This window comes from Tinamus guttatus, unplaced genomic scaffold, assembly GCF_059628265.1.
Source record: "Tinamus guttatus ecotype Peru unplaced genomic scaffold, ASM5962826v1 Tinamus_guttatus_pri_ptg000227l, whole genome shotgun sequence".
Lineage (NCBI taxonomy): Eukaryota > Metazoa > Chordata > Aves > Tinamiformes > Tinamidae > Tinamus > Tinamus guttatus.
The window spans coordinates 3,357,880-3,477,550 of record NW_028288761.1 but is presented as its reverse complement, the minus strand read 5'-3'; the positions used below and the strand labels follow the sequence as shown (position 1 = coordinate 3,477,550).

The window sequence follows — 119,671 nt, the reverse complement described above, 5'->3', positions numbered from 1 at the left end:
TCAGTCACCCCCTTTCTGTGCTCCTGAGCCCTTTCTTCATGATGGCTCATGGGGAACATGGGAGGGCTTGAGAAGATTGAATCTGAAAGCTGAGTTACTTCGAGCTTTACATGTGTTGTGGAGAAGGGGAGATATGAGTGACTTCTAGTTTCAAACGTGCCCAATTTCCCCTTTCAGGAAAGCAGTGGAGTACATTCTGTAATGCTACATGCAACAAGGGGAACGGTGATGTCCTTAGGGCTCCCTTGTGTCCTAGGGCTTAGGGGTGATCCTTTCTCTTTTTACAGGGACTTTGAAGATGTGACCATGCAGTGGAGCCAGCCCAGCCCTGCTGCTGAACATCTCCCACTCGAGAGCAGCTCAGTGCTGTGCCCAGGCCCCTCCGGACAACGTGCAGCCCCTCCACGACTCCCGAGCGCCCATTCCCCTGGCAGAGCAAGCAGCAGCGGCAGCCTAAGGAGAGAGCAGAACCTGCTTCCTCGGGAGATCCCTGGGAAAAGGTGATAAACACTGGGCCTCGATGTCAGGTGCCTTTCCCAGAGAACTATCAGCGGGAGCAGTGAAGGCTCTTGGCCCCTTGTTTTGCCCTTGTCCTGCTGCAGCAAGGTGCGTGGCTCTCCCTTCCCTGGTGCTGTTTGGGATTGGGAATGGGGCAGATACAGCCTCACAGCTGTGTTTAAACCCGCAGTCCCCTTAGGCTGGACTGATGTTTCCTCCAGCATTTGGTGCTACAAGTCCCAGGGAAAATAGCACATCACAGCAAGGCTCTGCAGACTCTAAAACTGAAGCCTGCTGATCTGCCCTGCAAGGTGGGAGAGGAGGACAGTCCCCACCAAGGCCTTCTGCGGCGGGCTATAACACTTCCCTCTCATCCCTGGGCTGCCAAATATCAGTGCTGCAAGCCACGATCGGTGACACAAATCGGTGACATGTGAAAGGTAGGTGCTATATAGGAGGACTTTAACCCAACTCACAGAGCACGGTCTACCCGGAAGGCACTGTTGGCAGCTGCAGTGACAGTGCTGGGAATTTATTGAATGGGAAGGCAAATTCCTGGTCAAAGCTGAACTTGGTGCCCTGAGATGGTTTTTGTGCTCAAAATCCATGTGGTGCAGACCAGAGGAAGCTGCAGAAACATGGAAGCCCATGCAGCTAGTTTGCTGCTGGACATGTTCACATACCTTAAGGCCATGGGTGACGAAGCTGCAGCTGCAGTGCATGGCATCCCCAGGACCCTGCAGTCCACACTAGTGCTCCACTATTTGCTCCACATGCGTCCTGCCTGGTGCTGCCTTCATCCCAGGTGAATGCCTGAGCCAGGGTCTGCCTTGGGCATCAGCCAATGCACCACTTGTTAACAGGGTGCAGGTCTGGGGAGCTGGGGCGGCCAAACCCTGCTTGATTTGTCTGCAGCACTGAAAGGAGACCTTGCAGAGCTCTTGTTGGTAAGAAATCTCTGCATTCGTGTTTCTAAGGGCCTGAGCCGAATTGCTGAGTGGTGAGGCTCACAAATCCAGACGCTAGACAATGGAAAGGCTGGAAATATAAAGCAAAGGAAATTCTTCTGCTGTATTGCCTTTCCTATGGCGATAAGATAACACAAAATGAAACAAAAGTCTCTGCTGCAGGCTGTGGGGTGGGCACCTTGGCTATTTTCTAAAGCAGCGCAGCTGAGATCTCCAGAGCTGTGTGGGGTGCATACTGTGTGGCATTCAGACAGCTGTGCAGGGTTCAGCTGAATTTGTGTTGTTTTGCAATTCACCATCTCATTGAGACGCAAAACAGCAGGTAACTTGGAGCATTCCTGCTCCATCGCACAGGCAACTGGGAGATGGGAATTGGCTCTGACCAACTTCCCACCCCTTGTCTGTAGGGTTATGAGCTGTCCTGCAAACCCTCTAGCAGCTGCAGGGACTCCAGGCAGCACAGGCTGGGTCTTGCTTTCTCTCTGCCAATTTTAAAGGGAGACAAATTATTGAGGGCAAATAATAAAGGATCTGGGTTTAGGTATGTGCTTTGGACCGCCTTTGGTCTTCTGTGAAGCTATGTCACTGATTTCTTGACAGCCCCCACTAAAGTCATCCTTGTCCTTGACTCATGCACTGACAAGATAAAGCAAATCATCAGTCATGGTGTAAGTAGGAAGGAATGTTGTCTTGCCAAGTAGTAACTTGTTAAGAAGTAGGAATGAATGGTCAATTTTACAATGGTGTGGGGAGTAGATCTGCTTGATCATCATGTCTTGATGTCTGGGAAGAGGAGAGAAAAGAGAAGTCACAAAATTCATGAGTCATATGTGATTATTTGTTATGTTAATTCCCAAAGCTGGCATTACAGTGTGTTGAAAGGATTTTGCATTGCCAAGAGGCTGGGGGATAAGATGGAACATTATATTACATGCCAGGACTGGCAAAATAATGTGGATGGGGACAGCCTGAGTCTTTGCAGCAGAACGAGGGAGCAGGGTTGGCCGCTGCCACAGAGGAGGACGGTTGTGGAGTGTGATGAAGGCTGAGCTCGGTGCCGCTCTGCAGTCGAGGAGGCAGCGCCGTGTCAGGAGCTGCTAGGGAAGGCTCTGCAGCCAGAACAGGGACCAGGGCTGTGGTGCTTTGCTAAGCTGTGCTGCGAGTGTGCAGCTCTAGGCGTCCCCCAAAAGCACCCATGAAGAGTGGAGGTAGGACAACAAGGGCTGTGAACACTGCCTGAGTAAGGAGAGACCAAATGGGGTGAGTCTCCAAATCGCCATCCTTTTCACAAGAAGGAGATGCGATGGAGTCGATATCATCAGGAGAGAGGGAGAAAGGTAAGCATGAGTGACTTTCCTGCCTCTCATAGCACAAGGACAGGGAGGTGTCAAACAAAACTGGCCAGAGACAAGCTCAAACCCCAGATCACATGCTCAGAAAAGCCTCAAGTGAACTGCGGAAATCATTGTGGGATATTTTGGGCAGTGAAACTCCAATGAATAATGAGACGAGTTCAAGGAGGAAGGCCAGAGATGCAACCTTTGGCTCAGGAAGTCACTAGGCTGTGACTGCTGGAAGTGGGAGGGCAGAACGCAGAAGGGCCACTGTGCCTGTGCCCTATTCTTTGGCTTTGTCCCTAAAGGTCCCGTTCTAGCCACCGCCTGGCCTGGGATACTGAACAAGGTGAACCTTTGATCTGACCCAGTGGCTGCTTTTGTATCCTGTCATCATAAATTAAACTTCAGACAACAGCAAGAAGGCTGCTGTGCCCAGCAGGGCAGGGACTGTTCCCTTCTCACGGATGGTCCTGGGCCAGGAGCCATGGGATGGATGTTGCTGCCTGGTCAGTGCTAGGGGTTTGCAGCAGGAGCTGCAGCACTGCTGTGCTCAACTGTGCTGTGCCCCATGGCATAAAGGAGGGCAGAGACGGGGCAAAAGCAGCGCTCTTACCTTTCCTCTCACTCTCCCTACAGCTTCTCACTGACCAGGCTGCTTGGCAGACAGGGTGGGAAAGGTCCCATCCCAGGAGGTTTCAGAGGGGAGCACTGGGGAGCACGGTGAGGCAGTGTGTTGGGCAGTGAGTGTAGACATCAGCAGTGTGGCCATCGAGAGTTTTTTTGTAGGCAGTGTATTGAAGAGCCACATGAGGGATTTCAAAGAATCCAGTGAGATGCTTGCATGTCTGCTGGGCTCCCTTCCCACAGGGCAGAGGGCATCAGGGTCCTTACTGAAAAATGTTACCTGTGGTTGAGGAAGGTGACCAAGGGGGCTGGCAGAGAGATTGCCCTGAGGCTGAGGGAGACTTGAAGGTACCTTGTTGAGAGAAGAACCCTCAAGTGTACCCATGATAGATCATACCTTGGTATGATGGGAAGGACGAGAGGAAGAGGTGTGGCAGGATGGGTCAGTGTCTTTGAGGGTTGTGAAGATGCAAGATGGGATTTTTAAAGCTGATGGAAAGGATTTTGTAGCCTGTAAGAAGCTGGACAAAAGAAGAAGCTGTGTGGGTAGACACTGGAGTTGAGTGCATCACAAGTCCTTGGGGTGTTTGCAACTCTGTGCCCGGGGGTACAGTGGGGGAAATCTGTGATCCTCAGCTATTTAGAGTTGGTGACCCTTGGCTTGCATTTGGTCCATCTGGACTTTTTTTTCCTTTGGTTTTTCCATCAATAGTGCCGCTCTGTAAAGTGCTCAGCTGTAAGTTCAGGTGAACTCACAAGAAGATGGGCAGGAGGCAGGACAGACTTGGATGGTGGCAAAGTTTGCACTGCCTGGCAAGCTCTGTCCCTTTCAGGACTCAGCGGCAGAGCGTAAGAGGGCACAAAGCACCAAATAAAAGGCAGGTACTACACAACGGTGCCCTGTAGTTGGTTTGCAGTTGCTGTGATCCTTCCAGCCCAATCCTTAAGGCCTCTTCTCTCCCTGGACCTGCTCCTGCTGGTCTATTTGGTGAGCTCACAGTGGAGCCAGTGCCTTTGAAGGCTACCAGTAACTAGAGTCATTCCTTGGAAGGGAGAAAAGCTCTCCTTGCTGAGACTGTGCCAGCTGCAGGCAGTTCTCAACGCTGCTGCCAGGCCAGATCTGGCCGCAGCCACGTGTTATACAAGCACTCGCACAATGAGGTTGTTGGCATGCACCCACCCGCGACAGCCCTCCTGCTGTTAGCCCTCCTGGCCTCCTCTCCCAGGGCGGGTGACCCGAGCAGGCCAGGCAGACATCGCCATTGGACATCGCTGCAGGTTTGCACCAGCCGTCCTCGTGGGCACAAGCTCCAGCATCGAGCACAGACGTTACAGCTGCTCGTGGGTCTTGTCCTGCCCGGTGAGCTGCAGAGGTGACCTCACTTGTGTCCCGCACCAGCAGCACGCGGGCCCTGCAGCCTCTGGCCCGCACTCATCCCAGCCGTGGAGCCCGGCGGAGCAGGCTGAGCCTTGGCTATGCCGTGGGGTGCGGAGGTGGCTGCCATGTGGTGGTTTCCTCAATGCTCTCCTTGCCATTGTGCAGCCCCTGTGCTCGGCAAAATGAACCTGTGTCCCTTTGCCAAAGGCTCAGGAGTTCTGACCCCACCGCCGCGGCCCAAGGGCCAGCGTGGCAGCTGTGCCACAGCCCCAGTAACAATCTCCCGTTGCCAAAGAGTTCAAGTCCCCGCTCCTGTCAGCGATGTCACCTTATCAGCACTCGAAGGGTAGCGATAAGGGGATCAACCTGAGTGGAGCTGTGCCCCTGAGCCGCGGCTGTGAACACACCGCCGGTGGGCGCAACCGGCCGCCCACAGGGCCGGGGTGACGCGCGCGGCCTCGGCCCGTGGAGGGTTGCGGCTCCCCGCACCCCGAGCGGCAGCGCAGCCGGCCGGGAACAATAGCGACTGCGGCCGCATGATTCCTGAAAATCATGTGCTCACCGAACCAGGCAGGGACCGTTTGTCAAAGTCCCATTCTCCTCTCGCCGATAAGATAGGGCTCGAGGAGTACAATAATGCTTTCCTGAGATACAATTGTGGCTCTTCTACCCGGCGCACACACAGGCGAGTCTAATTTTGGCCTCTCTGGGCTGACGGGGAGCAGGGGGAGGCCTCCTATTCGTGCTGGGGTGGCACAGCTCCCCAGGGAGCAGGAGGCCCAGGAGAGCTGGGAGCCGTGGGGCTGAGCTGGCAGCCTGCGTTGTCCCTGCCTCCCAGCTGCAGGTGGATGGCACTGGCTTTTCTGTCTCTGTGGCTTTGGAAAGCTTTTTTTTTGCCTATCTCTGCGTCTTCTTTTTCCCATCTGCAAAGGTTTGGCCATGTTGACTTTCCTGAGCACATCAGGTTCCTCTGCCCTTCCAGGAAGGGAGGCTGATGCCCCCAGCCATCCCAGCGGTGACAGCCCTGATCCTGAAGGGTGCAAGGGCTGCACAAGGAGCCACTGGAACCAGCAAAGCTCCATATGATGGAGCAGATGGGATATCACATGGAGACTACAGCCCAGGGGACTGCTGGTGAGCTGTCTGGGGGATGGATCTAGAGCTGCCAGACGTATCAGCTCATCCTTATTACTTGCAGCAATCCTTTTTCCACACCCAACATTTATAGCTTTACCCTTGTGTCATCTTTCCCCTCAATACCGCAGAAGAAGGTGCATGTTATCCCACCTTAAGGATGCATGGTGACACATGGCCAGAAGTTCTCATCCTGGCTAAGGGCAGCTTCCCAGCTCTGGTTTCCCTGCAGCTTTACTGTCCTGTCAAACACAGGACAGGAGCAGGGTGGGGCTGCAGGAAGGGGTCCCAAAGGCCCCTCTGCCGAGTGCTGGCCACAGCCCCATTTTCCTGGTGCTGGGATGACTCCAAGGGAGTAAATGGCACCATTAACAAAAGGAGATCCCCTGCCCTAATATTGCCAGGCTCCCCTGAGAAATAGACTTTTAAATGATAATATAGAGGGGTTGGACCTTGCCTCTCTCAGGAAGACAATGTTCAGGCTTGCTGCTGAGACACATTTCCATTCTGGCATGCTGCTTGGGATGCATTTTCTGCACAGTTTGAAATGTGAGTGTAATACTATCTTCATGAACCATATTCGCTAGACTGATAATGTGACCCGACAAAAGGTCAATGGAAAAGTTAATATAATTTATTGGCTGATTTAGAAGAAATCTAATCATCTGTTTTTCCTTTTTCCTGACCGCCCCCCCTACCCGCACCCTGCGCCCTGCTGACATTTTCCAGTTATTTCCAAAACAATGGCTAGCCTGGGAATGATCTGAGCAGGCAAAGCTTCAAATAAGGCTTTTCTGAGAGGCTGCAGCCACATCTTCCTGCTCCCCCTCTCAGCATGTGCCAGGGATGCTCTGTGTGAGCGAGGAGCAGGTTAAGTCACCTGCCCAGCCTGAGAGCAGGGCTGGCACCAGGATGTCCGATGCAGAAAGGCACTGAGAAGGTGTCACCATTGACCTCCCACCCAGCCCTGGGTTTCCTTTCCCCGCAGCCCTGGTGGTTTGGCTGCTAGCAGGACACTGAATGGTTTGCACCAGCAAGGCCATCACGCTGCTCTGTCCGGACTGCTCAGGTGCCAGTGAAGTCGTGTCCCACAACAACGTACAGCAGCAGCAGCTGCTCTCAGAACTAAGAAGGGGAGGGAAGGAGAAAGGCCCGAGGTCCAGCTGGGCAGCAGAAAAGATAGTGTGCTTCATGGTGTCTGATTTAGCTGGCCCAGTTTCAGCCTCTCTCAAATGCAGCACCTGCAACACTTGCCCCACTCAAACACCAACCGTGGCCGTGACAAGGACTGAAAAATGCACATAGCCCGGGGCTGTGCCACATCACACTCCTGTCTTGGTCCTGGTAAGGACACATCTTCCCCTCTTCCTGGGGCAGGAGCCCTCCATGTGGGCAAGGCTGCTGGGTACAAACCGCAGAAAATCAAGCTGGGCCCTGCAGCATGCTCCTCTCTAGCTCCACCAGCCCATTCCACTGAGCAGCTTTGCTGTCACTTGTACAGTCTCTTTGGGTAGGAAACTCTTGATCTGTGAGTCTTGCTGGCTATTTTTGTGAGACATCCGCACAAATTTTAGAGTATAAAAATAGAGTCCTGACTCAGTAGTGCTTAGCATTGCCTGGGCTCACTGCTGACTGAGGTACCATGAGCCTATGGGATGGGATGGGCCACGGGCCAGTACGTCAGGCAGTGTCGAGAGGTCCATGGGTCCCACAGAGTGTCTGCTAGAGCAGTGTAGCCCAGCCACAGCAGTAGCCAGATGTGTTAGATGGAGCCCTCAGGGAGCTAGAGAACATCATGCCCGCAGACACGGCCTGTGGTGCGAGGTCTCTGTCAGCGCCTCGCTCTGCTCCTCGGGACACTGCAAGGACACCCTGCGTAGGTGAGTGCACGTGCGTGTGCGCACAGACATGAAACGCTGTTATGCAATTACAGCAGTTCTTCGCACGTTCCTCCCTTTGAGCTTCCCAGCCACCGGGAACATGCTTCCACTCGCTCACCCCAATATAGGGGTTTGAAAGCAAGAGGGAAAGGCTGTTTCACTCCATAGCTATTTAACAACTGTTTTCCCCATGCCCTGGGGTCTGTATAGTCTGCAGAGCCATTAGAGGTGTCTGAAGCAATCAAGGAGCCAGCTGGCTGTCAGGGCATGACCTGTCCTGAGGAGGCAGATGAGCTTGCTTCATTAGGGTGTAGCTGCAGAACTAATTAGTCATTTCTCATGCTAACACTTTACAGATGCAAAAGAAAGGGCCCCAGAGGGCAAGGGATGGTGGAAAGCATCCAGCAACTTCTTGCTGAGCTTTAGTTGTTTCTTAAAAGTGGCATCTTCAAATTTGCAACCCCACTGAGCTATAGGAGGAAGATGACACAAGGGAAGCTGCCTTCTGACATAGGCTTGAGGAAAGAGAAAGTGTAGAGCTGCTTGTTTCTGCATAGCAGTCTGTAGCATTGCTGAGCTCTGCTGAAATGCAACTATGTCTGGTCTTCTAGGGAAGGTCCCTCTTTCCCATCAGCAAGTAGTTCTCCTTGCTGCTTTCCTCATCATGGTGTGTCTAGGTCTTGCCAAGAAAAGCCTGAAGAGTCTGAATGAACCTGGCCAGTGTGGCTCAGAAATCAAGAGGCAAAGAAAAAGCAGGTAATTTTTTAAAGTTTTTTGTATGGATTCTATAAAGCAAAACAAGCTTCAAGCAAGATTTCTCTGTTTTTTTTTTTGTTTTGTTTTGTTTTTTTGCTTTTTGTATATATATGTATACTTAACCAAGACCAACAGCAGGGACCTTCTTATGGAGCAGCTTGCTTTTTATTGCTCTGAAGTTATCAGAGTGTGTTGCTTGTATTTCCAAGATTTTTCACCTGTCCTAGAAACTGCCTTTCAGTGTCTTGTGAGTGAGCTGATCTTCTTTGGCCCTTGCACAGGATATTCTTTGTCCATTTGGCTGAAGAACTCTCAGCTCCTGCTCGCCATTCCAGCTGGTGTCAGGCCATGGCTGGGCTGGGCTGGGCTGGACATGCTGTTCCTGATGGTAGCTCAACTGCAGGTGTGCAGGCAAAGGAAAGCTGAGGGATGTGCAAGAGGGCACTGCGGCAGCTCTGGCTGCTTCTGGTAGTCAGCAGCTCTCTGAAGGAGGTTCATTTGTGTGCAGAGCTGACAGACTGAAGGGTAGATATCTGTGCCCTCATTAGTCTATACAAAAAGCTTGAGATTTAAGCTGATCTGAGAGTAGTAGAAGTAATGGATCTTGCCATGTTTGTGAGGCTTGTTCCTTTGTCTTCATCTCCCCCTCCCCACCGTATCCTGCAGCCATACCCCTAGTGTCACCAAACTGAGCCCTGCTTTTTATCCTCCCACATTGTTTGGGACCTGAGTCTGGGACACTACAGTCCCTGGACGTAGCCAATGGCGCTCTGTAATTACCGTCTCCCAAATCCTCTGCTGGCCTCTCATGCCCTGTTCCCTGGGCGAAAGATGATAAATGCTGGGAGTTGTCCAGCTTTGTTCTTAAGTACATTGGCTTGCTGGTACAAGTGTGCAATTTGGCCAGCTGGCTACAGTTACCCGAGATATATGAGATCTCTGTCTTTCTCGCTTCTGGAGGCAAGGAGTACTGGCTCGGCTATGCCTACTTCCCTGGAGATGTTAATTATCCCGTAAGTCCTCAGATTGTAATAAATCTGTGCACTTCTCCCTGTTAGTTGAATGACAAAGAGATTAAAAAGTTATTAATGAGGATGACTGACGGAGAGCCAAGCGAACAGACAGGGCGACTAGATCAGCCTCCTTTTCAAGGAAACTTGCCAGGGAGAGTAGATGTTGGTGCCTTTCTCTCAGAGACCTACTCATGCAGTTAGCAGCTGCAGTAGCAGTGAGAGAGTCTATTGCCCAGCCTTCCTCCTGAAGCATAAAACACAAATAAGGTTTCCCAGCCTTGTGCTTTGTTGTAACAGCAAGGACTGTCAGTCTGTGAAGCAGTTTCCCATGAGATGCTGTGAGAACAAGGCTGCATAAGTCATTTTAAATCAGAATGGCCAATGGAGTAGAGAAAGCTCTGGAAAACAGACAGGCATGGGCAAGAGCCGGGAAAGACAGGCTAGCCCTGGCGATTCCACGACCTTCTCACTGCATTAGCTTTGCAACCCCTTCTCCACCCTCTCTTTAATGCAGCTTAATTTAAGGTCGGAGAGAGAATTTAGTCTGGATAAAGCCACAAAAATGTTAGCTGCTGGGTTCTGTTTATGTCCTTTTGTAATTTCAGTTTAATTACTGCCAGTGAAAGAACATTGCCTTCTTGCCAAAGGTCTGCTTTCATCCTTACTTAGACACCATGTATTTACTGTCTGGCAAACCTATGGAAATACCACAAGTGTCCCGTGGCAGAGAATACCTTGCATTGCAATTGAAAATCTGCTGGCCTGGTGTATATTTACACAGTCCAAATCTTTCTCTCGGCTTATGCTTTAAGGATTGTTTCAGAAAATTCTGGGTAATGTCAGGATAGAAAACAAACAAACAAACAAACAAAAACAGTCTGTCTGGCTTGGTTCTCAGGCTTTACAGGAACACTTCACATTAGAGATGTGGCAAACCATGGTGATAATAGGGACAGCCAAGAGACCTGTTTCAAAAACCTGCTCCAAACTAACATTCTAATGTAGATGTACCTGTTAGGTTACTGGGCTCTGTTAGATCTACTGGAGGGAAGGTCTCCTATGACTTGTGTCAAAGCTAGGTCACTTGTAAAGCTGATGTGGTCTGGATAATAAATATTCCACCCAGGAGAGAAATTAGGAAATGCATGAATCTACAGGAACTTGGAATGCTAAAGAAGACGAGAAACCTTCTCTTAACTTCCGCAACAGCATTAGGATGCGAGTGCTCTGACAAGGCTTTTCTCAGGCCAGTAAGCCCCTGTCCCTTCATCTTCTTCTAGCTTTGGTGCTGCATGGCAAATTTAGGAGCAAGGCTGTGAAAATGAATTTATTTGCTTCTCTTCATATTTATTCTTGCAAGGCAACACTGATTGAGTTGAACTGGAGAAAATAATTGTTGCTCTAGGGAGGTGGAAGTTGCTGATCACCTGCTGCTGAGGCTGGGGTTAACATCTAACAACACCAATGTCACCCCACACAGGTCAGTGTCTGAGGACTGATATTTTCCACATATTTTCTACAACCGGTGAGCTTGGCCAGCCCAGGAATATGGCTCAGTGAGTTGGAGATGATCCAGCACCACTTAACCTGGTGCTTTGCAATCAGCAGGGGGGCGGCAGAAGCAAAAGGAGTGTCACAGGTTAACGTCCCTTCGGGGTCATCTGTGTGCTGAGTTGCAAAGACAGTGGTGCTGAAAGTCTTCTGGTGAGCGTGTGAAGGGTGAAAGATATGGGGCCAAGAAACACATTTTGGGTTCCTGGGTGCCATATCAGGTGTTCATCGGAAAGATTAGCAAGGCTAGCCTGGGCAAATCACCTAGACTCCTACCAACACACAGAGCCCGTTAGAAGATTATCCTCAAGCCCAGGGTTAAATTCAGCAGTTTAAGCCTGCAGTCCTGCTGGCCTGACTCTATGCATGTTGCTCTCCAAAGCGAGAGCTACAAGCTGTCTGCTCACCAAGTGTCCTTGCTCCCTGCTCTGATATGACCACAGCCGCCTTTGCATCAAAATGCACCCTCTGCTCTGCTCCTGGGTACATGAGACCCTCTCGGACCTGCAGCCATCCCTGGAGGCTGTTAGAGACAGTTTTGGCGCTGGACAGACCTTTGGTATGAGCCATGATAGTGGCATGAGTTGCTACATCCATACACCTGATGTAGAAGGTCACAAGGTGTCATGTATGTTGTGTCATGCTTTCCTCAAAAAAATCTTTTTTTGTTTGTTTGTTTCAGCACCAAAACTTTTCCATGATAAATATGTGTCAGTAATGGTGAATCTGAGCAGCAGTACTTCAAAGACATTTTTTTCCACTGCTGCATATCTAAAAATGCTCATCACAAATTAGCCCTTGCCCTGCTAGTGGTAACAAGGATTGCATTCTTGCTTCATGGTAAGGGCATGAAAGCAAGGCATTAATTCGCAGATCTTGAAGAATGTGTCAGTGGTATTTCAGTGGGTCTAATGCTCTGCAGCCTGTGAAGGCTGCACGGTGACTGAGAGGAAATATCTTTGTCTCTATTCACTTGGCTTTATGCCTAATTCACTCTTTGATGCCATCAGCCTGGGATAATACATTTTCAGAGGTATTAAAGGCCCTGTTTTCAAGCAATTTTCATATGAAAACAAAACATGGTGCCGTCAGACAGTACGTTCCATGAGTGCTATGCTGGAAGGGAGTCCTCCTCTTCCAGTTATGAAAGTTGCCGGATAGCTTGGATCTTTCCTTTGTGCCGAATAGGAAGAGAGAGGCAGATTGTTTGTCTCACAATCACTTTGCTTGCAGCCAAATAATAAATGTCAGAACACTTAACTTCTGCCAAATGGCCTCTCTTAGGTAAATGTTGATTCTGCAAGAGTGCTGCATACTCTAGGTTTTTGGTATGTCTGTGTTGGCTTGGGCTTGCCTGACATGCTCAGTGATCACAGCTTTCTGCTCAGCTCCCTAGTTGCTGTATTTTTCTTAGCTGGTGTTGGATACATTCCCTGTAACCTAAGATGTGTTACTTAATGATGCATTTATGCTGTTCGTTTCTGTGGATGGAGATTGTCTTTTTTGTTGTTGTTGTTTAGTATCTTTCTTTTCCTCTCTCACTTATTAGAATACATCTTGGTGAAATCAACTCTATAGATGCACCTGCTGCATCTGTCCATCAGATGCATTTCTCCATCTGTCTGGGGTTACTGCCATCAAATACCTTCTTCCTTTCACAGGAGAAGGTGCTAGTCCATGTCCACAGGCAACGCTTGGCTGCCGCTGTCACTCGTGCTGCTGTGGTGCCCAGAGACTGCAGCCAAGGCCAGTTACCAGGTGTGATGGGCCCTGTGCAAGAAAAGAGTCCTCAGGAGGAGAATCCATTAACGAGCTTCCAAGCAGTTCATGCTGCAAGTCAGCGTAAGAAATAACACGGTGGAGGTTTGCAAGCAGGTAATGGCACTCAGATTCCATCGTTCTTTAGGTACAATGTGTGATATGGGCAGACCCATTAGCCAGAAAAAAAATCTGATTATTAAAGGGAATAAAAAAGACACAAACATCAGTAAAGTCCATGACAAGTTAACTAGCTACTTGGTAATTCAGTTAAGTCAGCTGGATGTCTTAAGGAGATAGTAACTTCTGAGGAAGGAAAACGCTTTGGAGGGTAAGAGAAGTAGTGGTAGTGTGAAAACAAGACACGATCTCTTTTACTGCTTTGCATAGCAGTAACAGGTTTAGGAAAAAAAAGGAATGGGAAAGCACCATATTATTTATTCTATCTGTAAAAAGTGACTATTTAAGATCTCATTCTAGTAAATGGAGCAGTGAATTCCCCTTTCATTCTGACTGCTCCTGAAGATATGTGACCTATGTGATATGCTGCTGTTGTGATGGAAGTATGTAGCAAGAATATTTTAAACCAAGAACAACTCAATGTCTGGAGAAAGGAGGAGGGAAATGGATTGGGCAACATGGAAGAATTGAAAGGCTTTATCTGTGGCAATCTTGGGCATTTTGTACAATTTACTTCCAAGCTGTTTCACAAGCTGTTCTGGCAGGGAAGTAATAAAAAACTGTTCAACAACTCAGGCTTGCCAATGCAGTTTAAGTAGAAGTAAAAGTAGATTTTTAAGGGCTTGTCTTTCACTGCATATGATTCATCTTGAACAGTGAAATTGTAACTGCAAACTACTAACCACCATTTCATGGGACGTTCGGGACACCTATCAGGGTGTTCCTGTGCTCCAGCATTTGGCTTAGAAGTCAGATTTTCCCACATAGACTTGGTGTTCGCTGGGATATCTCGGACAAGGCACGACAACCCAGCACACCTCCCACACAGCTGAGCACTGAGTGCTGCTGCCACCCCGCTCAGCTTGACCACCTCGGCCGGCCGGCTGGGCCGCAGCCTGCCCTGTGCCAAGCTGCCCAGGTCCGGAGCCGCAAATGACGGCAGGATCAGGTGTGTCCCTCCTCATCTCCAACCGTCCCGACTGGTCCCCCAGTCACTTCCATGGTAAGATGATGTGTTTGCAGAGTCCGTGACCAGACCAGGTCTGAGCCTCTTCGATCTGGAGGTGGGTCCTTAACCTACTCTGAGTTGAGGCATTTATTTATATAGTTGAACTAGAAAAGATAAGGTGGAACACAATGCATTAAAAAGACTGAATAAATAAGCATTTTTTTGTCATTTTTCTCTACTGCTTGGATATTTTAGTTTTGGCAAAAGATAGTTTTTGTGTCAAACACAATCTCCAGCTAGGCTCTTGTGCTTGGTGATTTAGAAATCATGCACAGAGGACAAAAACCTTGCAAATGTTCGTACAGCACAACGATTTTTAGGTCTTGTAGCAGAGCACATAACCCCCATCAGCTAGTAGTGTACAACAGGTATCAGAGCGGTTTTCTGCTCTGAAGAATTTTCAGCCTGAGGGATAACAGCGGATACAGCTGGACTGGGAAATATATAAAATATAATTACTAAGAAAAGGTGCCTGCTAAATGCCGTACACATAATCAGCCATGCCAGCAGAATAGTCCTGGGAAGCCTATTGAAAGAAGCTGCTGGATTTGGTTTCAGCAGGCTCCAGGCTCCTGCATTACCGAGTAAAGTCTCCAGGAATTATGATGGCTGTGAATTGCCACAACAATTCCAAAAGGAGTGACAGCATTAAATGGGTTGTTCTAGCTCATTTCCTCATCTTACTGAGCTCACAAAGGTGAACTGAGGAAAACTTTATCTATTCCTCCTGTATGACTTTTTGCTTGGTTCTCTTGGATTGAACACCAGCTGCTTTAGCGAATGCACTGATTTATTGGTAAGTCATAACTCCTTTTGTCTTGTTACCTGCCCCTTTCCTCAAAAAGATGCAGCTAGCCTTGCTGTAAGACAGCAAGGCTTGCCAGCCTCCTCCAGGGTTACAAAACAGAGTAATGCCAAAAGAACTGGAAAGCAGCTGAGAAGCAGCTTAAGGAGATGGGTGGAGGGAACATGCCAACCACAAAATTAATCTTTGAATTAATTGAAGCTTCCACTGTCTGAGGTTTGTGAAGCAATAAATGGGTTCAAATTTGCCAGAGACTGAAAAAGAAAACCAATTAGGTAGAAGGGAAAACTTATAGTGTGGTTAAAGATAATATATTAGAATATTCAATGGGTTGAGAAATATGATGAGAAATTAACCTTTATCTGAAAATGACTGAAGAAATTCTGATGAAGAACATATGAGCATGTATGTATCAAAGTTCTTTTTCCAACTCTTTCTACATACAGGGAATAATAGTACTGCTATTAAACGGAAGCCCTTTTTCTAACTCGATTATGTTTTTCCTTTAAGCCAAACGGTAGACTTCTTCCACCAAACAATACCTAGCTCCCCCCAAAAAATCTTTGTTGACTTTTCCTCAAAGCCATATTTCTGGTGCTGAATGGATTTCTGCTTCTTTCATGTACATATTTTCATCCTGTTTTATTTCTTTCTATCCTTATCCAAGCAGGACTGTACTCAGTAACATCTCCCTACCTCCGTACGTTATAGGCACTGGTGTAGACCTACATCTTACATGGAGGATGCAATGGATTGCATAAGGAATCTCTCCTCATACGGACTGGGAACGGAGACCAGTAATTGCTCCTCAGCTGCTATCCTGTTTTGCCAAACCAACAAAAAATAACTTCTAACTTTGTACTGAGATGCGAAAGGGAGCTGTTTTAGGGTAAGTTACAAAGACAATGCAAGCAACTATAAAAGTACATACAGAAAAGAGCTTAGGGTAATGCTGTGCTAGGCTTATTCTGACAGGTGAAGAGAATGTATGCATGGAAGTGACCACAGGCTAGTCTACTTTCAGTGTGCAGAAGAAACAGACTTCCAAAGGGCAAAATGTGTTTAGGTGTTTAGTGTCAAAAAAGCACCAGATTTGCAAAGCTCAAAACAATCATGAGCAAAAGAGAAGTACTATGACAAAATCCGAATGGAAATAGGGGGAATTCTTTACAAATTTGTTATTACATGACTCAAGTCTTCACAATTTCAGTGCCACCAAAGGAGACTTTTTCAGGTTTTATTTTGTTTTTAACAAACAAAAATAAATACCTTCTTAAAAAACAGCAATAAATAATTCTATATTGAGTGAAAAATTGACAAGTTGATAGTAATTAACAAATCAACAGTTTGGAAACAGAGACAATTAGTTAATGAAATTCAATGAAAAAAAAATCTATGGTCAATATGATGAACTATGACCATCACACTGTGATGTTTCCTTCAGGTACAAAGAAAATCCTAACAGTGAAAAGAACAGGAAACCTCTGATAAGGATTTCTCAGCAAATGCTGCATCATTGTAGAATCAGGGAAAACTGCTGTAAAATCAGTATGTTAAAATAGTAACTGATGCGTCCCAGGTAAGCAGTAACCATGGCTTTTAGCTAATTTGACGCCAACCTTTAGAAAAGCACAAAGTAGACTGATAAAGAATGCAGTTAATACAGCATTAAACTATGTTACTGCAGATGACACCTTAACAGAAAACAGATGTTGTCAAATAAACATTTTTATCCATGTTTTTGGTGAGGAGTCGAGCAGGGCGACCACTCTGGCTTGGCTCAGATCAGCTTGATGCTGTGCCTCCTTGATGGGCTGCTGGCAGAAGAGGCAGTTTTGTTTCTGTTTTGATTTTTTTCCTCTCTTTCCCTTAAACAGTGGTCACATGCCTGCCTGGTGAATCAGTTCAGTGGTCTGTGCAAACAGAGCTGATTTATTCTATTTTATAATCCTTTTCTTATTTTTATTTTATAGTTTCCTGTTGGATCTTGCTGAACTGACTCATGGTGTGGCTGAGCAATCTTTAGAGCAGATGCAAAGGACTGGGTGAGAGTGCATTGCCAGCAAATGGGCTGGGCTGAACGATGGACTTATCCCATCCCCTTTCAGAAGCAGCTGCATTTGCTTGAGATAAGATGCAATGCTGAATAACTTCCTTCACCTGGAATGACTATTTGAAAGAAAATAGTACTATGTGGAAATAAAGAGAGACCCTGTGAAACAGATTACAGTGCTCCTCAAAGTCTGATAAAATCTGAAAAGATAACCCATCATCGATTGAAGGGCACGTAGGGCACGTTTAGTGGAATCACACAAGAGTCCCTTTCTGGCCCTACAAAGTGAATTATCCTAATGTGTGACCCAGAAAAATCAAAATGGTTTTTGGTATAGTGTGTGAGGAGCAAACGCGTAAATGGGTTCTGATAGTGAGCAAGAGTGGGACAAGACAGTCTCACTGGCCCGGCTAATTTGCTTGGTTGGGTTTATTTGAGCGATGTAAATTTTACAAAACCCCTGGTTCTAGGAACTGAGAACACAGCGCGCATGGGTTTCAGTGGAGCACATCCTACAGAACAGTGACATGCAACAGGACTGCCGAGGAGGAAGAATAACCAGCAACCGAGCGCTAAACGTGTTGTGTCCTTAGGCGCCATTAAATTTCAAGGTAAGCATATCATTAGCTGCCTGCAGACGCTGTTGGCATAAACAGACACTGGGTTATTAGAGCAAGGATGTGTTTTACAGTGGGGTGTGGAAGAGGAGCAATTGGCCTTGTGAACCCTTGTTGGGTTACAGCAAACAGGCAGCTGCGCCGGCTGCTCGGCAGCAACGCTTGGCTTTTAAACCATGAGGATTCGGCTCTCTCCCGTGGCCGATACAGCTCCGCTAATGTAGCCGTTCTGTAAAAGGTGCCTCTGGGGCTGGATTCAGTATTTTTGTAAAGGGCTGTTGCCATCTCTTAACAGGAGATTTTCCATGAGCCACTTCCCCTCTCTCTCACCATTATATAACATCCTTGCGGCAACAGATGCCTTTATGGAAAAATATTTGAAAAGTGGTTCATGCAGTTTTAGATGCTATCAGCTGAATGTAACAGCTGGAAGCGAAGAGGTGCCAGGCTTGCAGGACCGGGCAGCTTTCTGCACGCTGCCAGCTGAAGCCCGAAGGAATGGGGTTTGGAGGTCGCTTTACTTGAGTCTCCTCATTCATCAGTTTTTTCTGTGAACCAGGTAGCGAAAAAAGAGCAACAACGTGTGCGCCTGCTCCTCTGCAGGCCGCAATGTACTGCCAAACCCACTGCAGTGCCAAGACCTGTCCTGGAAGGGTGGTAAATTCTTCCAGGACTGACCACTTCAGCACTATCTGCCACTCTGTAACAGGGTCCCAGGACGTGGCCGCTAGTGGCAGCCACGTGAAATCTGTGCCACAAGCTGCAGCCCTTCCCTCCCACCCGCTGTCCCGCGCTATTCCCAGGGTCTGGCGTTCCCAAGGAAAAGCTCTTTCCGCTCCCAGGTCCTGTCCCCGCTGCCTCAGCAGCCCCAGAGCCTCTTGTGCTCCATCGCCTTGGGGTCCTCCATCCCACAGCCGCTCCAGCCTCTCCCCAGCACAGGTCTCATCCCAGAGACCCCCTGCCCCATGAGTACCCCCAGCCCTGCACACCACGAGGCACCCCATGAGGCGCCCCATGAGAAGCCAGTGGGGTGAGAAGCCCCACTGGCTTCTGCACCCATCCCCATCCCCTCCACCCCCATGGCTTCCTCCTGCCCCAAATCCTGCCTCTCCAGCGCTACCCCCTCCCTGCCCAACACCTACCAGCCCCCCGCCCCCCTCCCCAAGCACCCAGCCCCACAGCTTGCTGCCCCACGGAGCCTCCAGCCCCACACTGGGACCCCTGACCCCTCACTGCCCCACGGAGCCTCCAGCCCCACCCTGGAACCCCAGACCCCTCACTGCCCCACGGAGCCCTCAGCCCCACGCTGGGCCCCCCTCACCCCCCGCCCCCTCCCCCTCCCCCGCGCCCCGCTCCTCCCCGCCCCCCAGTCGCCCCGCCCCCAGCCCCGCCCCCTCCCCCTTGGCGGCGCGTGGGGCCCCGCCCCCTCGCTGCCCCTCTCTTCCGGCGCGTGCCGCGGCGGCCGCGTCACTTCCGCGCCCCTCCCTGCGTGCCGCGCGCGGCGCGTGGGGCCGGGCGGCGGCGGTTCCGGGGCGCCTCGCGCGGCGGCCGCGGCGCGGGGCGGGCGTGGGGCGGGGGGGGCAGCGCCGGTCCCGCGCCCGGTCCCGCGCCCTGCCCGGCCGCATGGGGCTCCGCTGAGGCCGCCGCGGGGCCGCGCAGGTGAGGGGGGGCTGCGGGGCTCGGGCCGGGGCGTCGCGGCCGGGCCCCGGGCGCGGGTGTCGGGGTCGCCCGGGGGCGCCTCCCGCAGCGGGGCCGCTGCCGCGCGGCGCGGGGAGCTCCGCTGGCATCACCGCCCCGCTCCGTCCCCGAGGGGCCGCCGCTGCGCTCGGCGCCCCGGGCAGCGCGGGCCCCGCGCGGCTCTGAAATGAGGCGCCGTGCTCGCACAGGGCTTCCGCGTCCCGGGAAACACCGGGCTTTGCCCTGCGGGGATCAAGGCCGTTAATGGCTTCGCGTTCACCGGCCTGTGCGGTACCTCGCGTGGCTTCCCGGCCTGTTGTCACGTTTCTTGTTTTGAGAAGTGCCCGTGATGCTGCTGTCCTCCCTGGCTGCTTCTCTGCAGTCATGTGAACAGCTGTGCGGAGATCTTGCCTTTGAAATCCAGAGCAGTTAAGATTTGCCCTTAATTCTTTAAAGAATATCCTCTCCTGCTTAAATGCAGCAGCGCGTCATTGCAGTGTGTGAGATGAAAGGAAAGCACTTGACTTATCTGCAGTGCTGGCTATAAGAGCCGACCGCTGCCCGTACCGGCTGCGTGGTGGCCGCGGGGCCGCGCTCACCTGCGGCCCGGTGCCGGGACGGCTGCTCCCGTCCCGCCGGAGCAGCTCGGGAACGGGGACAGTGCAGCCGCCAGCTGTGGAGGTACCTCCTGCCCGAGCTGTTCCAACACGACCACCCGTAGCGGCTGGGCTGCGCTGCTGCTGCTTTCTCTTGGTGGGATTGTGGATTTGATCTAGTGTTAGAATTCTTTAAAATCTTCTATGTTAATTTTCTAGAGATACATGGTATATTCTTAACTAACACATTTAAACTTTTACTCAAGTCTATTCATTTCTCTGACTGTGCATGTATATTTTTTTATTGTAGGTGAATCAGCCATTGTATGAATGAGATTTGTCCACACACTGGCTCTTCAGACAGGTTAGCTATATTTTTCTGTGATCAGTTTGATTAAATGTGAAAACTCTGAAATTGAATTTTCTAAGGTACTGTGTTACCTACAGGAGAATATTGAATTACTTGCACCTGCGAAGAAAGAGCCTTTTTTAAGCATTGTTTAAGAATGCTGTATGGTATAAATCCAGAGCTTCATGTCTGTGTATAATGTCACTGGTGACAGCAGCAGATCTCAGCTGCATATGCGCTGAGGGAAGAGTTGATTTGTCTTCCTTTATGTTACAGCAGTAACATGAGGGCTATGTATTGCTGTAACTTTAAGCTGTCTTTTCTTGCTGGCTCGTTACTTATGCAACTTTACCACTTAGACTCTGAACTATATAATTCAATTGTAAATTTATAAATGGTAGTCTAAATCCCCTTGCCTGACTCCTGGGAAATATACTGTAAAGATGAGTTGAAGTTAAAAATATACTGTGTATTTTCAGTGTAGTCACCTGTGAGAGGGACACCAACTTTTAACAGCATGGAGTGCTCTAATGTGAGAGTATGAGTCAGCTAGTGACAAAGTGTGATAAAAGTGCTCATCTTTTAAGGGTTTCAGAAAATAGGTGAGCATCCTCGTTACAGATGGGAGGCTGAGGGGCCGAATGCAGGTGCTTCACAAACCTCTTTGTACAGCACAGTGTAGAATTAAACCCTTTTTCCTGGGTAACTGTCGAGCTGGTGCTGCTGCTGCAAATGAGTCTCTTGTGCTGGCCATGTTTTCTGCCTCTTTGCTATGGCAGCTTAAGTGTTCTTTGTCTGTGAGCAGCCTAAACACGAGGCAGAAGGACCAAGCCTGTCACACGTACCTTGCAATCTAAGTTATGCCTCCAAAATCAGTCCTTGTAGAAGTTGTACTTTTTTCAGACTAAATAACTGGTCTAATATATGAGTGTTTAGCCTGTAGTGAGGTGATGGTCCAATTTGGTTTGGCTGTGAAATACACAAATTGTACGTTACATGTAGCCATAGTGAGTGCTGAGTGCTAATTTTGTGCTTTTTTCTAGTCCGTGACTAAAGTTCCAATTCCTGGTGTTTGCTTCCAGTGAAAGTCAATTTCTAACTTTCTAGTTACTTTTGTTTGCCTTGCTCTTTCTCTTATATTTCCACTTTTCAGTTAAACACTTCTATTTAGTGTTTAACTTCTTAGTAAATGATTTTCCTTTTCAACATATCTCCACTTTCTGTCCAGTTTACTCTCTGCTGAGGTAAAATCAGTTTGTAGGCTAGATCGTACTTCTGTACCTTGATTTTTACTAGTTATATCTTTTGAGTTCATGTTGCTTGGATTGTTAGAGTCCTTCTGTTACCATAGTAGCTGACGTCTCAGTCTTTTAAAACAACTGTATGCATACAGAAGTTGGGAATAGAGTGTTAAATTTGAATTCAGCATGGTGAGCTGTGCTCTCTCCTTTCTAGTCGTGCTTTCTTTTTTTTTTTTTTTTCTCAGCTGTCATCTCCTTCAGAATTTCTTGCTATAGTTCTGACTGCACATCTTTCATCATCTCCCTCTACCCTCCCCATCTAAGGTTCCATCAGGCAGTTGAATCTTGTTAACTTCTTTCTGATTTTGGCCAAAAGTGCCTCTGCATGTGAGCAGGAGGGGAGGGAAGCTTGATGAAGGGGATATCCAAGCAGCCTTGAGGACTGTTAAACACAGAGCCACTGGGCAGCATCCACTGACCTTCCTGAATACTTTCCAGAAGCAGCGATGCTTCTCCAGGTGCTCTGCTTAGTGTCTTCTAGACTGATGTTTGAACCAATCCTGCTCTTTTGCTGTTTCTTTTTTCTTTTTTTTTAATTATTTTTTAATTGTTGTGTCCTTGAATTAGTTTCTGTTTCTACTGTTCTATTTCATTCAACCCCTTTTTCCTCTAGGAAGGGCTCGGTGACTGGGTCAGGTGCTAATTCATTGCAAAGCTGAAAGGAGAGAGAATAAAGGCCCCAGGTGCCTAGTCAGGCAGCACGCGGTGTCTGCCCGGAGCGGGAAGTGGGGAGGGAAGTTGCGTCATGGTAGCTGAGCATGATTGAGAAACTTAGTGATTCAGTCCTCTCCTGATAGCATGCTGTCCGAGAGGCTTTTTGCTGTTGTCCTAACAAATCCTAAAAAAAGAAAAGGTATTGACTGGAGGGGTCGTCTGGTTGATTTATCTTATTTGGCGCAAGGAGTTGGGAGCCTGCAGTATTTTCTGAGTGGAGGGTAAAGCAGATGATCAACAAGACCTGAACTTTCAATGATGTGGAGACAAATTCTGTGTATTTTGTGGGAATGAAGTGATGTTTATTGTTAAGGCCTTAATTGCTAAGTGAACCTTATTGCTAAGTGAGTTGCATAGAGTAAATCTCTACTAGAACTGGGAAGAGTTCATGTGGAGAAAGCCAGGTTTTTGGCAAACAAACATCTTCGCCCATGGTGTCTCCTTTTCTGGGGAATTCTTCAGATGATACTTGCTTTAGCTTAGTCAATATTAACAGTTGTTTGCTTTGACTAATTATACAACTCCAAAAATATTTAACATAACAGTAACGCTCAAGTGTTTCCCTTTCACTGCTACCCAGTGTGATAAAAATAGTTTTCATTCATTAAAAAAAAAAAAAAGCTGTTTCCTTTGTTAAATAATCTACTTAGCAGAGAACAAGAGTTCAGTGTATGGTAAACTGTAGTAGTATCATAACCACAACTCTGACGCCTTTGTTCCTGCTTGAAATTAGGCTGTAGTCTTTACTCTGTGGTAACTGAAAAGCAACCTTAAATAACAGAGGGAAGGCGATTCACTAGTTATTATACCAGGTCACATTCATAACTCCCGAGCAAAAATCCCATGCATTGTGTGCATTTAATTTTTTATTATTTAGTATTTTTTAAATTGTTTTAGCTGCTGCTTCTTATAAGTGATGCAGTATCATCTTGTTTGTAATTTTAACAGAGCTATGTGCGTTTGTTCTTGCATAGCTCATGTATTTCTCCTTTTTAAAAAAGAACTGCTGGTTCTGGCTTATGTGGCACTGCTCATGTTGAGGTAGCTCTTTGGAAGAGAGAAAGTGGCCTTATGTCTGTCTACAGAAGGTACAGCACATTTGAAATGTTCAGTGCCTTTTTTGCTTGTCTTATCTGAAAGATAATGTCATGTAGGTGACTAATTTTGTTAATACTTCTGATGAGGTAATATTTTGCAATGGAAAGTACTTTGCCTGGACATTCCTGCACAGTAGGCCCTGAAGCTTCACTGTAAATTTTTAAGGCAGCTCAAAGTTGTCACTGGACAAAGTTGTCAACTGTAGAGGTTGTCACTGGACTTAAACGTACTGGTAGACCAGTAAAGGGAATTTTTCAGTGTTACATGAAAGAGAACTGAGGAAAAGGAGTTGGAAATTTGCCTTTTACCAGCATTTCAGATTAAGAATTGTCAATATAAATTAGCATGCATTCCGTATTCCAAGTACTTGGAAGATACGTGGGGGAAGAATGGCAACATGAATTATTTGTGAAAAACTAATTGCATCATATAAGCCTAGCATCTTTCTACTAAAGCGAAGCAGACTGTGGATAAGGCAGAAACAGCGAAGGTCTTGCCCCTCAATATTTAATAAAGTTTTTTGAGGGCTGGTTGTAGTTGTTTTTAGTGAAAATCATCAGTCAGTTGGCTGATAAAATGTGCTTATTAACTTCTCAGGGAATCTGTGTTGGAGGACATGGTGAAAGTTCAAAATAGGATGAAATTCAGTAAGGACAAATGTGGAGTACTGTACCTCAGCAAGAATTGTAAGCTGTTCAAATGAGAGATGAGGAATAACTGCTTAGGTACTAGAAAAAAAGGACCTGGGGGTGTTCTGGATCACAAGCTGAACATGAGTCAGTGTCATGCTGTTAGCAAAAAAGGCAAATATCTCATTGGGATGTCTAAACGGGAGTATTGTCTGTGAGATGTGGTGATTAAATCTTCTGGCTGCTGGTGTACGCTCAAAGTACGACAAGTATCTGTTTTGGGTGCCAGAATTCGAGAACTGCTTGGACCACTTGGAAAGAGTTCAGAGAAGAAAAATGAAAATGATCAGCGTTTGAGGAAATATAACTCCACAGCAATGGAAGAAAATTAAAGCTTGGCAAGAGATGAGAAGGTTGAGGGGAATGTAAAAGACTTCAAGTATTTAAAAGATTTGTAAGAGGGAATGCCATTTTCCGTGGCAGTGATGGACAATTTGAAATACGGTTAAGCTGCATCAAGGAAAACAGATTATACCTTAAACACAAACACTTTATCATAGTAGAAATCAGTACTTTTTAGAAGTCTTTTTATTGATGGTCCCTAAGAACAAGGTGGAGTTTTGAGAAAGTCAAGTATAAATGATTTGGGTTGGAACAGGCAAAGCTGTCCAGTGATACTAATTATAGCCTGTGTTAAGGCCAAAAAGCACAGGGTTCTCTTTTTCCACTGCTCAGTCATACTGTGTGAGTTTAGACCTTGCACAGGTGTGCTAGGTTAGTATCTGCTTTGAGTGTTAGTATGGAAAGATACTCTGTTCTGGATGTTAATCTCTCTTGGATTTTGTTCCTTGTAAATGATGCATGTTTTCTGGTGCTATAGGAAGATCCTGAAAACCTCAAAATGGTAGAAGTTGTAGGATATTAATTACACACCTATCCCATTTAGCACTGCCAAATTCTCATTTAGTTTAGCAGTCTTAGTACCTTCAGATTACCTGTTTAGACTTGAGCCCTAATCCTCATGCTTCTTATTCTTAGAAGGGCCCATCTTGAGCTTTGAAGATCTCTTTTGAAGGACACATAGTTCAGTGCATTAACTAGTGCAAGGAGCCTGGGGGAGGACAGCCAGATTTCGAATTGTAAAGTCCAACAGTTAATATAGCACTGCTATTTCATGTGTAATTATTTTCAGTACTCTTATAGTTGGTTTTGTGTGGCTGTAGTAGACTGCATGACAAAACAGAGGAGCCACCTATTTTATTTCAGCAATCGATTTGTAAGAAGGTAACCAGAGCAAACGAAAAATACTTATCTTATTTGTTTTTCTATTGCACCGTGCCTACAGATCGATGAAGAAAAGTACAATTGCCCTTTTGAACTCTGTCCTTTAAATCTGTCATAGCAATCAGTGGCAACAATAGCAAGAACTTGTCTTCTAGAGGGTATGTTCAACATGGCAGTAGATAGCAGGACCTGGAAGTTCAATGATGTTAATAAGGCTTGGCCTCCAATGCAGAGATTGTGTGGTACGCTGCTGTTGTGTTGCATCACCTGCCCAACTTTACCTTCACCCTGCAATAACATATTAAATTGTATACCTTTTGGATACAGGTGAGTTTCTGGAAGTGCTATTACTGTTGAAATGTTAGAGATTTTTTTGTGTGTGTGCAGAGAGAGAGGTTTTTATGCCTCTTTTTGCTAAACAGAAGAACTGTTTTTAGAAGACTGAAGGAACTATAGCATACCGATCATTGTCAAAGTTGAAAAGACTAGGGAAGTCAAAGGGGCTCTTTTGGTTGAGGTTGCTGTTGTCTAAAACTGCTGCCTCTGACACTGTAGCAGTAGTTCAGATTTGAGGAGCCAGCAAAGTTTTCTTTTCAGATCAACTGAGTAATTCAAGCAGCTGTATGAAAGACCTGTCAAATAGACAGTCTTGGCAAGCATGTTCTTTGAATTAACCACTCAGTTGGTCCGTTTGCTGAAGAACACGAGAAAAGGTAAGATCTGTTTCAAAAGGGGATCTCGACTTTGCTTTTCTACATCATAGCAGTTAAATTTGTCTAGAATCTTAATGCTAGTGATATTGAGATGTATGTTGTGAAAAGGAGTAGCAATTTTTAGGCACCTATTTGGACAGTCAAACTTTAAATGCCAGTGGTGTGTGGATGAAACAGCTTCTGTCATTGTACTGCCAGCAGTTACCTGGTCACTTGGGTGAGATCAGTGCATGGATGAAGGGTGTGTGGCTGGAGCAGACAAATGTAACACCTCTGAGTAAAAGCAAGCACTCCAAAATGTTTAGTCTCCTTTGGATGAAGGCATATTCAGGTCTCCAACTCTTTAAAATTCATTAGTTTGTCTGCCAATTTTTCTTTTCATCTGCAATACAAATTGAATTTTCTTATGATTCTCTTTTATAGCACAATTACTTTATTAAGGGATGGCCAGTTTACTACACAGATTATATGCCCTTTGCAGGGAAGGTGCAGTGTAAACTAGTTTAGGATTTTGTCAGCTCTGTGGGCTGTTGTATAGGATGTTGATGTAGGTATTTGCTTAGAGTTCTCCTTGTGCCATCTCTTTTCCAGCTACATCACTTCCAGAGGAAGAAGAGCCTTTGTCAATAGTGAGGAGGTTAGCAGAGCTGCATTCTGAGCATGGTTTATGAAGAATTTCTGTGCCCCAAGCTGATACTGGTATGCTAGTAGCATTTGCCACACTGGTTTCTTAGATTATGGTTGTTTCTGGAGTGATTAACACTACAGCATATGCTTTAAAGTGCTACTGCTTCTTTGGTGGAGACTGGAGGCTGCTGGTCCTCATAATTGCATTAGTAGAAAGGATCGTATGAGTACTTTTCTCATGTTTGAGGGCAAAGTAATTTGTTTTTTCCAGTTCCCACCTTGAATGTGAAACAAATGTAGAGTGCCTCTGATAATGCTGCTTGCTGCTGCCCTTGCATTGCACAAATGATGAGGAAGCAACGTTATCTTAAATGCCGTAATTGTCCATCCAGCTGCAGTCATCAGGAACACTGCTGTAATGTGCTTATTACCTCATACTGGGAAGTATGATAGCAGAAGTAACAAAACTCAGCCTGACAGTGATTGTGCTCCTACTAGATCGAGTACCTCCTATCAGAAAAAGCGATATATATATATATATGTGTGTGTGTATATATACATCAGGATGCGAACGTGTGTATCCTGTGAAAAATCTTTCTGTTGACTTCTTGTTAAATTGTAGTTCAGCTCTTGTAAATCTTACTTTCTTTGGGAACCATCATTTCCAATATTGTGGGCAGTCAGATATACTGAAACAGTTGTTTAAGTTCATGTGGCAATATTTTATATGGCAGTCTGCTTAGTGTTTCACTGTATCCTCCCGTCTTATCTTTGCTAGATGCCTGGACTGTGTTTTGTTTTTATGCTTTCCATCAGAGGATTTCTTGGATGCTGATTTGTTTTTAGTTAGGTTAATGTTTCTTTTTCAGAGTCTGGTAGTGTATTCATTAAATACAGGTCTGAAAACAGGCCTAATGGATAAGGAAAATACACTAACTTGTGTCTGATTTTTCCTCTCAATGTTCCGTTAAGGTAATATTTAGTGCCTCAGTTTGGAGTTTCACCTTTTGGTGGTGTTTGACTGCTGCTTGCGGAGTTCCTTATCTGTGTGCTTCAGCTAAGGAGGTGCCAGAATGCATACCCATACCCGGTATTACAGCACAATTTAAGCTAGGTCTTTTTAAGTTCTTCGTTCCTATGCATATAATGTAGCGCATTTTGAAGACTCCACAGGGAATTTCTAGACTGGAGTGTTTACAGGCAAGGTGCGAATTAAGCTAATGTCGGCCAGAAAGTTGTAGATTTCTAACTGCATTAATTGTGGTGTGCTAGGTATCGTGGATAAAGCTTACTGCATCTGGAATCAGGTTACTCTTCTGTACCTCTGTAAGAAGCATACAAATCTAAGGAATTTGCAAAGCCTCTACAAGGGTTCAGTTTTTGCTCAAGTATGAGCTAGCTGAAGCTTCAAGGTGAGATACCAGCTTTGAAAGAGCTGCCCTTCGACCACTAATGTAAATGCAGTAACCCCTCTTGCTTCTTTGTTTAGAAAGTTAGACTAAAAAGCTGATGCTTGCTTTGGTTTTGTAAGATATTTTCAGGTAAATAACAAGTTCAATAGCTTCCCTTTCCTGTGTGTCAGGCTTGGGAATGGGGTTGTGATGTTGAACACCTTGCTTCTCTGTGGGTCCCAACCTGCGGATCCGTCCTGATTTGTCGCAGCTTTTGCTACACAGAGTGCTGCTTTTTCATAGTTACAACAGGGTTTTTCATACCAAAGGGAACCTTTTGGAACTAACCCACCTGCTGAAGGTGATGGAAAATTGGGGTTTTGGGGTGGTTAAGGAAATATTTCTTAACAGCGAGGATGATAGAGTACCGGAACAGGCTGCCCAGAGAGGTTGTGGAGTCTCCTTCTCTGGAGATCTTCAAAACCCGCCTGGACGCAGTCCTGTGCCACGTGCTCTAGGTGACCCTGCGTGTGCAGGGGGGTTGGACTATATGACCTCTAGAGGTCCTTTCCAACCTTAACCATTTTGTGATTCTGTGACTGTGTGGGAAGATCTAAACTAGAATTGTAGCTTCATGCTATAAACCTGAAATCAAAGACCGGGCTTGTGCATATCAGAAGTAGCTGTGGGGCAGTCCTGATGATGATGTCTTATGTTCCAGAGGATATTTCAGAGATCTGGCAGTTGACAATGAGAAATTTTAATACCTACGGAATTGTCAGTTTTGTTAATTCTGTGATGATTTATAATTCCTTGGTCTATCTTTTTTGTTGTTGTTTTAAATTATTTGCCTTGCAAGTCATTGAGTATTCTTTTACAAAAATCAGTTGGATGTGTTAAGTAGTCTTTTCTCATACATGCTACGATATTTAACACTTATCTTCTGTCTGACTTTTTTTTAACATTAGTACATAGTGTCAGGTACTTCTGGGAATGTGAGACTTATCAGTTTGCCCGTGACAACTGAGTATGTAAGAGAAAAACTATACTATAGTTTTTTCCCAGCTTGTTTTAACTAGCTTTGATGAACTATTTGTAAAGTGTATTTACTTTGTAATTTATTTGTAACATTATCATGTTATTTGTTATGCACAATTTTTTGAGGCATATTACATACCTCATATCATAAGAACTATAATAAAACCGTAAAAGGTGTTGAAAGGGAGAGAAGGATATGATCACAAGCGTGGCATGGTCTCTATGGATAAGCTATTACAGTCACTTCTGTGGTAAAGAGAGGACTGAAGGGAAAATAGAGCAGTTTATTTTTTAAAAAAAGAAGTTACAGATGGCAAGGAAGGGGTAAATAGCGAATAACTTCTGCGCTTTTAAATATAAGAATTAGGAGGCTTTGGCTGAAAGTAGCAGATGGCACAAAATAAGCAAAAATTATTCCCTGTGAACTGTGGAATTTCTTGCTACAGGATGCTGGCACACTTAAAGTGTGTCCAGAAAGTATTTAAAAAAAAAAAGTCCTTTAGGAGCATTAAATGAGAAGGTGTAGTGTTTGGCTCAGGAAACCCTTGAACTGCAAGTCACTGTAATCATGGAGAGTCTACAGGGAAGTTATAATTGTACTAGTCTTCCCGTGGGGTTTGATCAACTACTGCTTTTCTAGATGCTGGAATAAATAGACATTGGAGCTGGCCTTCCAGGGTTGTTCCTATGTTCTGTTGGTCTTCCACTGTGCTTTCCACTCTTGAGTTACCTTTTTTTTTTTTTTTTTTTTTTTTTTTTACCAAAAGATAGAGTAAAAGTTACTTATGTGTTTCATGTTTGGCAAATGTGTCAACCATTATGGTATTTTAGAAAGCTGCCTCTAGTCTGACCTTCTGCTTCGGAAGCAGCAAGGCGGATGGGGGAAATCCAAGTTGAGCATCAGGACTAGAGGTTTCTGAAAAGAAGTTACTTCTGAGTATTTGGTGGATGGGATAGTATTCTAGCTAGTGAGGTCCACATTGTGTAAAGAGTGCTCCTTGATACATTTAACATGCTAAATTACAACATTTCAGTCTTGTTTTAAATAAAACTAGTGTTAGTCGTTATGACAGTGCAGACAGATACCACTCTGTCATAGCAGTCCTCTTATAAAGAAAGTTTTTATGCAAGGAAGGAAAATATATCTAAAAACATTAATCCAAATAGCAAACATCAATATTACTCCAAACATGACTGGTAAAGAGAATTTCTCCTTCTCAGTAAGTAGACTGGGTAAAATTTAAACAGTGTGGTAATAGAAGACTGTTGCTTATTGAAAGCAGTAGTTCTGCAGGTGATCTAAAGACCATTATTGACTGTCAGAATCAAGTGCTGAGCAGATTGCGTTGTTAGAAGGAGCTTGTGTCAGTTTGTCACAGTGTACTTCTGTTTTACAGATGTCTCGCACCACTGATGCGATAGAAGTCATTCCCAAGAGATGCCCAGCACTCCAAAGTATTGCTTAGCCTTCACTAAACACTTTGATCGAATGTATTCTAGTGGGCTGCTGTGAGTTAATTTAATTTCACTGATTGTAGAAGCTGTTCTGTAAGGGATCATAATTTACTAAATAGCTAGAACAATTAGAACACGGTTGGATTTGCAGGACTGTCCTGAATGACCTGTGTTGAGCAGCTAAATGGACGTGGACTGTAGTTTAAATTTACCGACATGAAGGAATTGGGCATTAAACATTAGTCCTATACTCGCTGTCCAGCTTGTGTTCATGGACATAGTGTGTAATTTTTTTCCTTTCAGTTTTCTCATCTTGTGGTAGTTTTGAGTTATATCAATCATTTAAAGAAGCTAAGCTGTCAGGTCATATAAGTTTTTGTGCATAAGACTATTGTCAACTACAGCAGTCTAATTTCATGATGAAACCTGTTTAACGGGCTTTTTACATTAAATAATGAGACTTATTTCAGTTATTACACTTTAAACAAGAAAATATAAGCAGTCCCCCTTGACAAATACCTTACCTCATGTTAAAATCTTTGATACAACCTGTGAACCTTGTCAGATTTTATGTAAAGAAAGTCAATAAATTTCTCCCATTCATGCATATTTTTTATATTGGTTGAAGGGCTGATGTATGCGTGAGAAGAGCTCTTTCCATCAAGTATTTCTGATCGAGCTAAAGTGAGTGTGGTACAAAAGTCAGAGTATGTATTAATTTTTGATTTTGTACTAAAAACATAAGTTAAATAGACTATTAAACAGGTTTAAGTTCTGTAGTTTATTATATCTTGACTTCTTACAAAACTTCTAAAGATAGGCATAATTTGGTGCTGATATTATGGAAGATACAGTGTGTGCACATTTAGCATTTACATAGCCAAACTTTTAAAAGAATTTCTGGGTTTGATATCATTACCTTAGAAAAGTATGCTCTTGGCCTGGCCCAAAAACGCTCTCCTGAAAGCAGGAGAAAATGTACCAAGTTATGCTTGTAATGTTAAAGGGGTTAAGCAAGCATTTTTTTCTGCCTTATAATGTTCTCTGGAATATGCTGCACTCATACCTATATGCAACCCATATGTTGGAGGAACAGGACTGAACTGTCTTTTAGAAGAAAGTTCAGCTCTTTTTACTTGGTAAGCTGCTTCTAGGCCAGCAGTCTTGATCCAAGTGTTCTTATGTTAACCTTAAAAACATTTTTGAAGAATTTTGGAGGAAGAGGGGCAGAGGGAAGTCATTGCCTCACTTCACTGAGCATCCATACCACAAAAGCAAGTATATCCCAGGAAGTAGATACTCCGCATCGCACAATAAGGCGGCAGCCCCACAGGAAAGGCTGGGCTCTTGGCACGGCCCCGGAGGGGAAATGCTTCCTTGAAAGGACCCATTGTTGCTGGATCTGGGTCTCCTGGCTCCCAATTCTCCCTAGTACTTGGAGTTCTCGTGGTGCTGGGAAGGGGCACCTCTGCCATCTCCATCATCTCCCCATAATAGTCTTGGTTATTTAATCAGTGTAGAAGGGCTGACTGAAGTTCATGCTCCATAGAAAACAAGGAGCTTCCTCCTCTTTGGATACAGCCTCAGTACTCGTTTATTTGAGGCCAAAGCGGAGTTAAATGGTGCCATGCCTTTCCAGAGATATTTAAGGCAATTTAGCTTTCTCTCCCAAGAATAAATAAAACTTTTCATTGTACCTCTTGTCAAAGTCTGTGAATTCTAACCCAAATGTCTAGTCCAAAATGCCTTCTAAAATAGGGAAGAAGCAATAAGCATGTAAAATAAATGTATGCTTTACTGGGTTCCCAGGCTGTGGGATAGAAACCTCCTTTTCCTTATGACAGTTAGGTGAAGGGCCTAGAAATCTAAAAAGGAGACAAGGAAGGACTGTATTTCTGTGTGCCTGCAAGTGACAAAGTGTTGGCAATTTTCGCTTTTGGTGCTCAATTTAGTCATTGGAAACTTTCATTAAATATCTGCTATTTGAAGTAAGATAAATGATATTCCAGGATTAGGTGAGCTTGACTAGTTTGGACTGTTTCCTAAGATTCTCTTCTAATATACCTTTAATTTCAGCTTAATTATGTTAGTAGCAAATTTTAGTGGTTTGAAAGTGAAGACCTGAAAACCATTTAGAAAGCGAGTTAGGAGTACAGTATTGACTGTGGAACATGGTTATCATGACAAGTTACGTTACAATACTGAGTTTATTGTTAGATGTAGAATTATCTTTCCTTAATGTAGCATATTTTTTACTATAAACATTGCAATTGCTATTGCAGACTGCAAAAAGTATACTTTACAAAGAATACAATTTACAAATGTAAATACGATTTTGGTTTGGTAATTGTTGCATACAATGGTCTTCCTTAAGCCTAAACACAGAAACAAAAGCTTGCATTATAAGAGAAAGCTTAAGATGGGAAGCGATAAAATAGGTATTGAGTGGAGGGCTTTGTTAAAATTTAGCTCGTGTACTTGTAAAATTTCCATGTATTCATTAAACTATTATGTCATTCTTATTGTTAGAGCTTGGTTAGTTGACTGAAGTGTTAAGCTTTGTTTGTAGTACAGATTATAACCTTAACCCCCTTGAAAATATAGCTGGAAGAGTTTTAAGCTCTCCATTAGTTCTTTCAGCTGTGTGTCCAGTCCAAACATTTATTGTATATTATGTGGCTAATTCGGTACTTAAAAGTGCAGCCACTAGGTACTGTCATACTCTAAATGGCAAAAACTTCCATTCTTGTAAGGTGGATTTCTCCACTAGAGTTGTCTTTCAGAGAGAATGACTTTGTTGTTTTAATCTGGTTTAGAATTGTGTGTATATAAATCAAAAAATGCTGAAAGCTTTCAGATAATTTAACTTATGTAAGCTCATGTAGGGTATGTTGAAGTCAAAGTTGGTAATATGTATGGCCATAAAGTCCCATTTCTAAACACAGTGTCTGCAGAATTTCAGTTAAGAGATGCAGCAGGCACAGAGCATGTGATCTCTGTTTTGGTTCCAAAGTGGTGCTTTTTGCTTTGTATTTCAGGGCCATCAAAGACAGGTCTGCACACAGTGGCAGACCCGTCCGGTGGTGGCCACAGGGTCCGTAGCCCTCTGTAGCAGCCCAGCTACGGTGCCAGGGCGTAGTGTAACCCCACTGCCACCAGCCAGGGCTGCCGGTAGTCACAGAAATAAGTGGAAGGTGTCACTGTTGGTAGAACATGAGCATGGTGAGAATGCATGGCTTAGTGCACCTGCACTTGGGAGAAGCTTCTGAAGACTCTAAGAATCTACTAAAAACCTTTGCAAGCCATTTTCCTTGGAAAGATAGCATGCCTAAAGAGTGGGAGGGAGGAATGAATGCTAAAAGGTAAAAAGAGAGACAAAAGGTGCAAATGTAGGTTTCAGCAGAACAATCTTATTTATTCCTTAAACTCAGGTGCTAGCATTTGTCATCACAAGTGAGTTTAAAAATGGTCTCCTTTTTTCCTGTGGCAGTAGGTTCTGCCAACCTTTTTGGAAGCAGCCAATAAAAATAAAATAAATAATAATAAAAAAGAAATAGTATGGTATTTTTGATTAGGGTGGGATTGGACCTCTTATGTAAAGAAAAAGAGTTGGAAAGTAAAGTTGGAAAAAGTTGCCCAAGTCTCTGTGGGTTGAAGGTTGGGTTTATTTCTTGAAAGTTTGGAATGTTGTTCTTAAGTTTGCCTCTTTCGGATGGTTTATTTTAAGCATGCAGTATGTTGTGTGGTACAGAAGAGCATTCTAAGCATTTTGTCTGTGTATTTCCACATCCTATTCCCTACAGTTGTCTTAGCCTTTATATTCTTCGTGTATTTATTGGTACAGCGCGTGTAATAACCTCAGTGTTACAGATTGGACTCTTCAGGTATGGTTTGTGTACCATGTTCTTCAGTGAGCTTTTTGAATGGGCATGAGCTATGAGCTGATAATACTTTTATTTTTACTGCTCTGTTTGTAAATATGTGTTTTTTGAGAATGTTGTCTCTTAAATTATACCTAATGTAATCCTTTCTCCTGCTGCTAGAAATTCTGACATTGTCAGGTCATGCTAAATACAGTGTGCTGAATTCAACCTTGCATGGTCAGTGCTGCCAAATCTTAGTGTGGATTAAGCCGACTTGCTATCAGGATAGTGAAGGAAGTCTTGGGTCAAGAACAGGTGTGTTTTTTGTCTGCTGCTGTGAAATATTTCTATGGTTAGTGTGTAAATATTTTTTTTTAATCTTTCTGGAGTGATTTTTATTTAGTTCTGTCATAAATTAAAAGAAGCATTTTCATTGGCTTTAACTGTTCATATATGTATAAAAAGTACTTTGTTTATATGCATAGGTCATTCTAACATTCAAAATTGTAAATACAGTTCAATATTGAGATTTTTTTTTGTGAATTGTTGTCATCCAGTTTCCTCAAGCAAAAGACTGTAATAGGTTGTTTTTGAAGCATCCTTTGGAGTTGGACCTGCAGGAGGAGTGCAGAATCCTCTGCCAAGCCCTCTAAGACTTGTGATGACATCAGACTGTATAAAAATTTAATATTTAGTTCCAAAGCTGCAGTTTCTCTCTTAATGGAGAAAATTTGTTGCTAATAGTTCTGGAAATGAATTTATAGTCTTTGACTTTTAGAATAAATAATACAATAGATAACTGTCATCTGTTACTGTTTTCCTTTCCGTATCACTTTCCATGCATCTCAGTTCTAGAGAATATGTATTTCAATAACACTTACAAATGCTGGAAATAATAGATTCCTTTGGACCTATAAAAGTCAGGCTGGTCACTTATTGAGATATTAGGTTATGTTTCAGAAAAATATTTGTGCTCTATCATGGTCTTTCTCTAGGGAGATCAGTCCTTTTCTTTTTTTCCCTTTTTCAATCCCATAGATGTAAAGGTTCTCAGTTTATTTAATAGAAGTCATTATGTGGAGAGCTCAGGAAGATTTATCTGTTTAAGTATCTAAACTTATGTCTTTAGATAGGTCTTTGGACCCTTGCCTGTGTGTGGCTCAGTATAGAGCTTTAGCTTTCATTTGGCCCTTTTGTTGTCTTAGGAAAGCAGTGCCAGTTGTTCATCCTTCTCTTGGACAGAAAAGTAACTTGTATTTCTGTGATCACATTTTGCTTTGTGGAATCTGATCTCTAAAAGTCTGTATTTTGGTGAGCTTGGTCACTTCACAGTCCTCTATGATAAACTGTAAAATGTTTAGAATGAGAAACATGTGCATTAACTGCTGCCTTTAAATTTTGCTGGGTTGTCTTATAAAAATATCGAGTATGATGCTGCTGTAACTAAAGGTCAGAAGCTTCTATGCTTTTAGCTCTGCTGATTCGTGCATAGACCAGAAGCTGTCTCTAGGATTCCTGTGAGCCAGTTGTGGTGCAAATAGCAGGAGCTGCACCAGCTCTGATGCCTGGAAGCCGAGGCTCTCGGCTAGCCCCGTATTGCAATTGTTCACACACACTGCAGGGGAAAAAAACCATCCCAAGCAGTGCCAAACTTTCTTTGATATGTTAATCTTTTGATAACAGTTTGAAAAGCCCTTGGAGACTTTTTTAGATTTCAGACAAAATAGTTCATTTGTCAGGACTTCCCTTGTAGATAGGGTCTCCGTTATTAAGAACTGCCTCACTACCTCATGATAACAAAAGCAAGTGCAGAGGGCGGCTGCGAGACTGCTTGTTGGTAAGAGAAACTTTTAGTTACCTCAGTGTTTTTTCAAATATCTGGAAACAATAAAATAGGGGCTTTTTAAGATAAGAATAAATGTAATTATTCCTGTATTATTATTATTTTTTTAAAAAAGTGTAAACAGACATATGTAATGCTGTGGTAGTTTTTACTTAAAATATGCAGGGATTTTTACTAAAGACTTGAGCTGTCAAAGTTTAAAAAACGTTCATCCAAGAAACTGGATATTTAAATTATCCAGTTACTGCAGAACATTTCTTATTTTGTAGCTGTAGTTTCTTCCGGACCTTGAAAGATTTCTATTATCATTAGCAAATGCCAGTTAAAGTGAATAACTAAAAGAATAAAATGACAACTAGTATGCTGCAAATGAATTAGTTTTTTAAGGGATGTGGACTTGGGATGTATTTTGAAGAAACGTGAGATGATATCTTTACTTCCCCACAAGTAATACTTGGAGTGAAAAATTTTAACTGAAATAGTTATACCAACAATTAGAAAAACTGACTTCAGATAAATTAGTGGTACTTACAGATTATGATTTGCAGAACTCTCTATACATACTGATTATTTGAGACTAGTTATTCAATAACATTTTTGTAAATAGCTATGTGAGGAATTTACTTGCAGTTTTTGTTCAATTGATACAAAGGCTTATTGCCAGTAAATATTTTGGTTAAAGTACTGGGCACCCTGGTTGTTCAGTCAGAATAGATCAAGAAGTGGATATTACTCAAGTAATGCAGAATAAAATGCAGCTGTTTCTTCACTAACAGCAAAGCATGCAACCATAGGTCTGTGCAATAATATATTTTTTTCTTATTTGATTTGTGATTTAAATAGGCTCTGAAGCATGACTGACTGAAATCTGAAATTGCAGGTACTGTCTCAGCTTCACCTTCCTTTTCTTAAGGACTGAGGCAAATAGCAAGTTTACTTAATTTCGACATGCTATTTTAAAATTGCAGAGCTGCTGCTTGAGCTTATGATTCTAACGTGTTCTCTTGGAAGTATTTCAAGCTGGAGACTCTTCAGCTGATCTCTATACTTTTTGTTGTTTTATGCTTACGTGTCTTGCTCCTCTAAACACGTGAGCGATTTCATTCTTAGTCTCGAGTGGGGTGCAGTTCTTTTGCACTGAATTTTTGGATACTTCCTACTTTTCTGACACTGGAATTTTCTTGGATAATACAGTAATATCTCAATAAACAACAACAACAAAAAAGCATAAAAGCAGTGAGGGACACTAAATTTTGCTTTTTGCTTGGAGTGTGATCTCTTTTTGCCTCTTCCAAAAAAAAAAAAATGCTGCTTCTTTTTCTATGGTTTGTTAGGTGGGGAGAAGGAAATTGTGAAGACAGAAAAACAATAAGACTTGAAGTGAATTTTCAAGTCTTTATGGAGAGGAAAAAAAAGGCTGCTCAGCTGCCTTTCTGCATGGACATGGAGTGTGTGGAGGGTGGAATGTAGTTCTCCACTGTGCTCTTCACCCTGGATGGTTCCAGGGAACCATGAACTCTGCTAGAACTGTAATTCGGCCAGGCATGAAGCTTTTCCAGTTACGACTTCTAAAAATGGTGATTTTTTTTTTCAGAGTGCCTGACTTGCAATTTGATTATTTGATTTGTGGAAGTGTTGAGAACTTAATGACAGCAAAGTCGTCGGTGACAGTTACCCTTTAATCCTAATGCAAAGTATTTTGAATAGTTGCTCTCTAGTCTTCAGTGGACAGCTAAGAAGTTATTTGGATAGCTTTCACTTTAGTTTTTGAGACAACTTTTTGCCTGAAAAATAGCCATTACTCTAAGCTTTTTATTAGCTGTGCTGTGAATGTGAATCCTTCATATCTGGGGGGCACTTAAATACTATGTATGTGCAGTAAATAAAAGCAAGGGCCACTCATCTTAATGCAGCAAATGATTTTGAATCCCTGCTTTGGTAAGAAATGCCAGCTATTTTGTTTTGACTGTGGTGTGTGATCCTGTGGAAATATTATTCAGTTTAATTAACTATAGCTAATTCAGTCATCTTGTGGAAGGAACCCACTAACCCAAATGGAATAATAGAAGAATGGAAAAGAAGGGAAAAGAAGATTGTAATTGACTATTAAGTATGTCTTAATTTAAAAACCAGATTTGGTACGTGAAGACTCTGTGATATTTCTAGTGTTATCCCTTTTTTCCCACTCTTACAACACATTTTTCTCCTAAGGTGAGATGTGCATATTCCTGAGTGTACAGGGCCTTTCCTTGTGGAGGAAATAGCTTCTAATAGCACCTGATTGAAACTGTTAATGTGTGAAACAATAAGAATGTGTGATCTTCACCTATATTTAAAGCCTATTTCATCAACTCTGTTGGCTACGTGTAGAATATAACCAAGTTAAAATGGTGCCAGGTCCTGTCTTCCCTTCAAAGCATGCTGTTTCTACTGTGGGTTTCACTTGTTTTCCTCTGGTGTTCCATCATCATAACCTCTGCTCTTTGGCTTGCTGCTGCTGGAAGCTGTAAACCAAGGACTATAAATATGCATCTTACAAAGAAATGCTGTCTGGCTTTCTGGCCAGAGTAATAGACTTCTGCAAGTCTGAGTTTGTTCCTTGCTCTCCTTGACTACTTGTGAGACTAAGTAAATCACTGAAATTCACTGTGATTCTATCATTCCAGGTGGCAGTGGCACAATGGCTGTTTGCTAAAGCCTGTTAGAATTAGAAATCAAATTGGATCAGGAAAAAATATGTTTTTAAATTCATGTTGTTTGCTCTGAGGGGTGAACTTTGAACAGCAGGATGCTTTTGACGATTTGGGACACTTGCTGAGGTTCCACTAAGGCTAATAAGCAGTCATTGTATTTTGTGTATGTGTTCCCTTTTTTAAAAAAAAAAAAAAAAAAAAAACAGCCTACAAACAACTGTAAGTGGGACTTGAGTATAAAATCAATAATACTACTTCAATTTTTATTTGTTTGTTGTTAAAGGTCTTCCATATCTCAAATTGAGAAGTTCCATATCACACTAAACATGGAGAAAGAAGAAAAGAAGTTTGTGAATAAAGCAGAGGAGGATGAGATGGTAATTAATGTTATTGTCTAATTTCTTACAGTAAAAAAACAAAACATGGTAGTTTTATAAAAAATAAATAAATAAATCTTGATATTCCTCCCCCCGCCCTGGTATTATGAAACCTAGTACAGCTTTTGCTGCAAGCTTCTGTGGAGGCTTTACCTCCCTTTCCCTACAAAAGGGAAAAGCGGGGAGGGAGAGAAAATGGCTGTGAAATTTTACTCTGAGTGCTGTACTCTGTAAAAACCTGATGTTGATGCTCGAGCCAGAGCTATCAAGAGGATTGCATGTTTCTCTCTCCTTGCAGGAGATCTATGGTTATCATCTGTGCCGCTGGAAGCTGGTGCTAGTTACTGCAGGAGTGCTCTGTTCTGGGGGTTTTCTCCTCCTCCTCCTCTACTGGATGCCCAAGTGGCGTGTGAAGGCAACATGCAAAAGGACGATGCTTAAAGACTGTGAAGTGGTTCTGCTGAGAACAACTGTAAGTCTATATATAGGAGAAAGCACTTGTGCAAGTCCGGAGTTATTCCCTCTTGCTGTTTGCTAAAATACGCTATGTCGTGCCTGCTGGTAGGATTGATTTTTACCTTATTGCATTGCAGAGTTATTCTCCTCTGTACTGTATGTGTTTGCCTTGTCTACGGGAAGGCTAACAGCTGTATGCAGATGATATGATAAAAAGAAAAGATCTTTGCTTTCAAATTTTAAGCAAAAACACTGCCATATCATCTTGAGCTACAAAATATATACATTTTTCACATAACATGAGAACCACCAAGTATCAACTTTCTTCCCCGGATCTTTCTTGGTCAGCAAAGAAAATTTTAAAGTTGCTGAGTTAATGTGAAACTTGAGCGTGAGCGTGGCTTGATCTCGGATGACACTCTTCCTATATAATTGCTGTGTGCAATCACTGGTTATGGCCTTCATAACCTCAATTCAGTGCTCAATTCAGCATGCAGTTAGTTGAGGTCGATGCAGCGTAGCTGAATGCACGGTAGTAACCTAGTTCCTACTACAGAACAAATATCATGTTTTGCGAAGGACTGAGCATTTCCAAGTTGCATACCAAGGTTCATTGCTTTAAAATCTTCTGCTGTAGAAAAGCTTTTGTAATTGTGGAAAGAAATGTGTTCTTAGGGTAACCCGTACTATTTTGGGACCTATCATCTATAAATACATATAGACCCTGCTCGTCTGTCATCTGCTACTGATACCTTGCTACAGCTACTGTGGTAAAATGCTCTTTAAACATTGTTTTAACAACTTTTTTTTTTTTTTTTTTTTTTTTTTTTAAAGGATGAATTCAAGATATGGTTTTGTGCAAAGGTTCGCGTTATGCCTTCTTTGGGAGCCAATCCTTTACAGAGTCCTAAACCTATTACACACAAGGTTTCAAATGGCCATGCTGTTCACTTCTGTGAAACTTCTGCAGAAGAGAATAAAAATGATTTGAAAAAATACTGTCCTGTAAGTAGACCTGCTATTTTCAAGGCATCTGCAAATGGTGTCTGTTATGAACACACAACACAGTACATGTGATTTACATCAACTGAAAGGCTAACTGTCTCCTTGAATGGAGCATAAATGTTTTGCTCAGGAGCTGGTCTTTCAGGAAATTGTGAAATGCTTCAGAATCATTTTGAAAATAAGCTACCTAGTTTTCTTGTCAGCATATTTCTTCTGAATTCACTTTCTGTCAATTTCTGCTCAAAACTTCATAAATCAGAAGAGACGTTTAAAGCACTACCAGTTGCATATCTGTCTGCTTTCCTTGCAGATTCGTTATTTCACACATCACAGCGTGAAGTACTTCTGGAATGATTCAGTTCAGAATTTTGATGTTGTACGGTAAGTGTATATTTTTTCCTTTTGAATTACACTTCAAACTACATTTTTGGAAATATAACATGGCTAAAATTGTGAAAATGTTATCTCAGTCTGACTGTTAATTCTTGCTCATTGAATCTTTTTCTGAACCATGGTGAAAGCATGGAGATTTAACTTGGTGTGACTTCTAAAATGATTTTCTTGGTTAATATAACTTCACTGAGTGTCACCAGGCTTATGTCTGACTTTGTGTTAAATAACATAGTATTGATAGTTGGCAGTTCTCAAGGTTTTTCTGATGGAATCATTAACACCTTTTGCATTGTTACTGAGCTGGATGCCAAAGTATTACCTCAGAAAAGGGGAATTTACCGAGTAGCTACTTGCACAAATTTGTATAGATGTGTTCTCCTGTATTTAAACAATTTGAGGTGAAACAGTTCCCTCTTTAGTCTCAGGGAAAGGTCTCACCTTTCGGAAAATAGCTTTGAGTGGACAGTACCAGTTGCCAAGAGGTATATTATTTCTCTTACCCAGCAAGTAATGTACATGGCCTCAGGGTGGAAGTTCCATTTTCTGGCACTACTGGTAAAGCCTTCCTACAGTACTGGAAAAATGTAGGGCCAGACATCTCTGTTTTTGATAACTGCTTATTAAATTGGGAATTTTAGATAAAATTATAACCTATCAACTTAAATGTTCACTGCATTGAACAGTCAAGTGGAAATGGAAGTCCAGGCGCTAAGGATAGAACAAAATTAATGACTAGTGGCAGAAGATAAAGTAACCAAAATTGCATTAAGAGAATATAATTTGCAAATGTTTCTTGCCTTTCAAAAAGGGATATGCAAGTGGTATGGAGAGTTATCAGTAATTTAAAGAAACTATCTGCTCATAATACAAGCACTTACAAAAGAGAGCCTTTCCCGTGGGAGGGTGTAAATGTCTCAGTTCATCTGTAAATAATTCAAAGTCTATGCATTTTTAATGTTAAACCTCCCATGAATTAGAGGAGTGCAGTTAATGATGGTTGTCACTTTGTTCAAATGAAGTATTTGCTGCAGAGAAGTTGAAAAATATAAAGGAAAAATGAGTCTTTTTCCTAACAACTGGTATAGGGAGTAGTCATATGAATCGGTATGTTTAAATACTAAGAAATAACTTTTTTTTTTTCCCTAAACAGTGACTTGTATTTTGGCATTTGTTGATGTTTGACTGCCTTTTGATGTTGTTATGATAACTCAGACAAGTTGTAAGCCCTTGAAAAATCTCAGATATGTCTGTGAAGATATGTGAGCATGTAGTCAATCACATTCCTGCTAAAATGCCAAATTTTTACTTGTTTGTGTTAGCAACCTTTGAGCCTGAGCACTTATTTAATCAGGTACTGTAGCTGAGCTGGAAGTCAGTATTTAGCAGATGAATAAGAGAGAAGTGGCCCTATCTGAGAAAGTCCTCCTACTGGAGCAGGACTAAATCACTCTTGCACAAAGTCAAATGTTAAGCTTTTCTCTAAAATAAATTTGAGGTAGTCATGTAATAAAGTAGTAAAATGCACAGGTAAAGAGATACAGCTGTGGTTATGGCATAAGCACAGTTCTTCATGATAAAGGTAATTTCACAGTTCACTTTGTGCAGTGAATTATTATGCAAATATCCAAATAGCAAAATAGTTTTAAAACAGAAGTGAGGATTTATCAGAATACAAGAGGGAAGTAGATTAAGTTTTTCTGGGCAACTCAGTTATGGGAGCTCTAAGTTTCATGCTCATTGTTCTTTTTATGATATTTCAACGTTAAGACCACTGTTTTAAACACAGGAAATGTAAGTGTAATTGTTCTAAAATTAAATCTGACTTGCTTATATAGCCAAAAAGGATGCAACTTTGACCCCGCTTGTCTGTTTTATTTTAACTAGCATCAACTGAATCTAGGTGAGCTGATGAGTACTTTATGTAATAAATTATGTGCACAAAGGGATTTTCAGAAATGCCTTGGGAATTCAGTTCTGTAATGCTCATGTGGAGAGATGCTAACTCCTCTCATTGTGAACTGAAAATTAAATTTTTTTCCCTTGCAGGAGAAAATTAGAAGAGAAGTTCTGAAAAATACTACAATAGAAAGTGAATAGAGTAGAAAGCAGCTCTGGGTCTGTATCAGGCAGTGAAATAAAATTGAGGGTGAGATAAGGCCTATGCTGAGAACTACAGTTAGGGACTGATATCTGATACAACACACAAACAACTTACGCTGCTAAAAGTATTTCATTAGCATGAGTATTACCCAGATATGCATATCTGTAAGCATTTCGTTTTAGGAGCTCTCCTTAAACTCACTGTTAGTTTTCTTTGGATAGGAAAAAAGAAAATTGACTTAACAATTGGGATAGAGTGGGAGGAAAAGCTCCTCTCTCAACTCCCAATAACTTTTCCTTGTAAAGTTGTTTCTTTGTTGATTTTAAAAGCATATTGTTTAAACTCCTAAACTTGAAATAGATTTAGGGAAATCTTGCTCGAAAACTAAATCAAATAGAGCCCCACAAATGTGTGGCCAGAGCCTAATTTTCTCTTTTTTTAAACCTTTCACATTCTCTTTTTATACACTTTTAGCAGAATTTGACAGAAACTTGATTCTAGTCTTTGCAATAGGGAGGATGTCTAGCTCTTTTCCCATATTCTAATGAATGCAAATAGCTTTTACTGTGCACAGTAAATGTTTTTTCGTCATTGGGCCATTTCTAAATCATTTTCAGTAAGTAACTTATCAAATATCCAATATAAAAAACCTTGTGTGAAATACTACCAGTTTTGTCATGTCATCTGTAAAAGCCTTTTGGAAGGTAACGGAGAATTACCGTGCATCCACACTCATTCGGTCAGAAATTGCCTGGCCATGTCCAATTTAGTGAGTTGGTAGCCAAAATAATTCTATAACTGCAAAATACAATAATATATATTTCAAATGTTCTCTTATCTGTCAGTGTTCTAAATTATAGTGCTTGCTTTCATATCATCTAGTTGTGCAAAGATTATAGCTTTGTGATGCTAAGAAAGTGCTTCAAATGTAGATTGTTTCTGCTTATGAATCAAGTTTTAATAGCAAGATACTACCAAATAGCTTTGCTATAGAGGTATTTGGTAAGTGGAGTTTTAGTGCTTTAAAATGCTTCCAATACTTGTTAAAGGCAAATGAAACAATTTGAAATCAATATGGATTCATATCCCATTCAATGTAATGCAATTAAAACTTTTCAGCCTTGAATGCCTGTTATGTTAGATTTTTTTCTTTTTTTTCTGAAATTTACTTGCATTTAGATTGGAATAAAAGTAAGGGATGACTAATCTAAAGAGGAAGGCCTTAATGCCTTCTTGACACGTATGTTGTGACAAAAATAGCTAGAAAAGCAATAATCAATAGGGTGGCTTTGTTTTGTGCACAACACAAAAGAAATTACGACTCTGTCATGAGTCAAGTTACTGAATACTTAATTTTACATTCCAGGTTTCTTAAACTCATTGGTCTCTCTCTCTCTTTTTTTTTTTTTTTTTTTTTAGAGGGCTAGATGAGTCTACATTCTGTTCTTCAATTCATAATGAGCACAGCACAGGACTGACAAAGGCAATGCATGATTACAGGTAAAGTTACGCTATTTGAGGCAAAAAAAAAAAAATTCATGCTATTATCTGTGTATCTTAAGTTTTACCAAAATAGAAGAAAGTTAAAGGTGATTACTACATAGACCGCCAAGCTGCTAAACAGTCCTGGGTGGGGGTGGGAAGTCAATAGGTAGGTATTCCTTGGAAACTAAACCCCAAAAAAAGGCATGAAATGCTTAAGGGGTTTATGTATTTTTTATCCCATCATGACAATACATGTGATGATTAAAAGGGTCACAGGTCAAATAATACTTTACACTTCCTCATATTTATGTAATTAATTCAAAATGGTTAGGTTTTAAGTGTCCTTTTTTTGATCTTCCTTAATGCAGAAAAATATTCTATGGAGTAAATGAAATTGCTGTGAAAGTGCCTTCCGTTTTTAAGCTTCTGATTAAGGAGGTAAGATTTTTAATTGTTAATGATTATTAAATAATTGGAAGTCACTTTGAGTACAGTGACTGTGGGACTGGATAGCAATAACTGTAAAATGAGGAATCCTTTCTCCAGAACCCATCACTGTAAATCAAAGTAATTTTGACTTATAAAAAGGGCCTTTTTTCTAGTCTCTCCAAATACAAGAGAATTCTTACCTTCAAGCTAAGGGTTCAAAGCTGCCTTAGTAATGACACTGGAGAACATACCAGATTTGAGAGCATCTGTTTTTGTGTGTGTGTTTGCATGTGTGTACATGTGCAGTTGTGGGCTGTGTTCTTTTACCAGCCCAGGGAACAGGCCTGAAAACATATTCACCCCATCAAATGGGATCTTAGATATACTCAGCCTGACCTGTTCTGTTTTCATATGGATTTGAATAACTGACTTGTTACCTGCATGATATAATAACACATAGTGCAACATTTTAAACTAAGAATTCCTTCAACCTGACCTTATGGAGTAAGAACTGGACATGTTAGTGCATTTATTAATGAGAAGTAAGAATGACATCCAAATTAAGAATTGGAACTTAAGTTGCTTCAAATCTTCCTATAATTTTTCTTTGAGATGTAGGGAAAAATGTTGCAACCTTAAAAGTAGGCACTTTTGTGAGAATTGTGCTTTTGGGGAAGATTGAGGAAGTAGAGAAAGAGAAGGATTGGTTTGGAAAAACTTACATATAATGAACAGAAATTGTCCTCTGTGGAAGATGATGATGCTGACTGAGATGATACCTTTTATTCTAACTGCAATATTCTATCACTTTTCTAGGTTCTCAACCCTTTTTACATTTTTCAGTTGTTCAGTGTGATATTGTGGATCACTGATGAATATCACTACTATGCAGTAGCAATTGTGATTATGTCTGTAATATCCATTGTTAGCTCACTCTACACCATTAGAAAGGTAAGTTCAAGGAAGACATGCATCTTTTCAGCTTATTTACTGTTTCATTTTGGTTTGAAATGGGCTACAAATCTTTAAGAGATTTTTTCAAAAGTATACATGTAAATTCTTGTTTTCCCTCTTCAAATTGAAAGAATTTGGCTCTGTTTGGGACTGTTCTGTTCTTTTTGGACTTCTCTGCTATCTTCGTATATTGTTGAGTCAGTAGCTTTGCCTCCTCACAGAAACACCACCTCACTTAATTTGTGCGAGTTAAGTTAAAAACTTTAATGCCAGTGTTCCAGGTTTTGTTTTTATTTATGCAAATTAAGAAGAAAACATTTTTATAAAAATGTGTGGCAGTGTATTTGTTCTGAGAGTGTTATGTAAGAATAGGAACCTGAGCAGGTTGATATACTCAAACTATTTGACTGTAAAACTTTTTTCTATTAAATACTTCCAAGAGAATGTTTTCAAGCAACTTTGTTGTAAAAGAATCTTAGTAAAGAAGGTTGGGGGTGTGTGTGTATATGCACACATATGTATATATGTTTACATGGTTATATGATACAGACTTATAATATGTGCTTGGAAGTCAAGCTGTGCTTTTAAATAAACTATTTTCTCTTCTATGCAGCAATATGTTATGTTACATGACATGGTAGCAGCTCACAGCATTGTCAGAGTTTCGGTCTGCAGAGGAAATCAAGGTAAATTACACAGGCAATTTGAAGGGTTAAACTTCAGTAGGTGCAAGAGCTGGTAGAACCATTTCTTTCTTTATCAGCCTGAAATAACTGTATTTCTTGGGAAACTGGAAAGGAAATGGAAAAGTTGAAGTAGAACTGAGATAGGATTATAACCTGTTTAGAAATACTCTACTAGATCTTCTTAGTATCAAATTTGATCTAGAAAAGCATCTGCTTTTTTGCTGGGTTTTCTCTTATTTACCCTCCTTACCCTGTTTATTATTTTTATCACAACTTAGTGCCCAGCAGGGCTGAAAGACAATTCTTTTGTGGATCCTACTGTGTGACCACAGTAGTCAAAGATGTTCAAGCTCTAACGTGTTTCACCTATGCCTTCATACTAATATATCTTGCGTAAACCTGACCCCTTTCATGTGTTGTGAAAATCTAAATTCTCTGAAGCATATGGATTTAATCTGTAGTGGAACTAGGTTTCTATTATCAATTGCTTTCTTGTACTTTTCAACAACTGTTAACAATACTACTAATAAAATGGAATGACATCTTAGTTGTCACTGCTTGGATCTTAGCTGTGAAATTCTATGTATGATTTTGTAGATGGTGGCTATTTTCAGGTAAAGTTGTTTCTGTTTTAACATTCAGAAATAGAAGAAATCCTTTCCACCGACCTTGTGCCTGGAGATATCATGTTGATTCCATCTAATGGGACAATTATGCCCTGTGATGCAGTACTACTCAGTGGTACTTGCATTGTAAATGAAAGTATGTTAACAGGTAAAGTAAACTTGATACTCTTTGTGCAGCTAAACATACTAGTTAATAACTTTGTGCATGCTTTAAAAAGGCATCACATTCTAACAAAAGTGAGTATGCTTATCATCAAGTGAGTATGCGCTTTATTAGGATGGGTGGAAGGGAGCCTGATCTTTATTGCTCCCAAAAATGAGGGTAGTGAGTAGAGTGCCCTACTGTATTAACAAACAAAAAACAAACAAACAAAAAACACAGAGTTTGGCTCGAGTTTGTGTCTGCATAGCCTGAAACCAGGCACCAGAAACAATTGAAGGGTCACTGTTGTGCATAGGTGTTACTTGTCCGAAAAATCTCTCTGAACCTGGCAGTATTTAGAAAGTCATAGCTGTGTTACTCCAGGTTACTGTGTGGTGTCAGATTCCATCCTCTGAATATGCTTAAGCCTTTTGCGGCTTCTAGTAAGTGATAAAAAGGCTGTAGCCTTTGCTTACCAAAAGAGCTGAAAATAATTTACCTTCTCATTATTCTGAGTGATAGGTGAAGCCCTGCAGCAAGAGAAGGAAGCTGAAGTGAGCTATATACCCATGTGGTATAAGGCTAGAAGGCAGAACATCTGTGTTGAATGATAAGGAAAGAATAGCGTTAGGATTTGGAGAAGGCATCTAGTGAGTTGAGGATAACAGGTCTCTCCTTGGACCTTGTCTATCAGGGCCTTATAACTCGTGGAAGGGAAAAAGACTTCTTTCTTAACTCTGCTGCTGTGCTAGTTAAGTGAGATTGTGGTGTTCTACTGAAGTGTTCCCAAATTGCCAAGGGAAATGACTATTATTATTTGATCTTAGAATCTTAAAGCCTTAAATTTGTTTTATTTAAGGTGAAAGTGTTCCTGTCACAAAGATTAATCTACCAAATCCTTCAGAGGATCCAAAAGCAATGGGAGATGAGATATACAGTCCAGAAGTGCATAAACGGCATACTTTGTTCTGTGGAACCAACGTAATTCAAACCCGTTTTTATACCGGAGAATTGGTCAAAGCTCTGGTAGTGAGAACAGGTAGAGATTTTAAGTTTATCACTCTTTAACATGCCATCCAGGTTTGTACAGGCAATTCTACAGCCAAAGCCATTGGGCATTTACTGCATCTGTGAATGAGGGGTTGATTTTTATCAGCAATATGTTTTTCCTTAATACGGAAGTGTCACATAGACTTACATTTTGGAAGCACCCTAATTACAGCATTGCAAAATAATCTCTTTCTGGATATTGAGAAACTGTACTAATGAAACACTTGAGTAGTTTGCTGGTGTTAATACTTTTAATAACATATCCCTTTTCATTTATAGGCTTTAGCACTGCTAAAGGACAACTTGTTCGTTCCATACTGTATCCAAAGCCAACTGATTTTAAACTTTATAGAGATGCCTATTTGTTTCTGCTGTCTCTGGTGGTGGTAGCAGGCATTGGCTTTCTTTACACAATTGTGAACAGCATCTTAAAAAAGGTATGTTTGCATTTCATTGTGTTTTTGTCCACAACTGCTTCATCTTAGAAAAGAGATGACTCTCATTGAAACAGTTGATGATTTCCACCTATATTATGTGGAAATGTTTGATTTCCAAGTGAAAAATCCTTGTCTTTATTGTCTGTCTATGCTGGAGAAAAAAAGCTTACTGAGAGGAAGATTAGGCAGAAAAGCAGAATATGTTTATGTTTTAGTGAAATATGAATTTAGTGCCTCAATTTCCATTGACCAATTTCAAGATTTTGTTTTTATTTTGTGTAAGACTACTATGTGACTGATGCCCAGTTAGAGGAAATGGAATATGGAAAATGTAAACCATGATGCGGGTTAAAAAAAAAAAAAAATACAGATATCAAAAAACTACTTGACAACTATATAATCCTTTCCTCTCTGGGGAACTGTATATTATTTAGTCGTTACTTACGTAATGTATTTGCAGGGGGAAGAGTAAAAAAAAAAAAGAAAAAGATTGTGGTTAGATTCTGAACACTGCAGAACCTGCTATGCTGAGGAAAGGGATGTATGTGTTTTTACCTTTTAACTGTGATATAGTACTTCAGCGAGACAGTGAATTTTTCAGGTAGCAAATTCTTGTTCATTACCTTTGATCTTTTTTTTTGCAGGTTCCAGTTCCTACCATCATCATCGAGTCTCTCGACATTATCACTATCACAGTGCCTCCAGCACTCCCTGCTGCCATGACTGCTGGCATCGTTTATGCACAGAAACGTTTGAAAAAAATTGGCATCTTCTGCATCAGCCCACAGAGGATTAATATTTGTGGCCAATTAAATCTTGTGTGCTTTGACAAGGTTGGTTGAATTTTGAAGTTTGGTACCTGGAAGGTGAAGTGTGCAGTAAAAAGAAATCCAAAGAGTAGCAACTACAGTGAAATACATTACCTTAGAATGTTGTATCACTTTTGTCGGTTTCAGGTCTTCAGTGTCTGCCATCAGTTAATTCACTTAATTTAGAGAATATTCTAAAGTTTTTTTGAAATATGAAGCTCCTTTCTTATTTTATGTCTACAAGTCTTAATGTATTAGTGGCACCCCAAAGAAGCAGGGGACTGCAAAAGCTTTGTTTTGCACAGAGACTTCTAAAAAATTTCATGTTTAAGTCTGAGGTCAGATTTGTTTCTTGTTTTCATTTATTTCAAATGTAGAGCGGAACATGTTTACATCAGTCTTGTTTTGGCTAAGAAATAACAAAAAACATTAATACCACTAGCCAAAATCATTTTCTTTCAGCTAATTCTTGAGTGAAATTTCCTTTCCATCTGAGAATCTCATCTCAGATTTCAAGTGTTCACACTAGTGTCCATTGTGTCCATTTTGACTTTGCAGCATGGGTATTTGTCCTTTTTCTGTTTCAAAATGTAATGTAAAGCACTTTAATAGATTTCATGTGCTCCTAAGCACACCTGCCCTCAAAGTATAGAGGGGGGTAAGCTCTCATCTTTGGACATAAGGGTCCATCTCCCTTGTCCTGTCTCCAAACAAGAACTTTTTTATGTATTTAATGAAGCTGGAACCTTTTTATTAATAAAAAGCCAAGGAGATATTTGACTTTTCTGTTAGAAAAAGTTAATTTATTTTTGGGGGAAAATAATGCATTTTTCAGCTCTAATTTGCATTATTAACTGTTAATTTTTGCTTTACGTGAGGATAACTTGATTCTGAAAGCTTTTTCTCTTACAACTCCCCTTGATGTGTTTTCCAGACTGGCACACTTACTGAGGATGGCTTGGATCTTTGGGGAATTCAAAGGGTGGAAAGTGCTCGGTAAGGATAAATGAGTATTAATAGCAAATATGAGACCTGGTTATGCTTTAACAGCTTCTGCTGAATAGAAGAGTCGTTGCGAGCTCAAGTGTTTGCATTCGTAATTGGCTTTAAGAATGCAAATGAAAAGATGGTTTAGAAGTAATGGCTAGTAACTCTTTTAGCAGTCTAACCAGTTAAAATCTAGTTCACAAAGTCTTAGACCGCATTAAGTTCATAATGCAGAAATGAACTTAAATTTGGCATGTTTACTTAATTTTGCTGTCTAACATGATGACTCTCTGGGTGGCTAAATGAAATGGCTTAGCTAATTGTCACATACAAAGTGGTAAGAGGCCTCTGTTCAAGGAAAAATAAATGACAAGTGAATTACCCCAGAACTTGTGAAGGAGCCAAAAGAAGCTGTGACTGTATTTCTGAAGATTCCAGCCCAGAGTCTTAATCTGTTCTGTGATGTGTGAAAATACATGTTAAGAGACTCGTGCAGTCAATTTTCTTCTGTTAATCTAAACAAACCGTTTGAATTGGCTCATAATAAATAATTATAGTGCTAAGTATATTATAACTTCATTGTTTTAGTTTCCTTTTGCCGGAAGAGAGGGCTTGCAGTGAGAGCTTGCTGAAGTCTGAGTTTGTTGCTTGCATGGCAACTTGTCATTCCCTTACAAAAATTGAAGGGGTACTTTCTGGGGACCCACTTGATTTGAAGATGTTTGAAGCAATAGGATGGGTAAGTGTTTGCTGTTTCAAGAAAAGCAGCATTTTAATTTCAGTAATATGAAATTTCTCACACTGTCATGCACAGGATACACCCCTTAAATGATAATTCAAGTTGTAGCTTTAAAATGGTAGAATTGTGTCAGTACTTATGAGCCACTGTAAAAATGAAGCCTTGATATGAAGGACTTTCTAAAATATTTGATGCAATGATTTGTAAAACAGAATATGAACATTGAATTTACTGCTTTCTGATGTTGACATATGTGTGGCAAAGTATGTAATACAAATTTAAAATTGCTAAGCATATCTTACGGTAACTGCTAAAATCATGTTTAGGAAGATCATTACATCTTGGGCTGACTTCCAGGGCTGTTTTTTGACAGTCACATTATGAGGAAATCTTAGCTAATGAATGTATTATTTTAGTTGCTTTTATATATGATGTATATATTTTTAATACAGATTTTAGAAGAAGCAACCGAGGAAGAAACAGCACTTCATAATCGAATAATGCCAACAGTGGTTCGCCCTTCAAAACAGCCTTTGCCGGAATCCAAGCAGGCAACAGATCAAGAAATGGTATAAAAATTCAAAGCAATTCTTTGAATTAAACAAATCTGAGTTTAACAAATATATATATTTTTAACCATATGCCAAGACCCTGGCCTGTATAATTCAGACAGGGACAGAACTGATTTGTGGGAGTGTTTTTTTTTTTTTTTTTTTTTTTTTTTTTTTTTTTTTTTTTTTAAGACAAAGAAATCAAACTTTTGTTGAAGGTAGTGTTTCTGTGGGTGCCACTTCCAAAGCAACCAGACTGATTGCTGTAATTGCTACCATTACCTTGCTTGTCAGGTATGGTAATGCTTTTTGAGCTTAGGCATTTTAAAGCTAGTGTCATTACTAAATTCTTACTGTGCTACTTCAGTATCTGCTCACCTTGCAGTTCTGTGTTATCTACATTATCACAAAGGAAGGTAGCAGGAGGGTGCAGCAGGTTGCTTGCTGTATGTGTCCTGCTACTCCGCCGTGGATAGATTCTTGGTTTTTTGTTCAGAATGTTTTGGGGGGAGTGATTATATGTATAACAGTAACTATTTTGGAGATGACACATTCTAAATGTTCTGGAAACTAACTACAGGATTTGTTTTGTGCTGCCATGCAGTAATCTTGGCTTTGTTCTGAAACAGTTACTCGTTTGTATAGGCTAAACTGAAACAAATTAGACTGAGAGAAGTCTTGCATATAGACTGTAACAAAATGCTAGTTTTTTGATAGTTGCCATTGTTATGTCTTTCTAGTGTTAAAAGTCAACTTCTAGTGCAGTATTTTGGTATTGAAAAATATTAATTCAAAATGAAGATTTCTAATTAATGTTTTATTTTTCTTCTAGGAATTATTTGAGCTTTCGGTAAGTATGATTTTTCACATAAACATCCACATAAACATCTTGAAGCATTTATGCAGGTGTAACATTTTTCCTCTTCTCTCCTGTGTTGTGCAGACCAGTTATGAGATTGGAATTGTGCGCCAGTTTCCATTTTCATCGGTTTTACAGCGTATGTGTGTAGTAGCTAGAGTTCTGGGGGAGAAGAGAATGGATGCTTACATGAAAGGGGCCCCCGAGGTGATTGCCAGCTTGTGTAAGCAGGAAACAGGTAAAGAAGAAAACTTATCTTCTTTCTTTCTTTCCCTCTACTCATGTAGCTAAACTACGGTATGAAAAATTTTAGTAACTCTGAACTTGATTCTTTCTTTTTTTTTTTTTTAAAGTTCCTGTTGACTTTGAGAGTGTCCTGGAAGAGTACACCAAGCAAGGCTTCCGAGTTATTGCTCTTGCTCACAGAAAATTGGAGTCTAAGCTTACATGGCACAAAGTTCAGACTATTAATAGGTAAGAGTGACTTCATTTTTTAATAAGTAACAGACTTTAAAGCTTTATGGTTTGAATTAATTGTCTTGTTTACTTTGATTTAACTCAGTTACAACTTTTGTTTATCTTTTTGCTGTCTTGATGTACAGTCTTGTGCATTCTTTGTTTGTGCCTTAGACAATACATGAGAAATGTAAAATAAGCAAGTTTTTCTGTAATAGAGTTCTGGGGGAACAGCCCTGAGCTTCAACTATACTGTAATAATAGTTTGTGATGTTGAATTTACATTAGCATGGTGCAGAATTGCACCTGTTTTTTAGCAGCATGTGTGTATCACCTTTCTTTTAAAGATAAGGAAGTCTTATGGAAACCCTCTTGTGCATGTTTAATTTAGTTTCTTCATCTTCTGTGGGGAGGATGGCCATTTTCTCATTTAAAAAAAAAACTGGTGCTAGAAAGAACTTATTTTCCTTGTAAGACAAAAATGATGTTACTTTTTTTTCAGATGGTCTGAGTTATTATAGAATAGGTATAGGAATACCAGATGGGCATTAGAAATAAAATAAAAAATGGCCATGCAGTTAGTTTTGGAGCATTTTTTTTTTCCAAGAGTTACCTTTGTTTTTGGGGATGCAATAGGTTGTAGAAAGAAGCCTTTGGAAGAAACCAGACAGTTGTACTTGAGCGGAAACCACATTTTTTTCATACTGGTTCGTGTTTTTAATTTAGACAAAGGAAATAAGAATAAATGAATGAGGATAATGATATCTTTTAGCATCACTTTATAAAAAGCTAATTGTTCATACTCTTCATGTTTAAAAATATGTTCCTCTGCTTTGATTAACAGAAAAATTGGACTCTTCTAAGATACAACTAGTAATTGTAGGAATGGCCATTTTTCTAAAGTTTTCTCTTGCTGCTTTTTCAACAGAGATGCTATTGAAAGCAACATGGATTTTATGGGGTTAATTATAATGCAAAACAAGCTGAAGCAAGAAACCCCTGCTGTACTTGAAGATTTACATAAAGCCAACATTCGCACTGTCATGGTTACAGGTTAGCATGTAAATACACTTGCATTGAAAAAATAAAATCTATGTCTTTTTTAGTCTGAGTTAGATAATTGAAGTATTATGCACAATTTTAGTGCCAGTAAATTGTGATTTTTACTGTGTATCAAGAAGCATAGCATTTTCATTATAAATTGTGTTTACATAGAATGACTTTTAGGTTAGATATTGATTTATAGCTTAGAAAATGTTGGGGAAAAATTTCGGACATCATTTGGAAATCCGTCTATTTCTTTCTGGTGAAAGGTGCTCTGGCTCGGCAGAAGTGAGTGGTGGGTTTGTTCTACTTCGTAGGTACCTCTTCCCAGCCCAATGCATAAGTTATTTTGTATTGGATTTGGAGGATGGAAAACCTTGATGTTTTTCAAGATCAGACTGGATAATGTCCTGGCCTGATCTCAGCTGACCCTGTGTTGAGCAGGAGGTTGGATTAGGTGTGACCTCCTGAGGGTACCGTGTGTGTGTGTATGAGAGGCTATATATGTCCCCATGACAAAGGCTGGATTTGTCTGCAAGTGTGTTCAGTGTTTTCCATACAGCGTGTTTGTTTTTTAAGCGCAGATATAACTGGAAGAATGTTTTGATTGACTAGTAATAAAGCTCAACATTGATCCTGCATGAACTATGGCCGATGTCTTTCAAGAAAGCGCAATTTAAATGACCTGCCTGATTTTAAATAGATATTAAGGCTTTGCCATAAGAAGTCTTTGTGTTTGCCTGAAAGAAGCAAACAATTTCTAGTGATGCTAGTGTGGTAGGAGGAGTTTACAGGGCTAAACTTTTAACTGCTGTAGACTGTGCCAAAGGCATCACTTAAGTTACGCAGTCCTGCTTTAAAACTATTAGCATCTTGCTTCTGTTGAATATCTGTGCATGCTGTTTGTTCTTTTTTAATTGAAACTTTTTTAAACACAATTGTTTAACAGGGGATAACATGTTAACTGCTATCTCTGTGGCCAGAGACTGTGGAATGATTCTACCTCAGGATAAGGTGATTATTGCTGAAGCACTACCTCCAAAAGATGGGCAGGCTGCCAGGATCAACTGGCATTATGCAGATACCGTTGCAAAATGCACTTGTTCATCACCAGCCATAAACTCAGAGGTAACTTGAGCACACATATATATGCACATACATAATTTCATTAAACACCCTGGCAAATCAAAAATCAAGGAATTTATTAACTTTCTGACAATAGAATATTAAATACTCATAGAATAGCTCAGAGTTGTTTTTGAACTTTGGTCTGTGATGTGATATTTAGCATTTTAGCCTTGCGCGAGCCATTTTTGCTGTGTTTGAGTCTTAAGACTTGCCTATTTCTTTATAACCGAAACATGGTAAGCCATATGTTCTTATTATCAAATAGATGTGTTCATTGTATTATGTTCTTTTATTAAGTGTTTTCTTGAGCCTACACTGGTACAGTATCTCCAGAAAATACCCTTTTGAATGTTATTTTGAAATTACACAGTGTTTATATTTAAATATATTATATTTAGAGAATTAAAATACTTTTGGTGATAGGATATTTCAGTTAAGTTGGTCCATGAAAGCCTTGAGGATCTCCAGATGACCAAATACCATTTTGCAATGAATGGAAAGTCATTTGCAGTGATTTTGGAGCATTTCCAGGACCTGGTACCCAAGGTGGGTAGTTCATTTGAGTATGGGCACTTTTGATGATGGACAGACTTTGTCCTGAGAGGAACAGTAAAAAAATTCTTGTTTTCCAGCTTGTATTGCATGGCACTGTGTTTGCTCGCATGGCGCCTGATCAGAAAACTCAGCTGGTGGAGGCTTTACAGAATGTAGAGTAAGTATTGACTCGATTGTCAAAGGGCGGGTGGGGATGACAGGGTGTTCAGTGTGTGAGGGGAAAAATCTCCCTATGTATTTCATAAGCTCTTGCACCAAACAATGTTTTCTTGAGTTGGTAAACTGGAAGGAGAATTGTACCACCTGCTGGTCAGTTGTGAATATCTAATTTATGAAAGTTTACTCTAAGTGGTAAGTTGCTAAACTGACTAACATGTTTCTAAATCTGGTTAGTTGGTTTAGTAAACAAATGCCTTCTGCTTATTAAAGAAGTATCACAGTGGCTATTTCTAGAAATTTATCTATCGTCATATGTGTTGATCATGGGCCTCTAATTTAATTTTGAGATTGTTATTCATGTTAATTTTTTTCCTTGGGGGATGTGTGCTTTTTGTTTGTGTGATTTTTTTTTTTTTCTCTAAAGTTTAATAATCCTGATGCTTTTAGGATTTTCCTTATAAAAAAAAAAAAAAAAAAAAAAAAAAAAAAAACTGTAGCAATACCAAATGCAACAATAGTCTGCCCTTCCTAAAGCAAAAATGTTTTGATCTTGGAATGACAGAGGGGATGGTAGCCATTATTGAGTTGAATGCCCTGGATAAGTTTTGTTACTTTTCTGTCTGCTTCCTTATGAGTATAATTGGAATAATAATTAATTTCTTTATTAGGGATCACTTTTCTCCATTCGTGTCATGAATATACTAAGTAATATGAAGGTATTTAGTGAAATAAACTGACTGATTAGTGAATAGTCCCGATTGTTGACATTTGTTTATTTTTTTTTTTTATAGTTATTATGTGGGCATGTGTGGAGATGGTGCGAATGATTGTGGAGTAAGTATATCTTTATTTTACAGTACTGTTGGTTAAATTTTACAGCTGAAAATGTTTTTAAATGATCTCTCTTTTGATGCTAACTGTCAGGCGCTAAAGAGGGCACATGGTGGTATATCTTTGTCTGAACTTGAGGCTTCTGTGGCATCACCATTCACTTCCAGGACACCTAGTATTTCCTGTGTGCCAAAGCTGATCAGGTAACACCACTTGCTGTATCCGTAACAAATGTTTTTCTCCATATAAATGGAATTAATGGTGTTCAAACCAGTATTTTGTAGACTAATAGTAATCTAGGTAAAGCAGTGTATATATATCCATTCAACTTGTTCTACATACTCTGTCCCAGTGCATGTTTGACATTACAGGAAGCCCATTTGAATTGAAGCACAAGCCCTAAATTTCTAGTAGTTTCTATTCCTTTCTTGAGGGTACTCTGAAGAAGGACTTGTCACGGCAGAGTTCAGCACTTTGTTTTATTTACCTTTTGCCCATTTAAACTGCACTTTTTTTCTTGCGTAACAACTTCTAAATGTTAATGCTTAATTTAGTGTCTTGTGAATTATTTTATTTTCTGTAAAGTTCATGTGTAATTATAAGGAATAAAGCTATTCGAATAACTTCAGTCCTCAGTTTCTACCTATCTTAGGTAGAAACTGAATTTCACGAATAGGTTTCGACATATCCTTGATTCTAGAATGCAAAGATAGATACATTTTGCGTGAAGGTCAGCCAGAGACTAATCTAGTTGCATTTTTATTGAACTAATGGAAGTAATGGATAATCAGAAACATCTCTGAAGGCAGCAACTGACTGACTGCATGCTCATTTACTCTGTGTAGCAAACTGTGGGACAGATGCTTCTTTTCTAGCAGAAGCACATTTAAAATCCTTCTTCATGCTATCAGCTTTGATATGCTTCCAAGTGTCCCATTCTTGTAATATTTATTCATGTGTGTCTGCTCTTATCTTCGGCATAACATATCTCAAGGTTTTATTATTTTTAATCTTAGCTAACATTTTGCTAAGCAGAGTATAACTACCTACACAGAAAGCCTTCTAGTTACGCGTGTGTGTTTGTTTTGACAGGGAAGGCCGTGCTGCTTTAATAACTTCCTTCTGTGTGTTTAAATTCATGGCATTATACAGCATTATCCAGTACATCAGTGTTACTCTGCTGTATTCTGTAAGTATTTAAATGTTGTGCTTAAGCAATACCAATATATTTCAAAGATGTAGAAGACAGTAAATATTCACACTAAACTTTTCAAGTCTGACCACAGATAAATAACATACTTTGGATTAAAGGTAGTACTAATTATAGTTCTTTAGGGGGTATTTTTTTACATTAACTGCATGAAAATCATGGTAGCATCCGTTTAAAAAATTAGTCCTTGTAGTTTGTAGAGTCATTTTAGGTAACTCCAGATAAGTATTAAAACAGAATCAAAATACGGTTTTCCAATATTTAAAGACTGTGAGCAATTAAAACATCCTAACTTAATTTAAAGGCAGTACATTCTGTTTATTTAAAGGTTGAAATGGAGCACCCACAAGGATTGAGATGGAGGTGGGGGGTGGAAATTTAGTGGAGTATTTTCTGTTAGCGATTGGACTCCCTATAGTGACATGTGGTAGAAATTCTATATGTCAGTTTGCATGTGAAACTTACCCAAAACACAACTTACTCAAGGAACTTAGAGATGGAAATTCTAACAACAGTATGACCATTTAGTAGGGCTGTGATGTTTGGAGAGGTATGGACTTAAGCTTTTATTTAATGGATTTGTAAGGTTCCCTAATAAACGTTTTGATTAAAAGCAACTTCCAATTAACAGGTCATGTGTTGGAACCTGAAACAGTGTTCTGTACTTTTCTGTTTCAAGATTTGGTGTCTGAACTATAGAGTAGTGGAGACTCTAGCAGATTCAAGGCACTCTTGCATACTGTCCCCCTTCTTTATAAAGTAAAGCTTGAATTAATATGGTGGCATTGTTGTTGTAGAATGCTTCTCAGTGTGAAGCAATTACCAATGTTTCATTTGTGATTTCTGTCTAGATCCTGAGCAATCTGGGAGACTTCCAGTTTCTCTTCATTGATTTGGCAATCATTTTGGTGGTTGTCTTCACTAGTAAGTATTGTGCAGAATTATCACTACTGGCTTCTGTACTGTTACCTCTCATACAGCTATGAACAGTGAAGCAGTTCTTACGTGGTCACATTTTATTTAACATCTTATTACGTGCTGTTGCTTGGAATGAGCTCTGTGACATACAGTTGTTACAGTTATTGTGGTATATAAATTAAACAACAACTCTGTACTGTAATCTTCATTTAAAAAAAAAAAAAGTCACAGGTATGATCTTATACATGCAATCCTTCACAAAATGGGAGGCAAAAAATTTAACGTCCTGAAATGAGGAAGCCACTGTTGTAATCAAAACCTTACTTGTTCCAACATCTTACTACTAAAGCTTCCTACATTTCTTGTGTTTTTAGTGGGACTTATGTCCACAAGAGATTACATTTATTTACAACCTGCTATCTAGTGAATTATTCTACGTATGAAAGTAGTGATCAAGTTAACAGTAGAATTCTATTTTCCAAGATTTAAGAAATCAGTTCATCAAAGCCATGGGAGAAAAAACTGATGAGTGGATCTATACTTGTGCCAGAAAAAAAAGGGAAGTTCAGCTTAGTCTCAAGACAGCCCCATCTGGAATTTGGTGAAACGCACTACTTGTTCATTTAGTCTTCTGGTTGCTGAGCTCTTTCATCTTGTACTGCCAGACATATAGGAGGCACTGTGGCGATTTGGTGAGGTAGAGTCTTTTTCAGATGGTTTTGCAGTGATGGTTCTGAACCCTACTGGCAAATTTGCGAAGTGTAAGGCTGGAGAGGTCATGAACAGACCATGCTAACTCTAGAATGTGAAGAGGGTAATTTTTGAGAGCATAATGATTCACGGTGCAACTTATTTTTCTTTCTCTTTGCAGTGAGTTTGAACCCCGCTTGGAATGAACTTGTTGCGCGAAGGCCTCCATCAGGTCTTATCTCAGGTCCACTTTTGTGTTCCGTTTTGTCTCAGATCATCATCTGCTTTGCTTTCCAAATCCTCGGGTTTTTTTGGGTCAAGCAACAGTCCTGGTATGAAGAGTGGAAAACGGAATCTGAGTAAGTATTTCAGTGGCTCTGTACTGGATATGCTAATGACTGAAAGGGAATGGTCAGTAATTGTTTGTTTCTTTATCCACTCCTTTCGGGAACTGAAGCTTCTGCATGGCAGCTTGTTAATTTGCTAAACTAGACAATAGTCATTAGAGGAGTTAAATTTTTGGCAGCGTTCCTGGAAGAGACTCTTGTCTGATGAATCTGAACTCTGGCTCCCAGGCTCTTTCAGAGAACCTACTGATTTTCTTTCTGCTGCCTGGAGTGTCTGGGCAGGGATCAATAGATAAATGGCTACTGCTTTTGCAATATGCATGAAAAAAATGTAATGGGAAAGGAAGTACTATTAAGTCAGGTAGGAACGTGGAGTGCTGGTGGCTTGTGTGGAAACCACAGTACAGTCTAATGCTTGATTTGAGGAAAGAAGAGCCTGGGGAAAATGTACAATATAAATAGAAATTATGATTAGGCAGAAGGAACAATAGATAGTGTCCATAAATATGGATATAATCAAGCAGGAGAGCTTTCACAAATATGGCTTCCAAGAGGAGCAGAGATTAAAAAAAAAAAAAAAAAATTGATAATGACTAATTTACGGGACAATATTTTGTTAAAAGCATATTGATATGTAGGAGTAACTTAATGACCAAAATGAAAAACTGACTCCAAACTGATCTACAAGATCCAAACACTTTTCCTCTTTGAGAAAATTGAGATGAAAATCTGAAACTCATTGTTCAGACCTATTTTAACTCTTAAAATAAAAAGTCATGTAGTCCCGCTGTAGTTCTTAAATCAAATTCAAATCTCTGAAAAAGAGCTGTTTGTATTCTTTCTTAGTGTGCAATATTTTCTCGCCTTGTCATCAAAGAGTGTATATAATGATAGTTCCTAAACTGTCAGGGAACTTGCAGGCTGGACATACACGAGAACTTGAAGCTCAGAATTCACAAACTTCTTTTCCTTTTTCCTGTTTTAAGTTGTTACCTGTATTAAATTTTCAAGGATGTGCTTATTTTAACTACTGTTACAATTTAGGGGCATTAGTTTTTTAGCAATAGATTTTAGCCTTATTTGCATTTCTCCTTAACTGAGTTTTACATTTCATTTTTTTTACTTTGTTTTGTTTTTTAAATTGCAGTGCGTGTCACGTATTGCAAGCCACAAACACCGGTTCTGGCCGCTATGAGAACGAGACTCTTCATGATGAACATAACATTAAAAACTATGAAAACACGACTTTGTTTTTTATCTCCTGCTTCCAGTACCTCATAGTGGCAATTGTCTTTTCTAAAGGAAAGCCGTTTAGACAACCATGCTACAAAAATTGTGAGTTCTTTTATTTCTAAGTATGGTTCCAAGTAAAACGCCGAATCACTTATCCACATTCTTATCCATGGTTTGCTTGCAATCCTGTTACAGTCCTTCATCAGGAGTAGCATTACTATGGGAATATGGGGTGGCTATCCTCTGATAATAACAGAAATAAGGAAATATTAAATAATGTGAGTGGGGAAAATTGTGCTAATAATGTCTTTGTAGAAGACAAGAATATATATATTTCTTAAAAGTAAAATGTGAAATATGCTGTTAATTAACTCTGTCTTTATGATAATCTTAAATCAGCAAGCATGTACGTTTGTTGTATTTATTTGCTAATATTAAACTATATTAGAAAACATTGTTTATTGTAATAGTTAATTGTTTGAGTCCTCTTCAGAGTTCCAAAGTCCTCACTTGGCATAAACTCAGTAATGTTACTCATCAGGAACTGTAACTGCTCAGTGGAATGTGGCGTGCCTAGTTGTGCCCTACTAAACAGACTTACTGCTTACTGTTCACTGTTTCAGTGAATGGTTTTGGTTTTTATTGCATAAATATAGATATTATAAGGCTGCCATATTCCTAGCAAGAGAGAGAGGCAAAGGGCTTTGGGAGAAGAATGGTACAGCTGCTCAGCTGTTTGCTGTGAATTTATTTCTAAAACACTGTGTTTAGGTGGTTTTAACCTTTTTCCTCTTAAGCTTCTGCAAGTAGCTGCTTCTCAACCCTTTTCTCAGCCCAGCGTGCTGGCTCTCCTGCCCCAGCATGTGCACTGGATGCCATGGCTGGGGCCAGGTTGTTATTTTAGGACTTCGCTTGTGCAGGGCAGCCAGTGAAAATCTGGCTTTTTCTCTTTGTATTGCCACTGGCTATGTGGCACAACTTGTATTATCAAAAATCTGCCTGGATGGGATTTAGAGAGGGGGAAAAAAGATATTTCCATGGAATAATGAATTGATATAGGCAAAACTTAAATCAATCTAAATGCTTTGGGGGATGGTCTAATGATTTTTTTTCTTTTTTTTTTTTACAGTTCTGTTTGTTATATCTGTGCTAGTTCTTTATGTCTTCATACTTTTCATCATGTTGCACCCAGTTGAATCTATTGAAACAGTTCTTGAGGTAAGATTCGATAGATGTGCACAGATTTCTGTACTTTCTTGGATAACTGGTTAGATTTTTTGGGCATACTTGACCCTTTAGAGCTATGTTCCCCTTTTGTTACCAAAATCTTTGCACCAAACTTACAGCTGGATCAATGATTAAAGCCCTTAAACTTTATCAGGAAGATGCTTTGACTGAGAGAGAATATTACCTAATGTGGTCTGCAATAAGTGTTAATAAGCTCTATTGCATATAGGCTTCTATGCTTATGGACTTTTGTATTTATAATGTGTGTGTGTGAGCTTATAACTGCTGGTGTATTTTGAATGTTTGTGTCACTTAGGGTGTGTGTGTGGTGTTAACCTCTTGTAACTTTTTCTCACAGCTGGTGTGTGTGCCAAATGAGTGGCGTCAAAGAATTCTCATCCTTGTTATTGTCAATGCAATTGTATCCGTGTTGGTGGAGGTAAGAAAATCAAATGGCAAAAATACTTGCCTGTTTAGTGTTTTTTAAGGTACAGGTTTATCTTGTGTTTAGATGATTTCTGTTAAGAACACATCTGTGGAAATGGAGCAGTGTTTTATTTTTAAGATTTTACTTCTACAGATGTACTTCCAGGCTAGATCTAAGGTGTCAAGGCTTTTGGTGATAAAAGTGTAACTTTTAAACATTTTTTTTATTTATTCAAAAGAGGGAGTGGAAAGTAGAATACTCTCTGCATTTAAACCTTTCAAAGTTGTTGAAATTTATCTGCTGTAATAGATCAGAATAACATACCATGCTAGGAGCTGAATCTTGCAGAACATTTATATCTAAACCTTAGCAGAGCTCATATTCTGTTGAATCACATATACATCTTATTGTTCAGCATACTGCAGGTCTGTATAATTTGCTCATCTAATCTGATTCAAACAGTTCACTCAAGTCCAGAAGTAGGTTTTCACAGATCTGCTTTTTCTAGCCCTTAGCTTGTCCACATTTTTGGATATTGAGAACCTCTGCTGTGATTCCAGGGTTAGTGTGGGCAGAAAAACACTCTACCTTTCATCCAGATTCCCCTGCTAATTTAAAGAACAGAAATGCATTTTCTAGGAAGAGTGAGGATTCAAAGGCAGTCACTTATTCCTGTGGTTAGTTCTTTTCCCTGGTAAAATGATGACTCACTTGCAACCTAAATATGCTGGATTTTGACTGTAGTAATTAGCTGCCATTTTTCTTTCCTGCAAAAGGAAAAAGCTTTTAAGCACTGCTCATGCAGTACGATCCTTTTCATTGTACAACATTTTCTGCAACTTTCAGGTAGAATTTCCATTACTATGTAAGGGATTTGTATCAAGTTAACCAGGATACTGCTTGTTTGCATCACACCATTCTGGCCTTTGAATTCCAAACACTGCTCTATATTAATTTGAAAAGACATTCTATTATATTCCTCCATATTTTTCAGCATTTTCACATGAGAAAATCTGTGTTTTCTTTCAGAAACACAGATAATTAAATTCTTGGACCTTTGCCTTGTTAACAAATTTATCTCCTCATAAAGATCCTGTGCCTTGCTAAGGTTATTCTCTATTTATTTTAACCCTGTTTGTCATGGTGCTTCTGCTTTTGTCTTGATTAGTTGAAAAAACATGAAAATTAAATTCTTATTTTCTACCTTTTTATTTGTTAAAATTTAAATTTTATATATATTGCTTTTTTTAGCCCTGTCCAGAATGATGGTTCTGAGGCTGCAGAATGATTTGCTTTAATAAAAAGAAAAATTAAACCAAACTCCTACATTAAAATATTTTTCCTGCTTGCTTTTTCAGTCATTTTTGATGTTTTTATTACAATTTCCAGACTATTTTGCTGAGGCACTAAGAAATTATTATTGGGAGTTAACCTTTGGGTAGATATACTGAACATGGGAAGGTGATGGTTACAATTCTCACATCACAGAAACTCAGAAATCTAAGTTTTAAACCTTCTGTTGGAAAAATTATTTTTGATGCTTCAGATAGGGATCTTTCTAGCTTTTAGACACTTGGGTAGTGTCTCAGTCCTAGAATTGTGAAAGTTTCTGCAAGCACAGTGTGGCAGTCAGTGCATCAGCACATGTCCTGAGGACAAAATTCTGCCTTAAATTTGATATTTTTAAGGTTCTACTTGTGGGCCCTGCTTGCTACATAAATCTCTAAAATTCTGAGCTTTCGGTAAATGTGTCCTTGGTAACACTTACCTCAAAGCCCTTGCCTTCAGCCAGCGTTTCAGTCCCACATCCCTTCTTCCTATACAGAGGTACCTTTAACCCTAGTACCTTTCAAGACTCCAGTCGCTCCTCATTACCAGAACTGGTGGGGTGGCTCATCGTGCTCCTCCTAGGCAGACTTTTCTCTTTGCTTTATTGCCTGCACTTTAGTAGTGGAATAGGAAGTATTTCAGCTTCCTTGATGGGTATAGGTTGGGTCTTACTGCTTTGGGCTTGAAACTAATTCTTCTGCTTTCCATGAGTGATATGCTTTGTTTAGACAGAGATAACTTGTCCTACTGTACAACAAGTTTCCAATAGGAGCCTTGCCTTATATACCAAACCCTGTTTTACAATATACATTTTCACCTTGCATTTTGACCTTCTTTCGTCCTGTGCTTTGAAGAGTATTTGTCCAATTCCAGTCATATTGTTCAAGGATCCCTGAAGCTTTTTCACACAGTGCCAATGGTGGAGGAATCACAAGCTCATTTCATTCATTCGCTTCCAGTGAAGGTTTTCAATAACCATCACCCTTAAGTCCTTGTGTACCTGGTTGGTACTTACATAGTTCTTATTGGACTTTTCACTGCAGAGTTACTAAGTACAACACTTCACATTCTTAGCGTGCAGGAAAAGCTACTGGTGGCATCTTATTCTTTCAACAGTAGTATCTAGGTATATAATCCATAGTTTTTGCTCTATGAGAAATTCTTCGAAGCTCTTTAAGAGCTTCATTATGATGTGATAAGCAGAGAAATTGGATTGTTCTCAACTTGTCGCACTTATCAGTTTGATACTTTTGTCACCACTGCCGTCTAATTTCTCAATTGTTTCCACAACAAGAATGAATTCTCAAAGATTTTGTCCAAAATATGTTTTCCGAAATGCAGTAAAGCTTTTGCTCCTGCTGTGGAGGTATGAGACTAGGCTGGAAGTTGTGTGTTCTTTCTTCTAGATAGTAGAGAATATAACACAGTAAAGGGAGATCTTAGCAGTTGTTTCTCCTTTTATGCAATGCCTGACATAGATACAGACTCAAACTAGAAGGAAACAGACCAGCTTCAAAAAGGGCTTTTAAGAATCTCAGGGCTTGTTTGGCAAATGCTTTACGTACAAAGCCTGGTTGATCAGCTCCCCACTCCCCATTTTCAGTGGTGGGAGGATTAGTTGGTGTTAACCACTGGATCCTCGCAAAGATGAGCGCCCTGTGTAGGCTTAAGGCTTTGGGAGTGCAGGTTCACATCTGTTTTGCCCAACTTGCGTGAGGCTCTGTAGTTCCCCTGCACAACCTGATAGGAACAATCAAATATACAGACATAGTGCATAACAGCTATATAGTGCACAACATCCGTATTTTTTCTCCAAAATCAGGAACAGCACCTGAGGCTCTCAGAATTCCATTTGGTGGCCCAATTTGCCCACCATACAAGCTTTTGTGTGACTGTCACTGATTTAAAATAATAAATGCAGTATGAAGTACACAGCTATGTTAAAAATGGGTCCAGAAAATGTTGCTTGAAGCATGAATGTATGCATTGCTTAAGCTTTTTAAAGCTTAATAATTTATAATTATATATAATTTTTATCTGTAATGATGGATGCAGTTTTAGTCATTTTGCAGTTGATTTTAAAGTACATGTTCATATTCTTTAATCTCATGTGAGCACTTAAGAAGTGAAAATATTTATCACTTAAGTACTGACAGATAATGTAAGCTCTCTGTTTTGCCTGGCACTGAATTAGTTATGCCTAACACACTATTTCAACTTTTATTCGTAATGTGCACACTAACAACAAATGATCATTAGTTTCTTTAATTCTTCCCACTCACTGCAATGTCTCACAGAATGTCCTCCTTGATATGATCCTTTGGAAGGTTGTGTTCAGTCGAGACAAACAAGGAGAATATCGCCTCACCATACCCCAGCCGCCCCAGGTTGGAGACTAGTATTTTGCTGTCATCATTTGAGTGCATGCAAATTAATTCAGTTTTGTGTCTTTTTACTATCTAAAAGTGTCTTTGTCTTAAAACTGTTTAAACTAGATTTCTGTAATTTGAATATTAAAAGTAATGGCTCTTGGTTTTGTATTCCCTTGTTGACACCTGTATGTTAAAGAACTTAGCTCTATATACGAGACCTGAGAAGCAAACCCAGCATTTGAGACTTTTTTCACCTAATCTAGAGTTAGCAACTTTAATTAGCATTATAGCAGAACATTTGTTTAATAGAACCAGGAATGTGTTGATTTACTTGGAAGCAGAATTGCAGACTCTGGGTCTAATCCAGTCCTTGATCAAATGAACTCAATTTTGGATTTTAGAGCATTGTTTGAGAACAGTATTTTGTAGCGCATACAAAGGGAAGGAAATGGCAACTGAAGATACATTATTACTAATTGCAGTAGTTACGTGAATTTTAGCAGCTTCTCTTCAGGTGACTATGAGTCTGTCTGGTCTGTTTCTCTGGTTTGGTAAATAATAGATAAAGGAAACCTATGCGAAGCCCATGGAAAGTAGGGTTTAAGTCTCTTGCCTTATTACTTCTAGGTGCTTGTATAATCTTTTCTAAGAATTGCAATGCTTTATTTTTTGGTAGAAAATTTTATTAGATATATATTCTCTGCAGTTACATTCATCCTTTTGAGGATATTCAAGAACAAATTGCTTTGTAATGGCTGTGGAGTGGAACTTGTAGTTAAGGCCCATGTTGGGTTCTGTTTCCCTGTATAGAGAAATTCAGAGCATGAATAAGCATGTTTATGTATCCATCAGAATGTCATCCATACAAAACACAGGTGCTTTCTCAGAAATGAGAGGAATCCCATACTTTGAGACTAGGGGCTGGCATTCTCTTTTCCAGCTAGTTAGGTTGCCTGTAATTAGGTCTCTGAAGAGAAACAGCAGGCTTCAGTTCAGTCCTTTGTATCTGCCTGTATATAGGACTTATTTCCTGTCAGGGAATGCAGTTAAGTCTCTCGGGATGGTTAAATTGACACTTGTGGTTGGTTGGATGCTTTCAGCTAAAAAATTTATTGCAAAAAGTTTCATTCAGTTGCTGAGAATCTCTGGGATGGTGGAAGCTTCACTGCTTTTTCTAGAACAAGCTGTTACTCTTCAATAGCAGCAACACTTAATGTTGACATAGCAAAACTGTTGAAACATGCATTAAATTTGGTCTTTTATATTACTGTAATGCTGAATAATGTGTTTCCTATTTTTTTAATATTATTGCCACTGTAGTATAGAGATCACCTTTCAGAAAGCGCAGGTGTTTTTCTAAATCCAGCATGACAGTGACACAGAAAAATAGAAGCTAAAATATTAGACTTTGTTCTAGAGGTTCACTGTATGATGTATATTTAAAAATGCTGCTTTCGGTAATTCAATTTTTATTTATTTATTTATTTTTTACTTCTGCAGGAGGCTGTGGATCACCGGGGAGTTTGTTTCCTTTCTTCACTGTTTGGTTGTAGAGCGAAGACACCAAAAGCCAAGTATATGCATCTAGCTCAGGAACTGCTGGTTGATCCAGAATGGCCACCAAAACCCAGAACAACAACAGAAGCTAAAGTCCCATCTCAAGAAAACGGTTCATATCAAATCATCACTTTAACGTAACAGTGGATCTTGGTGGCATGTGTTGTTAGTAGACTTCAGAAGAATGTAATTTTCAGTCTTTATTTGAAATGACAATATACTAAATGTCAAATTCTGATACAGATACTTCCAACTGTTTTTGTCAGTCTGAATACAGAACTCAGAGCCAGACACCTTATGACTGTACATTTTAAAAATGTAGGTTACCTTAGAACAAAACTGCTCATCTTTTCTTCTACCTTCTATCTTAAATATCATTATTCCCAAATTAGATGTATTTGAAGTTTTAAACTGCAGGACAGTTAAACAGGTTCCCTTTATTTGCCTGGGATATCTTCATCACTGTTCTAACCTGTTTACTAGGGCACATGGTAATGTCAGCTCTATAATATAGTGCTTCATGGTAGTACTAGGGGCACATAATGACCTTTTTATTTGTTTGTTTCCTTGTGGGTTTTTCTTTTTTCTTTTTCACTATTGAAAAGCTTTGTGCCTCAAAATGGTTCTGAACTTTTGGTGAGTGTACCCCTAAATTTGTCCCAACTAGCAAAGAGTGTTTTCAGGTTTAAAAGTTTATTTTTAAAGCTTAGTTCCTTAATCTGCCACAGCAGGAATTGGGAACACTATAAAGGAAATATGCTCAGTCCCCAAGCACAATAGCACATTGTTCTCAAGTCTGTTCTTACCTTTTCAGGGTTAGCTAGAAGAGATGTTAAAGACAGATTCCAGGTAGCGTTAGGCTACACCTCCTTTTTGGAGAAGGAGGGTGAAGAACCTAACATTTCTTCTCCATCTCACTTTTATTATATTTAACTATATAAATCTCCACAGACCTTGCTTTTTCCAACAGAAGGGGTCAGGTTTTATTTTTTAAATCTTAAGATAATTTTACTATATTCCTTGAAGTAGTAAGACCAGAGTTACTGCTTCAAGGAAGGGGTGGGGGAGGTATTTTCACAGTCCCACACTTGGGACTTTGCATGTTAAGAACATATGCATTTCAGTGTCTGCCAATGTCTTAAGCACTACATGTAGCTGTATGAAGCAAAACTAAGAAAACAGATGAGCTAAAATCTTGTCTTGCTGTAGAACTAGACTTATCTGGATTTTTTTTTTTTTTTTTAACTTGCATCACCAGTAATACTGCTTATACTTGGGTCGGCAATGCACGATGTAGCCGTTAGGTGGTGTCAAAGAAAACCTAAGACCTCTAAAAATATATATATATAGATGTAAAAGATGTAGGGACAGCCATTGACTTGTCAAGCAGGGCTTAAAGAAAAGGGTGCTTTGGGGTTTTTGTTTGATTTTTTTTTTTTTTTTAGGGGGTGGGGAAATGGGGGTAGGGAGGATGGAAGGCTTGTCCTTGAGAAAGAACCTCAAGCTATTTATCTTCAGACCAACTTGCTGCACTTCAGAACAACTTTGCTGGGTCTTTGGGAAGGTAGCAAAAATGTTGGCTTTTGATTTGCCTTTTTTAGCCAGGTGAGACTGACTGGTTCAGATGCTGCTGGGCTGAGGAGAGTGTCCAGGACCTAGAGCGGCCCTTCAGAGGGAACTCAGCTAAGGCCTGGAGGGAGGGCCCCAAGCTGGCTGGGGTGTTTGACGTGCATCTGTGTATTCAGATGACAGAATTTGAAATGATGGGGTCTTTTGTTTGCTTTTCAAATTCCTGCAAAGCCTGTTTGGTTCCAAAATTGTTTTTGTAAGTGGAACTTTTCCAGGTCAGGCCTAATTTCCTTGTGCTTTTTTGTAAGGCAGTCTGTGACAGTCTCCCCCACTGCTCATTTTGACTTTTTTTTTTTGTAGGATTGAACATACTGTGCCAATAGTGAATTCAAAAGTGGTGCTAAATGGTTTGGAAGATGTTTTTCTAGAACTTGAGGGTTAGCAGATAATAACGCTCGCTGCTCAGAAATAGTATGCTTATGGCATACTGTCCTCAGTCAGCTTCCTCCAGCTGTCAGCTTTTTTCCTGCTATGTTTTATATATACATATATTTTTGAGGGGCAATGGGGAAGGAAGTGGAGCAGGGAAGGAGCAGAGTTGTTCTATTAGCCATTCAGCAGCGCAGTGTAAAAGTCTAACCTGCCTTCTTTTGGTCGTGGACACCAGATAACTCTGGTAACTTGCAAAGGGGCAAAAATTGTGATCTAGGATGAACTTGCTAATCATGAACTTGAGTCAGTTGGCTGACTTCTGCCAATGTTGATTTCATACAACCTTTGTAGCATGAAATAACTGATGAAGAATAATTCTTAGATAAGTAAGTACTATTCCAAAATCTAAAGAAAAATTATATTGAACAATGTTGCAAAGCTATGCATCTTGGACCTAGGAGCTGTGACGTATTCTTAAACAAATAAGCCTGTTTTGTTTTATCGATTGTTTTAGCTTGGTGGTTCCATCAGAAGTGAACTGATCACGTTTTTCTCTTATGTGCTTTTGCTTAGTGCTTTCTCCAAGCTGCTAATTTCTCTCAGCTTGTTTGGGTTCTGAAGCTAGTCTTTTAATTGTATTAGGGTATTAGACTCCTCTAGAAAGTGAGGAGGAAACTACTTATTATGGTGGGCTTTTCTTCAGAGAACATTTAATAGATTTTTTTGTATTAAAACTGAAACAGCCCAGTGTCTCAATTTGTTGAAATTGATAATTAATAGGGCTAATGATTAACTAGGGTCATGAGTGTATTAGGCTTGGAAACTTTGCCACCGTATTTTTCCAGTGGGATTTAGTTTCCTCAGGATATGCATTCAGAATTACTAAATGCTTCTGAAGTTGCATGCAAGAACACTGACCTATTTGCTTTCAACATACAGTTAAGATCAATAAGTCAATCTTTCTGAGAGTATTTCTTTTGTTCAGCCACAAAATAGGCATTTTCATCTCCTGCAGTTATTGGGAATTATGCCTTTCTATCCAAGAGCCAGGTTTGGTCACCTATAATTTTTCTAATTTTGAGCAATTTAGCTGTTCAGGCTTTCAGAAATACTGCAAACTAGATCTGGCTTTCAGAAATACTGCAAACTAGATCTGATTTAGCCTACTCAGTTTGTGCTTTGAAGTTCAGTTGAAATTCAGTTTATAGTGGAAAAATCTGTTTAATGTTTATCTTGGAAGTCTAAATTCAGGTGAACAGACCAATTTAGTGAGTTCCACTAGATACTTGGTAGACATTTTCTTCCTGCTGTATATTTTGGCCTTACATTGAGAAGTTTGATTTATTATTAAATTATTTGTGTATGCAGACTTAATCTGTATGTATTTTACTTTGGTGTATTAGGATTTGTAAATAATACTGATTTTTAAATATTATTTATGCACATACTTAAAGGACTGGTCTACCCAGAAAAAACAATTGCTAAATAATAAATGTTACTTTTTAAAAATAAAGTGCGAGATCCTTAAATTGTATATCCCTCAGGGTTATTTTAAAAGTGTTTTTCCCCTTCAGATTTAATTAGCAGTAACTCTAGTTTCAAGTGCTATAAAACTAAATCTACTAAAAAAAAAAAAAAAAAAAGGTTATGAATTAATGCTTGAGCAGAAATGACCGAAACATTCACAAACTGTCCATATTCATTGTAAATTTAATTTGGAAACTTCTGCTGTTGCACTTTAAAGGGAAAAAAAGAAAAAAAAAAAGTTGGGTTTTTGATTATATTTATTTTTCTTTATGAAGGTTGTGCTGAACAGTCATCCCAAATTGGGTAAATGTTTCTGTACTGTACATGTATACACAGTATAAAACTAAGCAGATGTGGAGTCCTTTTTTATGCTGCAAGTTCTTAATGCCTATGTTGGTCATCACAAACTGCAAGAGTTAAAGTTCTGTAGGATTTTTCCCATGAAATTCTGGATTGTAAACTTAGGTTTTTGTATGTTTAAGGGAAAGCTGTGGGGTTTTGACAATTTTTAGAGTCTTGAATATGTTGATTTTATACAGTAAAGCTTCAGGTTTTTACAGCTATTTTCAACAAAACTGCAACTTGTTTGATAATTATGTGAACCAGGAACTACTCACGTTCTTGTGAATTCCTCAATCCTCACAGATAAAAAGGCATTACAGTGCTTTCTAGAAGCTCAGCTTCCTTTTTATTTTTAAACCCAAAATGACAATACATCTTTGTATTTAAAACGTGCATTGCTGCTCTAGAATGGTACCCTGTTGTCAAAAGGCATACGTAAATAACTGTACAATAGAATTGTAAATAGTCTTGTAAATCATTTTTGTGACTGAAGCTCTTTGAAATAAAATTAAAATGAACAGATTCTATTTTAATTCTTTTAATTAGTTTCATGAAATTATTTTTAATCACTGTGCATACAATTCAATCTGATCCAAAGTGTTGAAGGATATAAACTTCTCTGATATCACAGGTGTCTTGTTCAGTTCCTGGTTTTGAAGGTGGAGGACGGTGAATGCGGTGGGTGTTTGAAATGCGGATATGGCACTGCTGTTCTGGAATAGAGTAACAGTGACCTACTTTCACCTGGTGGTTAATGAAAGCCTTTTTAAATCAACACCTTTTACCTAGAATAGAGATTTTTTTCAGTTTTGTTCTTTTTGTTATTCCTGTTTTCTGATACTTGGGAAGCAGTCTTGAAGTGACTCTCCTGTGGGAATGTCTCTGGTTGTGAGTGGTGTTATTGTCACAGTCATTTTAAGAAAAATCACACACAAATAAAGACAGCCTTTTCCTCTTGTAGCTCAGCCTCCTTTAATTTTTTTTTTTTTTTTTTTGGTAGAGAACATTGTTTTGAACTTGAAGACAACATGTTTGAAATGTCTGGTAAACAAACAACTTCATTACAGAAACATGGAGTCTTGCAACTCAAAGCTAATGTATGGATAAAGCCTGTTTTTTTGTCTTCAGGATCTTCCGGACTTCAGGTCTTGTTTGTCTGTGGCTACAGAAGACTTAAGAGGAAAAACAGGAAGCCAAATGTCAGGGGTGGATTACTTAGACAAGAAGTAGAAAACAGGTCACTAAATGAAGTTTCTTTGACAGGACAGGTTAGAGCGGCCTTGAGAAGGTACATACCACTAGAGAAACAGATGTGTCCCTTCCTACAAAACCTAATGCCTCTCTGCTGTATATAACTAGCTGAATGTCTAACAGGAAACTTGAAACCTTTTTCTAATCCTAATTTGGGCTGGAAGACCTAAGTCTCTGGCTCTAGGCAACCAGATTCGCATCAGACTGGTTGGTGCAGCTACTCCAGTGCCCTGCCAGAATTCTGGCTACGAGTGTCTTTGGTACCATCACATGTGTGACTTGTTTTCCTCCTGTCTTGTGAGTGGTTTCAAATTTGATAGCGCTGATAATCTGCACGGTGGAACTTATGGAAACCAGTTGCTTCTGCAACTAAAAAGTAGGCAAAATCTTAACCCATTCTTTGGCCTTTGAAAATAGTTACGTAAATGAGTAAAGTCTTATCTAGAGGATGTGTGTTGCAGTTTTTCTTCCCATTTAAAGTGCAGAATCATGGTGAAGCCTGATTGCCCACTGTGTTCCCATTGAGTTCCTCTAAAAAAGCAGATAAGCTTCTAAGGTGTCAGTTTGCATAGTATGAAAGAAGAGGGGTGGAAAGGGAGATAAATGCTTGTCACTGCCTGCTTGTGGGCTAGCCCAGATCTGGTACTGGACTTGCTGCTGCTACTGGGATGCCTGAAGCAGCCAAGGTTGGGAACTCCTGAGCTACACAGGAATAGCTCATGTTTTCTTGGTTTGTGATACTTTCGTTGCCTGTGAATTTCTAGATTTTCTGATGGATTCTTGTCTAATATTGAAAAGCCCTTGGGGAATGTGAGTTTCAAGGTGGTGTTTGTTATTGACTTATTGTCTCATTTAAATAATTTGAAGCCCTATTTTGGATTTCAGCAGCCCAGCAAGAGCTTACTCAGGAACATCTGTGTTGCCAGGTGTTAGTGCTAGTCCTCTGCCTAGGAAGCGATGCAGATTTTACTGGCTTTCATTTCTCTCAACCTAACCTAGAATATTATTTATCTGTTTGGTGGGGCCAGGGGGGAGGAAGCAGCTCGTCTGGTTTTATTTGTTTAATGTAATTCTGGCTTCTGCTGTCACTGGCAGGCAGCTGTTTGTCTGTGGTGACGTGCTCTTGTCAGCAGTTCGGGTGTTTGAAAAATTCAGCTGTCCTACCTGAGCCTGGCTGAGTCCTTTTTCTAAATGATTGGTTTTGTACCTGTTTCTCATGTTGGTTAGAAGAATTCCATCCCTGCTTCTGGAAAGAGGCTGTTGGAATGAAGTCTTCCATTTCTGACAGCGTTCTCAGGACTGAAGGCTGAAAGAGGCAGTTTTAGCTGTTCGAGTGTTCCGCGGTCCCGGCGGCTGCTGCTCGTCAGCCAGTTCCTTGGCTTTCGGGGTCCTGGTTTCCAATGTGCTTTATGATTTCACTAAGGATGAATTCCTAAACTGTGGAAAGATTTGTTTGACATAGTCTTAAGTGTTGGCCTTATAGCTGCAATAGTTTAATAGTTGCTTTTCTGTTCCTTTTGCTTTGGAATATAGGCAACTTTTGGATTGAGTGCTATACTTGTTGCAGATCTGAGGACCTAGTGTCCTTATTGGTACAGCTTTCTAGCTAACTCAACATTTAATTCCTCTCATTTAATTTCATAGTATTTTTAATATCTCTGACAATTTAGTATTTTGTTAAGCTGCTGAAATGAGGCATTACTTGTTATCAGAGCCTCACTACTGTCCTTTGCTGAAATAGCTCGTCTGCTATTTTGGGCTACATCAGAAATAGACAGTCTCTTCTTGTGAGTTCCTGAGCTGTTCCAAGAAGTGATCGCTTGCAATTGCTGAGCAATGGTCTAACAGGACTGGTCTGGTCTGTATGTGGCCACTTAAAACATTACAGGAGTTGTAGGAAACTTTCTTCTACCTCGTTATAGATTTTTACCTGTTACTACTTTTATCCCTTACCAGTTAAGCTTTTTTTATCCATGCTGTAGGTTCTGTCAAAGCAATAAGAACAAAGCTCTGTATATTTAAACTTCTAAGCTTTAGATAAGCCATAATAAAAAAAAAAGTGATGTAATGTTTTTGTTTTCAAACAAATACAATACTTTGACTATTTTGTAGTCGATTTGTGACACTTGTACATGCTTCTGTTTTAGTTGACTCGTACAAATACTCGTACAATACATAGCACATAGTGCTAGAATAAGAGCTTTGTCTGCACTTCTCAGTGTAAGCTGAAAACCTGAGCAGTGCTTCCATTCAGTAGTAAGATTTTGAAATTTGCTTTCAAGACAGATAACTGCGGTATATTTACAGCTTGAATTCAATTGAAAATTGAGGCACAATTTTGATGCTTCTAAGTTATTAAATACCTGTAATCAAACCCTGACTCTCTTTATCTCTTGTAACAGCTACTATTTCTGGTATGTCCACAAGGATGTTGGTGTTTTTGTCAGTGGTGATCAAGCTTTTCCTCCAGCTGGATGCATCTGCTTGTCCTGAGAAATGCGACTGCTCTCTGAAGGACGGAATTCGTTGCTCTGGTCCCCATATAAAAGACCTGGAATCATTAAATCTGCCTTGCAACATGACAGAAATTCACATAACGAACACTCATGTAACATCCTTGCAGGATACTTTTTCCAGGATGCTGCAGCTACAGAATCTCATCTTAACTTCCAACAACATATCTGTGATTTCACCAACGGCTTTTAAAGGCTTGCATCGGCTAAGAGCCCTCAAGCTGCTGGATAACACGCTGGCTGAGCTTCCCGAAGAAGTGTTCAGTGACATGGAATCCCTCCAGCAATTGATCATTGAAAATAACAGGTTGAAACGTATAGAAGAGAATCTCTTTGACAAACTGGTCAGTTTGCAGGAGCTTTTTTTGAACAAAAACCAGCTAACAGCGCTTCCTGGAGGTGCACTGAAGAAGCTTGCCAGGCTCGAAGTGCTGAACTTGTCGAGGAACAACTTGGCAGCGCTGCCTAGCGCTCTGTTCAGTGCATTGACCAGACTTCAGAGGCTGATGCTGTATTTTAACCAGCTCTCCTCAATAGAGTCTGGTCTGTTCGATAGCTTGAAGGAGCTGCTGGAACTTTTCCTGCATTCAAACAACATCCAGTCCATCGCTCCCAGTGCATTTCACTGTCTTGGTAAACTGCGAGTTCTCACGCTCTCCAGAAACAAGCTTGAGCTTTTGCCTTCTGGCCTTTTCCTGCACTTACCTAACCTGTCTAAACTGACCTTGTACAGGAATCCCCTGAAGTCACTTCCAGAAGTATTGTTTGGAGAAATGAGGAATCTTGGTAGCCTGTGGCTGTATCACACACAGCTCTCAACTCTACCAGATTTTGTGTTCAGTAACTTGACAAATTTAGAGCTTCTTGTGCTGAGTTTCAACCCAGAACTTAGTGTTCTTCCTAAGAATGTGTTCAGTGGCCTGATCGAACTGCAGGGCCTATCTCTGCATACAACTAATATTTCCAGTCTGCCAGAGGGCATCTTCCTGGACCTTCAGAAGCTGCAGAATGTTTCCATTTTTGATTCGAGGCTTGAGTTTCTTCCTAGTAACCTCTTTCATAATCTCAAGCACCTTCAAAAAGTTTACCTCAATAGTACTAAGCTGCAGTCTCTTCCTGGAGATATTTTTACAGCTTTACCTGAACTGCAAGAAGTCTTCCTTGACAACAACCCTTGGAAATGTGATTGCCAAATTCTTGGCTTCCAGGAATGGCTTCGAAAGAGCACTGATATAGTAAGAAAAGCCCAATCTCTGATGTGTGACAGCCCACTAGCACTGAAGAATATTTCCCTTATGGCTCTACAAGGTCATCACATGAATTGCCTGCCAACCTCAGCTACTATATACCAGACACTTGGGAGCTCAGCTCATCCCCAAGTTTCAACTTCTCTGGTGACAGAGCAGCCGAAATCAACTTCGGTGGCCACTATAACAGCAGTGACCAGCACAGATGCTAAAGCACCCACATCGATGCCTCTTGCAACGCTAGGTTTCACTTATTCACACGTTCCAGGTGTTGGACAGTCTCATTCTTCAGATGTTCCAGCCCAAACCTCTCTGAGAATCTTTGTAGAAACCAACAGCATAAGAGGAACAGATTTAAGTCCTGAAGCAGATTTAGGTGCTTCTGCCTGGTGGGAGGATCTGCCAGCCCGCACGAGCGCAGAGCCCCGCTTTAATACCATGGTTGGACAGTCTCATTCCTCAGGTGTTCCAGCCCAAACTTCTCCAAGCACCAAAGTAGAAACCAGCAGTGTAAGAAAAACAGATTTGACAACTGGAATAGATTTAACTACTCCTGCCTGGTGGGAGGAGTTGCCAGCCCGCATGAGTGCTGAGCCACGTTTTAATACTATAGTTCCCTATTGTCAATTCTTTTTGTGTCTTCATAGCTTGATTTTAGCAGTCCAGATTGTAACTGTTGTGATCACTCTGTATATGATGTGTAAAACTAGGCAATTCTTACACTCCAGGGAGATTCCTGCTCAGCCTGTTGTTCTGATAAAAATTATTAAGAAACTATAGAATACCAGCCAAGAAGGGGATTAGAAACATTGTTTTGGATGCAGTTCTTACATTTAGGCGGTTCCTGCTTGATTCAGATATGGTTTACAAATTTTACATAACAAAAACCATAAATGCCTTGTCTTTGCAGCGTGTTGAAAATGCATTTTTATGTTGCTTACAGTGTTGGCCAAAAGTGATTGGAATCACTATGTGTTGTTGCAATGCATAGTGAGAGGGAGAGCTGGGAGGAAATGTGTTATCTATCCACACAGCTGAGACCTGCGGCTCGGCGCAGTTGTGTTCCTGGTGACGCCGTGTCGAAGCGCTGCTTGCTGCTGTGCTCACCTGCTGAAAGAGAGAGCACCCCTGAGCGAGCTGTGTGCTCTCCTGGCTCTGTGGTTGGAACTAAAACAGCAGCCGAGGAGGGAAGCAGATGCAGAGAACCCTGATGGGCTTTAACTGATGTTTAAAGATTGCCTATAGTGCCCCACATGCTTTCCGGGGCATGGGAGGAGGAAGGTGGTATTAATTTTCAAAGGCAGGGGGAAAAAAGAAAAAGCTGTTTAAAGCTAGCAGCAACTTCCTCTAGCTTTCCCAGGGAAAGCTAGATAAGATGCTGAGGTGGAAACTGTAATCTTCAGAGATCCTCCCTGGATGGCTTTGAAATGGCATTTTACAAGGTCAAATAAACTGCATTTACTGCAAATTTGTAGTAATAATTGTATTTCCCTGTTTGCTGCTCTAGGCAACGAGAATAAATTTCTGACTGCTTTGCCCCACAGTACTCTGCTGCCAGACTCAAATTTCTTTTCTAGCCTATAGGAAGAGGCAGTCTGCATCTGCTATGTCGAATGATCACTGACTTGTTAAACTTTGGTAATACTTGCAAGCAAGTCTGGTAAAAGTAATCTGTAGAGCAGAATTGTGGTTAAAGCTTGTGAGAACTAAACTGGGACTAGGTTAATAAGCAAGCGCCAGAATATCTATTCTATTTAAATGAGAAAAAGCATGAAGCTTTATTGGCATTTTTTTTCCTGAGTTGTTGCATGCAAGCACTTAAAAGTAGGTGACTGATATAAATTTATGTTCATACTTGGACAAATGCAATGACCATATGGCGTTCTACAAACTCCAGTTTTGGTCATATCAACACAAATGTCTGCTTACAGCAGGCAGGAAATGAGAGTAATCTGGATGTACTGGACGTGTGCAGAAAATTGTTCTACACACTCTGTGCTGGTTATTCTTGCCTATTTTGGTACTGGAGAACTGCATTTGCAGCCAAAGGGTCAGATTTTTTTTTTATTTTATTTTACGAAAAGCAGCAGTTCCCTCTGTGTGACTGCCCTAGGGGAGATGCCGGGTGCCGCTGGAGAGCGGAGCAGAGCCGCCCGCTCCACGGCGCCCCGCGCTGCCCCGGCCCTGCAGCCGCCCCGCGCCCTCCGCGCTCCCCCGGCTCCTCCGCTCGCTGGGCTCTGGTGCGTGGGGGCTCTGGCACGCGCTGTGTGCGCAGGCAAGTGCCGAGAGGAGGATGATTTGTCTTTACAGGCTGTCATGGGGCTTTCCCGCTCCCAGGCCAGACAGGGGAAGTGAAGTCAGCAGGGAACAAAAGGGCTGGAGTAATAAGGGCTCAGGGGTGTTTTAGTAAAGCTTCCGTTCTCCCCTGTGACTGGGATGTCATGTTTTGTGTTGCCTCTGACTCACTGAGTTTTGCCCAGTATAGCTCAGCCCTTATTGGAAAACTCTGGCTTGGGAAATCCAGGAATATTCTTGCATCCCTTCTCCACTTGGCCTGGAGCAGGGACTCTCTTCCCAGTCAGCCTGGCAGCTCCTGGCAGGACAGGAGGCAGCAGCGAATGTGGCTCCAGTAAAGCCCGGTCGCATCTTGGATTCTCGCTCCAAGGGGAGCGTTACCCCGCTCATCAGGTTTGCAAGGACAGAGGTGCAGCCCTGAGGGCTGAGCCTTGCTGGCTTTTCCAGGCTGTGGTTTTCCTGCAGCCGGCTCCCCTCTGTTGCCTTTGGGGGTTCTCCCTGGGCCCTGCAGCCCAGGCCTCTATTTGCTGCTCTGTCCATCCTTGGCCACTGGGTCACTTAGGGGTTACCTGCAAGCTGGGAAAGTTTGGAGATGCCCAGGCTTCAGCCTGTGGAGAAGGCAATGCGGCTGGGCTTCTCCCGGGCTGGGAAAGGGTGGATGCAAAGCATATCTGTGCTCTCTCTCAGGATATCAGCTCCACACCCTTGGCTGCTTCAAGACCTCTTGGAGCTGAGGGAGCTCTGACCTGTTGTGCTGAGGCAGCAGGACTTCACCGCGTGCTTGTAGCACGATGTCATTGCAGGTGCTGGTCTCCTCGCTTGTCAGTACTGAGTGCACTAAGGTCCTTCCCAACGGCCCAGAGAACGCAGCAGCAGTGAAGGGATTAACTCCTGCCTTTGCTCTCCCCGCTGTGGCAGCAGTTCTGAGGCTCTTCTCCTGACTGCTGTAGCACAAGGTCGTGCTCCCTACCAGCCAGCAGCACAAATGTTCTCTCGTTGTCTCCTGGTATCTGCTCTTCCCATCTCGCATTGCTGTGAGGAATCAGTAGCTGTTTGAGGGCCTTGGCCTTTGGTCACGGCTTAGAAGTGAGCAAGCTCATTTGTCCTTCTCCTCAATGCAGCTTCTCTGGCAGTAGCAATACAGGCCACTTGAGGTGCGGGCTGGTACCTTCGTGTGTCCTGGAGTGGTTGTACTGCAGCCAGACCTGCTTTGGCTTCTCCCATTTAGCCCTCCAGCACATAACAGTAAGGTAGCGTGTCGGTCTCGGTTCCTGCTCCTGCCTGCCCCAGTGGCGAAGAGAAGTGGTGGTTCTTGCCCCTGACGTTGTGCTCGCCTTGTCATCTGAGAAGACACCCAGCAGCAGCTCCATGGTTCAGGAGCGTGTGCGGAAGCTGCCAGCGAGGCAGGAGCTCTGAAGCTCCCTGATTGATGTTACTGAGCATTGGCCATGCCACTTCTCCAGCTCTTGGACCAGAACATCTCGCCTCGGGAAGCTGATTCAGCAGCAGGGATATCGGAACATGGTATTTCCTAAGGATTACTGAATAGCTGGGGCTGAGATGCTGCCAAAGGCACATATCCAGGGGCCAGGGCTGTTGTGTATAAGCTGAACTTGATGCTCAAGATGCCTGGAGCTTCTGCTTTTCCCTTCCTCCACCCTCTAGGGAAGAGGCAAGGTGGGGAGGGGAGCTAGGCCTCCCTTTTTGTAGCTGAAGGATGGGTTCACGTCCGCTTCCCTCTCTGGTTTTCACAAGCAGCTGAGCTTTTGCAAAGCCTCATGCCAGGGCTGGGCTACATGAGAGCTGTGAGCTGCTGCAGTCCTTGTAATGCCCTCTTATGGGGAGGGAGAAAGGGGGGCTGCTGCTCCAGTTGTCCTCTGAACTATCTCGTACCCAGAGCTGCTCTGTCTTGGGCAGTCTTGACTGTCGTGTTTCTCTGCTGGGCCAGATCTCCAGCTGTGCCTTTGTTTCTCTCTAGATGAAAACAGTCCAGGACAAGGAGCCAGGGACAGCTGGCAGCAGCTCAGCACTTGGTCCCATTTTGCTGTGTGGCCTCCTGCCTCCTCCCTGGCTGATGGCGAGAAGTGGGGTATGTTCTTACACAGGAGTTGAGTGCTGTGGGCTTGGGGTGCTCCTTGACCCCTTGTGCTTGTCACAGGAATGAGTATACTCTGATGGTGACGTTTTACAAGCCCTGCCTGGGAGAGGGGAAAGAAGCTGATCCAGAACAGCTTGGCAGCCCTCAGCCATGCAGCAACCATCCTCCCTGCACATGCACCAGAACCCCTGCCCTCACCTTCTGCTTCAGCCTGTTCTCCTCTTCCTCCCCCCTCGCAGCAGCCGTGCCACCATCGGACGAGTTCTTTCCGCTTTGGATTATCCCTCTAAGAGGACTTGGCCGGAAGTCCCGCATTCCTTCCATGCGAGCGCTGCCCTGGGCGCTCGCCAAGGCCCGGCCTTGCTGCCGCTATCGCGTGGGGCTCGGCGCCAGGCCTGCCGGGCCCTGCTTGCCGTGTGAGCAGCAGGGCCCTGCTGGGGTTAGTGTTCCTGAGGGCTGTTTAGGCAGGGCTTGCTTGTATCTCTCATTCTGATGGATCTCTCATTTGGATGCAGAAGGGGCTGCTGAAGTGTTAGTTTGAGTGCTGGTTGCAGCAGGGCTCTGCTTCAACCCTCCTCTCTGTCTGCCTGGGACCAAGGATGCTTCTCTCCCAAAGCTCCTGGCTCCTGTTTGCCGGAACAGTTTTGGTGAATTCCCATTTTTTGCTACGTGACCTGCGGAGAGGGTGCCCAGCTCTGGTGTGGATTCCTAAAAAAGGTTAGGAGTGAGTGTGCATTTGTGGAAGGGGCAGCGGGTGCTTCTCTAACAGGGAGGCAGATGTACGGGGATGGAGGTGGATGAAGGTGTCTGCACCAGTTTTCAGGAGATCCCTCATGCATCTGTTATTTCACCACTCAACACTCCTGTGAGTTTTACTTGTCCCCTACCACAGCACAGCTCAAGCAAGGAGCTGTTCTGCAGGACTCCAGCTATGGGCTGGAGCACCGAAAGGGACCCTCTCCTCTGTCCCTGGCTTGCAGCCCAGCACCAAGTCCCCCTCCTCCATCTGGAGCAGAGCACGGCTTGGCCTGGTGCCTCAGGCCAGCTGCTCTCTGCAAGCACTTGGTGGGAGGTAAGGGATGTTCTCCTGACAGGCAATTTGCGAGAGTGCAAAATAGCTGAGGTGTCCCAGCCCTGCACTGCAGAGAGCCCTGGGGCCTGCAATGGAAATGGCCTCCCCAGGCTCCTCACCCTGGCCCTCCAGGGTTGTGAATCCAGGTTGGGAGCTGGAGGGGTGCTGGAGAGCAGAGAAAAACAGCCAAATTGATTTTCCTCCAGTCCCTATGCCCCACATTTCCCCCGGGACCAAGAGCAGCCAGGAAAGGTGGGTTTGTCCCTGCTGCTGCACAAGTGCTGGGGCAGGAGGATCTCCTGCTGACGTCCAGCTTCCACCTGATGTGCCCTACTCCACATGTGGCCAACCTCAGTGCAGGCTGCTCTGTCCTGCTTTCAGGGGGCTGCCTGGGCCAGGGCTTGCCCAAACTCCTGCTCTCTGTTCAACTCCAGGTAGGCAGGTAGGAAACTGCATGTGGAGTTTGGAGCAGGGTGAGAAACTTGCTTGAGTCCACAGGCAGGAGCCCTTGGAGCGCATCACAGTTCCCCTTTGCTGGCCTGGCCTGACTGCCTTTGTGTTCCTCAGGGCGAGGGGAGTGAGGTGCCCATGGCACGTGCCCTGAGCTGCCCTTGGGGGAGCGAGGGGAAGCCTGCTGTGTATGGGACAAGCTATAGGCAGCCCCTTTCCCCTCTGCGGGTGTGCACTGCCCGTAGTGAGCAGCAGCAAGCGCTTGGGGCCGTGGAGGCTGTTGTGGTCGCAACAGTGGGGCACAGTGGCAGGGTCACCGCTCGCCAGCCTGGCCTCGGGGTTGGCAGACGCGGCTGCTGCCCCCATGCAGCAGCAGCAGCGCCCGGTGGGTGAGTGCTCGGCTGCTTGGCAGATGAGTAATGCTGTCTTCGGGCCAAGCCCACAAGCTGCTAATTTTAGCGATTACTTGGATTTTTCCAAACAGTCGCGAGTCTCTTAGTGAATCAGAGCATCCCTGCTTGGCTGTGCTTCAGCCTCGGCCATGTGAATGTGCTGGAAACCTGCCAGCACGGGCGGATGTGGGGACTGTCCTCCTGCCTGCAGCAGGACAGACCTCCCCAGAGAGGGGATGCTCCAGTGCTGGGGCTCAAAGGGAGGATATCGGGTGCTGTCAGGGCATGTCATCATGCCCAAGGTGAGGTCTGGGGTGAGTCCTATGTGATCTAAGTGAATGGTCCCTAGTCATGCTGAAATACCGCTGCTGTGAGCAAGGGCTGTGGGAGGAGACGGGCCTGGGACCTTGCAGAGCAGTGGGGTTTCAGTGTGAACGCAGTACGAATGAGCAGCAAGGCTTGTGCAACAGGTCACAGGATAGACCCAGGTGGGGTTGGGATGGTCAATTGCGTTAAAACCACGTGGTGGGTGAGCGCAGGCAAGGGCTGCCTGCTCCCCCAGGAGAGCAAGGCCCTGTGTGGGGCAGGTTCAGAGCCCCGGGGGTGAAGTTAGCTGGGCACTGCTTGAACTGCAGCTTCTGTCGCCACGTGTGGAGCAGCTGCAGGGGCCCCCGGGGCTCCAGGGCACGGATGCCTGCTCTGCCTGGAGTTGCCATGGCCGGGAAGTGTCTACTGTGGGAAGTGTCACCTCCTCCCGCTTTCTCGTCCACAGATGTGCTCAGCCACAGCCCAGAAAGAAGCTGCTGAGCCCTTCATGCTCCAAGTGGCTTTGCAGCAGCCAGAGGCTCTGCTTTTAGTGCAAGCTGGGATGTCCCCAGCCCTCCCTGTGGCCCCTGCGAGGAGGCTGGTTACCCTGGCAGGACAAACCCATTTTGATGTGTCTGTCCTGTTGCTGCTGCACCTCGTGCTGTCCCTGTGGCCTGGCAGACGCCTCGGCTCGGCGGCCAGCGTGGCAGGGCTGGCTGCATGGGGACAGGCGGCTGCCACCAGAGGTTTTGCTGCTGGCCCTGTGTCACAGGGCACTGAGCTGTGTCCTACTGGGGACCATGAAGACACCAGAGTCCAGTAGGTCCCTGCCCTTAGGCTTAGTCACTGCCCCCTAATTGTAGGGGCTCCAGAGGGTTCATCTCCACTCCAGTCAGCTCAGCTGGATCCGGGGAATCTTCCCCATGGTCACTGCTGTCCCCTGACGCTTGGCTGCAGCGCAAGGCACACGTATCTGCATCCAGCATCGTGCGAGCTCGCCGTTGCACAGAGCAACTTCCCTCAGAAAGCGCTTATCTCATCCCAACCCAGATCCACATGTGCTGAGCAGGGCCCATGTGCTGATGCTTCCTCCTACCTGGCTGACCCTGTGCTCATCTCTGCCATGTGCAGCCCGGGGGCTGTCCAAGGTGCCTTCCTCACCCATAACCCTTCTTGCCCAGACCCTGGGCCAGACGAGAAGGGAATGCAGGAGCTACAGGGAGAAGGTGGAAAGTTCCATGTCTTCCTGAGCCCCTAGGGCTTGACCCACTCCCTGTCTGCCAGTGCCCATCCGCGATCCACTGAGCTGTGAGTGAGCAGCTGCCAGCGGGGAGCAACCAGGCAGGGCCTCATTTTCCTGTTTTCTCAGCTTTTAGGGGTGCTGGGAGGCAGTTTCACCTGGCACGAGCTCCTGGGCAGGGCTCCTTGGCTGCTCCATCGGTGTGGATCCAGGTGCCAGGTAAGGGAGGGATCGGTGGTTCCCCTTCGGCAAGGGCGCGGAGACTCATCCCTTGTGCCTCCGGTTCAGCTGCCAAGCGCCGTGGTGTGAGTCAGAGCAGCGCTGAGCTGGGCTGCTCCCTGCGCTGCTGTCCCGCTTTATTCCTAGGGGCTGTCCTGCAAACTGACCGGTCTTTTCCAAGCAGAGGCCTGATCCAGTTACAGAGGTGCAGGTGAAGGCAGCAGGGTGTTTGGGAAGGCCGTTACCTGAGGCTCCCCTAACGCCGCAGGTATTTAGAAAGGGAGCAGGTACAACGAATAGCCCACGCGGTCCCAGTGCTCTGGGCCCCGGGGCGGTGGGGTTTGGTGTTCCTCGGGCCAGGCTGCATGGACCCCACAGCGCCTGGGTGCCTGCAGCGGCACGGGCTGCTCCCCGCCAGCCACTGCCCTGCTCCCGGTCTGCTCCGCTTGGAAGAAGCTGAGTCCGACATTCCTGCGCCGGCTGTGCTCCGGGTGGTGGTTTTTGAGAAGCGCTGGCTTTTCACTTCTGCGGTGCCTTGCTGGAAAGCTGTGCGCTTTGGGAATGAGTCACCGTGGCCGGAGCCCGGCGCGCCGCTCGCGGCGGGCACGCAGAGCCGGCAGATAAGCGTGCGATAAGGCTGTGCGGACCCCGTGCCCTGCGCCGGGGCCGGGGGAGCCTGGCGGCTCCCAGGCCCGTGCCTGACCCCAGCTGCACCACCCTCAGGGCAGCAGAGAGTTTATTTTGGGAACAGCAGCTTGGGAAAGTCTCTCACGCAAGGGGATGGATGGATGGATGGCGTTTTCCAAACATCCCTTCTCTGGGCCCAAAGCGCAGGCGTTGCTGTGGGAGCGGGCGGGCAAGCTGGGTGGCTCCAGCCCAGGGGCTCCTTGCAGTCCCCCGAATCCCATGGCCCTGCGCTCACGTGGGCGGTAGCCGTAGTCCCACGCAGGGCAGCTGCCACCCACGACATGTGCAGCCAAGTCAGTGCTCAGCTCTTGCTGCACACTCCATTCCCACGATCCCTGCTGCCCTTCTCTGGGTCCCGCCGAAAGCTCCCGCCTCGGTCCCCATAACTTTCTCCTGCGTGTTTATACCAGTCCTCTACCATGGGATCCCCGTCCCCTGCGCCCTGGCGTGTCTCTCTGCGGGATGGACCCAAACCTGCTGAGCATCTCTGTGAGTCCCTCACCCCACGCTCTGCTCCTTGCGCTGCCCTGCCCCAGGGCCCTGCTCTTGAGGCGCTGGGGTACCATGCTGTGCCATGCCAAGGAGCATGCACGGAGCCAGCAGCGTGCTCTTCCTGTCTCAGCAGCTCGTTATCGCTGATGGGACCTGGGCTGTGGCTACTGCAGCTGTCGGAAACGTGGGTGGCCTGAAATGGGATCAGTCGAGCAGAGAGAGGGCAGCAGCAAGCACAGTGCTGCAGGCTCGGGAAAGCCCAAACAGGACCCAGGCACCCTGGATTTATTGCATTATCTCCCCAAAGCCCTGCTCCTGGCTGCACCCCTGCCCTGCCTGTGCCCAGGTCAGAGCATCTTCATCCCACCGCAGACTCAGATCCCTGCACCCGTGCTCATGGGCTCTGAGACAGGATGCTCAGCCACGATGGTGGCCTGGCCTCCCTCAGTGCCCTGCCCGTGGCCGTGGGCAGATCCTTGCAGCAGGGACCAGCAGGTGCCCACCCATCACTCCTCCCGTTAGAGGGACGTGGCTGAGCACTGCTGTCCTGCCCCCCTGGCGCTGGGCACACCGCAGCACCCGGGCTCCCCATCGCACCATGCCCAGCACCACTGCTTTCTGGGCCATGATGTTTCCAGAACAGTGCTGCCGGATGAAGCAGCCTTGTTGCCTTCTGCTCTGCACTCCCTAGTTTTCCTAGCCCAATCATTTCCCAGTCTCCCACCATCTGTGCCGGTTAGGCATGCTGTGGGAAGGAAGCAGGAAGAGTGCTGTGTTGAGCGTCACCACTATCACGGATGCTCAGCCAGGTCTGGGAATTCCCCCTAGGAACAGGACATCTGAGCCCCCAGTTTCCCAGCTGTTGCCCACTCCAGCAATCTTGCAGCCTGGGTTTCCTCTCTTGCTATTTCCAGTAACCAGGGTCAGGTGTGCGTGCAGACGGGGACACCTCCAAAGCTGTGGAGAGCCCAGAGACTCAGACATCCCTTTCCTGCAAATGGAGGCGAGGGGAGCCCTGATGTACTGCTTCATGGGCAGCTCTGGCTGCAGGCATGACCCAGCGCCTTGTTAGGCTGGCGGCAACGACCTTCTGCTGGGGCTGGGTGTGCAAAGAGAGCACGCCAAGGGGAGCCCAGAGCAGCCCTGGGCACACGGTGCAACAGCGAAGGATGGGGTGCAGCCTGGGGGCCTGGCCAGGATTGGGGTGTCCTGGAGGGGCTCCTGGAGCTGTTTGCAGCCAGGGGGCTGGCCACGCCGGCTGCTTTTCCTTAAACCGAGGCCCTGGGCTTTTTAAGGAAGAAAGTGAAATCACCATCTTTGAGGCAACCGATCTGTTTGCTGAGGAAGTGTGAGTTGGAAACAGCCCTGCTGCCATGATTTCCCTAACCCCGACACTGCCCCTGTGCTGATTCATTGATTTGGACGGGTTATATACTGGGAGGGGAAGCGTGAACCGCACTCGGCTCGCTCGCCAGCGCGGAGCTCGGAGCGCCGCTCACTGCGAGCTCAGCTGCGGGACGCACCAGCGGGTAAGTGTGCTCTGCGCCGCGGGACAGCCTGCGCCTGGAGGGGCTGCAGCGGGGTCTGGGGTGTGCGTGCTCAGCATCCCTGCCCTTGTTATCACATGAGGTGCTTGGCTTCTTGGGGATTGTGGGAACTGAAATATTTGCTTAGATGAAGTACTGTAAAAAAATAGCATTTCTCTCCCCCCTTACATTTTGCTTTTCCTCCTTACACGTTCCTTATGGGTTAAGCTTGGGACCATTTGGATGCTGAAGTGCAGGAGTTGAATGGGAGAGAATATTCAGCTTCTCTGCAAGTTTTTGTCCCTAGAAGAAAGAAGGAAAAAAAAAAGAAAAAAGAAAAAAGAAAAAAAAGAAAAGAAAAAAGGCAAATTGTTTTCAGCTGTCTTTTCTGAACCACACTCCAGCTGGGATGCTCTCTTAACAGGGAGTGACATGAGCAGGGCTTTTGATGTTGTAGAGGCTCAGTGAAATTTATAAACTGCTTGCTATAAACAGAGCTGTTCTCGGATGCAGATTGTTTCCACATGTAAAACAAACCCTGCTGGTTCTTAGAGAGTTGGCTCCTGCCTCTGGAAAGCCAGTATTTTCCCTAGCAGGAGCATGGGACTTGCAGAAAGGAGCTGTGCCCTGCCAGAAGTAGATGATGCCCATGTCTGTGGGGTATGTAAAGCTCTGACCCACCACGGAGCAGCGGCCGGTCCCCAGACAGCCAGGGAAAGGCACCAGAACTGGATCCACCCTGCCCTGGCAGACGGGTTGCCGCAGTCACGGTGGGCGGATGTCTCAGCCCTGGCTGATTCTGGCCACGAGAGCAGGACGTCTCACGTGGACATCCGCATGCAGGCTGGCCCCGCGGCGACAGCGCCTGCGAGGGGCACCCAGGCTGGCCCTGGCGCCCTGCTGGTGCCGCTGGCAGGGAGCCCCCGGCACGTCTGGTGGGCGATGCCAGCGGGCGAGCGGCTGTTCCCTGCTCTTGGGCCGGCCTTGCCGCGCGCAGCTCCTCGGCGCGGGGCAGCCACCCATGCGGCTGTGCTTGTTCCCGTCTCGCCCTGGGGGTAGGTGTAGCGTGAACATGTGTGGGGAGCGGCTGCCCGTGCTGCTCTTGGCTCCAGGACAGCAGTGCGGAGCAATTGGTTGGTGGCTGCATCGTGCTTGGGAGGTGCCTTGTGGGTGCAGCTTCCTGCACTCATCCTGGTGTCCCTGGGACTCGCTCATCTTTCTGCACACCGGGCTGACTCTGCTAGTGGCCATTTTGACGTTTTTCAATGTTTGGCAATGCCAGGAGGCGAGTCCCCATCATTACAGCAAACGATGATGTGCTGCAAAACAGGAAACCACACTCCCAGCCACTGTGGGCTCTGGAGGAGCGAAGGGAGCCATGGCCGTGCTCGGAGGACGCCAGGGATGCCGCTAATAGCTGTGGTATGGCAGCGAGGCGCCCAGAGCACGGCTCCATCCCGCACAGAGCTCCTGCTCTGCGCTGGCTGGGCAGCACCTTCCCAAGCCCTCCTGGGCCACAATGACGGAGGCTGGGAGCGCAGTTGCTCCCATGGCCCCGCTGGCCCTTTTCAGGGAGAAAAGCAGATCCTGTCCCCAAGAGCAGTGTTTTGGCAGCGGGATGAGCCTCGGTGCTTAGCCTCTTCCCACACCTTTCTCCTTTGGCTTTTCTTGGCTCTCCTCTCAAAGCAGCCAGCTTAACCTGTCACTTTGGGAGATGTCACAGACTGACTGATGGAGCAGTAGGCTCTGGCCAGCTTGGCCGGAGCACCCTGGGGAAGTCCCGCACTGAACTCCCCTTTGCTTTCCCTGCAGGACATGGAGCAGAGTGGCTGGGTCCTGCTGCTTGTGGGCTTGCACGTGGCATGCGTTGCCCGTGCCCAATGCCCAGAGCAGTGCAAGTGCATCCGCACAGCCCAGGTGGAGTGCTCCGGAGCCAGCATCACGGCCGTGCCTAGCCCCATCCCTGCAAACACCATGACCCTGCAGATCATCAACACGCGCATCACGGAGCTGGGTGCTGCGTCCTTCGGCAATGCCTCCATGCTGATTGGGTTGCGCATCGAGAAGAACGACCTGTCACGCATCAGCCCCAGAGCCTTCCAGTACCTGCCCTCCCTGCGCTACCTCAGCCTGGCCAGCAACAAGCTGCAGGAGCTGCCCGTGGAAGTGTTTGAGCCCTTGGGCCAGCTGGAGTCGCTGCTCCTGTCCAGCAACCAGATCCTCCACGTTGAGCCCTCCCACTTCGCCCAGCTGAGCAACCTCAAAGAGCTGCAGCTGCACGGCAACAACCTGCACGAGCTGACGGAGGGGATGTTCGACCCGCTCACCAGCCTCACCAAGCTGAACCTGGCCAGGAACAACATCGAACGCCTGCCGCCCCAGGCCTTTGAGCAGCTGACACGGCTCCAGGTGCTGCGGCTCTATGAGAACCGGCTCCGGCAGATCCCTGCGGGCATGTTTGATGGGCTGCCCGAGCTGGAGGAGCTGGGGCTGCACCAAAACCAGTTGGAGACGCTGTCGCCAGAGCTCTTTACGCACAATGAGCGCCTCCAGAAGCTCTATCTCTCCAACAACCTCATCACCGCCCTGCCCAGTGGTGTCTTCCTGCCCTTGCGTGCCCTCTCCAAGATCACCCTGCACGTCAACCGGCTGCGGGAGATCGCCCCTGGTGCCTTCGGACCCATGCCCAACCTCAAGGAGCTGTGGCTCTACGACAACGAGCTCACTGGCCTCCCTGAGGGCATCTTCAGCAACCTCACCGAGCTGCAGCTCTTGGTGCTGAGCAAGAACCAGCTGCGCTCAGTGTCAGTAGGAGCTTTCCGGGGCCTGGGTGAGCTGCTGGAGCTGTCGTTGCACACCAACGCGCTGCAGCGCCTGGACGCCGAGGCCCTTCAGGGGCTGCCCAAGCTGCAGAACATCTCCTTGCACAGCAACCAGCTGCGGGTGCTGCCGCAGGGCCTCTTTGAGGCCACGCCGGCACTGAGGAAGGTGCAGCTGCAGGGCAATGTCCTTGAGAATCTGCCAGCAGGTGTCTTTGCCCCGCTGGCTGCCCTGCGGGAGGTGAGGCTGCACAACAACTCTTGGCGCTGCGACGAGAAGATCCTCTCCCTCAAGACATGGCTGGAGGCCAACCAGCGCAAGGTGGGCGAGATCCCCCCGGTGTGTGCCCTGCCGCTGCTCCTGCGGGGCGCTCCCATCGTGGGTCTGCGGCGCGACCAGCTGCTCTCCGATGGGCTGCCCCTGACAGCCGAGCCGGAGGGCTTCACGGCCACCTCACACCCCAGCACCACGCGCTCTGCACATCCACCTGGGCCAGCCTTCACGGCCACAGAGATGGGGCGCCCCACGGGGCTACCGGCAGCCCCTGACCTTGCAGAAGAGGAGCAGGAGGAGAGGGGGCAGTGGGGGCTGACGCGGGTGCAGAGCGGGGTGGTGGTGGCAGTCATCGTGCTGGTGTGCACTGCCCTGCTCTGCGCTCTCGTGGCACTCGTGGCCTACAGCTGTAGGAAGAAGAGCAACATCGTGCTCATGAGGATGAAGGCACCCAACGAAGCCTGAGTGCAGCGGCTGGCAAACCCTTGGAGGAGCAGCGTTGGTGAGACAGCCCCTTGGTGCTGCTTGCTGGGGCCGGGACACCTGGTAGTGACCTTGCGTCAGGTGCCGTAGACAAGCTGGACGGGCCAGCATTGCTCTGCATCCCTCACGCTGCTCTGCTTTGCCTCGTGCAGGCCTTCTCCTGCAGGGAGGTGAAACCCCACAGCCGCCCTGGCTCCTCTCCAGCCCCTCACCTCCAGCACATCCTCTGTGCTCACTCCCTGCACCTCGGGATGTCCCTGGGGCCCATCAGGCACAGGGCAGAGCCTCAGCCCAGCAGGGCAGGGGCTGCCCAGGGCTCAGCAGGTTGCTGCAGCGTGGCCATGCTGGTGCTTTCTGGAGCAAGGCAAGCCTCGTCTCACCCATCCGTCATTTGGTGTTGCCCTTTGAGCAATTCCCACTGCTTGCCCTGGCGCTGCTTCTTGCCCTACCCCAGCTCACGGTGCCTCGTGCCTTTGCCCTTTTCCCATCCCGTGCCTGGGTATGCAGGGTACTAAACCATCATGCAGCGCTGGGGAGAGCAGCACAGACCTTTGCCCAGAGCAGAGCTGTGTGTCCTTGTGCTCGTTTGCAGCCTGGGGGTGTCCAGGGGGCGAACCCCTGGGGGCAGGACTGTCTGTGCCTTGTTCCTGTGCCTGGACAGGGCTCCTTGGTGCTACTGCAGCCTGCACAGAGTAACCCGACTGTGCCCAACCTGCCCACAGGCAGTGCACGGTTGAGAAAAGCAGCATCTTCCCCCAGCCCCATCTCAAGAATGTCCTGACCACAGCTGTGCTCCTGCTGGCTGGAGGGTCCTGTCCCTGGGGGCTGAATGGGGCTGCGTGCCTGGTCTGGACACAGCAGCAAATGCCTGCAGCCAAGCTGCAAACTGAGGCCTGAGCCTCGTGGTAGGCTGACCTCCCCGAGGCCATGCTACAGTCTCTGGTCTTAGAGCATGCTGGAGAGGGGCTAGGTGCAATAGGCTGCTGCTGTAGGGAAAGAACTAGTGACTGGGAGATCGGCACGAAGCATGCATGGAGCTGGCCCAAGCGCCCGGCTGTGCCAGCTGGCTGTCACCCAAGGAAGTACTTTTCAAAGCCCCTTTCCCTGTGTGGGCCCCTCTCCCTGGGGCCAAGAGAGGCTCCCTGCGCTTACACCCCAGCCAAGAGCGGCTGTTGGAACATCCCGTGGCTGCTGGAGCATCCCATGGATGCAGCCCAGCAGGACCCCATCTTGCTCACCTCTGTGCAGCCTTGCAGTGCTGCAGTGGTGCTGGGGAACGTTGCCATGGGCGTCCAAGAGCCGGGCGAGGGGCCGAGCTCCCCAGTACCCGCCAATCTCCCTGCCCTGCGCCCCCGCTTTGGTGGTAGCAGGCCCCGCGCTCACCCGCTGGTGCGCTCCTCCTGCAGAAAAGCCTGGAAACATGTGAACATGCATCTGTGCTGTTCAGTACCTGCTCTGTGACCTCTTTGATTAAAGTGCAATTGTCCATCTCCAGTTCCAAGAATTGTTTGTTTGCTCCTACATGTTATGCTGCCCTGTGCCCTTGGAACAACCCAGCTGAGTTGGGAGTTTTACATTATTTCCTCTCCTAAACCACATGTGTGTGTGTGTGTGTGTGTAGATATGTGATTTTTAGATTTATTTATAACTATTTTATTTTGAGGACAAGGCCACATATGCTGTGTGAAAGAGAGAGAGAGAGAGGGAGAGAGAAAGGGAGAGGGGGAGAGAGAGAGCTGAGACCTCCATCAGCTGCTCCACAGAGATGCTTCCTGCAGAGTCCTCTCTCAAGACACAGGTTCAGTGGCTTTATCAAGTTTGGCCCTGGGGTGGAGGAGCTCACTGGGCTCCTTTTCAAGACAGTTGCTGATGGCTGCGGCAGCCTGAGCCTCTGCCACAGCTGAATTTCTTCACACCTGAGCAACCTGTCGCCAGTGGTCCATCCAAAGCCATTTAAGTACCTGGAGAGAAGCATTCAGCTCTATCAGGTAGGAGGCGAGCTTTTGGGATCCTGGCTGATCTGTAGGCTTTGTCTGGTCTCACATTGGTATCCCAGGCTAGAGAACACTTAATGCAATCAATATAGCAGGCTCTGCCTTCCTAGCTGCACAATGATGGTCCCAGAGCCTTACTGGGCATGCCGCTCCTCCCTCACCATGGTTTGGGTTTCCCTTGGTAAGCCTTGCCTGAGTTGCCTCTCAGCAAGGGCACCTGCTGGTCTCATTCTTCAGTGACATTTATAAAAACCCAGGAAGGCGTTTGGAGGGCTGCAGTGAGCAAGTGTGCTGACCTTGGGTGTGGGATGGGTGTCACTGGTGCCAGCAATGCCCTGTCACTGCCTGGGGGCTGGTGCACCTTCTGGGATGTGACGCTGCTTCTCTGCCAGGATGCGAGCTCACTGCTGGCTTTGTTCGGCTCTCTGAGTGCGTTCACCTCAATCCAGGCTGGGCTGGCTGTTCTGAAGCGCTCCAAGGACACGGGTTGCTGTCGCCGATAAGCAGAAATGGGCAGCTCCGCCCCAGCAGGGATGTTTCGTCAGCTGGCTTCAACATCCGCCCCAGAATACATCTTCCTTTCTGGAGGAGTTTTGCTTCTACAAATTCGCAGTGGACTCAGTCACGGTACCCGTGATGCTGTTCTTGGTGAGTGGCAGCTGCTTGACTCAGGCAGTTGGAGACAAGGGTTTGCTAAGGGATCTGGGTGTGCTAGGAACGGGTTTTGGCTTTGTGTGAAAACATGTCAGAAGGCAGAAAGGAAAACAGGCCCAATTCAGCTCTGAGACACTGGCACGAATCTAGAGCACCCCTCGTTTGAATGGGATTTCTCTAGGTTGCTGTCACTGCGAAGCAATATTCACCTTTGGGTGGTGCTCATGTCCAGCTTTCTGGTAGCACCTATGTGTGTCCTGAGCACCAAGATGCTAGCTGTGGCCTGAAGGCCACTGCTCTGCTCAGGCTGTCCCACGTGGGCTGGCAACAGGCACATGGTCAATCAAATATTCTGCAAGCCTGAGTGCTCCTGCTCCGCTCGCCGAGGGCTGCCTGAGCTGCTTAGAGCTCTGCCAAACTACCCTGCCTGGTGCTGCTGGGTGGAAAATGTTGCCTCGGTCTGTGTAGGACACTTGTCCTGTTCCGAAGCTGCTTCTGAAGGCTGCTTTGAGCAGTCTTGTGCTTGCTGGACACTGCCTGGGGAACCCTGCCACATGCAACCCTCAGCCCTCTCTCCCTGCCCCAGCATTTCGACCCTTAGCCCCTGCACATCTGTCCCAGGTGCACACACACACCCCCTCATTATAAACCCTGAGTCCAAAATTTTAATAAGAAATAGAAATATGTAACAGGCATCTAGAAATACAGACAGTGGAGCCTGCTCACTTTGTGACTGGATGCTGATTTGCCCAGGTCTGCTCTGCAGCACTCCCCTCGCCACACGGTGTGAGCACACCTCGGGTTCCTCCAGGGCCTCAGTGAGACAATGCAGGCACGGCTTTGGCCATGGCCCTGCAGGACATGGGGGCCTGCTGGTGAGCGTGGCACAGTCTTGGTTGTCGCGGGTGAAGAGCAGGGCTGGGACATGGGTGGAAAAATGTGGATGTGCTGCAAGGGAGGGCTTGGGGAGTGAAGTGCCCTGCTCCTGTGAAAGCCAAGCAAGGGCAATGCTGGGGTGATCTGCAGGATGCGGGATGAACTTGTGGATCGCGCTCGCTGTGTTTCCCAGCACAAAAGTCACTTCTCCTGGGGTGTAGACTTTTGTCCCACTGAAGCAGTGCGTGGGGCAGGACTGGCCCCAGCCACAGCACAGGGATGAGCCTTGGTACCTTCTCCAGTGCAGGGTGACGGTCTACGTGGGGCTGGGATCCCTGCTGGTGGGAGGGTTCCCCCAGCCCTGCCCTCCGTCCTGCCAGTGCTACGATGTCTCCAAAGTCTTCTGTTCGGAGGAGAGGATGCAGGAGATCCCCGCGGGACTGCCAGGGAATGCGACCCAGCTCTTTTTCATGGAGACGGCACTCAGCAGCCTCCGCAGAGGGGCCCTGGGTTCCAGCACCACCCTCTCCAAGCTGGTTTTCCTCAACAACAACATCCAGGTGCTGGAGGCTGCATGTTTCAGGGGCTGCCCAACCTCACAGAGCTGGAGGTCTCAGGCAACCTTGCCCTGTCGTTTGTCAGCCCCGGTTTCTTGGCTGGCCTTCCCAGACTCAGCAAGCTCTCCCTGGGATCCAATGCCATCCGCTCCCTGAAGCCAGGGATCTTTGGTGCCGTGGGCTCCTTGCAGGACTTACATTTGCGGAGAAACAAGATCGAGGTGCTGCCTCCCGAAATCTTTCGTCCACTTCGACACCTCCAGACCCTGGACCTCTCCCAGAACATCATGACTGAGCTGCCCCGGGTCTCTTCGCTCCCCTCACCTCCCTCCGTGTCCTGAAGCTGAGCGACAACCTGCTGGCCTGGCTGCCGTCCTGGGCCTTCAGCAGCCTGGGCCACCTCGTCGAGCTCCACCTGGGCGGCAATCGGCTGAGGGCGCTGCCACATGGGGTCTTCACAAGCCTTAGAGGCCTGCGGCGGCTACAGCTGCAGCACAACGCCTTGGGCAGCCTGCACTCCGACGTCTTCTCCTGCCTCTCGAACCTCACCTCCCTCAACCTGGAGGGCAACCAGCTCGCCACCCTGCCGGACGCCCTCTTCTGGGGCACCCCGCGGCTCCTCGACCTCTCGCTGGCCCACAACTGCCTGAAGACAGTGCCTGAGGGCGTCTTTGCCAACCTCTCGGAGGTGCAGACCCTGGCGCTCTCACACAACAGCCTGGCACACCTCCCCACTGGGGCTTTCCAGGGCCTCTCGAGTCTCACGGCACTGCGGCTCAGCCACAACAACCTCTCTAGCCTGGCACCCAGGCTCTTGGCGGGGCTGCCCAACCTGGTGGTGCTGGCACTGGAGCACAACCGCCTGCCACGACTGCCCCCGGGGCTCTTCAACAGCAATGAGGAGCTGGCACGTGTTGGGCTGGCGGGCAACCCCTGGGTGTGCGACTGCCGCCTCGCCTACCTCCTGGGCTGGCTGCGGGAGTTCGCCGACCCTCTGGCTCACGCGCTGGCCTCCTGCACCAAGCCTGCACCCCTGAAGGGACGGTCCCTCCTGGAGGCAGCAGGGCAGCGGCTGCCGTGCCAGAGGGAGCTGGTGCCGGAGGAGGAGGAAGAAGAGGAGGATGATGATGATGATGATGATGAGGAAGTGCCTGGGCCATGCACCTACAGTGACACCGAGGGCAGCGTGCAGGCGGCTTGTGACACCACGGGCTGCCGGCAGCTCCGCCTGCGCCTGCCCAAGGCCGCGGCAGCGGGGGCTGCCCTACCAGGGTGCCTGGTGCTGCGCTCCAGCTGCGGCGCGCTGCACGTCAGCGTCAGCATCGCAGTGCCGCGCAGGGAAGAGCCCATGGGCACCGCCGGCCCCTCTGCTCCATGAGGGCTCTGCCCTGCCTGGGCTGGATACTGCGGCTTGAAAGACGTGGAGAAACGCTGCTCCATCCCTACCAATCTTCCCTGCCACTGTTGCCGTCTGTCGCCAAATGCAAGAGTTGGACTGTGGATGTTCATTCACATTGCCAGGTGTTTCCTGTTGATTTCAAGTATCATTAAATTGTATATATCTACTTCTGTGTGGCCAGTTCCCAGAGCGAAGAATTGGGTGTAGGGTGACGGGTGGAAATTCCCAGCAATGCTGTCCATCCAGGGAGGCAGGTAGGTCATGCCCTTCTATAGAGAAGGGATCCCGCATGCAGGTGTGTGCACATGACCCAGCAGGCTCTGGACCATCAGCCCTGAACGCCCAGCACAACTTTCTTCCTGTTCCCACTGGGACGAGGGGTTGCTGTGCAGTGTTCCTGCACCATCTTGTGGCCAATGAGACACAGGCCTTTCCTGTGCCAGAGAGAACTGGGTTGGCCTAGAAGAAGCGCAGCCACCCATTGGGGCTGTCCCAGGCCTCCTGGTTCTGCCTGAACTTAGAGGAACTTGAGGCCTTCTCTTGAGGATTTGCTGGGTTTGCTCTCTCTGGTGGCTGGTGTTCTGGGCCTCGGGTGCTCTGGGACCATGCAAACCAGATTGTGCTTGTTCTCAGCTGGTTGCATCAAAGAATTTAGCTGGCTTGACTGAAAAACCAGCCCTGTTATCGCTGGGGAGGGGCTGCTGCCTGACAGCCCCGGCCTCCTTCCAGCATGTCAAGTTGTAGCACTGGCAGCACAGAGCCCTCCCAGCTGGGAGTCTTCTCCTCCCACACGTGCTCGTGCTCACACGCACATTTCCTGCTGTACAGAAGGTTTAATTAGCACCATGCGTGGAATGGAGGTGACTGCCCTTGCCTGCCACCTCCCCGGCCCCAGCTCACTGTAGCTACCGCTCAGCCGTTACTGCAGGAGCTGTGTTCACCCTTGCGTCCCTTTCCTCTTGCCTGTCCTGTGTCAGTGCCCGGTGCAAAACTGCTGCTCTCTTGTAACACAGAGGAGCTGGTATTTTGGGCATTAGAGAAGGACTTCCTGCAAGGAGACTCATCATGTTCTGTTTAAAGGCAACCTGCATGTGGGGTTTATGCTGGAGAGGGGTAAGGCTGCCGAATATTGCAATAATTTGTAATGCTTTAAAATTTGCCAGGAAAGGCATAGTTAAGCCCAGTAAGCATGAGCTGAACCTTTGCAAGAGGTGGAAAACAAAGGTGAAATGTTCAACTGCAATTACTCCATGGGATTGATAAGCACCCTGTCATTGTAAGTATTTGAATCAGATGGGATTTTCGTCCCTTAAAGCACTGTGCCTGCCCAGAGCCCCGGCTGTCCCCAGGAGGCCTTTGGCTTGTACGATGATGCAGGCGAGCACAGGACACAACCGCAGGTCCATTGCTGGCAGCTTGAGCCATGAGTGGGGCAGCGGCTGTGGGCGCCGAGCCATGGCCAGACATCATGGGATCTGTCCAGCAGGGTCACAGGTGTTGTCACCATGGCAGACTTCACAAAACACCTTCAGAGCGGTGCCTTTTAGTCGACTTGGGAGGAAGGGGACACTTGGATATTTTTACTAGTCAAAGCTTCAGTAAAAAAAAAAAATCTCCTTTTTGTCGTGTTAATGGGAGTGGTGGCTGTGAGGTCGATGGGTTACACTGAGATACAAGACTGTGGAGACCATTGGCTTCTGAACAGATTGGACTGGAGATCTTCAGCTTTCTGGATGTGGCTGCTCGTGTGGCTCCAGCAGATAACACCTATGGGCTACGTGCCTCTCCTCATCTCGAGGGAGTTTCAGGAACTGCTCCCCATGCCGGCAGCCTGGCTGTGCTGCCCCTTATCTCTCTATGCAGCGACACCATGTGAAACCAAACCCTGCGCCTGCTGCGGGGATAAAGAACTCCCTGCTCGGCCTTGCCAGGTGGAGGGACCGCTCGTTTGGAGGCCTCGCTCCGCGTTTGGCTCGGCTTGCCTCTGAAGTGGCTGGAGGGGGTGCCCACACTGGATCAGAAGTGCTTGGCCAAGTAAGTGATGCAAAATGCTTTTTTTGCTCTTTAAAACCAGGAACATGCAGTTATGGGAAGGGCAGTTATGGGCGGGGGGAGACGGACATCATCCCTCCCTCCACAGCAAGGCTGCAAGGCTCTAATCGTGTGCCTTTTCCTGCAGCCTGTCCCTTATCCCTGCTCTGCACGAGAGAGAGGGGCAAGCCATTCTGAAGCTCCATGCAGCCAGCTGGAGTCTTAAAAGCGCTTTGCAGTCCAGAACTGTTTATTTCCATCGCCATGCACCTAGACCAGCTTGTTCTCTCTGTGCATGAAATCCAGGCCATCTGCCCTGCCCCTGCAGCTGCACTTTTATTCTCTTGGCCCCCAACTCGTTCACCTGAAATAGTCTTGTAGAGAGGATGGTCAGGGAAAAAATAGCTTTTGGGCCCGGAAAACCCTAGGGAAGTAAGCCACATACCTCTCAGGTGTGTCTGTTCTTACCCAAAGGTTTTTATTCTTTGGAAAGCTGGATTTGCTGATCTCTAAACATTTTTTTCAGAAAGTTCCTTGGTCTTTTCATAGGAAATCTCACCTCCCAATGTGAACTTTCTCCATAGTAAGCATTGGATGCCAAAAAGCAGTCCACATTCCTTTCTCCTACCCTCACCCATGGCTCTGAATCACAAACTGAAAACTACTGCTAGATTGTGATACGCGTTGTCATTAAACCAGAGCAAATGTGTTAGCTGGATGTTTTAGAATGATGAGGTGGAAGTGAGGGACATTCACACAGCTCCCTTTGGCTTCCACATCATGGCCCTAAATGTTGGGCATCAAATGGTTAATTTGTGGATATTAATGGGCCTCATCCTAAGTGAAAACCTCAGTGTGCTCTGCAGAGATGTCTGAGTTGTATGTTCAGAGCAAACCCAAGGACAGGCACAGAAACCTACAACAGGACAGATAGAAGAGAAAGGGGCAATTGGTGCTGTTGGACTGGTGCTGGGTGTCTCATTGTCCTAGCTGTTGTTACAAAAATTACAGTAATGCTTGTTTTTTTCCACTGATGCATTGCATAAAGTGTCTGCTGTTCTAAGTGGTAATTTTATTGGCAAATTCTGAGTAAGCAAGATCATTTGGTCTTGGCTCTCCCACACAACAGTTGTGAGTTGGCTTTCTCTCAATTTTTCTCCATCTCTTAGTATCAACAAAAGTGAATTATTGTAAATACAGTGTACTTCAGCTTGTACAGTCTCTCTCTTTCATAAAATGAGTTATGATATGTGAGTAGAAAAGTGCTGAGAGCTGAATGACAGTGTCATAATTCATGAGCTGTGGACACAGATTTTATTTTTCTTCATAGTTGATATCTGAAAACTTTCTTCTTTTTAGGATGATGTACCAGCATTTCCTTTTCCTTTTCTTCCTCTCCTTCCATCCCTATAAATGCCAGGAACAAATCTTGAGTCAGGATCAGTATGAAACCCCCAAGGATTACCAAGAGGTCTACAGAGGGAACAAAAATGATGTCAAAGAGATCCCAAAGATTGCAAAGCCCTTCATTTCTGAGATGATCTTTGTACAGACTAGCATCACTGATATAAGAAAAGGTGCCTTCAGATACATGCCCAACCTGAATAAAATTCTGTTTATTGGCAACCAAATCAAGACAGTTGAACCAGGAGCCTTTGACGGTTTGGAGAAGCTGAGGGATTTGGAGATCTCTGGTGCCTCATTAGAAGAACTAGCTGTGGGAACTTTCCAAAACCTTCCGGGCTTGCAGAGACTGGAGCTGAGAGACAGCCACATCAGGCAGATCCCCAAAGGACTGTTTGATGGTCTGGAAAATTTAGGAGAGCTCTCCCTGCACATCAATGCAATCCCTTCTCTCCCAGAAGGCATCTTTGATTCTCTTACCAATCTCACTTTTTTGGACTTGGCTAGAAATAGGATCAGGACTCTTCCTGAGGACGTCTTTAGCAAGCTTGCCCAACTACAAGTCCTACGGCTGTATGAGAATGAGCTGCAGGACCTCCCAGAGGGGTTACTGGATGGTCAGTTGGGGCTGCTGGAGCTCAGTCTCCAGAGGAACAGACTCAGTGTGCTGCCAACCACCCTCCTGAACAACCTGCCCCAGCTGGAGAAACTCCTCTTGGACAACAACCTCCTCAGGATTCTCCCACTTAAAGGCTTTTTTGGTTTAAAAAAATTGAAGCTACTGACACTGGGTTCAAACCACATTGTGGAGCTTCCCAGCTGCCTTTTCGATGTCATGCCACAGCTCCGGGAGCTGGACCTGGGCAGGAACAGTTTGATCACACTTCCAGATGGCATCTTTAGAAACCTCACATCTCTCAGCAAACTTATCTTGTCCCAGAACAAGCTAACAGCCCTACCAAGAGGAGCCTTCACTGGGCTCAGCAAGCTCTCAGACCTCCAGCTGGACACAAACCAGCTCTCTGCTCTGGACAGCAAGGTCTTTGTTTCTCTTATAAATCTGAAAACTCTCAACCTTAGAAAGAACCAGCTGGAGAATATCCCTCATGGGCTCTTGGACCCGCTGGAAAGACTCAGCTCACTGTATCTCAGCGGGAACCCATGGAGATGTGACTGCAACCTTTTCTACCTGCATAACTGGATCCAGGGCAACACTGAGAAAGTTAAATTGCCCACCCAGGTTGCATGCAAGAGTCCACCCCACCTGGCAGGGCAAGCAGTAATGTCACTGAGGAGTGACCAGTTACTTTGTCCAAATACTATGCCTGCTTCAGCTTCTTTTACTCCACCTCTGCCATTCACTTCCTTGTCATCACAAGGGATGTCAACTATGCTATCAACCAGGGCTTTCCCAACTGCAGTACTAACCACACCGTCACCAAGGGCCTTCCCAGTCTTGGCAGGGCCAAACACACCATTGCCTGTAGCCATTCCCACCATGATGTCAACCGTGCCACCAAAAGCATACATCAATGCTCCATCACCAAACATATCCCTGGGGGCCCTCATCACCAAAGCATCACCAGCTGTGCTGCCAGAGGCCTCCATCGTAACCCCATCTCCAGCTGTGCCACTGAAGGCCTCCACTACCACCTCAGCTCCAACCACGCCTCGGAAGACCTCCATTACCACCCCAGGTCCAACCATGCTGACAGAGGCCTCCATCACCACCCCATCTCCAACTGCGCTGAGAGAGGTCCTCATCATCACTCCATCTCCAGCCATGCCACCAGAGGTCTTCAGCTTCAGTCCAACACCAGCCATCCTAAGTCTGCAGCCTCCTGGAGTCACCACCATGGGGACCACACCATCCACACCAGTTTCTGCTGGCAACACAGTGTCAGCCACCACCCTGGCAGCCACTGCTGAACAAATGCCACCTGTTTCTTCAGCTCCCACAGAGAGACCAGCAGCCAACGTTTTGGGGACTCCCAGCTCCTCCCTTGCCTCAGGCTCTGTGTCAGTGCTCCAGCCACCCCACAGGGCTGCTGTGCCAGGCATAACTACACTGGCATCATACCCATCATCTGACCAAACCTCTAAGCCAAGCAGGGACTTGGACCAGGTCACAGTGTGGGGACTATCCACTAGCAGCACCCAGCCCTCAGGCACAGCCTCCCAGAAGAGTTCTGCCTGCCAGCCCCAGCTCCCATCCCTCGCAACATCTCCTGCATCCGCTCTGTTCACCATTTCTGCCAAGTGGGACCATGCACATGCCCAGCCGGCCTCCCTGCCCTTGTCCCCTTGCTGGCTTCATGCTTGGGGCTGCACCTTATGGTCTAGCCATTGGTACTGCCTGGTCTCCCTCACCTTGTGCTTGTCTATGCTCATGCTAGAAATTGGTTGCACATTTCTGGGGCTGAATCTGGCCCTTCTCCTTTACAAAGCCACTCGCCGTAGAGGTGGACCGAGGGTGTTGGTGAGGCTGGTGAGTGTCCAGCCCCTGGCAGCCACATGCCAATACTAGAGAGTCCACTGGGGTGTGGGACCTTCTCCAGGACCCTCTGAAAAGGTGCCAGCATCACTTTGAGCTTTGCTGCTTCTGTGCAACCAGCCTGCTTAGTGCCACTGGTGTGTTTCTGCATTGTGGTCTAGTGTTCCTACATCTACGGGAGTAAGGGGGGACAATTTCCCCATAAATCTTGGATGGAGTTTGTGGCTTGTGCTTGTGGCACAGCGGTGCTGCTTCTTCCCATGGTCCCCGACACGCACCATGGGGCCCTCAGTGTGGGCAGGAGCAGGGGGCCTGGGCGCCTCGGCATGGCTCTCCCAGCAGTGTTGTTCTGCTTTGCCTCACTCCCTTGGTCCTCACTTACTACAAGAAGGGAGATGTGAGAGCTGCGCATGCCAGGACCTCTCTGTGCTGGAAATGGCTTTGGGGTGTCACTAGCTGCACACGGAGGAGACTCTGAGCCTGGGGGAGCAGGGCTGCCCCTGTGACCCTGCCTCATGGAGCCTTCAGCCAGGCAACACTAGATGGCATCGCTGCACCGGCAGTGACTGCAGTGACTGCCATCGCCTGTCCTCCTGCTACTCACGGCCACGCAGGGTGACTGGTGGCCCTGGAAAACCTGCTCTGACATGTGGAGACCCTGCTGCCAACCCTCCCCAGCCATGCCACGGGCAGGTCGATGCTGGTAGGTCCAAACGGCAACACTGCGCTCTTCCTCTCTCTTTCTTGGTTTCCACCTGACCAATATTAAAGTCTGCTGTGAGCATCCCTGCCATGCACTAAAGGGCTGGTGAGAGGACTGGTTCTGGGCCAGGCTCGTTCTTGGCGTGGTCTTCTGGGGTGGTTGCCCACTGTTGGCTGGGGCGTAGGATTCCCAAACTGGTGAAAGTTGTCGGAGAGCTACCTTGGACCAGAGCTGCACCTCTCCTCTATGGACACAGGCAGTGACAGTGTGAGAAAACCAATGCTTTTTATGTGTTATTTTTTTTTCTCCTTCTCTTAAATCTACTCCCAAAAGCTCTTTGAGATGCTTCTTGTCCTGGTTTCTCTGACAGAGTAATACGTGTCCAATCACTTTGCATACAATGATTTAACTTGGACCTGTACCCAAAATCCAGGCTAAGTGCCAGTTTCTTTGAAGTTCAGGCAGAGGTGGGTAACCTTCCTCCTAAATGAAGTTTTGATGTGTGTACGTTCACCTCTGCACTTCTGGGTTACAGCCAGGGCCAGAAAAGGAAAGTGCCAAACTTAAACAAAAGCACCTGTTTCTGTGGCTTTTCTGGCATGGCAGGAAGTGGTGAAACTAGAAAGCTTTATCCCAGCAGATTTGGAGCCTGATTTCGGTAGCTGTGGCACTGCGAAGCCTTTAGTTTGGCAGCTCCTGATCCCTGCAGGCTGGGAGGTTGCAGAGAGGGCCCTGCACTTACTTAGCTGTAAGGCAGGAGATGAGGCTGAGCCCTGGCCGCGAGCTCCCTTGGTGCTCCTCACTCACAGCTTCTCCCTGCAGTTAGAGTTTTGCAGCCTGTGCACCTCCCATTGGGCACAGAAACAATTTTCCTGCCAGTGTAGATCAGCAAGAGCCTGAGGACATCAACCCTGATGGCTTGTAAGGCAGTCGGCAGCCAGGAGAGGCAGCTAAGGATTGCACTGGAGAGGAAGGCTCCATGGTCAAATACCTGCTCCCCGTGTTACTGAGGTGTGTTCTCTCCTGCTCCTGCGTTTTCAGCACAAAGGGCACTGGTTTTGCTCAAGGCTGTCAGCAGTGGTGACTTAGCCTTGTGTCCCTCGTGCTGGCCCCAAGCTGAGCCACCCCACTTATTACAAGGTTGAATTTGTCTGTAGGCGCTTGCCCTGGCCTCTCGAGCCTGCTCCCTCCTGCCGTGTCCTGAGCGTGCCTCCGCAGGCACCGTGTGCAGGCGCTGCCGGTTTGGGGCCCCGGGGAGGACAGCACGTGGAAATCAATAGTCAGGCCACGTGTTGGGCGAGGAGAGTCCACCAGGAGCGTCCGCTTGTGTCTGCAAATCGCACTGCATTTCGTGCCAGAACTCAGCTCGAGCCCAGGCGCTGCCCGGTGTAGCGCTGTATGGTGGTTATATTTATCCTCTGCGCCACCACCTGCCACAGCTGCGTGGTTTGCACATAGGATGAATCAAAACTCCAGCTCTAGAACCACAAGAGCATGAGTTGGTACCCATGAGCTCAAGCCACATCAGGAAAAAGTTCTGCATCTCCCTGATCTGCACCTGGACCTGCACGCTCAAGCACTGCAGTGTCAAAGAGCAGAGGAGGCAGCTGCAGGACGGGTCTGCCTGGGACACCTTCCCATCTCCCTTTACAGCTCCAGCCTGGGCTCCCTGGGCAGCGGGGGCCGGAGCGGTGCCAGCCCAGGGCTCCTCCCTGGAGAGAGCATGTGTGGAGCTCACCTCGTGCCGGACCCAGGGGACCAGAAGGGCATCCTGTGCCAGCTCTGTGTCTGTGACCGTGTTAGAGACTTGGCTCTATGTCTTTGCTAAGAGCCCGTGCAGTGTTGCAGGATGTTCGGCAGCTCCTCAAAGGCCTGGTGACATCTGTGAAATACCGTAGGTGAGAGCAGGGCAGCACATCTGCCGGGACAGAGCCAACGGCTCCGAAGTCGGGGGAATGTTTTTCCTGGCAGGCCACATGGGCTCAACTTAATACATGATTTAGAGGGTTTGAAAGTGGGGCCTGACTGCCGGGGAACAGAGCTTGAACACTTTCATATATCGCTTTTCAGATATTTAATGGCCCAGTGCAGTCTAAATAGGGAAGTACTTTGAGGGCGAGATTAGCACAACATAATCACATCTTAAAAGGTCTTGGGAGACACAAAGCATGTCTGCTTTCCTATTAATTACTTTCTGTTAATAAAGCTGGGGTCAGGGCCAGAGGTGTTTGCTCTGGAGTGCGGATGGATGCCGTCTTTGCTGCGAGCCACGCGCTTTCCCATCGGACACGAGTCTGAAATCAGTGCAGAGCCCTGTCCGTGCTGCTGCAACCATCGCCTCCCTGCACACTGCTCTGGCTCCAGAAACTAATGGTCTACATTCCTTCAGCTCCTTTAAAACTGATTTGCCTTATACTACCCCAAAAGGGCTGTGCCTTTCCAAGGGCCCAGAACACCTCTGAGTGCTATAAAATAATAATAGCCAGGGCGTTCTCAGCACAGGAATTTCCTGCTATGATTGATTTCCAATTTGCAATGAAAATACAACCTTCTGTGTGTCTGGGGAAAGGGCTAGAGCAGCTGGCTGCAGTCAGGATTTAGCTTCCTCCACCGCCCAGTGGCAGAGCCTGGAGGGCCAAGACTGTGTTGATGTGGTAGGAATTAGCAGCGGTTCCCGTATGGGCAGCCCTTGCTCCGGAGCTGCCAGGGAGGGAGTGGGCATGTGGGCTACCCTGGGCTGCCCCATTGGTGACCACAGGATCCTTGGGGAACTGGTGGGCCCTTGCCCGTGGCGTGTGAACGTGAGGTGCCTGCTAGAGGAGACCAGACGGAGGAATGTGAGATCACCATGTGCGGATCTGAGGACCACACACACCTCTACAGTAGCTGGCTCCTGGTGGCCAGGTTGGAGGCCTGGTGTCACCCCACGGGATTCAGCTCCAGGGAGGCCAAGAGGCATCTGTGAACAGGCCACAATGATGCCCCGGCGGAGCGGAGCCCCACAGAGCTATGGGTGGCCCTTTCCTTTCTAAAACAGGGGCCATGCAGATGGCTGGAAGACTGTGTGGGAGCACGGGGGCAGCTCTCCCCTTGTGTAAGATGGTTTGAACTCAGATCTGCTTTCCCAGGCGGGCACGCAAGGTACCCAGAGCTGCTGCTTTGCTCGCCTCCGGCTGCACCAGGAGCCCTGTGCAGGAACAGGAGGTTAGGGTGGCCACAGAAAAGCACAAGGGGAGCTCAGCCGCTAGCCCAGGAGCTGTTTGTGGAGGCCGGGAGCGTGCGGGTCAGGGCGGCTGTAACCCAACACCCCAACGGGAGGGCGCCGCCAGCCCTGGCGCTGTCAGCCGCTGCTCGGCTGTTTAATGCATGAAGATAGCGGGCACGCTTCCAGCGCCGGCGAGCCGCCGGGCTGCCGCAAAACCGGCGGCCGACTGCTGGAGCTGGATCGGGGCTGTCCCCTGCGCGAACCGTGCCAGGGGGACGTGCCCAGCAGTGCGGGTGTCCAGTAGCACCGAGCGATGCAGCACAATCCTGCCCTGCGTGCCCTCCCGCCCCGCTGGGTGCCCTGGGCTCCCCGAGCCGTGGCTGATGAGAGAGCAGTTGAACAGCTCTTCAAGCACTTTTCATTCTTTTTTTTTTTTTTTTTTTTTTTTTCACAGCGCTGGTTTGCTTTCTGAACGCAGGTAAGGTTTGGGCATTAGCAGCACCCTGCAGACAGGAGGCCCCAAAACTCCCCTGCTCTGTAAGGCAGCACCTCCCCATGCTCCCATCCTGCTGGATGCTCCTTGCACATGATGCCTCTAGTCCCTGCGCTGGAAAAGAGGTGAGTGCTCAATCTCTGCAATGTCTACAAGCTGCTTGTGGATCTGCAGCCTCTTCTATGTGCTCCCCCAGTTGCAGTGAATGTCCTTGCTGCCAGCCTCCAATGGGGACCAGAGCAGAGGCTGGAGGCCTCAGAGCAACACCAGGCCATGCATCCTGGTGCAGTCAGAGAGGTCCCACGGCCCTGAAGTCACAACATCTGGTTCCTGCCACCTCCTTGCACACGCACAGCAGGGAAGTGTGACAGCCTGGCCAGGAGCCACCTGCCTCCGCTCGCCGTCTGCCCGTCAGGTGCTGTGGCACTGCTGCCGGCACAGCGCCCGCAGCGGGGCCCTTGTGGGCGGCAAGGGGGAGGCTCTCCAGCCTTTCTTGTGGCTAGCAAAGGAGGGCGGCCACGAACACCTGCAGGGGATGGGGGATTTGCAAAATAACCGCGGGTCCCTGTGCGGTGAGCAAACCACCAGCTCGCAGCAGAGCGGCCTCGGCTTCCTCTGTGGGCACCCGCACCGCAGATGCGCCGGTGTCTCCGCGGGCTGCGGTCTGAGCCCCTCGTGTCTGCGAGCGCCTGCGGCTGCTCACAGTGGCTGGGCTGCTTGCAGCAGGGAGCATCTGTGCTGGCACGTGGGGCCTCCATGCTCCCGCTTCGCCCCGCGTGCTGCTGCTGGCTGCAGCGCCTGGCTGCTTCGCTCCGGGATTTCCTGAGAGCAAGAGAAACCCACTGGCACATCCTCCCGTTGGGAAACGGGAAAGCCCGGCAGGGCGGAAGTTGCCTATTTGTTTAAGGTGCAAGCAAGTTATGTTAATCTGCTGCCTGTTTGTATTTCTTTAGAGGATCCGTGCGCGTGGGAGCGGAGATGGAGTCTCCCCTTTGTGCGGGGGCAGTGTCAGGCTATTGGGAGTGGAGGTGAGAAAACACAGTGGGGCAGATGGAACCTGCTTTTGGAGTGAAAGATTTTTTTCGGCTATTTATGATAATTAGTGGGAAACGCTCCTCAAGCGTTTCAGATGATTCTGTAATGAAGTTGGGCAGAATGTTCCCGCTTTGTTCCCCGGGAACCATTAAAAATCCCCCTTCTTTGGCTGCCTTAATGCAATGCTGAAAAGGCACAATGGAAGAAAAGTCGCTCTGGGCAGGTTGGAACGCCTCCTTCCCCCCTCTGCACAGAGCCCTTTAGAGCCGAGATTTTCTGGGTTATAAACCCTGGTGCTCCTGCAAACGCTGCTCCTGAGGCTCCTTTGGCAACGTCAACACCGTTCTGCGCACGTGAGCACCAGCGGACCCAGCCGGCCAACTCGCCACACGGCTCAGTGTGGCACAAAGAACTGCGCACGCAGACCCAAATCAGCAAGGGCAGATGCAGCAGGAGACGCCGTCACTCAGCCCTTTCAGAAAAGTCACTTTCTGCAACGTGTGCCTGTGCTCAAGCAGATGTTGCTGCAACTTTGCCAAGGTGAAATGCCTCGGCTGAGAGGGCTGCGATGTCTGAAACCTGTACAGAGAGGAAGGGGGAGTCCAGCCCCCAGGAGAGTCATTCTGCACCACTGCTTGTCTTGGGCCTCATCCCATTCCACCTGCTTATGCTGTACAATCCCTCAGCTTGGGTGCAGCATGAGGCACGACAGGCAGGCGTGCGAAATCCAGCAGCGTCTAACCCTCTGGATGGGGAGCAGGAGTTGGCTCTTTCTCCTCCTGCTTTTAGCAGTGAGGGCTCCTCCAGCAGCAGTGATCAGCAGAGATGTCACCTGCCTGGTGTCAGACATCTATCAGCACTATTTCCCCGGGGGCGATGTGGGAAGATAATGCGAGCTGACCTCCTAAAGTGATGATAAAAAGGGAAAACACCAGGAGCTTTTAGCATAATGGTCAGGCTGGGTGGGACGGTGAGGGTTTTAGTGCCCCCATCAATATTCCTGTCCCCCATGCGGTGCTCAAACTCCGGCAGGTGAGATGTGGGAGGGCTGGAGCAGCAGGACCTGGGAGCTGCCTCCTCCTGAGCCTGCAGGAGAGAGGTCAGTGTCACCAGCCCCAGCCTTAATCAAGTTCTCGTGTCATTCCGCGCCTTGCGGGCCCCCGTGTGCCTCTCAGTAAGGCCATATTTGCAGACAGATTTCCAGCAGCAGGAGTGGGTGCTCTCCAGCATGGCGAGATAAAGGGGAACGGCGGCCTCGGCACGGGCACCCACTGCGAGTGCTGCTGGAGGAGCTCCGTGCTGCCTCCAGAGCTGGTCACTTGGGGTGGTGTGGGAATAGGCAGGGAGGCTCTTTGAGCGGGTGGCTATTCTTCTTGCCAAGAAAATGCATGGCGAGAACAGCACGAGGCCATCTGTGAATAGGCTGGGCCGGGCACCTCCATGTTTTTGCTTGGACAGGTCCTGAGCCATCACTTGAATTACGGCGCCTTTGTCAATACCTGCCCAAGCCATCTTTCAGGGAGGAAATCTCTAGATATGGAACAAATTTTCTTTGGGAACTGGGGCTTACATGGCTGGACACTGGGCCCAGGGATGGAGCATTTGACTGACACATGTTGGGAAGAGAGTTGGCTCCAGGTGCGGCCAGGGGCGTTTGGTCTTGCAAACAGGAGCATCAGTGAAGGGTGCTGTTCGCATCATGCTGTTTAAGGCCCTGCACTGTCCCAAATTGCAAAGTTCACCATGGGAAACCATCTAGCTTGATTTTAAAGGCCAGTATCCTTAGGCTGGCACACACTATGCCAGCCCATGCCATGCAACCCCACCATGGGCATGACACCGGAGCAAAGAAGCAGCAGCTCGGCGGTGCTGGGCAGCTCCCCTCTGCTTCCCCTCCTCATCTCTCTGTCTTCTCCCCCCACCACATCCTTGGTTGCTTTTTAGGGAATGATTTCCATAGGTTCTCTTGCCTGTGGCCATAGAAGAACATCCGGGCACGGCGCAGTGGCCGGGCCATGGCTACCTGCTGTTCGCCACAATGGCCCACGGCGCTGGGGCCTGCTGCCATGATGAGAAAGCGCCCGCGATAAAGATGAGCCCGGCTACCACTGCTCTCCTCAGAGAGCTGAGTCAACTCCTGGAGAAGAAAGGGGGAGAGAGAGAGAGAGAGAGGGAAAAAGAAAATACCCGCTCGGATAATAAAGAAGTAACAAATGGGGACTGAAAGCCTATAGAAGGCGTCTTAACCCGGTGAAGAAAAAAAAAGTCAACATCTGTGGAGCTGTCTGCAAAAACAGACCGAACTCCTAATGAATACCCTCTAGAAAAGGCATTCACTCGAGGAAAGGCAAAAGGCTACATTTTTCTATGGAGGTATAAAGATTTTGATGAATCTGCCCTTTCCCTTTCCAGTGCAGTTGAACCAGGCACTAATGTTCATCTTCAGCTGTATTAAAGGGTCCAAAGGGGGGTGGAGGGGGAAGAGTCTTGATCTGAAAGCTTATGAGGAGGATGGATGTAGGGAGCCCGGATAGATATCTGAGCACTAAGGCAAGGAAGAAAAGCAACAGGCATTAGGGAAAATACTGTTTAACAAGAGTTTCTTTAGTCAGCCCATTTGAGCAGAGATTGATGCGCCATAACCATAATCCTCTTAGGGCTGACTTAAACGTGTTTGTACAAAACAGGGAAATATAATATGAATGTAATAGTCACGTTTGCTAAAATGCTTAATAAAAAGACAAAAGTTCTTTATTTTGATCTTCAACTCCGGTGCGGGGTTGGGGCACAGCAGATGTTTTCTCAGAAGGCTGCTTGGAAAAAAAAAAAGAAAAAAAGAAAAAAGTGCTGGGGATGCGGCTGTCCCGGCCGGCGCTGCCGCGTGGGACGTTGCGCGGCGCCTCACGCACAGCCGGCCCGTGCAGCCGCCCCCGGGCTCTGCGGAGCGCCCGGCAAGCCGCAAAGGGCTCCAAGCTCCCAGCGCTTTTGGAGCACCCGTGGGTAAGCAAGATGCCTTTCATGTGGGACGGCACTGGCAATTTCCTTTGTTGTCTCCTGAGGCTTTGCTGCGATGCAATATTCAGTATTAAATGATATTCCCAATCTAGAAATGTTTCATCTCCTCCCAAGTGATTCAGAGTTTAATTCCCGGGCTGCAAAGCTTGACTGAGGGACCGTAGTGGTGTCACAGGGTGTTCCCTGCTTTGGGCTGTGGATGGACCAGTAAAACTGACAATTAGTTACTGCTAGAATCACTATACTACAATTTATCATAGAATAATTTTAAAGGCAGTAGACTCATTTATGAGTGAAATTTTGCAGCTCTTTCACAAATTTGGATAAAAGCAATGCAGTGTAAACTGGCAGCATTGCCATTTTGCTTCCCAGACACTATTTTAGCTTCATGCAAAGTCTGCTAAATGAAACAAGTACTGATGCACTTTCATCTGATGCTGCTGCAGATACCCTGCTGGGTTTTGCACAATAGCAACATCTAAAAAATAATAATCAAAAAATTTAATTAAAACTTTATAGTTATAGGGCTGATGTTGCATAATGTTACATGAATTATCAAGTGCACTCTTAATTTATCACGTTATGAAGCTGTGAGAAGTAAATATGCATATTGTGAGAATGTATGCATATGTATGAAAATATGCATATAAGTAGAATATTGTATTCAGCACTGTGAGAATAAAATATGTGGCTAAAATCAGCTCAGTTTTCCAGATCTGATACTGCAAAATCTCTATTCTACATTAAATGTACTTTTCTCACCTTTCGTCTGGTTTGAGAAAGCTAGCAACATTAAAACATTGTACATCTCACTTGGTCGGGTGAGAAAGAGCATCTCCAAAGCTGTCTTTGGATGACCCAGATGCAGACCCTAATGCCAAGAGAGCAGCAGGTATGTTTTGTTTATCACCACTGATTTATTGCAATAGAGAACCCTTATGGGAGTAAAATAATGTCTTTTGCTGTGTTTCTCAGGTGCTGTCCCACAGCAAGAAGGCGATGAGCAACGTTTCACCTGCAGCCAGTGGATGTGACATTACAGCAGTGCAAGCTCCCTGTGAGCAAGGTGAGCATCCATCCCAGGCTCTCCAGCTGCCCTGGTGCACACGTGGTGCTGCCGGCCCTGCGAGGTGCTTCCTCCTCTGAAAGGTCAGTACAAACTAGGTGAAATGAAGTTTTCCGAAGGAAATGTCTACTCTGTTTGGAAAAGAAATGCCTTGGCAGTTTTGGAAGCACATCAGATGTTTGCTGGTAGGACCCACAATACATACAGTGAAAGCAAGGCTTTTTCTGCAGGGAGCAGGCACTTTGCACAATAACAACTTTTTTTTTTTTTTTTTTTTTTTTTTTTGCTTTTTCTTTAAAATAATCCAATTAAGAGAAGACAAAAAGCTTTGAAAGAAAATGTTTTCGCTGGTGATGGCAGGGGCCCGGGCGCGCACGCGGGGCAGTGAGCGCAGTGCTGTGCTGGCCGAGCGCGCCGTCGTGCTTGGGGCGTGCAGGCGCCGGCGGCCCGTCCCCTGGGCGCCCGTGCAGCGCCAGTGCTGCCTGCCGGCATTGCACGCCTCATGCGTGCGAAAGGCACGTGTCCGTGCCGGCTGTGCCGGCGGCATGCACGGGCACGGCGCCCTTTACAGCCCCGTAAACCCCACGTCCTGCCGCGCAGGCACCTCCCCTGGTGAAGCTAATGCTTGCAAGATGTGCGGCAGCGCCTCAGCAAGAGGCATGCGCTCTGCACCGTGCCGCAGCTGCAGCCTGTGCTGATTAATCCCAGTGTGGGGTGCCCTCCTGCAGCAGCACTGCCTGCCCCGCGCTGCACGGGCGAGGGGAGGCGCTGCTGCGCACCAGGGCATTGCCGCCCACCCCTCACCCTGGCGTCCCCTGCACGTGCTGGCAGCAGGCGAAACAGAGCCCTGCAGGAGCAGTGCCCCCGGCTCGCGCCGCCTCGCGGGGCTGGCAGAAGCAGTGCCGTTTCTGCCGCCGTGCCTTGGCGAGGGGACGCAGGACACCGCGCCGCAGCGGCGTTGTGATCACACAGTGCGTCTAACATGATTTACATCCCGTATTCGACCTCTAGCGGCTTCAAAGCCCTGGCGAGCAGGGGATTAAGTGGAGGCTGGGCCAGGAGGGGCCCTGCTCACCTTTGAGCTCCTGTTGCTGCCTTCCTGCCAGAGCAGGATAATCATCTCCCTTTGTGCGCGCCGGGAAGCCGGGGTGCAAACACAGGGCCCTTGTCAATATTGGTTTTTAAGAAGACCTTTTTCTTCCCTTCCATGTCTGCAGTTTCTCTACCCAAATCCCCCTCACGCTACCCAGCCTTCCCCAGGGAAATTGGGATTTCAGGGGTCCCCGCTAACTCTGTCCATTGATTGAAATTTCACACCCACCTGTTTGCACACAGGATTTAATTTGGTTGATTCTTCATGCCCTTTTCCTGCTTAATCATCAGCCTATTGACCTTAATATTAAAAGCGGCTAAGGGCAAGGGAGGGAGAGACTGCTCTGCTGCAGTGGGACAAAAGCTTCCAGAGAATAAAACAGGCAAGCCCAGTGCTGAGCTCACGAGCCCCCTCGGCACACAGGAGCGGGAGGCAGGACACACTGCCACCGCCCTGCGACATCCCTGCTGTGATACATCACTCCCGTGTGGGAATGCGGCTAGCAGGACATGGCTCACAAGGCGCAGCAGCCTCCTCCCTGCCCACGCTTCACCCATATGGCCAGAAGCGAGGGGAGGCCACCCAGTGGGTAGATGTCCACCTGGCGTCAAGGGAGCTTTGTGCATCCGCTTCCCTGCCTCACCCCGTGCAGGTGACGCACATAGAACACGGCGGTGGCCAGCTATGCAGTACCGGTCCCTCCACACATCCAGCATTGGCTGGGTTGTTGGGTTCCTTGTAGCACTCTTGGGTTTGCAGGGGAGAGGTTTAGGAGGTGTCTGCAGCTGCAGATGGAATTTGCCTGCTGCCAAAAGAAAAAAAAAAAAAAAAAAAAAAAAGAAAAGGAGATTTTTCTCCTGCCTCCCTTAACCCACGTGAAACCCAAGCTCTGTGAGAGCCTGCAGCTGCGTGTGGCTGGACGTGCACGTGCGCGTGTGGCGGGAAGCGCTTTTCCTGCGCGCGGCGCCGGGGCCACGCCGCGGGAGCCTGCGTGTGCGTGTGCATGCGCACAGCTCCCTGGGGTGACTGTTTGGGTCTGCAGAGTGCGGTCGTGTTTATTTAATATCTGACGTCCCTTCTGTCTTCAGCGCTGACATTAATTGCCAGACAATGAGCAATGGGAGCCAGATGTTCCCCAGCAGTGGCCTCCTTCCCCTCGCCAGCGCTGTAGGGGTGATAAAAGTTCTGCGAGGAGTTTCTTTTCGCACGCTACTGATGCGCGGATGGACGGGCAACAGCCTCTCCAACTCCAGGGGGGCTCCAGCCCCTGCGGCCCAACTTGCTACCAGCAGCAGAAGGCCGTGACCGTCTGCGCTTGGAGCCGACACAGCCCTGTGCGAGACCCGGAGACCCGTCCCTGCGGCACTGCCCTGGGGTTGTCCTGCAGGCGCAAAAGCCAAGCGTGGATGGGTGAAAACAAGACGCCGAGGAAGAGCCGCGGGTGGCCGTGGGGAAAGTGCCCCTGCTCCACCACGGTCCCCACTGACAGTCATGAGTACTTCATGGGGAATAGGCTCGTAGAACAAGCAGCTCTGGAAACTAGTGCATGGGAGAGTTTATTTTTAGAAATCGTGTCTGTCGCTGTGCCATTGCTTCCCAAGGAGATGCATGTGATGGGGAATGTGGCCAACAAGTGCCCCTGACCAGCAGGTTACCCCTGTGAGGTTGCCATAGGGTGTTCTCCAGTGGGAAGGGAACCCGACACGAGCGCTGTGTGAATTGGGGTCTGCAAGGTGTTCACAGGACCTGCTGGCGTCTGCCTCGGTTGTGAACACGCGAGACATTTATGTGCCGTTGATGTAGCCCAGGAAGCCTGCCAGCACTTCTTCCCCGCGTCCCTCAGGGCCCCACAAGATGCAACTTCACCTCGGGTCCCTCCAAAGCCAGCGTGGGGATCCCCATTCGTGGCCAGCCTGCCTCCACGGCAACATGGAGGTGGCTACGAGGTGGCCGCACAGGGGGAAACGTGACACCGTCCGCGGCCGCCTGTGGGTGGCAGCTCGGGGGCGGCAGGAAGGCGTTCGCGGGGGGCGGCCGCCACAGCGGGATCCCTGCGGCGCGGTGCACGCGGCAGGGTGAGTGCTGCGCTCTGTCCCTCGTGTCAGTGCTGCGTGAGCACAGCCAGCTGTGCCCCAGCCGGGAAACATCCGCTGTGGGAAGTGGGGAGGAGCTGACAATCCCCGCAGGCTGCCTGCGCACACGGCCGAGGAAGGGCCGCTGGCGCCGTGCCTAGCGCCTTGTGAACGCACTGCCATGTGGTTCTGCTTTGCAGCTCCCGCTCCCCTCCGCAGGGCCGGGGAAGCATCTGAGCAGAGCAGGTCCAGCCGTCCGGGAAGCAGCGCCAGCGCAGGCCATGGTGCGCCCACCAGGCATCCCCCCATGCTACGCTCCTCTGGGCAAGTCCTTCATCAGGGAAGGAAGGGGCCTGGGAAGGGCACCGCTCGCTCGCAGCACCCCACCAGGGAGCGAGCGCTGCTGCTCACGCCTCAGCCTGGCCCCGTGTAGCTTTTCCCCATCAGGGTTTGATTTTCAGCTGCCTTTCGGTGAGCTGTGGGGGGAAGCGCTGGGAAGAGAGCCAGGAGCTGCTGAGATCCTTATTTAGCCTCATCCCTGCGCTCCAGCCTCTCCATCTGGAAAACAGTGCCGGAACCGCTTCCCCCCCTTCCTGCAGGGCAGGTGGGTTCAGGAGGCTGCACCAGCCCCTGGCAAAAACGTCACCACGCTGCTGCCATCCCACCCCCTCCCCACGGCCGGAGACTGCCGCAGCCTCAGGGTCTGCAAGGCTCGGGGCCGGAGGGAGACGCGCCACGTGCCTGGCGCCACGCGCTGCCTCCCGCGCACGCCCGGCTGCGTGCGAGCGCGGCGCTGCGTGCCGGGGCCGCCCGCCCGCGAGGCAGCGCTGAGTCACCGCGGCGCTGCCGGCGCGGCGCCAGCGGAGACGTCCCCAGGCAGCGCCGGCCTCGCGGACCTCCCGCATCTCTGCATGTCCCTGCGGGATTTGACTGCTCCCCAGAGAAGCACCCCAGGGCAGGCACAGCTGGTCACAGCTGCAATGCGGCGTGCATAAATGTCACAGCGAGCAGCACGGCGATATTCCCGGTTCCAAATCCCCTTTCTCCAGGCCACGGCACCGGCATGCAGCAGCCCAGGGGCCTTTCGCAACCTGCGGGCCTTGCTGTGTGCCTCCCCCTCCATCCCTGCCCACAACTGCAGCATTAGGGATTGCTTCTCCTGTGGGACAACTCAAGCCAGCTTTCCTTGCTGGGTCCCCCAGTAGCCCTTGAGTGTAGCCAAGCCACTTGAAGCTTGATTTCAAAACAAGCCCTGTCTCAAACACTCCCTTTCCTCTTGATCATGCATCTGGAAAGGGATTGCATCGATGGCTCAAAATAATCAATAAAAACTACCCCATTAGGCAAAGCTGAAGTCCCTGTCTGCTGCCGTGTTTACAGCTGGATTAGCAACACCTAACAAAAATTAGCTCACATAGCGTGGAAATAAAATGGCATAAAATGAATACAATCCTTCTCGGGTTTCAGGAGAGCAAGCGCTGAGCGGACTCTCCGGGAGCGAGCAGGGCTGGGGCAAGCCGGCACCTGCAATAACATCTTTCTAGTCACTGGGCTGATGGCAGCTATTGCAGGAACAGAAAAGGAAATGAGTAATAATGGCGCGGGGAGCAGCAAAGTGGATGGGAGGGCTCAGCCAGAGGGTGCGATTCCTGCCTTGAAGGAAAGAGATGGAGGGTTTTTTTTGCTTGATTCCTGTTTTTTCTGATTTTTTTTGTTTATTTGTTTAAAGAATTGCATCAGCAAGTTATTTTAGAAAAGAAAATCCCTTTTTATGTTTCAGCAGGTTTGATTATCTCCTCAGGCCAGAGCTAAGGGGTTGTGGTGCGTTTTGATCCCCTCGCATGGGGCTCCCCACTAATGCGGACGCTTTCTGGGTCCACAGTGCAGGGAGGCACCGCACTTGGCCCTCAAAGATCAGAAAGGTTTTTGAGCTGACGTTAGCTCTGATGCACAAAGGAAAGCGTACAGGAGGGTAACTGAAGTGTAAGAGCAAGGCTGGGTTTGCCTTTAATGGCTTGCAGCTGCAAATATTTCTCTGTCTTCCCTAGCCCGCTTCTCAGCCCGTAAGCTGCCTGGCTGTGCTTCTCATCCTGGCCAATTAGATTCCCATGTGTGCTGCAGGAGTGAAAATATAGAAAGTGAATAATCCTCCAGTTCTGCTGCTCACCACGAAGGCCTTTGAACCGCTCGGCGCGGTGGCCCTGCTCTGCCGGAGACCGTGTCGCCTCTCCCTCACTGAAGACCAACCGTAGCCTCCAGTAAAGCTGCCTGGGCACCACCACAGTTCATCTTCAGGCCTTTCTGATCAAAGCAGGGGCTTCCCCCTCACCTCTTTTGCTGAGTTTTACAGACATTTTTGCTTTCTGGTGCTGGCGTTCTGCCAGACCTTCCTCTCTCAAATCAAAAGGGGAGCCCACTAACACAGGCCTGTGTAATAGCACACATTGGGTTGTTTCCTCCAAGGTGCCCTGGGATTTTAGTAAATGTGGGGCATGGGGAGCTTGTCAGTCCCCAGAAGTGGGGAGACAAAGCTGGGAAAGGAGCTGGCAGAAACCTTGGCGCGGCGAAGTACAGCCCTCGGCCCCGCTCCAGCTCCAGCATCAGGGACCTGTAGGGAAACACCAGCCCATGTGATTCCTGGGAAACCCAAACACAGGTTCAGGTCCTGGTGTCCCCTGCATGGAGCTTCCTGCAGCCCCAAGGAGCTCACTCTGGAGAACCTGGTGCAAATCCGAGGCAGGGACAAGGCCGGGGAGCTGCAGCATCTTTCCTACAACACTCCCGGCCAGCCAGGAGCGCGGAGATGAGCTGGGCTTGGCCCATGTGCAGCCCCTGAACAAGCCTCCTGCTGCGGGGAAGGAGATGACTGGTCCCTGTGGCCCGTGGCTCTGACTCTCTCGGGGCAGCCCTGTCCTCGCCCCGGCGGGCGAGCGGGCGGCAGCCTCTCAGCACCATGGGCTTGGGAAATGCCAGGCACACCCCTGCACCGGCAGCAGCAGCGAAGCTAGCGGGGACCACCAGCCACGAGATTCCCAAGCCCTGGGGGCTGCGCCTGTGCCCGGCTCGTCTCCAGCAGGCAGTTCCTTTCCAGGCATGAGCTGATGCCCCAACAGCAGCGAGCAGCTGGCACGGGGAGCAAAGGGGCAGCAAGGGGGCTAGCGGTGGGGCAGCAAGGGGGCGAGCAGAGCAAACCCTAGCCTGGGCCAAGCTGCAAAACACACCAAGTCGTGAGACCCAGAGCCAGGCAGCCCCTGCATGGCTCCCTGCCTCCACCCAAGCTGGGTGCCACAGTGGGGAGGTTCTGTGTTGGTATTCGAGATTGAGCTGCCGCTCTCTGGCAAGGTGAGCGCTGCAGGGAGCGGATGGGACCTGCCCTGCTCGTCCAAGAGCCTCTCTGCTGCCTCGTGCTAAGCGCTGGGAATGCCTCTGCAGCGTTTTGGATGGGTCTGTAATGAGGCCAGCCTAAATGTGCCAGCATTGTTTGCGCTGGACAATTAAAAACTCCCCCTTGCCACATTAACAGCCGCTCGGTCCTGGAAGCTGTGCGGGGACAGCAGGGCGAACGGGAGCCACAAAGCCCGCCTTTTGTTCCCTGCTCCTTTGAACCTCCTCAAAGCCCCTGTTTCAAGGGGTGTCCTTTGTTTTCCTTTCAGCAGCCGGACCCGGAGCCGCCGTTGTTTAGCAACACAGAAATGTGACCTTAATTGACTCTGCTCCCCGGCGCACTGCGTAAATCACTTCTGGCTCGGCGGGAAGTTCGGCAGCGGAGACCCAAGCTCCGGAGGATGGGATGGATGCGGTGTGAAGAGGACAGCACCGTGGGATACAGCCTCCCTCGTGTCGGACCCCAGGCAGTCACTGGCTGAAATGGAGGGGGAGACTATGCCCCGAATTTGTGTAGGATACTGAGGCATTCCTCTTCGGGGTGGAGTGGTTTTCCAAAGC

At 46.1% G+C, this 119,671-nt stretch overlaps 5 protein-coding genes and 1 long non-coding RNA gene across 6 annotated transcripts; all 6 read left to right on the top strand.

Annotated features, from left to right (window-relative positions):
• Positions 1-19,152: 19,152 nt before the first annotated feature.
• ATP13A3 (ATPase 13A3) lies at positions 19,153-68,729 on the top strand. Its single transcript, XM_088525547.1, has 34 exons — positions 19,153-19,220; positions 20,145-20,198; positions 39,116-39,209; positions 39,508-39,681; positions 40,500-40,670; positions 40,981-41,051; positions 44,584-44,664; positions 45,018-45,087; positions 45,895-46,029; positions 46,646-46,718; positions 47,361-47,492; positions 48,346-48,525; positions 48,816-48,973; positions 49,618-49,806; positions 50,717-50,778; positions 51,358-51,508; positions 51,961-52,077; positions 52,892-52,909; positions 53,003-53,156; positions 53,272-53,392; positions 54,303-54,427; positions 55,368-55,546; positions 55,970-56,092; positions 56,179-56,258; positions 57,052-57,094; positions 57,185-57,294; positions 58,184-58,280; positions 59,153-59,225; positions 60,091-60,268; positions 61,404-61,591; positions 62,619-62,707; positions 63,075-63,155; positions 66,770-66,859; positions 68,345-68,729. The coding sequence occupies exons 2-34, from the start codon at positions 20,161-20,163 to the stop codon at positions 68,540-68,542; spliced, it is 3,843 nt and encodes a 1,280-aa protein (XP_088381673.1). The 5' UTR covers positions 19,153-19,220; positions 20,145-20,160; the 3' UTR covers positions 68,543-68,729.
• A 1,872-nt stretch (positions 68,730-70,601) lies between these two features.
• LOC148594576 (uncharacterized) lies at positions 70,602-72,793 on the top strand. The gene is made up of 2 exons (XR_015913417.1): positions 70,602-71,494; positions 71,525-72,793. It is a non-coding gene; the product is annotated as an uncharacterized LOC148594576 (long non-coding RNA).
• A 1,341-nt stretch (positions 72,794-74,134) lies between these two features.
• Positions 74,135-80,993, top strand: GP5 (glycoprotein V platelet). Its single transcript, XM_088525588.1, has 3 exons — positions 74,135-74,208; positions 75,925-77,792; positions 80,868-80,993. Exons 2-3 carry the CDS (start codon positions 75,939-75,941, stop codon positions 80,991-80,993), a joined length of 1,980 nt encoding a protein of 659 aa, XP_088381714.1. The 5' UTR covers positions 74,135-74,208; positions 75,925-75,938.
• An 8,878-nt stretch (positions 80,994-89,871) lies between these two features.
• Positions 89,872-91,671, top strand: LRRC15 (leucine rich repeat containing 15). Its single transcript, XM_088525544.1, has one exon. It carries the CDS (start codon positions 89,875-89,877, stop codon positions 91,615-91,617), a length of 1,743 nt encoding a protein of 580 aa, XP_088381670.1. The 5' UTR covers positions 89,872-89,874; the 3' UTR covers positions 91,618-91,671.
• A 2,527-nt stretch (positions 91,672-94,198) lies between these two features.
• Positions 94,199-97,094, top strand: LOC148594574 (uncharacterized). Its single transcript, XM_088525587.1, is given in 4 exon segments — positions 94,199-94,277; positions 95,462-95,732; positions 95,735-96,016; positions 96,019-97,094. Coding segments are annotated over 4 exon segments (1,641 nt in total). The 5' UTR covers positions 94,199-94,265.
• Positions 97,095-99,025: 1,931 nt separating this feature from the next.
• On the top strand, positions 99,026-103,174 carry LOC104579176 (uncharacterized). The gene is made up of 2 exons (XM_088525543.1): positions 99,026-99,149; positions 100,506-103,174. Exon 2 carries the CDS (start codon positions 100,507-100,509, stop codon positions 103,075-103,077), a length of 2,571 nt encoding a protein of 856 aa, XP_088381669.1. The 5' UTR covers positions 99,026-99,149; position 100,506; the 3' UTR covers positions 103,078-103,174.
• The last annotated feature ends 16,497 nt before the right edge of the window (positions 103,175-119,671 follow it).

Excerpts from the sequence above, each read along its gene's own strand:
- LRRC15 (XM_088525544.1), top strand. The coding sequence starts at position 89,875 with ATGGAGCAGAGTGGCTGGGTCCTGCTGCTTGTGGGCTTGCACGTGGCA.
- ATP13A3 (XM_088525547.1), top strand. The coding sequence starts at position 20,161 with ATGAATGAGATTTGTCCACACACTGGCTCTTCAGACAG. Across the intron at positions 54,428-55,367 it reads TCGCACTGTCATGGTTACAG|GGGATAACATGTTAACTGCT; the intron begins GTTAGCATGTAA and ends ATTGTTTAACAG. Across the intron at positions 57,295-58,183 it reads TGTGTGCCAAAGCTGATCAG|GGAAGGCCGTGCTGCTTTAA; the intron begins GTAACACCACTT and ends TTGTTTTGACAG.
- GP5 (XM_088525588.1), top strand. The coding sequence starts at position 75,939 with ATGTCCACAAGGATGTTGGTGTTTTTGTCAGTGGTGATCAAGCTTTTC. Across the intron at positions 77,793-80,867 it reads CCAAAGTAGAAACCAGCAGT|TGGCGAAGAGAAGTGGTGGT; the intron begins GTAAGAAAAACA and ends TGCCTGCCCCAG.
- LOC104579176 (XM_088525543.1), top strand. The coding sequence starts at position 100,507 with ATGATGTACCAGCATTTCCTTTTCCTTTTCTTCCTCTCCTTCCATCCC.